The following is a 144,179-nucleotide window of genomic DNA, read 5'->3' on the forward strand; positions in this document are numbered from 1 at the left end:
CTGTGTTAAAATTTATATAACTATTTTCCATTTATTTTGTCGTGTGGATTCACTTTTTATCCCTGCGCATTCGTTTCCATTTTCATTTGACTTCTGAATATTAATGTAGGATCGTCCTAATCAAATTAATTTCGTTGCCGATAGGTGATAAAGAAAAACCAAATAGATTACAAGGCGTTATAATTGTAAAGTTATATTCATTATTCTACAGTATTTATTGAATTTGTTTATAAACTGATTAAACACGCGTCTTCAAAATTGATATCAATGTTGTCATCAATACGTCGCAGACCAACTTATTTGAACAGAACCATGAACCTCTCTATAGGAGTCTGATAATTAGTAACAGTTTGTATCAATTTAAACCCACTAGAGTGTTCAGAGATCGTTTTAGAGGTCTTTAGGTCTACATCAAAAATCTGTCATACTTCTTTTCTGCATGGCGCAGTAAGTTAGGCCTACTCCAAGCGTGTAGCATTCCCTCCAAACGCACGCGAAACGAAAAACGAAAAACCAAACACAGACGAACGAATACGCAAACGAAAAACGAAGAATGAAGAGTGAAAAGCGCGTTTCTCTAAACGAAAACCAAAAAAAAACGATAAACACAAGCTATCGATGATAAACGCAAACGAAAAACGAAAGCCAAAAAATCAAAAAAACCGGAAATTAATCACGTGATAATAGTAATCGATTCACACAACTGTTGTATGTTGATCCGGATTAGTCTTTACTTGTCATTTCTACTTTATAAACTAGCCAAGGCGAAGTGAAGTATTTGAGGTTATATTTACATTTTCACTAATGCAATTTGCAGTCATATAGACTTTGAACTTCAATTGCTTTTTATGACGACCTCATCATTGTGACGTCACAATTGTCGTGCCAGCGATCACGGAAAACGGCTGTTCATATGGCTGTTCCATCCTTGACGATAACGAATGATTAATTCATTACAGATGCAAAATCCCTTGGTATTTGAAAACAAAATTGTAACCAAATGTAAATATAAGCATTGAACGTCTTTCAGTTGCCAAATGGACAGAGGCCAATCCAACATGAAGCGCCAGCGTGGTTCATGGAATTTGCCTCTGTCCAGTTGGCATTCATATTGGCTATTCATGCCAACTGAAAGACGTTCAATGCTTTAATAACTCACATCCAAAACCTGACCATTCTGACGTCACTAATGTTGACGTGGTGACGTCAATTGATCACCGTCAAATGCTGTTTCATCTCGTGGATTAAATCGTCATTGATAAACGGTTTTTGCAGAGACCCCAAAATGAGTTAATCTGTGGTCTAAACAGATGCCAGCAATTATCTCATAATGCGCTAGCGCGCATTATAAAGATTGTCTGCAAAGCTCTGGCACCTATATAAACCATAGATGTCATGGAAAGATAGTTTAATGCTTAAGTATATTTTTAGGAGACTGCGGTATATACATGGTATGCCTCCTTGTAATAGTGGAACTGCTGTTGTTTGAAATCGTTGATACATCGTTTATTTACAATATATATTTGTAATCACGGATGACGCCAATGAACCTAATGTGCACATGGCCCCCTCTCCCGGATTTCCTGTCGAGCAGGCCCTTCCTGGTATGCACCGATAGGGAACCTGGTGTACATTGAAGTATTTTATACGTTCGTACTGGACATATTTTGGGATTTAGCTCTTACTATTAATTCAATTAATTCAGGTAAGTGTAATGTTTATTTTCAGTTAAGTAATTTGTTATCTGGGATATGTGTCAATTCACGTGCTTTATATAGGGAATGGGTCAGCGAAATGTAGCCAAGCAGAGCAAAAGAAAAAATGGCTATTTCACTTCCTTGAATACGGGGTCCCTTTTCAAATCTCGAATACATGCTTTTTAAATTTGCATTGTCAGCTTTAAATAATGAATGGTTTTTATTTTTTGTTGCTTCCTGGTGTGTAAACTGCATTTGTTGGACAGGTATTTTAAATGACGCGCGTTAGCGCGTCATGTTGAAATACCTGTCAAACAAATGCAGTTTACACACCAGGTTTGTGCGTCATGATGAAATATCTGTCCAACAAATGCAGTTTACACACCAGTTAACAACAAGGAATAAAAATCCTTCCTTATATTTACATTTTAACCAACTATTTCTTTTAAATTTTTATGTTCTGATAAAATAAAACGTCGTTTTTTCAACGTTATACGAGTGATGTAACAGCCGGTCAATTGATGGAATCCCGGAACAGTTGGCTCCAATTTGGCCGGAAATGTTGACAAATTAAGAAAGTACACAAGATATAGTTCCACAATAATACTTTCTTTTTTATCCCATTGATGCAATATTTCTCAAATATTTTATTTTCTGAAATATGATATTCGTTACATTCAAAGTGTTGAATTTAAGAATTAAAAATACAGAAATAATATAAGCCAAATCTGTTGTGCATTAACACTACTTGCGGAAGCCGGTGTTCCGGTGTACGTATTCTTGCGCGACAACCGACTGCGTTTACACAAGTGTAATGTAAATGATTTCCCAGCTGTTATATAGCAAAGAAAAAAACGGGAAATATAAATATAGACATATACATATAAGAAAGTGCATGTACAATAATTAGTTTCATAGAGTGGTGGGAATGTAATATGGTTGATGCTAATAATATTTTGTTTTGGTGTTAATGGGATGATATGACGTAGGTTTAGAGGCCACGGAAGATCGTGATTCCAATATCGGTGGATATGCACTTAAAGTATACGTTACGACTCGACAATAATTCAGATATTGAAGGGTGGAAAAGGAAAAGAAAAGGTTCAAATATAAACTTCCAAACTTGCAAATACAAGTAAAAGTAAGTTTTGGTTAGGTCATGAGTTGATAATCTCCCCTTATCCATGTACACAATATATGGAAGGATTATCTTCAAGTCGTCAATAAGATTTGCTCTTTACTCAGCCCAACGATTTGGTAGTTGAATCTGTCAGCACTACGATTTGCTAGTTGAATACTCAGTCCTTCAATTTGCTATTGAATCACTCAGCCTAGACTGGCAACCAGACCCTAAGTTGCTGATAAGACTTTCTTTAAGAGTTCTTTACTAGATTATCTCCCCCTAGTTTAAAACTTGAATCAGGCATGTAGTAGAGACAAAAATAATCAAGCAAAATTTTAGTGATTTGTTTAATATTCTAGAGACTGGTGGCCAGTCTACACTCAGCCCAACGATTTGGATTTGCTAGTTGAATAAAAGGTCAACCTGTTGGGTAAGTGACGCTGAAGTTACATACAATCAAATCTGCATTCCCCATACGATGTCGCTATACAAAGGAATGACCAAGCATTGACACACGCTTTTCTTGTCAGGTAGGGTGCGTTGTCAGAAAAGCGGTTACAATGGAGGCTAGTAATATATTATAGGCTTCAATACTTTGGTTTTATTTGTTAAACGTCCTATAACAGCAAGGGCCATGTAAGGACGTGCCAGATTTGCTTGGGATGAAAACCGGAGTACCAGGAAAAAAATATGTCAGTATCTGGCAACTGTCCCACATTGGACTCGAATCCAGAGGTGGAGGACTTGTGGTAATATGTCGGGACATCTTAAAGTGAATAGCCGGGCAAAGAAAATCAGTCTAAATGCGTTCATTGACCTTCCAAAAGTTCTCACATAATAATACTACGGTCAAGTTCTGCTTACGTTTCCCAGTTCTGACCATTAAACTAAGAAAAGATTAAAGCATTGAAAGCGAGGCTGCGTGGAAATGTAACAACGGACATAGTCAGCCGGGAAGACGTTTTAGGATTCCTATACTTTAAATTAATTTCTACGTACGCAGACAGATTTTGACGAGAAAGTTTTATTTTTCTATTCCATAAGAAATAATACCGGATACATTCACACCATTTTTACCGACTTTAGCCATCCTTGCCCGACTGTTCACTTTAACCACTCGGCCAAAGCGGCCGCAGGCTTTACTACAACATGATTAATATGAATTTAGTATATCGACCATCGGCATATAAAACTAACACGTGATAATAAGTCAATTTTATTTAGCAATAGCAGAACTCTTATAACTAGACTTCTATTGTGATATAACGTATACCTAACATTTTGGATAGCCTATTTATGGTTAACCTATTCATGGCTGATATTCTAATAAGTTTTGTCGGGAAACATATTCTATAAATGAATTTTGATATTATATACTATTCAGTCATAAAAGAAATGTGTAAGACTGACTTCGGGTAAAATATATAGGTACTTTCAAGCCTTAATTCGTACTTTTTAAAAAACATTTTAAGCAATCTCATATGCCAATTGTGACTGGCTGTCAATTGATTTTTACTGATTTTAGTCTAATATGTTTTTATGAATTGTTTTCATTTGACTATGCTGACGATTTGAATAATATAGATTTGCCTGTCCATTTATGAATTATAGTAACATCATTTGTTTGCTTGTTTTATTAATTTTAACGTCCTATTAAAAGCCAGAGTCATGTAAGGACGGCCTCCCATGTATGCAGTGTGTATGGTGTGCGTGGTGCGTGCTTTGGGAGACTGCGGTATATTAGTGTTGTGTTTTATTGTATAGTGGATTTGTTGCCCTTTTTATAGTGCTATATCACTGAAGCATGCACCGAAGACATCAAGCAACCCAACCCATCTGGTCACATTATACTTACAAAGGGCGAGCCAGTCGTCCCACTCCCCGTATATTGAGCGCTTATAGACTATGATGTGTCTCGGCCAGGGGACAGAACCAAGAGCTTACCTCACAGGGGCGAGCGCTCAACCGAAGGCCAAAAGTGAGGTGGTGTCAAGGGAGACGAAGAAGGAAGAAGAAAGTGAGTTTAGAAGAAAGGAAAGACAAGAACCTCGCCTTTTACGATCAAGCAATATAGGGGCAGCAGATACAATTCTAACGCCCGTTCTGTATGGCCATTGTCTGCAAGTACCGATAAAAACCAAAAGATAAGAATTGAATTTAGGACAACACAATTCATTCATTATCTTCTGACAGCGATCACGGATAAACACTGGGAACAACTTCGTCATAAGGTATTTAGTGTCTTTAACTTGATGTGATAAAACAGATATTAATTCATTGAAAACATTGATTTAATGCATTAAAGAAACAGCATTAATTTAAGTTGAACATTCTACAGACGATAAAATGGTGTATAATTCCTATCAGAAATGTGGAGTACACATTGTTGTGGTTTCCACGTGGGTTTCCACATCTTTTAGGGCATTTCACTATCACTAATGCTCTGGACTCCCTTTTACGACAACTACCGCCTCACAGCATAATATATATAGATTATAAGTAATTGTTGTTGGGAAGAATACTTAAGGTCGTTTTAAAAACAGAAGGGAACATTCAGGAACATTCGTAATCCGGACGGTTTTGGCTTGTTGTACAAATGTTCGGATTATCGTTGGACCACTGTATTATGTAACAATGATATGAAGTAAGGAATAAATTGCTGATGTAAGGGTTTCTTCTTATCTGCTCGTCATAACTATCATACTCCATAACACAAATACACCTAAAAATAGAAGCTAATTGTCTTGGAAAACAATAACACTGCTAGAGAGAGTTTCGTTTGATCCGGTTTGGTTATTTTAGTTTACATACCATCGACAACCAAGGCCAGTTAGGGCCAAACTATAATCTATACAAATGCAGGAATAAAATCATCAAACTTCATCAAAAATCAGAAAAAACAAAACAAAAAAAAAACCGAAAATTGAATGTGGTCCTAAAATTATATAACATACAATAATTACATTCAAATCTTATAAAATAATTAGAATTCTTTAACAATAGCATACAGTCTTACGACACGAAAAGGACTTAGCATGTCTTTTCGAGCTTAGCTTACTGGATTGCCTGCCGTAGCTTTCTAGCTGACGGCCCGGGTTCAATCTTACCGTCGCAGTTTATTTTTTTTTTTTTATTTCATATTTTTATTTGTTGTTTTTAACCATGCTTGAAAATATTCTTTTATTTTGTCTTTATATTTATTTTTGTTTTATTTTATTTTTATTTTCCAAAAGTTAATTCCAAACATAGACATGTATAGCATATACACTAAATTACGAACATCCCACTATTACGGCCACTTATTTTCAGTTCCGATTTTTTTTCTCTTCAGAAATACAATCACACCGCTATTCCGTTTTACGACCAATTTTAATAGTCCCAACGACCACTAAATTAACACTAATTGACCCATTTGATTATGACCACAGGCACATGTGACTTCACACCTCGCTGTGCCTCACCTTCCCGCACGCAGCAACCCGTGAACAACTACCCGCAGGTACATCAGTCAGTCTTTTGTTTCCGTCGACCTAATTATCAGATTATCTACCTGTACTAGGAAGAGTGTTAATCGCCATCATTTCAATTTCTTTATTAGTTTAAGCTTTACAACTTATACTTGCATACTTGTGACTGGCAGTTGACGTGATCGAAACCACAAGTAATGCAACGTTCTTTCGATAGCCCTGGTGGCGAGATCGAACGATTTAGGCAGTTCTTTCTCATACGTGTAACGCCAATGGAATTAAAATTCTTTAATGTATGAGATATATTGATCTTATTTCAGATATTTATGAAGTACCGTACGTCAATCATCTCATTTCAATAGATGTGTCATCTATTTTGTTGCGGTAAACAATCGGTGTTTTGCATTAGTTAAAAGTACGCTTGACTATTGCACAGTAGTCTTTCAAACACTTTACCGATTGTGATCGTAAGTTATTATTTGACCAATCATTGCACATGGCGGGATAATTAAAATCGATTTACGTAAATATTAATAATAATTTACACAGATCAATACCAATTTTAAAACACATAGATTCTCATTTACCTCAGGTGATACTATGTGATAATTAAACCAGAGACATAGATAATTTAATAACTATCTAAATCTCTGATTAAACTAACGATATGTATTTGAATTATAATTAAAACATAATAGAAAGTAATGTCTAGAAAAAGTATTTTCATTTAGATTGTCAACAATTACTTCAGTGAAATTCAGTTTAAGATTTAAATAAGCACACACCATTAACTTAATTTAATGAAAAAAATATGTCTATGCTCTAGAAATAAATGGTATAGTCATTATATGTCCCTAATTTATCAAACTTTAAAAAAATATTTGTAAATTATTGGTTTTGATTAGATACGCATGCATTAAAATATGATATGATTAAAATTCTAATGGCCGACAAAACTGATTGATCAAATATAGTAATTTGCAAATTTATCTTAACCAAAATATATCAAACTGGTTTTTTCCCCACACGTACATGTACATACTCAGCATGCTATGTTATGTTTCTTATGTTTTTTTTATATAAATGTAATGTATATGTCATGTCAAGTTTATGTTGATGTCCCATGTATTTGTAAATGTGTTAAATGCAAAAAATTGAACAAAAAAATTAAAAAAAATATATATATAATATACATTTATATATACATGTATATTGCATTTTTCATAAAATTTCAATTTTGAAACAAAAATACAGTACATATATTATGTACCGGTCAGCTAGGATACAGAGTTTCTGTTCTTGATCGTCATGATCATAGAAGAAACCTGGTCCACCTCAGAATTAAGACCACCTCGCTATTAAGACCACTTTTACTCAGACCACTGGGTGGTTTTAATAGATAGGTTTTAATGTAAATACTGTTATACATATTCTCAACACATGTTATATAATGTTTCTGACGTCCCTTGCTCATACACATTTTCATTTACAGCGGTTCGGAGCGGTAGGGAGCTGGGTATTCGAGAAAAATATTTCAAAGATTAAAGGATAGATAACCACCCCATATATACATCTCTTCGTATCTGTAGCAGTGTGCAGCCAAGCGTGAAGGTGTGATACATTGATCATGACCACATCAGACAAAAACAATAAGCAGTGATCTAGAGTTGGCTGTTCTATTGTTTAGAGGATTAAGTGTCATTTTATAACGAAATCTTATCGTTTGGTTGTTTATGCAAATTAAATGAAAAAATTCGGAGGTGTTTAAAATATAACTGAAATTGTAATACATGTACGTACTATTCTGTACTAGGCAAATGTACTTATATAATTTGTAACACAATGTTTTTTTCGGAGTAGATTATCATGTCAAAGTAAAATTGCTGAGTGAATCTGCTATAATATATATTGAAACCACTGAAGCTTATAATTTTCGTTACTGTAAAGGAAATTTTAGAAATATCAACCCATTTCAAATGATTCGACTGAACTAATTAAGTCTTCCCATCTTCTCCTCCCGGTAGGAATATGTTATTTTTTCATTACATTGTACAGATCAATATGAAATATTTAATGTAAGTAGGAAACAAATTTGACATATTTCAGAGTCAGCCTAATTCAGGTATTCTCTGATAGCAGATAATAAAACCGTGATATTCCACAAAATTAGTACTAATCTGATAGATTTGTATCAATTCATCAAAACAGTAAAAAGTAAGCGTGTCACTATCCTTCATTAAATCAAATACTACAATTATGTTTTTCTTGAACCAAGCCTTATAAGAACAGTTTTTCTACCAATATTCATATTTCAAAGTAAATTATCATGTTCAAGCCTTATGAAAACAGTTTTGGAACCAATAGTCAAATTTCAAAGTAAATTATCATGTCAAAGTAAAATTTCTGAGTGAATTTGCGATCCGAATTTTGGACCTATCCTTGCTCCAAATTTTGCTGAACAACTTTCCATAATATTTAATAAGAAGATATTTACAAATTGTAGTTAGAAAAGGACACTGATGACAATATCTGTCATTTAGGTAACTCGTGCCGTTACCGTTTGTTAGAATATATGTTGTAATGTACTACAAACTTGATAGATATAGAGAAAAAATATTAACATGTTTTGACAAAAAATATCCTTCGTGCCATTTACATGTCGTTTAGTTAATTAACTCAGGTTATTTAGTTTTATAGTTAATATATATACATTCATGTACTTGAAACTTGATAAAGCATATACCGGTAAACAGCTGATAGATTTTTTTTCTCTCTTTCCCTCTCTTTCCCCTCTTTCCCCCTGATATGTTGCCAAAGTAGTATTAGTGAAGTTATGAAGCATGAAAGTCATCCTTTATGACAATATACGTTAGTTTTATATGTTACACGGTCTGACAACCATTAATTTTTGTAGTTATAGATAGTATGGTGTTCTTAAACTTGCTAGATACATTTTTGTTAAAAAGGAAATCCTTGATGTCATTCATATTAGTCATTAAAGGTCAAATACGTGTACGGTATTGCTTAAACAGTATATGAGATTTTATATAATATAACCAGTAAGTTTTTTCTTGATATCTGAAGAATGCCTGTTTAGTTTTTAACAAAAAAAATCAATTTAATTTGACATTACAAGTCACCATAATGCTGAAACTTTTCTTTATATAAACTTGACAACATAAATACTTCCTCTTTGATTGAAGGTTCTGCACTGAAATGCATTATGTGTATTTAGAATAACTGGACCTGTACAAAATGTGAGAAAATAAATCAATGTGATAAATTATTACGACCAAATAATAAACAATTATTTGTATTAGTTTTTCAGCCTTAGTTTAAGTCCTGTTTTCTTTGGATCGTTTTTCCAATTTGCAGTTATACTGATAATATAACCATTGACTTATCAATCTTTAACACTCGAATCAACTCCTATCATCCAGAAGTTTTACCGCAGCAGTACTTTCAGTACTTTGATTTTTTTAATACTAATAAAACTGAGGTAGTGTTTATATCATTCTGATTTAGATTTTTTTTCTTGAAACCGTTGTTACAATTGCTCTTTGGTTGTGCTAAGAAAGAAGAGCTTGACGTATTTTCATTTTAAAGTGGCGTTAGATATATGTCTTTGTAAAGCGTGTCAGTCGCGATCTATTCAAGTCACCGGCATATGTTTAAGTTTTGTAAGATTGTGCACATGCCATATTGGGGCCAGTTTATAAATACCGGATTTCAGATTTTATTTTACTCTCAGACATGTAAGTTTGTATCAGGAGGTCACTATACATTTATTATAGTCACATATGTATAAAGGGCACATAGCGTAACAGTGCATTACAATGTGTGACAGTAAATAGGCCTTTCATTTTGATAACAGTATGGTTTTTATAATAGTAGGTGTATATGTATTTTTCTTAAACCTTTCAGCATTTCATTACTGCATTAAAACAAATAATGGTATTCGATTCCAATATCAGTAAAACTTATATTACAAGTTATATTTACTTCAGATGTCCCAGTCCATCTTCCAGTTTCTATAAGTAAGTGCATGATTTGTCTATCTGATGACTTTAATTAAGATATGTTTTTGTTTTGTTTCAAAATTACTTTTAAAATACAATAAGTATGACCTCTTGATGATTTCTCGCTACCACTGAACCATTTTTATACAAATTGATCTCGTTGTCTTTGTTTTACGATAAATTTTAAGTATTCTCTAATATTTAAATATGACCGTCACAAGGTTTTTTTTTTAATTTTATCGGGGAATGAAAACAAAAATGGTTGAAAACTGTGTAAATCTCACAAGACTTTGCAAACAATTTTTCATAACCTGATTTAATTAAAACATAGTGACATCAATGCTTATAATTAATTTCGCGCCATTCTCGGATTTTTTTTCATAGTGGTATTCAAATAAATTATTGGCCAATCAGAAAGCTATGATATATTTAGATGTTGCTAGAAACTCAGTAGTGATCAATTTGTGCCAGAACATAATTATTCTGCTTTACAAGTCACCTCTATATAGTGAGGGAATCTCCCTGATTCACCAAATATATGTTCCTTTGGAAACTTGGCTTTGGAAGTAAATTGTCATGTATTTTGATTTGTGCAGTCATTTATAATTTCCAGCAGATGATTTTGAACAAAATGTAATGGTATACATTTGTTGACTCAGTTTGAGGTCAACATGTTTTGTATATATGTTAAACTTAATTTTAAGATGTTTTGATGTTTACCAGTCAACATTTCAATGGCGCAAACATCTGAATTGATTCGTTTTACTATAGAATAGGTATAGGGACTACCAGGTTAAGGTATAACAATTACGTTGTATTCCCTATAACTATTTTATAGTAAAACGAGTCCAATATTTCAGATGTTTGCGCCCGTGAAATGTTGATCGGTCAACATCGTTTTTGATGTATCCCGTATAGGTGGTCAAGAAGTTTGCTTAATATAGACCGAAATCGGGTATATATCGGGTATATAAACGTTATATTAAATTTGTAATATATCTGGTTTTTATTTTAAGTTTAGCTTGCCCTACTGTTATTTTTATATTAATACATTTATCCGTTAATCTAGTGGAGAAAGCTGATGGATTCATTATTTTTTTTAAAGAAACGGAGTCTGAGCGACGCCGATAACATCTATATCTATACATGATTAAATAAACATAAAGCATAAGAATTTTGCTCTATGTATTACATGGTTGTCGTTTATTTCGAAATACAATTTTTCAGCTATAAACTGCAAACATAATCAATTGTAATAAAAAATCTGCAATGAGGTTTTACAGCATTATCTCATTTTATTCATATAATTAGGCAAACATCTGTTACAAACATCTATCATTTGTTATGTATTAGTTAGAGTATTGGTTAACGCAAATACCCATTTAAGGGGGATTTTAAAACAAAGTTTTAATACAAACTTTACATCTTAAGACAAATAACATTGAAAATGTAAGCATGTAGATAACATATAGGTAATATACAAAAGTCAATTGTCAAAATGATATCACAAACATAAACAAATTTAACTGCTTGTTATTTAGGATACACTGTATACTTAATAATAATCTAACTAGACAAATTACTCGGTAAATCACACATTTAAAAAAAAAATCTGTGATCTGATCGAATGCGATTTTCTGAATGTGCAGTAACACTTTGTTTTAAAAGTTTAAATATTATTAATGTTCTAAACACTTTTCAAAAACGATCCGCTTACTTCTCAATGTGAATGGGTCTGTTTTAATTGTTCACAATAACGTTCTTCCTTATTTTAGAGATATTCACATGATGATAGGGACATCAAATTGAAAAGTATGCTTTCCTAAGAGCTTCTTTGATGTTAAGTTCAACAAAAGCAAATAACAAATTAGTAGCATTTTGCTTAGATAAAAGAAACATATTTTATATGACTATACTACATTTGTAGATCAACTTGACTCAATTAATTCAGAAATGCATACGCTAAGCATTAAATTGAACTAAATCTTTGACTATCACTACGCCGGACGGCAAAACAGCGAAATAAATCTCGACTGTTTTTATATATAACGCATGAATTCCTGCATTTGTTTCATAATGTTACCTCATCTTAGGCCATCGATATGTATTTTCTTATGTTATTCATGTTTTCAAGTAAACTTTAAATTTTCCTCCGGAAAGGTAGTGGACCTTGATGACACCGAACTATGTTTATTTGTGGATGTATTATATTTTGCCAATAATTGGTTTGAATTATGAGCATAAGAATAGACGATTGTTATACTATATTTCATCTATGGTTCAATGTTTAAATTAGACAAAACGTACATAACCAAAATATGAGTTTTTGTTAATTAAAAAAAAAATAAGTCGATTTCGGTCTATCAATCGTTTTTGTACCTGCTATAGACACTAGTTAATATAACGGCATGCTTATTTGTGAGCTTGTTTATTTATAAAATGTAAATTTTGTCATGTTTTCTCATACAAGCAACACAACAACTTACGAGACAACAGCGTTATTTCGTGAGAGTCCCAATGCAGCTAATAAAGTGATATATAGTTAAGCATACAGAATATCTCATCTGTTGGCAGCTGGTATTACGGGAGAATCGCCGGGCCCTTAATCCGTAGAGTAATTAATTATCCATGCCTGTGGCACTAATCGTTCAGTTTTTATGGGGGGGGGCCCCCCCCCCCCCCCATTCTGAGAGGTATTCATCGTACCCTCTCATCCCCATTATCTATAACAAATGGCTACATCAGTCTGTGAGATCTGCCAGTGTCCACATCTATATTACATACGGTCAACATGTACATTTATTTGTTGCTTATAGTTCTCCTACGTGTTATGTGTATTGTAATTGTACATTTAAGTAACCGGAACCAATTGTTCTGGTTTTGTTGACAACAAGAGTCCATTAACTTATGATAACTGATCAGGTTTTAATTTTATTTTGCTCTTTCTATTGAACAAAAGATTGTTGTTGTTGGATTCTACATTTGCAGATATCCCAAAGTTACCTTCCACTAAATGCGTCCACAATATCGTCTTTTACATTTGTTCTAAAGTCTATCTAATTGTATCATTAATATTTTGTAGATTTCAGGATTCATTATGAACAAATTTCATCACAACACCTGCTAATTACCAGTAGTAAAGCTATAAAGGGACATGTAACGCTTGACATTCATTTTGGATTATTACTGTAAACCAATTTTCTTTCACGGCTACTAAGTTACTAAATTTCCATTTCAAAACAAGTTCGCGAAGATGAATATTCGCGAATCTAAAATTAGAATGGAAATTCATATCAATATAAATTATGAAGATGCTAATTCGCGGAGAAAACAATTCGCGAATGTGCATGGATCGCGTTATTTATGAAGGTAAATTGCACGCGAAAGAAAGTTGTTTTACAGTATTATATATGTAGTAAGTCATTGGTACATACATATGTGTATTTTGATCAATTGATTACGTTTTGAACATCTTTCTCGCCAGTTTACTTGACCACCTAATTTTTGTACTTGATATATGTAATTAAATTACGTTTCATTTTACTGACATCTTTTATCAACCTTAATCAACTATTTTTTTCTTATTTTGAAAACAATAACTAACTTTTTTTGGCAAACTTCCATATGAAGAAGGCTTAAGAAATTTAGACATTTATAGTTTAAATGGTCCATTTAAATGACTGGGTTGATTGTGTATGAAACACGGGTTTTCTCTATTCTGCAAACAGTGATACTTATCAGACAGGTAATTTGGAAGATATTAGGTTAAATTTCTTGTATAATCAACAGCGTGACAAATGTCTACCTTTGATTCACAATATTATAAAATCTAGCACACCAAGTTTTTTATACTTACGTAATTAAAGTAGAAAACCCTTATTTAAAAACACTCTATCATTACTTTACACCTTACAAACTATGAGAACATGTATAAGCAGTACTGATCATTATGTAAATGCACGTTTGTAAGCGTTTTGTCGCTGAATCGTTGTTGAGACGGAAATGTGTGTTTATAGTCCTGGTACGAAGGAGTTGGTCTAGTGCGGCGTACACGAATTAATGGGGAACCCCATCATAGCTAACACCTGTACATGTACCGGTTAATATCACAATAGACTATAAATTACGATGACCGATAGCGGAATGTACACAAAATGCAATAACTATTTTTTTTCTACCTATATTCAGCGTTGTTTCAATTCGGCAAAAAGTGTTGTAATAATCATTTTTTGTGTCAATAAGGAAAACTGTATTTTAAGTACAAATAAAGCGATGAGTAACAGTTTTTTTTGTACATTGAAATACTTAACTTAAGTGACATGTATATATTTATGTCCCTTCAAGGTCATGTTACTAACAAGTACATTTAAATATGATTGCAGGTGAATCACCCCGCAAAGGAATGCAGAGGTTGCGTAGCCGCAATATGCTTTATTTAAGTATTACAGATGGAACAAAGTAGGGTACCAGGTAGATTGTTAATTTTAAATACTTCAGAAATCATAAACTAATATTTACAGTAATGCCATTAAACTATTATCATCTTTTTTCCTCCAAACTGAAGATTACATAAACAATGACATGTAACATGAAAACAATCAACAAAACAGCAAATAGATAATAATATTTACAGTAATGCTATTAAACTAAGATTCTTATATAAAAGATAGTAGTGATTTTTAAAAAGTAACTTTTTCATAATTACTTCAAAACAATTATGATTATTAGCATGCAAAACTGTGAATAAAAGTAATTGTTTCTGATTTCTGAAGCATAGAAAATTAACAACTTACTTGTTAACGTGTTCCTTCTATCCGTGTTTTTATCTAAATACTGAATGAAAACATATTGCGGACGCGCGACCGTCTACTGATTACTAGATTATCAAATGCAATTATTTTTAAATGCACTTGTTGACAGTGACCTATATGTATATGTAACTCGAGGTTTTTTTCCTTAATGTACAAAAAACTGTTACTCATGGCTTTTTTTTTACTTGAAACAGAACTTCATTTTTTCGACAAAGAATAGTTTTTGACAGCAATTTTTGTCTTACAGAAACAACACTGAACATAGGTACCAAAACCAAAGGGTGGTTGACTTTTTTGTACGTTCCGCTATCGTAATGAGATGTAGATGTAATGAATATGGTCTATTTATAGCCTAGTACCACAAATTTAAGTTTACCTTATTACCCGCTAATGAATCCAGGTAATGTTATCAGAATATTTTCTATTCGAGCTTAGCATATCAACTTTTGACGTATATTTAATCATTTGTATCTTGCATGCATCACAAAAGCTGAAATCGTTGACGAAATATAAACTTTACGTTCATAGGGCTTATACACTGATGAGTGTATACACGTATGAAAATCGAACAATGTATTTAAAGTTGTATTGCTGCTAATTTCACTGTAACGATATGTAACTTAAACATTTGATATTTAAACATTGACATGTAACTTGATGATTTAGCTCCCCAAAAGCATATGTCGGCCTATAAGAGAGCCGAAATCTAGGAATCATATATTCCTGGTTTTGAATAAAGCGCCTTCAATCACCGCCATGTTCAGTGACTTCGGGTTTTGTCGGATTCTGAATCGTATCACGTGACTGACGTTCGACACGACCTGCACGTGGTGAGCCAGGTAACTAGCGTAAGCGCACATGTGTTTGTTTACGTTTTCCTTCTGGCTTATATGAGCAAATCATGCTGGTATATGTCCACAGATTGAGTATTTGAAACATCCAATTTACACATTACCGTAAAATATTGTGTGTATCAAATATTGTAATGTGCGAGCATTATTTTCTTTGTAGATAGAGTCTGATGAGGTCGACCACATGTTTTGTTTATGAAAAATTGTTGATATTTTCTCTTGGTTTCACAACTCTCGTTTTACTTCGAGATTGTCGCGACGATGTTCGGAAGAGTTCGGAATGATTCGGCATCTTTCGAGCCTATTTTTCACGTGTACACGTTAAAAAGATTTTTTACTTTTATAATTAAAGATACTTCCAGTGCTGCAACTTTATAAAAAATGGTAAAATTAGAAAGTTTAAAACTCAGGCAGACGGAGAAAAATATGTATAACACTTAAACAGTTTTCACTATGACAAAAAGAGCGAAAGTTATAGACCATACAACTTTAATTGGGTAGAAGATATATTGTACACTCTTGGTTTTGGTGATGTTTGGGTAAACTAGCATAAAGTTGTTCCTTCAAATATTTTACCAATAATCAAACAAAGAATTAATGATATAGCTTTTCAAGAGTTGTCATCTTTATTAGAAAACTCTTCTAAGTGCTATTTATATCGTCACCTCTGGTGAATCAAGTTGTTTTACAAACTTATTTGACAAAGTATATCCCAAACAAAAATCGTATTGTATTGACAAAAATAAGGTCATCTGCACATAACTTGTGTATTGAATCTGGACGTTTTTCAAATTTAGATAGAAGTGAGCGTGTTTGTAAGTTTTGTGACCCTTATCGTGATATTGAGGACAAATATCATTTTATTCTTATTTGTACAATTTACCAAGATATATTAGAAAGGAATTTATAAAAAGACATTATTGGGAAAAACCATCTGTATTTAAATTAACCAAACTTTTGAGTACTGCAAATATAAAAGAATTAAATCTACTTAGTAAATATATTTATAATGCAACTATTTTGAGAAAGTCATTAATGTAATGCTTTGTCCATTCTCCACTTATCCTGTATGTATGCTAATTGTATTTTGATATTATTCTTTGTAAAAAGCAAATAAGTTGAAAAACTTAATGCAAATAAAGAATTTGAATTTGAGTATGTGTAGTGTCTATAATTAGTAACAGACAAAGTTGTTGTTTCCTAATCAATCATGTTACTGCCACCGAAATCTTTTCAACTCGAGCTTAACAACATATCTGTAGATGTAATTAATCAATTGTTTCTCCTATGCACCACAAAAGCTGAAATCATCGTACTCGAGTGACATGGAGAAGACAGGATTATATGAAAAAAATAATAAGTAGAAAGGTTTGAAAAGTTGTTTAGCATTAGCTTCTGCCATCTTAATTGGGAGGATTTTTGACAGAGTCCCAACTTTGTCATTGATTTCTACCTGATGTAAGGATGACGTTATCCATGGAGTTCTATTTACAATACAGTTCAACTATTTACAAGCAGCTCCCACCAAGATCCAATCGTACTTGTTTTATCATACCTTACCTAAACGGACCCTGTTTAGTCTCAACCATTACCTTTTAATTAATTGTCAACATCCGTGAAATCAACTCGCATTTCTTCCAAATGAACTCTCTCTTTTATCATAAAACAATAACCATTCATCTTACTAACTGGACACACTATACCACCTCACTCCAGTTGCAGTCAGATGACAGCGACTGACACCCGCTCTTATCAAACTAATTAATTGAAATGGTTTTCTGATCCTTCTACTCTTCCTCGTTCTTCATGTAACATGAATTATCCCCCTAAACAAATATATCGCTAATTTAGAGATTGTTCAAAGATAAAACAGTTAACTAAAAACATTGCTTGGAATATAGCACTTACCTTCTCGCTTTTTTCCTTCACCTCTCGAAATTTGAAAATTTCTTTTATTTAAGTAATTGTATATGAACTATATTGGCTTGGTTACTTAATAGTTTTATTTCGTGGGAACGGGCTTTGATTTTAATACCAACTAGATATTTTTAATAAAACAAATATATAATTTTTCTTCCATTTTCAAACACTTCTTTTTCCAAAAATCTATATTTCTATTTTAGAGAAAAAGTTTCATATTAATGTTTTGGTTTCTCAGCAGTGAAGATCATTTAAGTTATAGAAGAAAAACTTTTAATATGTTATTCACGACTAAATGTAAACAACATTTTGAGAATTACAATACTTACAATACAAAGCTTTTAATTTTTTGTACAAATCAGAGCACAAAATGAATTTTGGTAGTACACTGTATTGCCAAAATCATCACATTTACGTCTAGAGTGCAGTGAAATGTATACTAACGGCCAAACTATAAAGTCCGATTTTAATTTACAAATTATCATACATTTCTAGTGTTATTGTAAGGTGACTTCTGCAAGTAAGATATCATCTAAACGGCACAAAGCATGAAAACAAGAAATCGCTTGGTGCATAAATGTTTGTAATTAAAGTTTACAAATCATCATACACGTTTGTCTGACCATTTCATTGGTTTTCACAGATTAATTCATTAAACCCTATGGTTTTCCATAGATACCCGAAGAAAAAACAGCATCTCAAATTTCTTCGCACAGTAATGGTAGATTTAACTTTAGGTATACAAATGAGAACAAATAATTATACAAGTTTCAATTAATATTGTTATCAATATTGTATTGCATCACATTTCCTGACTGAAGTTGTCCCCCACTGGGTCCGTCTTAGTATAGGGGTCATTTATGGGATAATTGCGGTATTCAAATATATTGTTTTCCGTTTTATATCAACTCTTTACTCTAACACAGATGCTGTATATGTATATTTGTGTGCATAATGTAGATATTATAATAATGCATCGCATCACATTTCCTGTTTCAACTTGTCCCCCACTGGGTCCGTCTTAGTATAGGGGTCGTTTATGGGATAATTGCGGTATTCTAATATATTGTTTTCCGTTTTATATCAACTCTTTACTCTAACACACATGCTGTATATGTATATTTGTGTGCATAATGTAGATATTATAATAATGCATCGCATCACATTTCCTGATTCAAGTTGTCCCCCACTGGGTCCGTCTTAGTATAGGGGTCGTTTATGGGATAATTGCGGTATTCTAATATATTGTTATCCGTTTTATATCAACTCTTTACTCTAACACACATGCTGTATATGTATATTTGTGTGCATAATGTAGATATTATAATAATGCATCGCATCACATTTCCTGATTCAACTTGTCCCCCACTGGGTCCGTCTTAGTATAGGGGTCGTTTATGGGATAATTGCGGTATTCAAATATATTGTTATCCGTTTTATATCAACTCTTTACTCTAACACACATGCTGTATATGTATATTTGTGTGCATAATGTAGATATTATAATAATGCATCGCATCACATTTCCTGATTCAACTTGTCCCCCACTGGGTCCGTCTTAGTATAGGGGTCGTTTATGGGATAATTGCGGTATTCAAATATATTGTTATCCGTTTTATATCAACTCTTTACTCTAACACACATGCTGTATATGTATATTTGTATGCATAACGTAGATATTATAATAATATATCGCATCACATTTCCTGATTCAACTTGTCCCCCACTGGGTCCGTCTAAGTATACAGGGTATTTTTTGGAAAAATCGCGGCATTTAAAAATATTGTCATGTGATTAGTATGAATTCTTCACTGTAAAATATTTGTTATCAATTTTATATGCATTCATAATGCATATGTTATCAATACTGTATCGCATCACATTTCCTGACTGAAGTTGTCCCCCACTGGGTCCGTCTTAGTATAGAGGTCGTTTATGGGATAATTGCGGTATTCAAATATATTGTTATCCGTTTTATATCAACTCTTTACTCTAACACACATGCTGTATATGTATATTTGTGTGCATAATGTAGATATTATAATAATGCATCGCATCACATTTCCTGATTCAACTTGTCCCCCACTGGGTCCGTCTTAGTATAGGGGTCGTTTATGGGATAATTGCGGTATTCAAATATATTGTTATCCGTTTTATATCAACTCTTTACTCTAACACACATGCTGTATATGTATATTTGTGTGCATAATGTAGATATTATAATAATGCATCGCATCACATTTCCTGATTCAACTTGTCCCCCACTGGGTCCGTCTTAGTATAGGGGTCGTTTATGGGATAATTGCGGTATTCAAATATATTGTTTTCCGTTTTATATCAACTCTTTACTCTAACACACATGCTGTATATGTATATTTGTGTGCATAATGTAGATATTATAATAATGCATCACATCACATTTCCTGATTCAACTTGTCCCCCACTGGGTCCGTCTTAGTATAGGGGTCGTTTATGGGATAATTGCGGTATTCAAATATATTGTTATCCGTTTTATATCAACTCTTTACTCTAACACACATGCTGTATATGTATATTTGTGTGCATAATGTAGATATTATAATAATGCATCGCATCACATTTCCTGATTCAACTTGTCCCCCACTGGGTCCGTCTTAGTATACAGGGTATTTTTTGGAAAAATCGCGGCATTTAAAAATATTTGTCATGTGATTAGTATGAATTCTTCACTGTAAAATATTTGTTATCAATTTTATATGCATTCATAATGCATATGTTATCAATACTGTATCGCATCACATTTCCTGACTGAAGTTGTCCCCCACTGGGTCCGTCTTAGTATAGAGGTCGTTTATGGGATAATTGCGGTATTCAAATATATTGTTATCCGTTTTATATCAATTCTTTACTCTAACACACATGCTGTATATGTATATTTGTGTGCATAATGTAGATATTATAATAATGCATCGCATCACATTTCCTGATTCAACTTGTCCCCCACTGGGTCCGTGATTCAACTTGTCCCCCACTGGGTCCGTCTTAGTATAGAGGTCGTTTATGGGATAATTGCGGTATTCAAATATATTGTTATCCGTTTTATATCAATTCTTTACTCTAACACACATGTTGTATATGTATGTGTGTGTGTATAATGTAGATAATATATTAAGGCATCTCATCACTTTTCCTGATTCAAGTTGTCCCCCACTGGGTCCGTCTTAGTATAGGGGTCGTTTATGGGATAATTGCAGTATTCTAATATATTGTTTTCCGTTTTATATCAATTCTTTACTCTAACACACATGCTGTATATGTATATTTGTGTGCATAATGTAGATATTATAATAATGCATTGCATCACATTTCCTGATTCAACTTGTCCCCCACTGGGTCCGTCTAAGTATAGGGGTCGTTTATGGGATAATTGCGGTATTCAAATATATTGTTATCCGTTTTATATCAATTCTTTACTCTAACACACATGTTGTATATGTATATGTGTGTGTATATTGTAGATATTATAATAATGCATCGCATCACATTTCCTGATTACCTATAAGTTTATATGCATCCATAATGCAGATGTAATCAATATTGCATCGCATCTCATGTCTTGCTTCAATATGTCCCCCCACTGGGTACATTTTAGTATACAGGGTTTATTGGGGAAAATGGCGATATTTAAAAAAAAAAATAATGTTATGTGTTTCACTATAAAATATTTGTTATTAAGTATATATGCATTAATAATGCGGATGTTATCAATATTGTATCGCATCACATATCCTGATTCAAAATGTACCCGACTAGGTCAGTCTTCGTATCCGGGTCGTTTTTGGGAAAATTGCGATATCTTAATATCTTGTTATCGGTTTGATATCAATTCTGTGTGTATACTGAAGATATTATAATATTGCATCGCATCACATTTCCTGATTCAAATTGTCGCCAACTGGGTCCGTCTTTGTATATTGGGTGTTTTTTTTTTTTTTTTTTTTTTAAATCTCGGTATTTAGGAAAAATGTCATGCGTTTAATATGAGTTGGATCTATGTTTGTATACGATTTTTTTAATGATTATCTGGTATTTAAGACATATTTTCTTTAGTTAGTACTTTTGTTTAATAATTTGAACATATGCATGCTATTGAAAGATGCTCCACCGCCGACAGAGCAAAAATGATACTCATCATTTGAACAATAATTGGTGTTTAATCGTGTTTATATATGTCTAAATTACACCCAAAAAAATCATATAATATAATTTGTACTTCATTCCATTCCGTGGTAATGGTGTAAAGTAATAACTTTTGTAACTGAAGAAGAATACTAATTCGTTTGTTCCTGTTTTTAAAAGAAAAAAAAATTGTCAGCGGTGAAGCATCTTTAAAAGAAAATGCGCCATGAAAAAATAGTCCTAAGTTGAAAGACAATCGTAATCATGAGACGTTGGAGAGTCGCCGTACGTGTAGATGTACATACTTGGGTTTGTAATAATCAGCTTCTATATGGAATTCACAGTAATGGGATAAATATATAAGAAAATGTTTATATTTATTATTTATAATAAACATTCCTCTTTATTCCCCCAAATATAATAGTTCCATAGAATGAACAAAATTTAACAGAAACGTAAAGAAGAAAAATACCTTTGTCATGAAGGTTATTTTCTTGAAGAAATATATGATATATATACAAGGAACATTTTTTGAACTTTCTATATATATATATATATACATGTATAAGCAATTTTACATTTTTTTACATTTTTTTACATTTACAAAAAGTGAAGTGGATCATATACTTGTAAACGTAGCAATAAAACGATGAACCAAATATCAATTTTAAGTGATACAATATTATGTGAATCTTAAAGTTAATTGACACAAGCTTTGAAAAAAGAAATATTATTTTAGAGTACTTGAACATTACAAATGCCATATACCATATCAGAATTTAAAAAAAAATGAAATGTTAGAGCTGAGACTTTGTCAGCATTTTTTAAAGTGTTTAAAATATTTTCATAAGTTTAAAACAATTTCTTTATTTTAAAACAATTTTGCCATAGTTTAAAAAAAACATTTTCCCTTTTCTCTTTAGCGTTAAAAACAACAAGAACACAAAAGGATGGAGTCAATTGCTAATTCATTTGAAAACATACGTTGGTATATATCAGTCAGCGGGATCGTGGATGAAAATGCAAGAGAATAGAAACAACTATCTCTAACATTTAGATAAAGCTACATAATGTAAAATACATATATATTAATATACACTAAATTATTATTTTAAAAATCAGGTTTACCTCGATATATTTTAGCACATGGATATGATATATGTATACAGCACATATAGTTTGTTCTAAGTATAGACGAGTTATCTATCTTTACGGGCCCCACCAGCGCCGGTCCCAGTCAGCCCCGGTCCCAGTGAGGGACAGCTCAGCTGTTTGATGCCACTCGACAGAGCTTGCATGTATAGATTATGATTAATGTAGGAATGAAATTGTAGTATAGCCTTCAATCAAACCAATGTTTTTATATTGATAATATAGTAAAGCAATAAAGACTTTACGTAATTGACCAACGTAATTATTTTACCAGTATATGCAGTATTTAGAGTCTAAAGAAAGACAGCCATAATTCAAAAGGACCTTTAACAAAATAAAAGAAACCGTGTAAAATGGGCGGATTTGTTTGTAATTATTAGTTTACTGTTATTACTATACTCATCACTGTCTGAGCAGTTGACAATTATTGCGTCAGACAGTAAAATTGCAAACTGAATCTTCACTGTTAACAAAAGATTCCGCAGGCAGTTTGCATTTGGTTGGTGCTAATACCTCATCATCTTATATTTTTTACCGAAAGACCAGGGTACTGATATTTGGCCTGTAGCATGCTGGGATGAAGGGCTTCCAAGTTGATCCGATTGCGTGAAACATATGCATGTTAGCAGTAAGTCACGCGCGGTCGCGTAAACTAAGAATTAATTAACTATAATAACTAGTATGACTGAAGACAAGGCCTTAAAGGGCGCAGCCAGATGTTTTAATATGAATCATGCACGGCTTAGGAAGAGCGAAGCTCTACTTGTTTATTTTATTTTCCATTTCATGTAGAAGAAATAATTTAGAAATAAAAGGTCTACTTTTTATCATAGCGGCCGAAATTATGGCAATTAGGATACGCTCCAACAGAATATATGTGGTGTAACGGTAAGAAACAAACATTTAAAAATAAGTCAATTAGCAGATGACACAACTTTGTTTTTGAAATATTCTATGATATAGTAACGGCCTTAGAGGAAATTGGAATGTTTGGGGAACTTTCTGGGTTAAAGATTAACAAAGACAAATCAGAGGGTATTTGGCTAGGGAGAAACAAATTTAGAAATGATGTATATGAGAATATAACCTGGAGTAGAGGGCAAGTAAAATCGTTAGGATATTTTTTTGGACCAGATAAATTTGCCTGTCAGAATCGAAACTGGGAGTTAAAATTAGAGGCTATTTATATATAATAGAACGTGACATTAAGAATTGGAAGAAAAGAAAATTAACTATGCTAGGTAGAATTACTGTCGTAAAAGCCATACTTTTATCTAAAATTACATATATAGCGTCGACTCAAAACATAAGTAAAGTACAGATTAGTGTATTGGAAAAGATACTTTTCACCTACATTTGGGATGGGAAAATAGAAAAAGTTAAGAGAAAGACACTTATCGGTAAACACGAGGACGGCGGGCTACAAATGATCGATGTGGAATCTCATATATATATGTTAAAAGTGGCATGGGTTAAAGCTTTTTGATAATGTTGGTGCTAACTGGACCTCTATTCCATTTTTCTATTTTGATCAATACGGTATAGAAGGCCTTATTTTCTTATGCAATAAGAGTCAAACTGACCATGTAGTCAACTTTAAATCAGATTTTTATTTAGATATAATAAATGCGTGGAAAATTGTGGGGGGTGGATACAAATGCAATCCACGAAATTACCTAGATATAAGAAAAGAAATCATTTGGGTCAACAGACATATTAAAAACGGGAAATATTCTTTATTATTTCCAAGTTGGGTTAAAGATAATCTATTAACAAATTGACAATGTAATCGATGATTCTGGAAAAATCTGTGAGAAGTATATTTTGAACAAGCTGACCTCGAAACAGAACTGGATGTCACAGCTTATTATGTTGAAAAAAATCAATTCCAAAGTGGTTGTTACAGGAACTCCAATCTAATTCTTCTATTAATACAACAAATCAACGCATGATGCTTTGAAATTGCAAATAACGACTAAGAGTAGACAGTGTATTCCTCTTGAAAAGCTTACCAATAAAGTAATTTATGACTTATTTAGTAAAGAATAGGAAAATTAAAGCACATACATTTAATTTTTGGAAAAATAAATTTGAATTGTCAAGCGATACTCAATTAAAAACAAGCCTCAACTTTAGTTTTCACTCTTTGGATGAGAATAAATTAAAAGTCTTTAGGTGGAAACTTTTCATGTGTATACTACCCTGTAAAAAATTACTGTACAAATGGAAAATAGAATCCAATCCTTTGTGTACTACATGTCAGGTAACGGAGGATTACGATCAATTTCTTTATTTTATGTGAACATGTTAAAAGATTCTGGGAAAAAGTCAATGAAACGTTTAAGAAAATTAAAATTGGAAGGAACTTTGCAAATATCAAATATATTATTACCGGCTATAAAACGGAATCGCCAGTATATGAAGATTTAAATGTCCTAGTATCGATTATATATTTTTCTGTTTATAAAACATACTACGTTAGTGAAAAAAGAACGAAGGAAATTGACATTTTTAGGGTATTAAAAAACGAATTGAAAATGTATAGCGATGTAAGGAAAATTAGGCATTTGCCAAGCAACACATGCATAAATAACTTTTTACATGCGTGTAATGATACCTGGTAAATTAATTTCTTTGAATTATCTAATTTGCATGTACATGTTTGTAATAATATCATGCAAAATATGGCAATTAGTATTCATACTTGAAAAAGTTTTTTTTTTTTTTTACTTTTCTATGTATAAGATTTGAGTGTCGTAGCCTTTTTCCTTTTATATGGACTGTTTTGGTGGAATATAGGGCAATGGCATGATTGTGTGCGCGAATGAAATCAATTTTTGTTAAGTATAATTGTTATGTAATTGTTTTTTGTTCATGACTCGCTCAGAATTAAATAAAATTAAATACAGTGTATTTGAAAAACAATGGCGAAAAAAGATAATAATAATAAAAAAAATGCACTATGATGACACTGAAAGAAGAATATCTTTAGCAAATATGGAAATTTTCCTACAACAATCACTACTTGCATGAACGACTTTGAAATTGCAAATAACGACTAACAGACAACTGTGTATTCCTCTTGAAAATAAGCTTACCAATAAAACTAATTTATCCCCCTGACTTATTTTCAAGAATACTCTAGAAAAATTAAAGCACCCTCTACATTTTTTTTTCCTTGGAAAAATAAATTTGAATTGTTCAAGCGATAAATTAAAAACAAGTAATTCTCAACTTTAGTTTTCACTCTTTATGGATGAGAAAATAAATTAAAAGTTTTAGTTTCTCTCTTTTCATGTGTATACACCCTGTTAAAATAAAAACTGTAAAATGGAAAAATATAATATGCTAATCCTTTTGTGTACTACATGTCAGGTAACGGATGCATAGGATTACGATCATTTCTGAATTATTAAAAAAAAAACATGTTAAAACTTTAAACTAAAAAAGTCAATGATGAAACGTTTAAGAAAATTAAAATTAGAAGGAACTTTGCAAATTATCAAATATATTATCTTAAGGCTATAAAACGGAATCGCCAGTATATGAAGATTTAAATTTAAAGTCCTAGTATCGATTATATATTTTTTTCTGTTTATAAAACATACTACGTTAGTGAAAAAAAAACGAAGGAAATTGACATTTTTAGGGTATTTTAAAACGAATTGAAAATGTATAGCCAGATGTAAAAAATTAGGCATTTGCCAAGCAACACATGCATAAATAACTTTTACATGATTTGTGTAAAATATACCTGGTAAATTAAAACTTTGAATTATCTAATTTGCATGTACATGTTTTGTATAATATCATGCAAAAATTTGGCAATTAGTATTCATACTTGAAAAAGACTTTTTTTTTTTTTTGACATACTTTCTATGTATAAGACTATTTTTAGTGTCGTAGCCTTTTTCCTTTTTAACATGGACTGTTTACTCAATGGCAAATAACTTGATTCGTTATATTACATGTAATGATTGTGTGCGCATGAAATCAATTTTTGTTAAGTATAATTGTATGTAATGTTTTTTGGTTCATGACATGGTTCGCTCAGAAAATTTGTAAATACAGTGTATTTGAAACAATGGCGAAAAAAATCAAACAAATGATAATAATAATATTAAAATGCACTATGATGACATGAAAGAAGAATATCTTTAGCAAATATGGAAAAAGTGAGACATAACATATTTTCAACAATTAAAAAAAAATCACTCAAAACAATATATAAATATTCACATTTACTTTCTCTCCGCATGATTGTATTATACTTGAATATTAGCGTAATGTGAGTCCTTGTAAGAAAGATGATGACTTCATGACTCTCACATAGCTTAAATTTTTAGCTTTCGCACTTGAAGATCTAGCCTGAATCATTCTCTACTCACTCTTTACCGGATATACTCACTTTTATAAGGCTTGAATACCCCTTTACCGGATTTGAGTTTTAATTTCCTCTAAGCTTTTAATCAGTTTCAATCTACATTAGTTCTACTTGACAACCATATGACTGAAAAAGTCTCGCCTGCCTCCAAATCCTCTCTATTCTCAAACTCCTGCCAAAAAGTTCCTGTCTTTTCCCCCAGCTTTTTTTCTGCTCACTCTCGATGTCATATATCTTTTTTTCTCTTAACCCTGCTCTGTTGTTTTTTTTCCTCCCCTTCCCCCTATCGCTTTGCTTTATGTATTTTCTCTAAAAAAGATCTCTCTGTAAAATTTCTCTTCTACAGCTTTCTGTAAAAGGTGTCTTTCCAAGGAAAAATTTGAAAAAGAATTTACTCTCACTTTCCTCTCAAGTAGTCAAGAAAAGGCAATTTAAGTCAGGACATTTCATATTTATACAAACCATTTTGAATGGGATAGTTAGTTCCATTATAGTCCAAAAATCAACATTTGTTTATTTTGCTATGAACTCTATCTCAGACCATTTGAAACTTTACAGCTTAAAATGCCTCAATTAAAAATAGGCCTGAGATTACAAATGCAGTTTTATGAAGTTTCAAGTTTTCTTTTACTTATTTTTTCTTCTGCTTGAACCCTGCAATTTTACAACATGTCTTTTGAATTTAAATAATACGTATAAAAGTTGCGAGTTGAATGGATCCCCTCCTGTGTGAGGGCAACTTATTGTATCATTTCCCTCTTTTAAGTAATAAAAAATCTTTTTTTTTCTAAAAAAAAATATATATATATATATATATATATATATAAAATTATCAATTAAAAAGTGGAATTTTCTCCACACATACCACCATAAAAAAAAAAAAACAAAAAAAAAAAAAAAACAACTTATACAGCCAAATAATGGAAAAATTTATGCAGAAAATGATATATATGATGTAAATTCACTAATACGGAGATAAACCTAGTAATAAGATGAACATGTACATAATTACATATACATTTTGTACATGGATATCAAAGCTTGTCAGAATAATTTGCATTAAGATACTTGATGATGAGGGTAATTCACATATCAATTTTATTGTCAGGTATGAAATGCATGCATTTCAATTTCAAAATAGAAAATGACTATGGGAATTTAACTGAATGGTTACAATTTGCTAGTGGGGTTCTATATGATGTTTGTAGTTCTACAAATAAGCCTATTGTAGCAAACACTTACTTGAAAAGCCAGAGAAAGACAGCAAAAGATGGCAGTCCTGTGTAGAATCTGGTAGCTTTATCATCATCTTTAATCTTATCGACGCCCAATCGCAACCTTTTCACTTTCTAAATGATGAATTTCTTCCCTCAGTTTTAAGTTCTTCTCCAGGAGGGGGTCATTTTCACATTGTGCACCTATTTACAGTTTACACTATAAAAGTTAGTGGAGTTAATTAAGTGAATTAATAAAAATACAGAACAATTATACATAAACTCACAAATTTAAGTTTGAATTATAAAAAAAAACTTCATGAAATGATTATCATTTGTTGAAAGAAATGAAAAATAAGACTTGACACATTTATTTATAGGTAAAAGTAGACGATGGATTAATGTAGTGTACACAAGTACAATGTACTCTATGTATTACTTATTCCTAAAAGTCCTTGTATTTATCACCAAAACTTTAAGATGTGGTTTCCATTCCTATGTTTTCAAATGTCTTGCTTTCATCAGTATTTTTCGCAACGCATCAGCCATGCAGTAACTGTGTATTGACACAGAAGCATTTAGCATATATCTTCTACCATTTGGTCCTGTGCCACTGCAGCTTCCTTCAATTCTGAAGTAACAATAAAAGTTAATTCTTAATTAAAGTTTGTAACATGTCATAGTAACCTAGTAATGGAATAAGCCCATACATACAGTGATCTCTGGTGGTTTTGCTTATCATTTTACCCAGTATAACTCTCCACTCTATTTTACTATACAACCCTTATTAAACTAGACAACAGGAGCATGCCGTTAATATAATACTGTTGATCTAGTATCAACACTGCACGTCATATCCTATAGTATAACTATTAGGATATGTTGAACTGATGGTCGGTGGTTTTTCTCCGGGTACTCCAGCTTTTCTCCACAATCAAACCTGGCAAGTCCTTACATGACCCTGGCTTCGCGGTTTATTAATTAGAGTACGCTGTCTTTTTCTTTTCTTTTTGTCTCCATAACGTGAAAAAAAACCCATTACAGTTAATACTTAAATAAGGCTATAATAACGGTGTATTGCTATACAAAGAGGGGTCAACAGTGTAAATAGTGAAATCAGGACATTCCGAATAGCTATATATAGATTGATGGCACGGTCGACTTACTGCATTATTAGAATATTTACCTTTGATAGATCCGGCGAGTGACACGCTCATGTACTGTTTCATCTACTGTCTTCTTTTTATAACGGAATACTGATGGCGAGTAGTCCATGTCATCCCGTTCGTCTGAGTGCCACCTATAGTATTATATAGAAATGCTCAAATTCAGTAAATTCTCAAATCCCTGTGTATATTATGGGTACATGCATATCAGTACATTGTATATTAGACGGAAAACTTTTAATGATATACATGCAACTCTCGCGACTCTAAAAAAATTAACTAACGATTTATACATGTACATTCCCATTCAAAATCTAAAGTCGATTCGGTTTTCATACAATGTATACAAGTGGGGAAAAAAATCTAGACAATTCTTTCTGATTCACATCATGCATTTTTTGAAGTTTTATTATTACTTATAACGTATTAAGTATCAAAAATTAAAATGACTTGACATCCACTTGTATACATTGTATGAAACCCGAATCGACTTTAAATTTAAATGCGTGCTATCCAGGAATATAAAAATTAAATCAAACGAGCATTATTATGGAAGTACATTTTACCAAAAAAAACGATACTGTACAATGTACAACACATACAAATTATAACGTACAATGTACATATTTGTATACAATGTACATCAGAGACATACAATGTAGATAATTTAATTAGAAATCTCTGTGTGTGTACATGTACACAGAGATTTCTAACGTTTGATTTAATTTTTATTTTCCTGGGATAGCACGCATTTTAAATACATACCGCGCATCAAACATATTTAGCATGTTACCTAAAGTCCCCATTTCGGAGCAAGGTGCGTGAATTGATTTTAGTTTGTTATCGTGATCATCGCAAGTCTGTGTCATTCCAACGCTTACAGCGATCGTTTGAAAATATCAGAAGCCGGGTTTATAATGACTAGAAATGGCCAGTAATTCAAGTGAAGGTAACTTGTTGTCAGGTTTTTAACATCCTTTAAAACATTCGCTGTTGCCTTTACGCATGCATCAGTTCATTGTGGCCGGTAACAATAAAATTCGGTCAAAGTGCGTGTTATCACAACTCATGCATGCAACTTGAACTTGCCTGACCTGACAGTTTTTATAAATACACTTATTTACTATAGTCGACTATTTTTCTTTAATGCTGACGAAATAAATAAACATAGAGTCTACTAGAATATAAAGAAAGCCATGACCAAGTGACTTTGGATGTTGAATTAATATTGTTTGGATATTTTGGGGGAACCCCCTTAAAATACCTAATAAAATTTCCAATTTTAAAGCTGCAAAGGCTGGGAAAACACAAATTTCTGAAATATATGTGTATCTTGAAAATATCAGAAAAATCAGGTTTTAAAGGGATAATTTATTCAGGCTAATTCTGTGACATAATCACGAAGCAAATAAATGTATTGTTCAACATTCCTTATGAATCATAACACATTTAACATATCGACAATTCCATGACATTATTAAAGTGAACAGTCGGGCAAGGATGGCTAAAGTCTGTAAAATGGTGTGAATGTATCCAGGATAATTTCTTATGAAATGGAAAAATAAAATCTCTCGTCAAAATCTGTCTGCGTACAAAGAAATTAATTTAAAGTATGGAAATTCTAAAACGTCCTCCCGGCTCACTATGTCCGTGGTTACATTTCCACGCAGCCTCGCTTTCAATGCTTTCAACTTTTCTTTACTTAATGGTCAGAACTGGGAAACTAAGCAGAACTTGACCGTCGTATTAATATGTGAGAACTTTTGGAAGGCCAATGAACGCATTTAGACTGGTTTTCTTTGCCCGACTATTCACTTTTAAGTATTTTAATTGACAACATTGACATTCCAAATCTTATAGTAATATGATTAAGCATCATGCAGGTACAATATATATACACTGTACCCATATCCAAGCTGATATCATAATGTTAAAGAAATACATAACCATCGAGGAGTTGACAGAATATTGTTTTTCAAACAAGAACTTGCACCTTAATAGACATCCTTGATACTCCATGGGTTTCAATTACTTAAGATCACTACACCCCTGGACTATCTCATAAAGTAACTCTGGTAGATCAAAATGTATTTGGTACTTTTATTTATTTATTTTTTCGTTTTGATTGTTTCGCTACATATTACAGCCCCTCCTGGAGAGAGCCTCAGCCCCCTTATACAAGTAGTAGAACTTGACCATGATGCTACTGGCTCCCTGGGTCTCGACATCACTAGTGGCACCAGCAGCTCTGAAGGGGATGTCGCAATTACTATCGCCAGCATCGCGGCAGGAGGTCCTGCAGAAAAATGTAACAAATTAAAGGTAGATGTCAGTTTTCTTTGTCGTACAAGAAAACAACATTAATCGGAGAATGTGGGTGAATATCATCCATGTTACCATTTATTATATCATTGCCTTGCTTGTTGATTATTCAGTGAATATCCATTGTTATTGCTGGTGTAACAGCTAGATTGACCTTGCCACTAACAGGTCATTAGATTGACCTTGCCACTTATTGGTCATTATGAGTACCTGGAAATTTTCATACTAGCATTAGAATGGACTTTTTAACTCCTATTTACAAAAATGAGCTAATTTCCAGCCGTAAACTGTTTTCTGGAGGAATTTCCATGACGTGAATAACATTTTGAAATGTGACCCTAATTATAATGGCCTCTAAAAAGTCACCATAAGCATTTCTTTGTATGGACTGAATGGAATCACTTTTTTGCATATTGCTGCATTTTGTTTGGCTGTACAGAATCTGCATTTACATGCATATATTACAGACATACAGTTTTAGATTGAAATTGGGGATATCTCGGAATCAAACTGCAGTTTCTATTTGAATGTTGTAGATTGGAGATCAGATTTTACAAATCAATGATCAAAACACTGTTGGTCTCGGTCATGAGGAGGTTATTCAACTTCTGAAGTCACCAGGAGTGGTCAAGATACAGGTTCAACATGGTACGTAGCACATCAGACACCAGCCTTAAAAAGATAAACATGTTTAACATGGTATGTGGCACTTCAAAGACAACAGTCTTCAAAAAGATAAACAGGTTCAACATGCATGGTATGTAGCACATCAAACAACAGTCTTACAAAAAGAACAGGTTCAACATGGCATGTAGCACATCAGACAACAGTCTTACAAAAATGAACAGGTTCAACATGGTATATAACACATCAGACAACAGTCTTACAAAAATGAACAGGTTCAACATGGTATGTAACACATCAGACAACAGTCTTACAAAAATGAACAGGTTCAACATGGTATGTAGCACATCCAACAACAGTCTTAAAAAGATAAACATGTTTAACATGGTATGCCGTAGTTTTTCTACTCACCGCTAGGCTTCGCTCCGAAAATAGTATTTATGAGCGCAAGACGTTTCACTGAACATAATTTATTAAACAAACGTTGTTGGTATGTTAGATGATATTCATTAATTTAATTGAAGTCATAATTGGTATTTCTTTGTAGGACATGTCTGTGTACATGTATATTATCCTGCTGGCTGGATTCCTCCACGTACAATGGGTACAAGGAATGAATACTGATGTGACTCCATCACTTGGGGAAAACGCTGACGTCACCGATCATATGACTCTAGACATTAAGACCGTCCTTCTCGCTGTTTCCGACCTTACACGGCAGATCGAGGACCTGAAGAAAGATCGACTGAACGACCACGAGAAAATTTTGACATTGGAATCAAAATGTGAGAAACTTGCAGATGAAAACCTCAGATTAAGTAAGAGGGTCAAAACCTTGGAAAGTCGCCCTCGTTATGACGATCATCAGACATCTACCAGACCTGTACTTATCCGTCCAGTAGATGCTCGGATAGAAGTCGGGGATATTGATACACAGGAAATGCTTCGAGTTCGTGATACCACGAGCGATAATTTTACAGACACAGAGTCGGTACATAAACAAACCAATGGATCAACGACAGACGACCGAACTGAGGACCAAACAGGAGACCATGGACCAACCAGACGTATTGTTCAGTCGACACGGAGACAAATCAGATCTTCAACACAAGACGTATCTCTTCATTTTGGAGGTAATATATACATGCGCGCGCACGTTTCTACTGACGACTTAATTTGTTTTCTAAAAAGTTGCATGATTTATCTTACTTAGTCTTACTTAGTCGATACTGAACGCAGGCCTTATGCCTCCATATTCAGAACCAGATCCCCCGTGGCAAGTGTAGTTCTGTCACTCCCAGAGGGTATGGTGTGGTTATTGTTCGTGTAGGTGGTGTAGCTCCTGCCTTTGAGTTGCCAGTATTTATCTAGTCTATTTTTGAAAGTGTTGATTGTTGGTGAGTTTACAATTTCATCTGGTAACGAGTTCCAGTCATTTACAACCCTTTGTGAAAAAGAATATTTTCTTATGTCCAGCCGTGATCTTGCCTTTTCCATACAGTATGAATTTCTTCTTGTTCTCTTGTTTGAATGTATTTTAACCAGACCTGTTGAACCCTGTATGTCGTAGAATCCTTGTACGATCTTAAATACCTCGATCATGTCTCCACGATCCCGTCTATATTTCAGTGATGGCAACTTCAATTTCTTCAATCTGTCTTTATATTCAATGTCCTTCATCCCTGATAACAGTTTTGTTGCTCATCCTGTACACTGATAACAGTTTTGTTGCTCATCCTGTATTTTATGAGGGTTCCAAATACTCGCGCCATACTCGAGGTGCGGACGAACCAATGTCTTATATAACAGACAAAACGACCTCTCATTTAAATAAGTGTATGTTCTTCTTATTGTCCCTAGGATTGTTTGCCTTGTTTACAGCTGTCTGGATATGATGTCTAAAATTTAACTTGTTATCCACAATGATACCCAAATCCTTTTCCTCCTCTTGTAATTTCAGACCAGTCTCCTTTCTTATTCCATCATCCTCCTTATATAAATGAAAATTCGGAGTTGTTGGGTCATGTCCAATCCTCATGTGGTGACACTTATCATGATGAAACTTGAGTAACCATGTATCTGACCACTTTTGGAGCTTATCCAGATCTTTCTGCATGTCAACATTTTTCCTGGTATCACTATACAGCTTAGTGTCATTTGCAAACATTAAAGCAACTGAATCCACTAAATCCGGAAGATCATTAATGTACAAAACAAATAATGTTGGACCGAGTACGCTACCCTGTGGTATGCCACTTGTCATGGATTTCCATTTGGATGTTTGTCCATTTACAGACACTTGTTGTTTCCTATCCGTTAAAAATGCCCGTATCCATTCTCTGGTCCGTTCCGATATACCATATGTTACCAGTTTCCCCAATAGTGTTCTATGAGGCACCGTGTCAAATGCTTTTATGAAGTCCATGTAGACCACATCAACACTCCCCCCTTCATCCATTATTTCTGTCCAATGATCGACAACTTTCAAGAGTTGAAGCACTGTCGATCTGCCTTTAACAAAACCGTATTGCTGTGAACTCAATAGTTGGTTACCCAGTATATGTAGCATTATTCTTGACCTAATTATCTTTTCCATCATCTTGAATACCACACTGGTCAGGCTCACAGGTCTATAGTTACCAGCATATTGTTTTTCCCCCTTCTTGAAAATAGCTGTGACCCTCGCTTCTTTCCAAACCTTTGGAACCTGTCCTTGACTTAGGGATTGGTTGAAAATAATCTTCAGTGGTTTTGTTATAGATTTTTTCACTTCCTTTAGTAACCTTGGGTGTATGTTGTCAGGACCCTGGGATTTACTCTCATTCAAATTCTGTAAAAGTTTGTCTATCTCATCTTCTGTTATTTCCTTGTCCATAAACACCTCTTTTATTTCTTTTACTGGGAGTTTGGGTACCTCTCCAGCTGGCTCCTGAACAAAAACACTTGAAAAAAAGTCCACTAACGCCTCTGCTTTTTCTTCATCACTCTTTGCAACATGTTTTAGCACTCCATTATCTTTCACATGTAGTTCTGCTATCCCTGTCCTAGTTTTGGTTTTCGAATTCGCATACCTCCAAAATTTCTTAGGATTTATTTTCACTTCCTCCGCAATAATTTGTTCAATCCCCTTCTTTGCATTCCTAATCAGTTTTTTCACTTTATTTCTTGCTTTTGTATATTCTCTGTACTTGCTTGGGTCCTTTGTTTCCATGAATCTCTTCTAACACCCGTGCTTCCTGTGTATTTCCTTCACAATATTGACATCTAATGGTTGTTTGTACTGCTTCTCAGCTGATTTCCTCACTGGTATATGTTTGTCTGCTGCAGTCAGTACTTTCTCTACAAATCTATTGTATTTTTCATCTACATTTCCGTTCAGAATATCCTCCCAATTTATTTCGAGCTCTTCTCTGATTTTTTCACAATTCCCTCGATTGTACATCATTTTCCTATTCATGTGATTAGTTTTATCACTATTACACACAAAATTGAATTTTACACATCCGTGATCACTTTTGCTCAGAGCTCTTGGCCTCTTCCCACATTTCTTTTTCATTGATCCTTTCTGCCTTTGTCAGGTCATTACTTAGCCTTATGTTATCCAGCTTTGGATTAATCTTCAACATGGCAATATTCTTGAAGAGTGCCCTTTTAGTTTCCACATTATCGAGAACAGCTAAGAGAGGCCTCCTGGCCACTTCTTGTCTATTTTCAGAATTGTTAACATCCTTCCCTTTCTTTCCTAGTCTTATGACTTTCATGATTTTTACTTCCTTGACTTTGGTTTTGCATGTTTTCAAATTTTCCTTCACAACTTCCTGATCATGCTCTTCTCGTTCCTCCTTAGCTTCAGCGACGCTCTCGTTTGCCCCGTATATCATAATGTTGCTTTCACGATTTTTCCTTTCATTCATTTCCGTTATGATTGTATCAAGATTCTCCTGTTTTTTAGCTTCCTCTCTAGGAGTTTCCTGTACATTGTTTTCATCCTGCTGTTTTACAGTTTTATTCTTTTCCAACTCATCATTAACGATGCTTCTCACTTCTTCCTCGTCACACTTATGTGTAACCTTTTCCTCAAGTGTAGTCAACCGACTCTCGTAATCTGCCATTATTTGTTTACATCTTTCCTCAATCTTAAGATCTGTTATTATGTTCTTTTCAATAGTTTCCCTGCATTTTCCACAGAACCACATTGCATCCGATTTTTAAAGAAATTTATATTCATCTTGGCCTTTATCCAGGCATACGATACAATAATGTAACTTACATCTTTAACATTCGAGCATCCTGGCATGCGGGTCCTCAAAAACGAACCTTGCAACAATTTTCGCATTTCCACGCCATGTCATTACTTTCATCCTCATCAGCTAACCAAGGTACCTTAAAGGGTGATTCCACTGGCGATTGTGTCCTTAAACTGGATCTTGAGGGACCTTTGGAGCCTGTACCTGTTTTGATTTTCTTCTTTTTTGTCTCGGCGACCGCCGATCCCCCATCTTGTTTACAGCTGCTGGCCATGGTAACTGTAGCTTCAACTTCCAAATTATGACGTTTACGCCAGAAACCCGATGAAAAGAGCTCTGAACTTTAAATATGTACCAAGATTTACCACCCTATAACACTATTTATAAATGTTATAAGGTAGCAATCAAAACTATGATTTCTTACTCAAAGTAGCGGAGCTGTCAAAAATTCCATCTTTACCGGTCAACCGGAAGTGACGTTGACGTTATCGATAATTGTGAATTTAAGGATTAAAGTGTCAATTTGGTGGGCTATCGATAACCACAGGCGTTTGACTCTATAGACGTTTTCTCTCTATAGATACAACACTGTGACACAGTATTATATATACATAAGAAAATTGTCTATAGAGTCAATTGTCTATAGAGTCAAACGCCTGTGGTTTTAACGACGAATGAAATTGAATATCATACATGTATATCGATATTTTGAATGGACCAAGAAAAACAGACAATCTGGTAATCCTTCGATTGAATCACCAAAAGGTTACTTTAATTCTTATACAGTCGAATATTTTCTCAAAAAGAAGCTATAAGTCGTTTCCGTTATTTGATGTTAAAACACCACAATGCAAATCAGATTGATTATAGAAGTTTGTATTGTATAATGATATTACTTCACAGTGCGTATCGTTGTAGAATATCAAACGCAGTTGTGACGCGGCGCTGGGTTCAAACCGAAGGCTACGTCAAGTATATGTAAGCTAACGGATAGAGTTTCTTCAACTATGAACCATTGAATTCTATCCATCCTGAACTCACCGGGTATTATCGCGATATCTATTCCCCGAGGAGTTCCGGATGGAATTCTATCATGACCAAATTATGAAGGCCTACACGTATAAATTGTGGACATATTTTTTCCACAAATATTTTATAATATTTGTATCTTTACAGCATCAGCAGAAGTGGCATTTTCTGCATATCTAGCATATTCAGTATTGGAGCCCGGAGATGACTATTCCATCAAATTTGACCATGTCGTTACGAATACTGGTAACAGTTATAACCCGACGACTGGAGCGTTCACGTGTCCAAAGTCTGGTACCTACGTATTCACGTGGAGTGTGGCGATGCTACGTACTGGGTATGTCGATTCATGCCTCGTGAAAAATGGTGCCGATGCTGGTTGGTCCACCACAGGAAATAAGTACTATTATACCATGGCAACACAAACATCAGTTCTGGTGCTGAGTGAGGGTGACGTAATCGCCGTCAAGATTGGACGTCATTCAGCATCAACTGGGTTACGGGATCATTATACATCGTTCAATGGGTTTATGATACACTAAAGGCCCGGTCCCACTGACGTTTAGGAAGATTTGCGAATGCATTGCGCACAAAATTTGCTGATACTCGCTGAACATACGCAATATTCTTAATTTGTACTTGCATCTGTCGTCCAACATCCGTACACGTCCGCAATTATCCGCAATGGCGTGTTTTTCTGTTCCCAGGATTTTTGAACTGCATAAAATTTTGATAGAGGAAATCATTCACATTAGATACGTTATTCGTACGCAATATATACTCAATACATGTTTATTATATACGCTGTATATCCGCTGTTATTCGTTGATTTCCGCAACTGATAGGGTTTTGCGGCTTAACAGCGAACTGGGACAATGTGTAAAACGAATATATAGCGTTATTATCACGTTGACATCACGAATTCAAATAATTTGTAGTGAATGTAAATTGAGTTTAGTGTTTGTATTGCGTCTGTTTTGCATTTGATTTGAGAACAATTTGCGAATGTATAACAAACGTGTTGCATAAACCAAAACTACTGTATAAATATGGCAAAAATCGACATATTTGTCTATTATTTCCCGTCTGCCGAGAAGTACAGGTGTAATAATGGGTCATCGGCAATGATAATAATGCAGCATAACAATGATATCCAACAACATACTAATCAAATTGTTGAAGTCAAGAAATTGTTTCAAAGACAGAGAAGAAAAAGTTGTCTGCTTTCGTTTGAGTTAGAAACAGACTGGACCTTCTTTGTATCTGGAGGAGGTATAGGATAATAGATACAGCTTGTTCATCTTTATTGCAGTCGTGTTGTTGTGAAAAGCGATACCGTTATATATTCGTAATTGTTTGTTACATATCCGCATTGTTTGACCGAATTTTACCGATTGTACCCCTCACGGGAGAGCATCCGTTATCGTATTCGCTTTTAATCGTGAAATATCCGCCTTTGTTTGTAATAATTTGCAGCATGTTATTAATATATCAGTAATTGATACATGGAAATTTGTTTGTTGAGGATGACAACAAACGGCCATCAATTCATTCGTAATTAATCCGCTCTTCAGTGGGACATATACCGGAGTAGAGTCAACACGGAAGGAATAAGTGTAAACATTTGACTCTGTTTGAATGTGAAATTTTCGAACTCGAATAAGAATTGTGCATTTATTTATACAAAATATACGAGCGGCGATGGCATTTATAGGGTGGCTGATTTATGCCATTTCGTCTTTTCGTCATTTCGCCCCGAAAAGACGAAAATTAACAAATTTTAATTTTCGTCTTTTCGCCTTCAAAAATCGTCACGAAAAGACGAAAATTAACAAACCTTAAATTTCGTCTTTTCGCACTCGGGGCGAAAAGACGAAAGACGAAAAGACGAAAATTAGGGTTTGTTAATTTTCGTCTTTTCGGGGCAAAAAGACGAAAAGACGAGATTTTTGAAGGCGAAAAGACGAGAATTAAAGTCGCTAATTAGCATGTATCACTTTCGTCTTTTCGTGTTTGAGTTTTCGTCTTTTCGCCGCGAAAAGACAAAATTTAAATTTGTTAAATTTCGTCTTTTCGGGGCGAAAAGACGAAAAGACGAAATTTAAGGTTTCTTAATTCTCGTCTTTTCGGGGCGAAAAGACGAAAAGACGAAATGGCACAAATTAGCCACCGTACATTTAAGCTAAGATATGACTTACTCAACTACAAGTCGTGACATTTGTTTCTAGTATAACTACATCAGCTGAAACGATTACGTATGGCAAGCCAATTTAACATTTATTGAAGGAGCAAGGCCTATCCCGTATTAAATGGAATTATATAAGATATCTTATATAATTATATAAGATATATTATATCTATATGAGATATATTATATCTATATAAGATAATTCATATATGTAAATAAGATATCTTATTTTATTTCCTATAAAGATATCTTAATTATTATTCTTAGTTAATATATTAGATATGTTATATAATTGAAATCTCGTTGCTTAATAAGATATCTTATATAGAATGAGATTTCGTAGCATTTAAAACCAGAAACTAATATCTCCCTCGAGTATCATTCGGAGCACTTCGGAGCACATCTTAAAATCGTTCGCAATGGCGGAGATGGCGCTGAACGGGAGAATCAAGCACTGTGTTGGTTGCATTCAACGATGTATTGAAAACGCAGAAGCAGTGAATTATCATCACTCTAGTTGTCAATTCGAACATGGCGACAATAAATGTATTGGCTATAATGGTGACCTATCTATACATGCATACTTTTGTCTCGTTCCACCAAACGCTTGACACTGGCGAAGCCAACAAGAGTCTGGCTATACTGTTACTGTACAGCTCTCTATGACTTCCGGGTAGGGAGACTTCATTTCTGGGTCTTTGTTGAAATATCGTTCCTATATAAGATATCTTATATAGCAAGGAGATTTCAATTATATAAGATATCATATATATAATATAAGATATCTTATATAGATTACTTAAATGAGATATCTTATATACCATACAATATATCTTAAATAGGATTAATTAAAAAAGATATGAGATATCTCATACATTATATAAGATATCTTATATATTATATGAGATATCTCGTATGCTATATGAGATATCTTATATCACAGTCAAGATATCTTATATATATGCATTGAAATTAAGGATCGACATTGCTATTTGAATAAAATGTCCTGTTGGCTTGCCATAATTACGTATTAAAGTTTTGTGATCGAGATGTCTCGGTAACGTTAATCTATGTAAATCATCTGTACACAGAGTGTCCCAAAAAACACGTCCCGAATTTGACAGCAAATAACTTTTGCAATACTAAACTTTTTTTGAAGATTAAAAATGATTTGGAAAGCAGGAGTATCCGAATTTAACTTAATTGGGTACAAATGTACAGATTACATCATCATTATGTGTAATGATGTCATAATAGAAATGATGACATCATCGATGATGTCACAATTCAGTGACTTTCCAGCACCATGAAAATTCAGGCTGAAATTATTGAACTCTACAATGCGGCCGGAAAACCCTCTACTTTAGTGAATGGAAAGTTATGAAAATGCCACTCAGGTATGCCATCTCCAGGAAGCAGGTACACAGAATTGTGATGTGGTGAGGAATTACAGGGAAAGAATTCATCTTGTCATCGAAAAGAAAAGTGGACACCTCGCACACATTCTTTAACTGAAAGTTAGCGAAATGTGACTTTCTTATCAATTTCAATATAATTATGAACAAAAAGATATTTTCCGGGTTGTTATATATCGTTGTACAAAGCAGAAAATTACATTTTTTTTTCATTTTGTATAAAGCGTCAAACTCGGGACATGTTGTTGGGACACCCTGTATGTAGAGCTGGAATTCGTTATACATGACGATCGTATAATACGAGAAGGGAGGAAAGCTCCCCGAGACAAAAACTCTAACCCGACAAGCTAAAGCAGCTAAAAATCATCTTTCTAGCGGGTCTACACAAAAAACGGCTACGTTCCTCCCTTCCCGTATTACAAATATCTACCATAGGCCTTGTGAGTAGGTATTGATTGTAACGCCATGTGTTTGTGAGCGTACCGTCATGACGTCACAATCAATACCTACCTGCAAGGGAGCTAACTCTGTCATATGCAAAGACGGAATGCATGTACCATGTAGAATTCCGTATTTGCATATTACAGAGTTATCTATCCTTACGGGTAGGTATTGATTGTGATGCCATGTGTATCAGAGGATAACGTCATACTTTTCTGAGAAAACGACGGGAGTTGCGCCCATTTAAGCATTGAATGCTTCATGTTGGATTTGCCTCTGTCCAGTTGGCATTCATTGCAATGAATGCCAACTGAAAGACGTTCAATGCTTACATTTGGTTATAATTTTATGTTGAAATAATATGGATTTCCATCTAAAATGAATTAATCATTCGTTATCGTCAAGGATGGAACGGCCATTTGAACAGCCATTTTCCGTGATCGCTGTCACGACAATTGTGACGTCACAATGATAATGACGTCATAATAAGCGATTGAAATTCATAGTTTATATGACTGCAAACTGCGCTTGGTAAGGTTACATAGTGGGACTGCAGTGAAAATGTATTATTAAAATAATGACCTCACAATGGATTCCTACCCGTAAGGGAGGTGAACGGAATAGGGGATTAACCGATTTTTTATCTTAACCCCAATGACCTGTAAAATTTCCAAACCCCCGTGGTCCTGTCCGGTGGTATAGACACATTAGTATGGCCGTGTACCAGCTGGGATACAATCATTAATTATATCGTCAATTAATTAATATTAATTAGTTATAGTGTATTGAGCGAGACAGATATCAACTGATAGTGTCAGAGGTATCGTAATTGCTAATAAATCATCGACACTTTGATCTGAATTGAATGAATGTTAACAACTGATGATAATTAAAAACTTAATTGTTCAAATATATTCCATTATAACCGGTCGCCCATTGGCCTAAATATAAATACGATTCCATTGTATTTTTTGTCCTTTAGTAGTTTTGTCTACAGTGCAAAATGTACATGTTCCAAAAATATATATCTAATTAAAATTTTAATGTAGAACAAATATACAAAAAAGCATGGTGTTTATGTATTTCGTAATATCAGTTAGCAAATAGTCTATTTGAGGTCTGAAAAGATTTTCCAATTTTGCATTTAAAAGCATCACCAATACATTATGTATTGCCTTTTTGTATGTTATCTATAGAGTTCTTTACGGAATTGAAACGACAGGCTATTATATCTGTCATGGAAGAGGGATATTAAATTTTCATTTAAAAAATGATGCAATGCATTATAAAGCAAGGTTATTTTAAAGATTAGAATTGACAATTTAAACATCTTGCAGCGATACATGGCCAGGTTTTGTGTAAAAATCACTAATATGTCTTGGTGGTTTTAAAAATCCCAGTAATTTATCTTCCTGTCACAGATCTTGGACACACGTGACGACCCGAAGCCCTGATCGTACTGACATTGTATTAATGATAGCGTATACAATATACAAATTGACAAATACATACGTAGAGTCATTATTGTGATTGACACGTGCTTCGCTTGCACGTGATTACAATTTAAATTTCTTCTCGCATTGTGTGTATGAGTGGGGAAGAGTTACAAATATGTATTCAATACATATCTCATTTTATCAGTTTGACTTTGCTTTGGGTTTTTTTAGGGAGGTGAGGGGGGTTAGTTGTAATTTTTTTTTTTTTTTTTTTCTTCGTTCAATTTTACGTTTTGATTTTTTGTATAGTTTGTTTATTTCTTTTTAAGTAGGGATACTGTCCATCTAGTGGAATACTATAGAAAGTAAGTCATTTCAAAGTTCTAATAGTTCTACGAGTTCCGGAAGGATGAGCGTTATTTGCTGTCTAATCACATATTGCACTTCCTCGATACTCCAGAGGTTCCGATCACATACGATCTCTACACCCCTGAACTAGAAAGGAACAGGTAATTTAGTCCTTTGATGTACATCAAAAGAGCCGTATAACGGTACACCGTTTTTGACTGTTTGGGTTTGAAGTGAAGCGCCGCTCTCTCTGTAGTCTTCTGAGCTGCCTTCAATTTTACTATGAGATAGTCCAGGGGAATAGAGATTGTAAGTGATCGGAACCCATGGATTATCGATTTGCATATTGTATTCCTGAACCACAAACGGTTGGATTTTATACCAAAGGTATCGTAAATGAATTTAAATGAAAAAAAAAATATCGGATGACTCGTTATAGACAAAACCTTGGGTCGTTTATTCTATTGGTGACAGATGTTGTCAATTGAAAACTTAACTTTAACAGTGTTTTTTTGATAGCGACAAGGGTGTTAAATCTAAAGCCAAGTGCTGATTCCATCGTCCGTTAACTGAAAAAGATAGTCTTACCGTTATTGGTGAAAAAATAATGGAATCCCATCCCTTCGAATCTCTTCAAAATTTCCATTAAAAAACCAATACATGTGGTTGCATTCATTTTCATTATTATTCAACGATTTGATACATTTTCGGTACAAAAAAAAAAAAAAACAAGAAATGAAAGTCGTTGATCATATTCGTATTAAAGATTATGAAAATGAAATCGACTTGCATCTTCACAATATTGAATCCCCAACCGTTGACTGATTTTTTTTTTAAAAATCAAACGCCATAGAGACGCTTTCTTTTTAACTCATTCACCCCCTGGTGTTGCGTTTAGCCCCTTCTACATGAGAGACGAGACCAGTCCATTATCATATTTCAGGGTTGAATGAGTTAAGATATTGTTACTGGTACCCCTTAAGATCAATACCAAGCCTACAATACACTGTTTCAGCAGTTAAAAGTCGACAGACTGTAAATTCTGATAATTTTCCCGTATATTCGCCATTACAATGTTATTCGCTAACAAAACACGTCTGAGATGAAATTTGTACACGGGTTTATATTTCCCATTCTTTACGACATCAAATGAATCCCACACAACAAGAACAAATATCGGTTACGGAATAAATAACAGTGTGTATAAAAAAATTGCCATTGTATTAGATAATTGTATATTCATTCCGTTTCTTGAGTTTTAAGAAACTTATCTGAATTTTTAAGATAGACAATATAGGTGAGGTTTGTTTTCGCTTTGTTTACGATATTTACTATATATGTATATACACTAGACTGCTATATCAAATTGTTCCCCAAAAGATAAACGTTCAGACCAGGATGATGCTACAAATCAATACTTTTAAGATAGCAACGAAAAGTTCACCATCTTACTATAGACTTTCTAGTTACAGAAGCCAAAATTCTTTATCTGTGGCGCCAAAAGTATATCAACATCACACTTGAATAGCTTATCTTGTATTAATACGTGTTTGTGGACGTTTTGTGTCTCTTTGTGACAGCGAGATCTAATGTACTTACTTTTAAATCTCAATAAAGTATACAATACCAAAGAGCACGGAGTAAGACAGTAGTCATATTATATACCAATGGCAGTGGACAAACTATTCGCCCCATTTTATCGTTTCTCCGAGATTGATTTTGCGATTGGCACCAAGGCTCTCGAATAATACTAAGCACTTAGCAGACCTATATCGGAAAATCTGTCATAAGTTTGTCGCTTTTTTATTTATGAACAACAAACGTTAAAAGATACAGAAATTAAGATGTTCAAAAATGTCTATTTAATGTGAATTTAATAGATGATGTGATTGGTTCCAAGGGTTAAAGATGAGCACCGCTGACAAATGGCATTGTTTCACTATCAAAAACAGTAACAGACGATTTCGTATTTTTGTTCAGTTACACAAGTTACTAACTTTACGCCATTACCATCATTGAAAAAGTTTGAACTTCTAATTTTACTTCAAGTTAAAAATGGAAAAATAATTAATTGCATCCCGAAAAAAATCAGTGGTACTATATCCTATATGGAATGAAGCACTGATTGCGCATGCACCAAAGGCAAAACAAATTATTTTATTTTTTTATGTTAATTAGACAAATGATGAATATCATTTATGCTCTGTCGGCTGTTGAGCACTTTTATACTGAGCGCTAAGCAGACCTATGTATTGATCAGATAATCTTAATACCATAGAAGACAGAAGATACGGAAAATGATCAATCCGAAATTTAGATATTCAAAAATGTCTTGTCAGTTTAATAAAATATGATAAAAATCAATACTGTTAAAAATCAGCTGTCACACGTCACCGTTCACTACGTACTTTGCCTGAACAGAACTGCTGGTGTGAAGAATGCAGTCGATAGCTCGTCAATAAGATCATAATGTGTTCATAATGTCTCAAAATGCCCAAACAAACGAGGCAGGCTTGGAGTTAATGAAAACTTCAGTTTGACATGTTTAGATTGTAAAATGTAGGTTCTATGTCTCGCGAAACAGACATTGTAATTGAAATATATGTCGATCTACAGGAAACAAACAAACACATAAAATACGATTATATACTTCGGTGTAAGCATGTTTTACTGTTTAAAATGTCACCCAATAGATGGCGCAATAGTCGGCTGTCTTCGAGCGTGGGACTGGGTTGCATACAACATAAACAACAAAAAATTGTTTAAAAACTTATTCAGATCAATAAACTGTATCCTGTATACATAAAATGTTGCCATGATTTCGAAAGATATTACGTCTCATTTGCTCAATTATGATACTACGTCTCTCTTGCTCATCAACGATATTACGTCTCTCTTGCTCATCAACGATATTACGTCTCTTGCTCACTTACGATATGTCTCTTTTGCTCAATAACGATATAACATCTCTTTATCGCTAACGATATCAAATCTCACTCTTACGCATCAACGATATTACGTCTCTTTTGCTCATCAACGATATTACGTCTCTCTTGCTCCTCAACGATATTACGTCTCTATTGCTCAATAACGATATTACATCTCTTGATCGCTAACGATATTACGTTTCTCTCGCTCATCAACGACATTACGTCTCTCATGCTCATCAACGATATCAAGTTTGTCTTGCTTATAAACGATATTATGTCTCTCTTGCTCATCAACGATATCAAGTTTCTCTTGTTCACCAACGATTTGATGTCTCTCTCCATGGAGTCTCTCTTCCTGACCAACAATATGAAGTCACTCTTGCTCATCAACGATATTACATCTCTTTTCCCACTAACAACATTTGGTCTGTTATGCCCACTAACAATATCACGTCTGTTTTGCTCACTAACGATATCACGTCTGTTTTGCTCACTAACGATATCATGTCTCTCTTGCTCATCAAAGATATCAAGTTTCTCTTGTTCACCAACTATTTGACATCTCTCTCCATAGCGTCTCTCTTGCTCACCAACGATATGACGTCACTCTTGCTCACTATAGATATCAAGTCTCTCTCGCTCTCCAACGATATTACGCATATCTTGCTCACCAACGATATTACGTCTCTCTTGATCACTAACGATATTACCTCTGTTTTGCTTATTAACGATATTACGTCTCTTTGCTCATCAACGATATCAAGTTTCTCTTGTTCACCAACTATATGGCATCTCTCTCCATAGCGTCTCTCTTGCTCACCAACGATATGACGTCACCCTTGCTCACTATCGATATCAAGTTTCTCTCATCAACATTATTACGTCCCTTTGCTCATCAACGATTTTACGCTTCTCTTGCTTATCAACGATATCGAGTTTCTCTTGTTCACCAACTATATGACATCTCTCTCCATAGCGTCTCTCTTGCTCACCAACGATATGACGCACTCTTGCTCACTATAGATATCAAGTCTCTCTCGCTCTCCAACGATATTACGCATATCTTGCTCACCAACGATATTACGTCTCTCTTGGTCACTAACGATATTACCTCTGTTTTGCTTATTAACGATATTACGTCTCTTTGCTCATCAACGATATCAAGTTTCTCTTGTTCACCAACAAAATGACGTCTCTCTCCATTGCGTCTCACTCTTGCTCACTATCGATATCAAGTTTCTCTCATCAACATTATTACGTCCCTTTGCTCATCAACGATATTACGCTTCTCTTGCTTATCAACGATATCGAGTTTCTCTTGTTCACCAACGATATTACTTTCTCTTGCTCACCAACGACATTGCGTCTCTCTCTTTTTTTCTTTTTCTTACCAATGATAATGCGTTTGCTCATCAGTGATATGCCGGAAATCGCGACCGGTAAACGGCTCTATCGGAAACAAAGGAAGGGGAAGGGGAAGTAGGAGAGGGGATCACTGACTATTATAAGGATGTCTAGGTCACAGATCCGGTATCAGAAGGAGTCATGAAGTTAAATGATTGGCTGACGAGAACTGAACAGCCATTTTAGCTAACCAATAAATGACATCAAAATTTCTTTCATCGAAACTCAAGAATGATGATTTCGTTTCAGTTAGGAAGAAATCAAGTAGCTATAAAAAAAACTGTAATTGATTTTCATCAATTTTATGTTTCAATTTTATTCTATTTTTATCATATCTATAAATCAAAGTAATAACCATCGTCAGTTCGTTATAAATATAACTTCATGTACTCCGCCAGTAAAATGTTATTTTATCAATCGCTTTAAATTTATATCCCAATATTAAAACTTTAAGCTTTCTGGGATTAGATTTAGACATTAACCAAAGCTTCATCAATGTTTATTTGTAAACTTGACATCTGTGCTATGTAAAAGGTACATAAGTACTCCCCAATATGTTGTGAAACTCTAGTACTCCCCAATATGTTGTTAAACTCTAACTTGACCTTACTTCCTGTCTTATTTCCTGTCAGTGGTGACCCTTCTCTTGGCCATACCACAGGCGTTTGGTTCTATAGACATTTTCTGTCTCTATACATTTGTAATAATTTGTCAGTATAACATATATTTAGAGAAAACGTATATAGAGCCAAACGCCTGTGGCCTTATGTCCCAGCTCTCCTGAGCTGTCGGTCACTAGGTCGGTCGGTGAGCTATAGCGGAAATTTCGTGGACACATCTTTGTCAGTGTAAACATGGTTTTATCTGTGTACAACTCTCCATTAACTCGCAATAAAACGTGACAAATATATCTCGATTTGTTTATTGAATCCCTGCCTCAGAAGCCAGACATAAATAAAATAAAATTAGCCATCAATTAATTTAGAAAGGTTGGATGTAGTAAAATTGTATAGGGCCACAAGAATTTTTTTTAATTATCATCTGATTTCATAATTCTGCATATAATATTTTGACCGATTGGATAACAAGATAGCATTTTTTTTTCAAATTTCATTTTGCATATTGTATTTTGAGACCGGACAAGAAAAAGGCTACGGACAGGCAGTCATTTTGTATTTTCTTCAGAACGTAATGAAGGAATCTTTCTACAAATTCATTCGTATATGTTCTCACTGCATCATGTTGGTGCACATTACATTTTGGGATTCGTTTGTAGAAGATGGCCGATATGCGCATTGGTTAGTGTATAGCAAAACCTATCTTGGTGAACACCTCTTTATAAAGACCACCTGCTTAGTAAAAACAACATTCTTTAGGTCCCAAATGTCGATGTCAAGACAATTTTACTTCTACCATTTGGCTATAAAGACCATATTTCTATACTCTGTTCCTTGAATCTTTGGGAGGCCTTTATTCAGATTTCTTAGTTTGGTTAGAAATACGAAATTATCAATCTTTTAGGTGCTTTTTAGATTTAAATGGCTTCCTGGTCTTGTTCACAGTTTTCAGAAAGCGACGTTTTCAAAGTAGTCCATACATAAAACATCGTACGACTGCATTTTTCTACTCATTAACCCTTCCTTATCTCTTACCATCGGACCATTACCATTACTCCCCATTCTCCAGCGCACTCACCAATTCCTCTCTCAAGCTCAACGCCGACTAATCACTCATACCACAACAAAAAGGGTTCCCCAAATGAAACAATCGTACCAGATTCGCTGGTAGGTGTATCCCATAAGAAGTCACCTAGCCATACCACATAGGGACCTGGCGATCCACCCACCAACGAAGGAAACAGACAAACGTAGATGTAAGTGTAGCATTCTACATTTGCATCAGGAAAGGCCAATCAGGGTTTAGGGGAGCTTTGATTACACTTTAGTACATTATGCACCCGTGTTTGAAAGAAGACAGAAAGAAACATACTACTAAAATTGAACTTCATTATATATAGCAACTAAAATCGATCTTTCTAAAGATTGATATTATTAATACATATATATTTGCATCTCTGTTCAAAATAAATGTTTATCTATTTAACAAAACACATTGAATTAAAGTTTAGAACATTCATAAATTAACTCAGACTTATATCGTCACTTACAAAGTAGAGTAGCATTTTTTTCCGTTTTTTTGTTTTTTTTTTAAGGTAATCCCGATAACTCTGATTTCTTTCTAATATACCTACATAAATATACCGGTATACCCTTGTGATACAGTACTGGTGATTACTACTAACCCCTGTCGCCACCGGGAGCGGTGACTTTGGCTTCATGAGATACTCTTTTCTTGTACTTACATATAATCTATGGAAAGTTAAACCCTTGATTTGCATGTATCACAAACTGTGTCAGCTAAGGCAACTGTCACAACTGAGGAAAAAGTATCGTCGAGATATACATGCACGAATAATTACACATTAATGTACATATATAAATACCAAAAAGGATTGCATTTACACTGTAGATACATGACCAACATCACACAGTAGTCTGAATTTAGTGAAATATAAATCAGTGATAATAAAAATGATAAAACCGAATGGAAAAATACACCAGAGACATCAATATAAAAGAAAACAACAAACCACTGAGGATGATTAATGTGGTAGTAATGTCCGAAACGGTTTGCCAGAATCGGTCGTGAACGCAAAACCATGAAACACATTGAAATCCTGCTGGAAAACCATATAAAGGGCATTATGTAAGTTTGTATAGTATTTACTGGTTCCTTTTTTTGGACCTCAAATGTACTTTACCAATCACAACATACAATCTGTGTAATATGTCTTATGATATTGACATGGAGGCTGTCAACCTAATTAAATTAAATACATTGTACAGTCGGTACTATTATATACAGTATTCTATGCTGATTCCCTGCCAGCCCAGGTACCCATATATATAATGAAGTCAAGAAATGAATCTCAGTGGTGAATTAGTGTGTATACCTCATGTTCCATCCTTTGGAGGTATAACTTTTAGCGGGAGCATTCAATTTGTTCTTTCTGACTGCCTTTGGTTTGATGTAATAGCGAATTATCAATACACTGAATGGCACTATACTTTTAATGCAGGTAAAAAGATTATTTCTCACGGATTTTGTGCATAAATGTTATCTGATTTAGTTTTAACATAAAAATGATGTGGATGGTTATGGTATAGCTAAAGTGTACGCTTCTGGGATCTCTTGTTTGTCTTAACCAATTCAACCTGTTATCTGTGTTTCCTAACCTTGGTTCTCACAATCGGGGGGGTTCATGTTTGTCATGCTTGCTACTGAAGCTGATAGGGAATTCCAGTCTGAGATCGTTCTGGGGAAAAAAACACGAATATTTGTAAACTTTTTTGGTGTAAATTTTGTTATATTTGTGTGCACCTCGAGTTCTTCTGTCTCCTTGTGATAAGTGTTGAGATGGAGTTATGGCAACAGTTTTATTTATGACCAGTCTGGCTTCTTTTCTTCGTTGGGCTAGCTAGGGGCTCCCATTCTAAAGATTGTAACATGTTTGTGACACAGCCAGGGTCTCTTGATCTATGGTCATTATAGACAAATCGAGCAGCCCTTCTTTGTATGTTCTCTATGGCTAGGACTTGTTCAGATAGGTAGGGGTCCCAGCAAGGTGCTGCATACTCAAGTGATGGTCTTACTAATGATGTGTATGTTATGGCCTTGACTTTCTTGGTACAAGTTGACATGTTGCGTCTCAGGAAACCTAATGCTTTATTTGCTTTGTTGGTGATTACTTGCATGTGATTGTTCCAGTTAAGATCTGATGTAACCCTATAAGTATTTACTGGAATCTATGTTGTCAAGGACTTGGTTGTGTGAAGAGTATTTGTTTATGATTGAACACTTTTTGGCATTGAATCTCATTTGCAATCTTTCCTTCCATGTGGGGGCCGCGGTGGCCGAGTGGTTTTAAAAGACATATTACCACAAGCCCTCCACCTCTGGGACTCGAGTTCGAATCCCATGTGGGGCAGTTGCCAGGTACTGACCGCTGATCGGTGGTTTTTCTCCGGGTACTCTGGCTTTCCTCCACCAACAAACCTGACACGTCCTTAAATGACCCTGACTGTTAATAGGACATTAAAAATAATAAAATCAAAATTCCTCCCATGACTCGAGTTGGTTTAAGTCATTTTGAAGCTTGTGACAATCATCTATGGATGTTATATCTTTGAACAGTAGGCAGTCATCAGCAAAGAGTTTTATCTTGCATGATACAGAGTTTACAATGTCGTTAATATATATCAAGAACAGGAGGGGGCAAAACCACCGTCATCTGGGGAACTCCAAAGGGGACTGAGACACTGTCAGAGCAGGTACCGCTTACAAGGACTTTTTGATGCCTGTTGTGTAGGAAGGAAGGAAACCAGTTGACAGTTGATGCATTAATTCCATAGTATTTCAATTTAGAGAGTAGTCGAATGTGTGGAACTTTATCAAAGGCTTTGGAAGAATCTAGAAGTGCGATATCAGTTTGTTTATTATTGTCAAGGTTTTTGGCGAGGTCGTCAATGGTGAGAATGAGTTGGGTTTCAGTGGAGAAATTTTGTCGAAAGCCATGTTGGAAATTTTTGAGAATGTTCTTATCTAGCTGTTACATTACATTACTGTCACTCTAGCTGTGTATGATGTGCTCAAGGAGTTTGCAAGTTAAACTGGTCAGGGAAACTGGACGATAGATTTCGGCAAATTGTTTGTCACCCTTCTTAAAAACATATACAATATTGGCTACTTGCCAGTCATGTGGACAGTGCCCCAGTTTAGTGACAACTTGCATATGAAAGTTAATGTTGATGAAATTGTTCTCAAGGCTTTTGCTGGGATGTTGCCTGGGTCTGTTGCCTTATGTATTTGGATGTTTTGGAGAAGTTTTAAGACACTGGATTCTTTGATGGTAATAAGAGCCATAGGATGGAATGGGGATGATCCTATATAGCTAAGTCAGGTAGATTTGATAGATCCTCTTTATTAAAAACAGATTGAAATTGTTGGTTCAAAATATGTGCTTTACTTCTAGACTCTGAGTATGGTAGGCCATCGGATGGATTACGGAGAGGTGGAATATTTTTGAGTATCCATTTTTTTTTTACACTTTTGAGGCAGGTTTAGCGGACTAGGGTTTTCAGTGAGCTGCGGGCTTATGATGTTGTTCATGTAGGAGCTTAAGCCCGCCTTGTTTCTTTTTGCATATTGGATTTAGTTTTTTTATTTCACCGTCACTAGGTTTATTAAATCTCATTGCTTTATCATAAGCCCTTCGTTTCTGCCTAGCAAGCTTATTTATGTTGTTATTAGCCCATGGATTAGTATATTTGGATCTTGATCATGATGGTTTAGAGGGTACATGGGTTTGAATTGCAGAGGTAATTACTATTTTTAAATTGAGACCAGGCTTGTTCAATGTCAAAATTCTAATTGCTAATCTGAGTCAAGTTTTGTTTCACATCTTCCCTCATCTTCATTAATTGTTTGTGTGTTTTTAATTCAGACCTACTGCTAAACCGCTACTTTTTGTTCATTTTCCAAGTTGACGGTAGAAGGGAGCTAACTCTGGCTTTACTGACATATGATAAGGTCTCAATAGTTATTTCCCTTCAAACATTCATTTAAATCTTTCAGCATTAATTCAGGTAAATGCAATCTTCTGAGAATATACAATTGCGTGTAGAAATGCAGATGTTTATATAAATTTGGTCAAAATGCTTAATAAAATCGTTTCCATTTTCTGCAGATGTGTTTTTTCGGGCACTTCCGTCAGCAGAACTCTTTAGCTTTGAAGGCGCGAATGTTTATGAACTTTGGAGTGCATAGTTGATGACGGTAGTCACGTAAAGTGCAAATTGTGATATCGAAATTTGTGTTCATTGGTCGCATGATAACCTGATTATAGAACCCAGTATGATTATCTGATAGCACAGCCTCGATAAAGCTACTGCCTTTTGACACTGGCTGTGCTGGACGCTTGACGTCTGACATATTCTTTGGAATGGATCGTCGAGTAAAACCAAAACAAACAACTGGAACTCAAGAAGGGCTGGACCCAGCTGTCGTTGTTCCTGGTGCCGACAAAATGCCGGTAGAGTTGTCCGAGCTTGAACTTCTAAAGGACCCACCACCGGGGCCTTTGGACGTCTACAGAAAACAGGCTTCATTCGACTGGAAGAAAATGAGATTGTTTATGGACGGGGAAGAAATTCTTCGATTCAAGGTGCATATCGCAATAGAGTTGACTAGTTTTCAAAACATGTTAGATATTAAAATGATTTATTACACGCCAATGTATAATTATACCATACAACGATAGTCATGTGTTAATCCTTTCAGATACGATTGATGCAAATAATGGCTATGACAGCCAAAGATCATTTGGTTACATAAGCCTGCTAATGAAATCATGTTGATTACCAGGCATCAAACATTTCAGAATTATATGTACATTGTCGAAATGAGAGAGATATATAAATCAAACCTGCATCATTAAGATATGGCTACCATAGTAATTGATGAATGTCAATTTACATGTATACATTGAAGTTCAAATTATATGTGTCATCTGTTGTAACAGAAAGAGCCTCCATACACAACAACAAATGAAACATGTAGTTTAACGTTAGTCTTTGATGTATATCAAAAGAATCTAATGACAGTACACTGTGTGACTTTGAAGTTGTAAACTATTTCAATTACAAAAAGAATGTCTTATATTCTACACAATACACTGAGTTGTGATCAAACACTTTTAATTGTTCTATGTTAAAAATATGATAATAGAAAAAAGTAGTGTGATGATATAATGCACTTTACACCTTTAGATAATTGAATATGAAAGTAAAGAGAAAAATATTATGGATTCTGTTATCAGTTGTACTGTGTCATATGAGTCGTTCTGGTCTATTTGTTGATAAAATATCATATTATCATAATCAGAATGCACACTATATATTTACACGAGTATATGAAAAGAACATTACTGAAGTATCGTATATGAATTCTATACTCCTCAGTGTAGCGTTAACAAGTTAACATACAAATTTCATTTGTAATAACCTTATTGTATAAACATGTATCATATTTTTGGTGGAAACTTGCAAACTTACGAATTCACCAAGTGCAAAAATATGATTGCTTAATTGTACATATCCTGTATTCGACCCAATAAGCGCCAATGTCCCTATAAGCACCCTTCACCCTTTTTGAAGCCTCAATTTCAATTGTCCAGGCTTAAATAAAGACCAAAACTACACAAAACTGTAAAGATTTGCAATAATTTTGTCTTATCAGCATCTTTTTATTTTTCAAATTTTTAAACGCCCTGGGCGCTTATTGGGTTGAATATAGTAACAGAATACGGTACTAATTAAAAAAAACATATACTTACTTGAAATAATATACCATTTCATCATTAATTTTGTGCTTATTAAATATTTACAATTGAATGTAAACTTCCCACTTTTTTTTCTACCAGAACCTGATCTGGACCACACTTGAAAAAGATCCACTATTCTCACAACCAATGGTAACAGAAAATGTTGAAAAGCAAAGAGAATCAACGTTTTACCGATGTAAGCGTCTATTTGAATACAATTTCTTGACCGATGACGATCTATTTGAAAATCCACTGAAACATAAGATGCTGACAGACTGCTTGGGGATGTTTAACTGGTCCCTCGGGGCCAAGTACCAGTTGAATGTCGAGATGACCGGTGGCACTGTACAGTCCACAGGATCGGCCAGACACGGAGATATCGTAGAGAAGATCAAGAATTTTGATGTAAGTCATACATGTTTTAGTACAGAATAATCATACGCTGCCTTCACTCGGTCCCAACAGAAAATCTTTCCTCTGGCATCCAGATCAAGCTACATCATTGCTGTTTTAGTGTCCTTGTATGTGTGTATGATTTAAAAGTGCAACATTCCTTTAAAATTTAAAGGTGAGAATACAGTAAAACAGCTTTTTCATTAAATTTCTGCAGGGAACATTTTATGTATTATCAGTGTACATACAGTACAATTTAATTTCTAAGGGTAAAAAAACATCTACATATATTTGATATTCTGAGTACAATGCATGTATTGAAAGACCTGGAGAATGTTTTTTGTTGCATTATCCTTATGTTTTATTGATATACAGTTGTTTCATTCCTTATCAAGTCAAAACTCTTTTCCTGAGGTGTTTGGACCAACCAAATGAACAGTTAATAGGCTGGTCCCACCACTGCGGGGAAAGACTTTTGACTATTGACTGATATGGCATGAAACAGCTGTTTTGTTAACTGAACCACAATCTTAAACTTATCACAGCTTCTGGCGTGAAGATCTTCGTTGAAAGAATATTTGGGTCAGACTTGCTTGTGTTTATGACGTCAGCAATTAATTATAACATCAACAATTTAAGTGCTTGTAAAATTTCTTTGCTGATCAACAGTCAAACTATTGACCGGTCAATAGTATCTGAGAATTTGTATGTTTATAATGGTTTTTCAAACAATTTCACATGGAAGTGGTCAAAATTACTTAATTTACATTTGTATAAAGAGTCGGGTAACAATGTATGCTTCTTAATACTGTTTAATGGTGATTCTAGATGACTGCATTCTTTTTGTAGTACTTTGGTTGTTTTGCCCTTACTGAACTGAGCCACGGCAGCAACACCAAGGCGATGAGAACTACCGCGACCTATGACCCTAAAACAGAGGTAACTTAATCACTTAACAGAGCAAAATATGGCCTGAGGTACACATCATATGCCAGCTTAAAATGCATGTTTAGAACTGTATCACAAGAAATTTTCAATAGTAGAATTTCTCTTTATTTGAAAAAAAAAAAAATATAATAAAGAAATGCAAGTTTTGCTAGTATAGCTGAGTTTAAATAAAAAATATAAGTTACAGATGTTTTACCATGTACTTTTCCATGGAGACACACTCGACAGTAGTACAATATATCATAAATATATAGTGTTGAACTTGAAATATGTATAAGGAAAAATAACCTTTGTCCACAAATGAAAGATAAGGCATGAAGTATGATAGATAAATTATTACATATTATTATCAATTTGTAGATCCCTATATCTAATGAATTTGGTTGAAATGTCAATTTCAACATTGGATGATCTGCTCATTGTGATCTTCTGGTTAATAGAAGTACAGTGGACCCCCGATAATCGGAACGCTGATAATCAGGAAAACTCTTGGTGTTGACTGAAATGTTAGGGAATGGATTACTGTTATGTTACTAGCTACAATATTGTAGCTCAAAAGACTTTTAGACAGAAAATGGTGTCGTCTTTAGAGCTACAATTGGTGCCTATTACTGTTAATGGAGCAAAGTAATGATTATGCAAACCATTATAAAAACGTTTGTTTGCATTTTATCGTACTTGTTTGATATCGCTTACCTACTAGGCAATAAAACTGAACCACATAAAATATAAAATTCTCATCGAAGCATTATATTTTTACATAATACATATGAAGGTCTTTCTGAAGGGAATTTATACGGCATGTCCACAAATTGTAAATTTGACGTCGTGTGAGCGGTACGGTGGATATTAAGAATGGTAGTTATGTTTGTTTTGGATAAAAATAATATGTAAATGCATGTATACGCATAAAATAGTTGGAAACCTACAAAAAAGTATAGATAACTATGCCCGAGTGATTTTCGGAGGCAGTGCTCCACTACGACACATAGGGACCAATTCGTACCCGGCCGAAAGGTATAGTAGGCCGGGTACGTATATTCATTCTATAATGTTACATGTCGACTAAGAACACAAAATTTGGCAGTCCGTAATCTCGACAGTTAAGGCTGGGATCGAAAGGTGTCTGGATAATGGAGGGTTTACTGTTGTTGAGATTGATCAGTTTGACTGTATTAAAAAAGACTTTGTCAAAAAATTACTTCTTTATTTCTCTTTAGGAATTCATACTCCGAACCCCCGATTTTGAGGCCACAAAGATTTGGTCTGGAAATATGGGGAAAGTAGCGACACATTCCATCGTTTATGCCCAACTATATACAGCCGATGGCAATTGTCACGGCCTTCATTCCTTCATTGTACCCATCAGAGACCCCAACACACTGCTTGCCTTCCCTGGGGTGATCGTCGGAGATATGGGTGAGAAACTCGGACAAAATGGACTGGATAACGGGTAAATAAGCAATTTTATCTTCAATATATATTGCTGTTTTATTTTGTTTATTGGCAGTTGTGATCATATCTGCAGAATATTGATTTAAAAAAAAAAACATGATACAAAGTTCCATTTTGAATTAGTAGTTAACCATATTAAATAGAAAGTATAGATTTGCATAAGACTAAGCAATGACTATTTAAAACAAGATGATGTAGATGTACAGCGTGCCCCATGACTTTCTCTCATCAGGGGTAAAGTGTACCCCTCCTCTGAAAATTTGAGGGGTACAAGCATAAATCTAGGGGTACAAGCAAAATTTAAACAATCATGAAGCATTTCATCAAGCTTTGATCATAAGACAATGACACAATCCAGTATATTCAATTATCGACTCCTTGGGTGACATAAGGGCAATTTAACTTTTATTTCTAATTCCAATTCATGATGCAAATGACACTGAAAGGCTCAAAGCTGTAGACTTTAAAGAACTTAAATAGTGTTTCAAATCAAATCATCATAAACACTGGGGTTGGAACTTTTTTACTTGTTTCTTACATTGATCTACGTTTTCAGAAGATGTTTCAATCAGGGATTTTCTTTTGGTGGTAGAAGGACTTGCAAAGAGATCGCTAATCGTACGCTTTTTAGACGGCTCCGTGTTAACAACATCGGACAAGTAAACACCACTGGTGTTACGCCTTACGATCTTTAGTGTGTGATAGCACCCATAATCAAATAGCGAAACATTATTCAGGTTAGGAAATAACCTAGATTGATTGTCATTTCTTCCGACAGTTTTAATAGATAAATTGTAAATAACTGTTTTCAGTTTTTACACCCATTTTATTAGCTTTTACACCCATTTTATCATACGTGCAGTGTACCCTTGGCTTCCAATTTGTGTACGTGAATATTACTTTTGAGGCGTGAATCACGTACACCTGTACGTAATGGGGCACGCTTATGTCATGGCGCGGCGTCCATCGTCGAACCGTCCGTCTGTCTGTCCGTCAACATTTCCTTTAAATCACTACTAGTCATAGAGTTCTGCATGGATTTTAACCAAATTTGGCCACAAACATTCTTAGGGGAGGGGGAACAGAACTTGTATAAATTTTGGCTCTGACCCTCCGGGGGCAGGAGGGGCGGGGCCAAATAGGGGAAATAGAGGTAAATCCTTTAAATCGCTACTAGTACTAAAGATCTGCATGGATTGTAACCAAATTTGGCCACAAACATCCTTCGGGGAAGGGGAACAGTGGGCAGGAGGGGGGGCCAATAGGGGAAATAGAGGTAAAATCTATAAATCACTATTTGTCCTAGAGTTCTGCATGGTTTGTAACCAATTAATGCAACAAACATCCTTGGGGGAAGGGGAACAGAACTTGTATAAATTTTGGCTCTGGCCCTTGGGGGCTGGAGGGGTGCACGTGGGGCCCAATAGGGGAAATAGAGGTAAATCCTTTAAATTGCTTTTAGTCATAGAGTTCTGCATGGAATGTAACCAAATTTGGCCAGAAATATCCTTGGGAGAATAAGAACTGAGTTTATATAAATTTTGGCTCTGGTCCCCGGGGGCAGGAGGGGCAGGGCCCAATAGGGGAATTATAGGTAAATCCTATAAATTGATACTTGTCCTAGAGTTCTGCATGGATTGTAACCAAAGTTGGCCATAAACATCCTTTGGGGAAGGGGAACAGAACATGTATAAATTTTGGCTCTGACCCTCCGGGGGCAGGAGGGGGGGGGGGCCAATAGGGGAAATAGATGTAAATTATAGATCTATAAATCGCTACTTAATTGTCCTAGAGTTCTGTATGGGTTGTAACCAAATTTGGCCACAAACATCCTTTGGTTAGGAGAACAGAACTTGTATAAATTTTGGCTCTGACCCTCCGGGGGCAGGACGGGGGGGGGGGGCCAATAGGGGAAATAGAGGTAAAATCTATAAATCGCTACTTGTCCTAGAGTTCTGCATGGTTTGTAACCAATTAATGCAACAAACATCCTTGGGGGAAGGGGAACAGAACTTGTATAAATTTTGGCTCCGACCCCCTGGGGGCAGGAGGGGTGGGGCCCAATAGGGGATTTAGAGGTTAATATTTAAATTCCTTCAGAAAAGAAACAATGAACCTGTATTCAGAACATTACTTGTAATTGGTATTACAAACCAGGTGAGCGATACAGGCCCTCTGGGCCTCTTGTTTCTAAATATCTACGAAACAAACTAAGTAATGTCCAGTATTTCGCCATGATTGAAGTCGTCTTATAGTATCAAATATTTCTTCGTTCATTGTATATTACAGAATTACCTCCCTTGCGGTTAGGTATCCATTACAATGCATTGTTTTGTGAGCGAAACTTGTTTTCTGTGAAAAGTATGAGGTTATGCTTGCAAAAACATGACATCACAATCAATACCTACGTGCAAGGGCAGATAAAAACACTGTAATGTGCAAAGATGGAACATATTTTTTTTTTCACAAATGACAGGTTCATGGCATCTTTAATGGACTACCACATCCCTCAGTGAAATGCTATCTAAATAGAATACTGGTTAGATGTGAATCCAGAGGTGGTGATTCCCTATGTCCCATCTCTCCTATACAAGGTGGTTATAACCTGCTGGTATTGGACTGAGATTATCTCCCCTTACCCCACATCAGGTGGTTATTCCCTGCTACATTGGACTGAGATTATCTCCCCTTACCCCACATCAGGTGGTTATTCCCTGCTGCATTGGACTGAGATTATCTCCCCTTACCCCACATCAGGTGGTTATTCCCTGCTACATTGGACTGAGATTATCTCCCCTTACCCCACATCAGGTGGTTATTCCCTGCTGCATTGGACTGAGATTATCTCCCCTTACCCCACATCAGGTGGTTATTCCCTGCTGCATTGGACTGAGATTATCTCCCCTTACCCCACATCAGGTGGTTATTCCCTGCTACATTGGACTGAGATTATCTCCCCTTACCCCACATCAGGTGGTTATTCCCTGCTGCTTTGGACTGAGATTATCTCACCTTTCCCAATATAATTTAGTTATATATTCTGCTGTATTAGAGAAAGATTATCTCCCCCCAACTTTACATAATATAGTTATTCCATGCTTTATTAGACCAAGATTGTCTCCCCTTTCTTCATATCAGGTAGTCATTTTGTGCTGTATTTGATAAAGATTATCTCCCCATTCTACATATAATATAGTTATTCTATGCTGTAATTCTTCTCAATTTCTATTTGATTGTTTTCTGTAGGATCCCAGTAAGAGGTTTGGGGCGTCCCTTGGAGCGCTGTCAGGGGGACGTGTTGGTATTACAGGGATGGCTACCTGTAACCTCAAGCTGTGTATGCCGATCGCTGTACGGTACTCGGCTGTAAGGAAACAGTTCGGCCCTCCAGGAGGAGAAGAAATACCGGTCCTGGAGTATCAGTTACAGGTATCACATAGAACAACAGTGTAACTTGTCTTACCAGAGGTCAATGGAACAAGGAAAGTTTGGTCGCTATGACCAGTTTTCCTGATTATACAGGTTTTAATTACAAAGTAGTATAAGTTAAGAAAGAAAATTCCACACAACTACACCAGGCTACACAAGGATCTGGGTTAGACAAATTATACGGTGAACCTAGACCTTTAAAAAAAAAGTCCACTACCTCACCAAAATGAATTTTTAGGGCGAGCGTACTCTCGTCCTATTGTTTTACTTGTCGGATGTGGAGTCTGTGTACATCAGCTATGCGCAGGTTCCAACTGTGAATGTGACACCGGAAGTCACTTTCTTATACCATTTAATAGATTTCGCCATGATTTAGTGACACCAACCTTTCAAAAATAAGAGATACCTGTCAGTGATGTTCTTCTGTAAATTAACAACAGTAACATTAAACAGTGCTAAACACATTCGTTTTGTGTAAACTTCAAGCGGCGTATCATACAAACTCTTGCATTGGTCACGATATTATAAGCATCTGAGTGACTTTGGAAACCTTCGGAACAATACAATGCGAATTAGGTTTATGTAGTCAATGAAAGAAAGAGATGAAACGGATAACTTTTAGTACCGGCCAAAGACATTTACAGTGTTACTCAGCAGATTATATTTAATTTATTTCACATCATCCTAGGTCCTAGGAATACATATACGTTGTACTATCGCTTACTAAACCCAGTGACCATAGACCGTATTTGCTACGGTTCTAATAAATATTTATAAAATCACCCAGCCTTGCATAAGAGAGACAGAATAAAAAAAAAACCATTATGCAATAAGAGTCCGGTGTCTGAGCTCTAGATCTGATGAACCAAGAAAGCATTCAAGCATGACATAGGTAAGCCACCACGTGCACAGAGACTAGACAGTGCTGTAGCAGACGACTATTTTAACAGCGAAACAAAACAATATCAAAAAGATAACAAATAAACTTCTATGTAATAAAGAACAAAATTAACAAAGTTCAAAGTAATTTCACATTTTTAATTCTGATGACGTAATTTAAAGGAAATTATTTATTACAATACATCAAGGACATAAGCCATCTCCCAAGGATAATGAGCGATAGTGCTACGTATCATATAGGCTTGTGAGTATATATGTATGTCTGCGGTTTATTTATATTGGTGTTATAGTTTTGTACATGCAAAATATTTTGCCGCAGGAGCCTTATACATGTAGATGCATATCGTTCTGGAAATGAAGGTTTTAGGAATTAGTTAGCGAGCACTTAATGTCTAACAAATATATATCTAGTTATTTTTAAAGTGGGAATGTAAAACGAGATTAACTTACCGTAAATACTGCACTTGTCATCATATTCTGAAAAATTTAATTAAGATAAATAAAATGTTAATTTTCATAACACAGGTCGTCTTATGTTTCCTGCCATCATCCTAAATACAGCGCGATAGTTGACTATCACTGTGAATATGGCATAACAGCGAAATGAATCTCCACACTTATCATATATTACTCAGGGAATCTTGCATTCATTTGGTGTAATAATCTCATTTTAGGCCATCGATGAGTATTTCCTTATGTTATTTTTTTTTTTTAATCTTAAATTTCGCGACCCCACCTTTCAATGATCAATAATTCCAAATGTACACTAAATGATATAATCAATTACAGCAATGGCGTCTGATCCCTTATCTGGCCGCTACCTACGCACTAGAACATTTCTCCGACTCCTTCTTTATGGACTTCGTTGCAATCCGTGTGGGTATGATGCTAGGCGACAACTCTGAATACCAGGCCGAGCTAGGTAAGGAGATACATGCTCTTTCCTGTGCCAGTAAACCTTTAGCAGCCTGGATCGCCAGGGACGCCATTCAAGAATGCCGGGAGGCTTGTGGAGGACATGGATTTTTCAAAGGTAACTTACTTACTGGTTTATTGCATACACGGCTCCGCCTATTAGATTTTGTCTCAGCATCTCATGTCGTGTTCTAAAAGGAAGAGATTCAATTGGCTACAGGGTCATACAATGCCTGTAAGGTTTTAGCTCAGCAACTCATGTCATGTTCTCTCATACAAAGTCAAAGTATGAAGTGTTTGTAAAGCTAATATCGACAGATGACCAGCTGTCAATAAAACCGAATGTGACTTTGCATTTTGGATAGTGTATGCTACAATATTTGCTATGATATATAGGTACATGTGTGTTTGCGAGCTCGAGACATATACTTGTACATGTAGCTGCATGCTGTCTGATGATCAGTCAAATGTGTAATGCCACCTTTCTTTGAGATATTGAGACATTTTTTTTGGGACAAGATTTCGACGTATACTGAAGAAATTAAGAACTTCTTTACATACAGAGATTAATTTCAAAAGACTTCTTACTCATCTTAACAAGGTATAAATATTTTCTGATGGGAGGACTTTACGTTATTCAAGTGAAGTCGAACATTCGTCTCTAAGATCATGAACCAATCTTAGGCTACAGTGTTTGTGTAACCAGTCAAAATTCTCATAGCTGTGTTTGGCTTAGTCTAACCTTAAGATTGTTTAAGACTCAAGACTTAATCTTTGGACTGGTGTTAGATCCTATGTTACGAATAAGTTTTGTTTTTCAGTGAACCGTCTCGGGGAGATCCGTGATGACCATGACCCTAACTGTACATACGAAGGTGACAACAACGTGATCTTACAACAAACCAGTAACTACCTATTAAGTCTACTCGACTCCAACTTTAGCAAAGGTATTACGTTAATCGGCTCACCTGACTTCAGGAAAGTTATCTGTGCTCAAATTGGTTCTTTTTTCCCATAACCGTTATAAACAAAAGCCAATCCTTTTTGTCTATCAGAATATGCTGTCAATGAATCCATAACCAACTACAAATTTGTCTTCATCAAAATCCTTGAATTAATTTTAATGAATTTGTACGTCCATTTCCCAGTTTCACAAATGTTCTTTAACTTTAGAATTCTCCATAGGAAAGCATTACAGATTTTAAGGAGCTTTCCTTAAAGCTGTAGTGTTTTCATATGGAGAATTTTAAGTTAAAGGATTCCTTGAATTGAAGGAACTCAGGTTTGCAATATATGCATATACTGTAAACCAACTTTTATTTGCGTGCAATTTACTTTCGCGAATTTCGCGATCGACTAAAATTGGCGAAAGTTAATCTCCACGAATTATTATCAATATGACTTAGTTTGATAGTATCAAATGAAAGTTGAACTATGTGTAGTGTGGTGTTCGAAAATTTATCGCCGCAAACTTGTTTTGAAACAGAATTCGCGAAATTTAATAGCCACGAATAAAAGTTGGTTTACAGTAATGCTATGGATTAAGACTAGCTATGTTTATAATTTGCACAAGTCTTGCAGAGTGTAGAATGTGATGTACTCTGTTGTAGGTGAGACTATTGAGACACCGCTAGGGTCTATCAACTTCCTGAACGACCTCAACGGACTGCTACAGACGAAGTTCGAGGCACGTACTGTCGAAGATTGCTTCAACCCTGAAGGTAAATTTCTATTGTGTGTTGGCACATCTATTTTGGAAATCTATGTAGATATTTATGCAATTTTTAATGTCAACATTTATGATATTAATTATGTATGTCTAAACAATATATACTTTTTTTGCATAATTACTTTCCGTGTTTTAATGTCTAACTGAATTCAATTTTCCCAATGTAGAGTATCATGGTTCTACTGTAACATATGTTTTGAAACATTTCAGAGGCAGTATATTTTTCACAATTTTAACATTCAAAATTTTAAATTGCACATGCAAATAAGTTGATAAACAGTACTTTCATAACTCTGTTAGTTAAAAAAATTTAAAGGAAACAGTTGACAAGTCCTTGCAGGTCTACACATTGTAAATAGTCGTTTACTTAAAACTGTATCTTGACAGTATCCTTGCGAGCCTATAAGTGGCTGGTCGGTCATTTGTTGGTGGACAGCGCTGAACGTTTAAAGGAACAGGGAAGGTCGGGTAAAGATGCTTTCTCCGCAAGGAATGACAGTCAGGCTTACTACTGTCGTAGTCTGGCTCTAGCTTACATAGAGGTGAGTAATCCATGTATGCTATATAGAATATAGCAGAGATTAGTGACCTTAGCTATCAGTACTACATTGTATTATAATTTTTCCTAATTTGGAGATTAAGAAAGGAATCACATACAGTATGGCCGGTTATTTTAGTGGGTCTAAATTTTCATGGTTTAGATAAAAAAAAACTTAGAAAATTTAATTTTAGCGAATCAAAACTTAGCAATTTTGCTTCAAGGGTATATATAATTTAACAAATACTTCATATTTGACTGATCAAAATTTTGCGATTATATTAATGACCAAAGGAATTGTGATAATATCAACCAGCTATACGGTATCATATGATTATTCAAACATTAACAAGTAGCACCGCATAACCTTATACCGTAGGTCTGTAAGATATACATGTAATAATGTACATCACTATGTATAATTTGCTTTGATGACCTATTCCATTGATAAAACTAGAAGTCAGTTCAAGGTTAAAAACCTGTAAAATTTTACGTTGAAAGCACATGGTCCTGGAGAGGTTCCATAAGTTGGAGATGGAGGGAAGGAATGGCGACACACCTGCTGAACTCAAACCGGTCCTAAATAAAATGTGTGCTCTGTTCGGACTCTGGAGGCTGGAGAAACACTTGTCAGTACTGTATCAAGGTAGGAAGATAGTTTTTATACACAACAAGGTCTATAGGAAGATAGTTTTTATACACAACAAGGTCTATATTTATAGCTGGCCACCTGATGTTGTTGCAATATTTAAATGTAATGTTTCAGCCAACAATCTAGACAATCTGGACGTAATACAGGTCTTTATAATCTTTATCAGGGATTGTCCAAAATAAAAGCCAATGTAAAGTAATTAATTTACTAGTAAGATACATTAGGATTTAATTAATTCACTATTTAATCATCAGAATGAAAACTCTCCTGCAACAAGTAAGACAGTGGACCCTCGATAAACTGTCCACATTGCAAATTATCCAGACTGCTGTATTCCATCTACATAGACACTTGGACAATATTTCAATCTGTTTCCTTCCATTTGATTTGGAATGTCAGATTTCCGGTTAATTGCGACTCCACCTTAAAGTATTAAATGAAAATACTAAAATGTTAATACTGAAATCACCCTTTCTGTCTTTCAAATACAATGGTTGTAGTTTTGAAGACATAAGATATAAGATGTCGTTTGGATATTATGGTAACTAAACAAAACATCAAAATGAACATCAATGATATTTGTGTATGGATCATTTATGAGCATATTTGGTCCTATTTTCAAAATACACATGTCATTTGTTTGGCATGGTCTCAAATGAGGTTTAGTGTGGGGTATTGATTAGCCATTGGCTTACAGTTCTAGATGATATTGGTGATTATCCGAAGTTATAAGTTATGATAATGGCATATGTGAATGTAAGCTTTGATTTATTGTCTCTCCACAGGGGGATACATCAAGGGAAGTAACCCTCCAAAACTGATCCAGGAAGCCATCCTCAGACTCTGCCATGCACTTAAGGGTGAAGCTGTTTCATTGGTCGATGCTATTGCCCCGACAGACTTTATACTGAACTCTCCCATTGGTCGGTCAGATGGACAGGTATGATATCATCTTTTAGTTCAAGGGATCCTACATTAAAATTTAATTTGAATATTGCTTTGGGATGTTCTAGCAGCCCCATATTAGATAAAAATAAATTTACATTGATATTATTTTCCTTTGCATTGTTGCTTTTGTTTTTTTATAATTCGCTTTACCAGAATAATATTTCAAAAATACACTTCGTATTTGATACAATAGCAGGTCAATGTTTCACTTTCATTTTTCAGATCTACAAAAACCTGTATGGAGCTATGATCCAGGGACCAAACGCTTTAGAGCGGCCATCATGGTGGAAAGACTTTGTGGACAATAAACCTGTGGTTGGCTCTAAGTCAAAGTTATAAACAATGAACACAACAAAATAAGATGTGGACAATAATTCACTACTTGCCAGAGACCAAGACATGTGATTAAACTAGTACTCTTAGGAGTATACCAGGACAGATAACAAAATTCCTAATGTGACTAACGACATTCAGATCATGTATATATAAACTGTATTATTTATTGTGTTCAAGAGATATTCCAAAAATGATTTATGTAAGGGATTTTTTATTTTTTTTTTGTAATAGAGCCGTTGTAAGAGATATTCACAAGAGTATTTATGTTTGGAAAAATGCTTCTTTTTTTATTGTGATTAAGTCGTTGTGAGAAAGCATGATTTTAGATCTTAGTATTGATGGAATTATTTTGTGATATACATGTACATGTACTTTCTTATATACTGTGGGTTTGGAAAGATTGAGGATTATGTAAGTGGTAATGATTCATGTTAAAAGCAATGTTGTTTTAACCATTTCATAGGTAAATAAGGTTTTATTTATCAAAAATATTTATTATATAGGCACAATTTTGTCTGATACAAGTAACAATTCTTCTAGATGTTGGATATAGCTAGGATTAATGCCAGAAAAATTTGTATAATTATTTCTGGCACTTTCACAGTATTATATACAATATCACGTTTTTACGTATGAATTTATAGAAGTCAGATTTTAGTTACATTTTGTGCTCATTCCATTGATTTTAATAATAACGCCTTTAAATCCAAAATAGATTTCTTTATTTTTCCTTGAAGAATTTGCTTTGAAATACAAGGAATTCAGGGTTTTCTTTCATTATCTTCTATCTTGTCAGAGTATACATACATGTACCAATCAAGGTATAACATTATAATTGTGGAGAGAATTTCACCTTTGTGTGTATTATAAACACCTACAAACATATGTTATCGCTGGTTATCTATACAATCAAAATGTTTGTTGTCCTAAAAACTGACAAATGAAAAATTTGCAATCAAGTTAAATGATATACATTATCTAACCAACCCTTCGGTTCTAAATTTCTGTAATCATCATAACAATGTCCCACAAAATCACGAAAATAAATCATTACCGGCTATACGTGTATGCAGTATATTGATGAGTTTTCTGCGCACTGTGCATAGACTGTTGACTAATCTAAATATTGTCACATGAAATCCTTTCCTGTACATGTATTAACAAAACAAGTTTGTGGTGCTTGCTCAAAGTTGTCTTGTCTAGTTGCATTCCATTCACATATCCATCCTAGAGAGAAATTCTAGGACTATCCATGGTATTAAATGTTGTTGTCAAATATCCAATCAGATTGTGGGAGAGATTTAATAATAGATTTTATTATTAAATCATGTGATTAATTAACCATGACCTAAAAATAAAAATACAAACAAAAGACAAACACCTGGCGTTGTTTATCATTTTTGACTGATCTCTTTTATACATTATTGTGAACCACTTAACTTTCAAATGAATGACCTTGACCTTCATTCAAGGTCACAGGGGTCAAATAGGCTAAAATCTTTAAACAACTTCTTCTCAATACCCAGAAGGCCCAGGGTACGCATATTGGGCCTGTAACATGCTGGAATAAAGCGCTACTAAGTTTGTTCAAATGAATGACCTTGACCTTCATTCAAGATCACAGGAGTCAAAAAGGCTGAAATCTTTAAAGATGCTCCACCACTGACAATTGGTATTTTTTCACTATCAAAAACAGGAGCAGAAAAATCATTAATTGCATCCCGAAAAAAATCTGTGGCTATTTATCCTAGATGGAATGACGTACTGATTGCCGTTGCACCAAAGGCAAAATAAATTATCATATTTTTTGTGTTATTTAGACATATATATACAAGATTAAACACCAATTATTGTTCTAATGATGAATGCCATTTATGCTCTGTCGGCGGTGGAGCATCTTTAAACTACTTCTAAAAAACCAGAAGGCTCAGGTACTGATATTGGGCATGTAGCATGCTGGGATGAAGGGCTACCAAGTTTATTCATATAAATGACCTTGACCTTCATTCATGGTCACAGGGGTCAAATAGGCTAAAATCTTTAAGTGACTACTTCTCAAGAACTGAGAGGCCCAGGATACTCATACTGGGACTGCAACAAGCTGGGATGAAGAGCTACCAAGTTTGTTCAAATGAATGACCTTGACCTTTATTTAAGGAAACAAATTCTTCTAAAGACCCAGAAGATCCAGGGTACTCATATTTGGCCTGCAGCATGCTGGGATGAAGGCCTACAAAGTTTGTTCAAATGAAGGACCTTAAACTTCATTCAAGGTCACAGGGGTTAAAATGGGTAAAATCTTTAAATAACTACGTATTTATTAACTGAATTATTAAGAGGCCTAGAGACCTAATATTGGGCCTGTGACATGCTGGGATGAAGGGCTACCAAGTTTGTTCAAATGAATAACCTTGATCTTCAAGGTCACAGTGGTCAAATAGGCTAAAGTCTTTAAACCACTATGTTGTATTGTACTAATAGTCAGATGACTGTTTAGGCCCATGGGCCTCTTGTTATATAAAAAGCCGTTTTGGAAAGGTTGTGACCCTTTATGCGATTCATTTTCACTTTCTAGAGTAATACCTGTGCTATGAACATTTTTGCAGTGATTAGTTTTCATGAAGTCCTGTCATTCCCAAATAATTGAAATTTCATCGTACAGGAAAATAAGTTGGTTTAGAATAGAATAGCCCAACACCTGGGACCAGTTTCATGAGCATTCCTAATAGCATATAATTCCCCTTACTTGGAAGCATTACAAATGTAAAGAAAAAATCTGAAGTATAAAGAGTCTTCCTTAAAATCTGTAATGGTTTCCTATGCCGAACTGAAAGATACAGAATTCCTTAAAGTTAGGGAATGTTGGTTAACTGGGCACTGATGATGGAAGGCTAAAAAAAAAAGACAAAGAATGCAAAGATAACAAGGAGGTTTGTTTATTTGATCGACTTGGTCAAAACAACCTAATTATGATACAAGACTATATTTACGTCTAATGATCATATATAATATACAGGTAACAAAGACTTACATAGGTCATACACCACCTATTGTGTGCATTTTTATCACAGGGACATGGCACAAATTTTCAACCAACAATATACGTATATGTATTAATAGATACTAATTATACATACCACTACTTGAAAATTTGTGCTAAGTCCCTGTGATTTATATCATAACAAGCCTACTTGGAACTATGAATTAAATAAATTATATGACATGTTTAAAAAATATTTTAGAAAATCTTTTCATTATTTAATAAAAAGTTTTTGTAATAAAATTTATAGGTATTAACATGGATATTTATAGTGATGCCTATAAATTATGGCAAACTTATAGCTGCAGCCTAAAACATCGAGTGCAAACCTATTGATGTCACAAATGGAAAATAATATTGAGTAACGGTTCATGTTAATGCTGCATGGAGTTGCAGTTATTTGTAAATTCCTCAAACATCAACTTCCACCAGTGTTACATGCACAGGTAAGGATGGGGTGAATATATATGATACAAATCTTAACCAACAGTATTATATATATACTGTTGGTTAAAAAAATGTGCCAAGTCCCTGTGATACAGATAATGATAAATCTGTATTTCATATCAATTAAATTCTCTAAAACACATCCTACAAACCTGACAAAGCTTTTGTATTGACCAGAATATTTTAAGGTATTAATTATTATGTATTATCAAATCACCAGCAAGGTAAAATATTTATTAAATAAGGTCGGTTACAAGTTAAACTGTATTTTATTCCTTGTGGTTTTTAAAGTCTCACCATATGGGAGTTCATCATCATTCCTCCAGTCACACTAACATCAGAGCTAAATAAAAATACTATGATAGAATATAATTGATGTTGAAGACTTTTACTCAAATTGACATGGGCCTTTCAGGAATTTTAGTAATTCGAGTATTAAAGAAAATTAAATTGCCAATGGCATCATCTTGTCAAACGTTAAAATAATTTCAGATGTTTTAATCTTCCTAATTAATGACCTAATTAATCACTGTGCACTCCATTTAGACTTTGACTGATTCTTCATTAGTTTTGGTCAATGAACTTGTGTTTATTTGACCTTGAGGTGTGTCGTAATGACACATAATATCTGCACTGCCAAAGTAACTTTAGGTGATGCAGACATACTGTTAAATTTGTCAAGATATCTTAAATGGCTTATATCAATGACCATATATAAATATCTAATAGGATTTTAACATAAGAATAGAAGTTTAACCTTTGCTGAGTTTGAGTTAATATCTCAAAGTCCAATCTTTTTTAAGAAAGCTCACCAAAGATCTAATGAATAATAAACAAAACCTAGGACTTAATCAGTGAATATATATATATTCTGGGTTTATTTTACATAAATAAATTAGAGAAAGCATTCTACAAAACTGCATCGGAAAAATTCACAAATTAATGGAAATTTTTTTAGTAAAAATTCCACATCTACACGACTATAAGAAAATCTTGTCCTGCAACACTATATATATTGATAAATAATTACTAAACACTAATTAACAACCAGATACAACCTCGAAGTTCAAAACATGCTCACAAACCTTTACAACTTCCAAATCATGTGTTCTTTCACAATTAACAATAAACAAAACAAATTATTTTAAAATCCATGAGTCTTAATTATTACTATTTCAACAAACTTAATATTTCTGATTTTATAATATGACATACCAATACAAACATTTCAGAATATAATGACCCGAAAATTTACTGGATTTAGAAAATATCTTTGAAATACATGAAGACACCTTTGATGAAATCAGCACTCTTCATTCAAAGCATTTACCTAGTATGTTAGGTATCGGGCACACTCTCTTTATTAATTAGCTAAAATGCAGTAAATGACAGCTTCACAAATTTTAACAACTGAAAAAATATCCCTGAAAACCTGATGAAGTATTGTCTTAAAACCCTGCTATTACATTTATTGAAAATTTGATATCTAGGCAATCTTATTAATTATGTTTTAGTAATTGCTGTTCTAGTTATGATAGAAAAATAATTGATTTTACATTGTAAAATATCAACTTTTACTGTACAGTATCAAATGGAAAAAAATTTGCTTTATGCCATGATTGAATAAATGACAAGATATGATTTCAAAAACAACTGGGAATCGAGATACTGTCATGTACAAAAACCAACATTTTTGTCATTTACCCTTGCAAATTATACTGAACGTTTTCTGGAAGATACTTTTCCCTGATATATGCTGTGACATAATCTAAGCATTTCCTTTTGTTCATGGCATCATTTCCTATTAAAAAACGGTAAATAAAAGTAGAATGATTTCTGTTTAAATTTACAAGTAGTTTAGAAATACCTTCATATAAAAGCTAAAAAATATTCAATTACAAGTTTTTCGCTATAAATCTTGCAAGTAATAACCAGTGAAATTTGTAGAATACTGAAGGCTCTGAGTATTCTGCGATCCTGCTGCAGGTATATAGCATCTTTGTTAACATGAAAAATAATAATCAAAATGTAGAATACAGTGTATGTAATTCAGAATACATTAACATCAACACCAGTGTATATATATATACATTTTGCAGACAATTTGTCTCTATCACCTGTCCTACCGTGCGTATATACATGTGTTACGAAGTATCCACTTTATATTGAGTATTTTTTTAAATTCGTTCCCGTTCAAACACAAACTTTCACACTATTCGTTCCCGTTCAAACACAAACTTTCACACTCTTATCATCTTTCTAACATAACGTATCATCAACAGATGTTAATTCATTCACCCCTGAAAATTCATAATAGACTCCTCCTGTCTTTGTAATAGAAGAGTTCAAATGAGTATTTAGGTGTGAATGAATTAAATCCATATTCTTTTTAAAGCAATCAGTGGTTCCCTTTGTATATATTGCATCAAATTTATTGACAAAAATATCTGCTCTTGTAAATCTAATCTGAAAATGTTCATAGTCTTCATGATATCCATGCATTTAAGAAATAATCCTAGAGTTATTATCATTCAAGATCCATAAATGAAAATCACTAATGATAACTAGACTGAACCATGATTTCCTCATTTACCCCTGAAATTTCAAAATGGACTATTCTAGCCTTTGATTTAGGCGAGTCTAAATGTGTCTTCAGGGGTGATTGAGATTACCGAAGTCCAGCATACAAAATTAAGTAAACTTATATATTCTAAAAGTGAAATCTTTTTCATGTTATCCATGGCTCAGCTCATGACAAAGTATACATTGTAGGTAGCTTAGACAAAGGGCTAGATCTAAAATATATAATATATACTTCAGGCAGGTAACAATATACATTTCCCGCACCTGTACCTAGGAACAACAATTCAAAAGGCCCAAAAGGCCTGTACACAGGAACAAATATTACTGACCAATCTTGGAATCAAAATTATTATTCCACTTCCATGAACAGAAATCTATAAACAAAACTTTGTATATCCAATGTTATTTACGATTCTTTTAATACATAATGTCACCATGTAAATAAGAATATACATGATAAATGAATTCTGTACCTACATACTGATTAGTTATATAGGAATAGCAGCATATATGTATAGGCAAGATTGGAAGCAATGTATGTAATAAATCTGCTATACAAGTTTACAAGTGAAGAAACATGAAGATAACAAACAAATAATTATTTCCTATTTGGAAGTACTTAAACCCAGAATTTGTTTAGATAAAAAAATATTCTATATATAAATTATATCGGTAAATACAAAATTGCTGTTGAACATATTGCTCAAGATCAATAGAATACTATTTCTTGAAGCTTAGATGAATGGGCTGGGTTGGGGGTGTCCTATTAGCAAGAGGAGTATTAAATCCATCTTCCAATGAACAGAATAGGTAGGTCTTATTCGCAGATAATCCCTAAATCGGGAATATTGTAAATTAGGTACAGGATCTTATTTGCAGACAATCCCCTAATTTTGAAAATTGTAAAAAAGGTAGAGAGTCTTATAAGCAGATAATACCTAAATTGGGAAAATCGTAAAAAAAGTAAGGGGTCTTATTTGCAGATAAAACCTAAATCAGTAAAATCGTAAAATAGGTACATTGTATAGGGTCTAAATCAGTAAAATCGTAAAATAGGTACATTGTATAGGGTCTTTTTTCGCAGATAATACCTAAATCAGGAAAATTGTAAAATAGGTCTGTGTATGGGGAGAGGGTCTTATCTGTGGGAGGAGTCTCATTTATGGTAAGTATTGAAGTGAATATGTCTCTAAGGAAAAAGAACACATTTAATAAACATATCAAAAAAAAGAAATTATTACAGTTTTAAGATTTTGATTATCGAAGGCACCAGTTTTAGTATTGCTTGCATGAATCTGTATGCTTTACATATACCAGGCTCCAGAGACAGCTATGAATAAGTGCAAAGTTAAAACCCTTTCATCTTGAAAGTAATTGGACTGCTTTATTAAGTTTCTGCAGTATTGAAGTTAGGCAAGTTTGAAATATTGAGTGTGAAATTTGGCAGCAGCAAATATCTTTTTTTTTTTTATTTATAACCTGAAGATGATCATGTTGAAATTTGTGATTAACTTGTAAAATCCACTGTAATATATTGCACATTTACATCTGAAGTATATCTTGAATTAACTTAATTTTGCATGAATTCAAATTTTGTGTATTTCACAAGCCATAGAAAAAAGGGAAAAAAATGTCGTTGAAAAATAGTTTCAATTACGTATACAGATACAGTGTAATTTTTTTTGTCATTTATCATGAAATTACAAAGAGTGAAGAGAGATATGAAAATACAAAATTGAAATGGACTTCTAAATATTATAGTGCACAGTCAGTTAACATCTGTGATATCAAAAATGTATTTTCTTATTGAGTTCTGACAAATAAATTTCTGTGATACTATGCTTTTCTGAAATGTGACAACATTTCGTTGAGTAATGATACATATACCCAGATTAGTGTGAATAAAACGTGACAACACAATGCATCCAATATGTGAATTTTGTTACATATTTCACAAAAGCTCGTTTATCTTAATTAAATATATTTTCTATATTCTCACACACAATGATAAGGCATGGGCACTTGCATGTTAATCATAATGCTTATTTGATATATATTAATAAATTCTGATGAAAAATGAGAATTTAACACTTCTTATGAAATGAAATTGAATGAGGAAGTTAAAACAATTGATTAATATAATTATGCTACTACCATGAAATTATTTATGTAGTTTATGAAGTGCAATTCACATTGATCTAGCCTATATAATATGAATGAACATAGAAATCTTAAAAACTGATTTACTAAAAAAGCTTAAACATCACCACTACACCAACCTAAAATTGCCCGATATATTCTGTATTTGTATATTGCCGAGTTATCTGCCCTTGTGGGTAGATATAGATTACGACTTCATGTGATTGTGACAAGAACGCCATACTTTTCAATGAAAGCGATGCGTGTATCGCTCTCAAAATAATAGCGCTTCCATGAATACCTACATGCAAGGAAGGCAACTCTGTAATATGGAGAGTTTGTAATATAATTATTATGACATCATGATATGACAATGATGTTATACATTATACAGCATCTCATGTTATTATTCAAAGTGATCCAGTCATATATTCTACAACATTTTTTTCTCGAGAACCTTGCATCAACTGTACCTGTGTGATCAAGATTCTGAAGAATACTGGTACTCAACAAAAAGTATTGAAATAGTCTTTTTTAGCTTAACATAACCCTTTTACAGATTTTAACAAAAATTTTATATGAAAATAACCTTAAGCTACAAATTATTCAGTTATTCTTGTGTCAACTTTTCAAATTACCCTTAAAATTAAACATATGAGCAAAAAATCCAAATATGAGCAAGAATTATGAGTCATATGACTGTTTGTTACTTTTAAAACGATATCTAAATAAGTTTTATTTGCTGCCAAGATGTCAACTAAACTTGCACTCTTCTGGGAAGAGAGATCTAGAAGATCTCCAAGCTTATAGATGTAAGAGCCTCATGAAGCATCAAAGCTACATACAAATCGAGTGATTGGAAGTTATATTCTAGAAGTAGAAGAGGGCAAATCAACTTGGCTCTGAGCATCCAGCAATGTCAAGTTGATAGTTTTTAAAGGCTAGTGAGCAATTCAATCAATATTATTTGTGTTTTTCATGCTATCAACAAATAGCATTATGGCAAGTTTTGTTCCCCAGGAAGGCTAGCTTTCCTCCACCTAGTGTCCTAGTGCTCCTAGTGTCTGGGACTAGCAAAGCTTGTGTTACGTAGCAACATGTGGACCCCAATATGGAGGGCTAGTTGATGAAAAAAAGAGCATCTATATTCGGTAGAGAGATTTTCTATGACATTTCTTCTGTGAAAAGAAGCTAGCATAAATGAAGAATATCTGCCTTGCACGTTCATTGTAACATGTCCATTAACTATTCATATTATATTATCAATATATAATATTTATAGATCAAAGAAATTCAAATCAAACTAACAAAGACTTACAACCTTTATATATGTTTGTTTATCAACAAAATAAAGCTACATTGTACATGTTATAATTCATCAAACAAGTCTAGTACAGTTTTTAAATAATTTATAAAAAAAAATCTTCAATTAGGAAAAAATAAGATTTTATGCATAAAAATATTGGATTATTAAAATCATTGGTACCAAAAACTGATCAGTTCCATTGAGAAATTAACATCTCATTGATCCACAACAGATTTTGATTCTCAAAAAAAAAACAAAAACAAAAACATGGTATACACGCACAAGACCATACAATAAGATTGATTTATTATCAAACTTACTGAAAAAACCATCACCTGTAAATGTGCTGTTATTATTTTCTTAAATACTCATACACAAAGTATTTATAGAAACCAAACCAGAGTGGGAATAAAACAAGTTATCTCCCTTGTTTAATCTAAAAATTATCTCCCGGGCTTTATTCTGCAATTGGATGTTTATTGAACAGGTTTAAGCAAATTACACTGGTATGGGTAGAGGATTTTTCTCTGGCCAAATGAGCCATGATTGTAATAAAGTATCACCAAATATATATTCATACTATCTTTGGGAAGAAAACTCAGTCTGTTTTACAAAATGTGAGTGCAACATGAACTTTTAACCCAATGTACATGAAGTTGGATTATTGTGAAATAAAAAAAAAATTCAAAATGTATATAGTAGGTATGTTAAACAAGTCCTTTAATTTGCCATTTTTAAAACAATCATATTACCAGGTAAAAAATCATGTAATAAATAAGAAAAGTTTAACTTCTTTCAAACATTTTGTATGAAACTTTGAGTAGTCTATACAATACTGGGCACTTACACTCTCTCAAGTCTCTCAAACATTAAATGCATCAATATTTACTGTCATATGAAAAATAGAAATAAAAAAAATTCTAAATGGGAAAAAAAATTAGAAAATAACTGGCACTATATGTCATGATTGATTCTCAAGTGAGCTTAAAGCTGTTTAACGAACAGCATAATATATATATATGATCAATATCTATTGTCTATAATTGCATTGTATGTATTCTATGTACAATGTACTTTGTACAATTTTACTACATTATATACAATGTTATATGTTGATGTACACCCATGGAAGATGTGTATCATTTACCAACCCTTACACTATGTCATATCACGGCAATATTCAACCACAAACGTGTCAAGTCACTAAACTCATTCATCCCCTGCATTTTCATAATGGACTGGTCTAGTCTTTGATTTAGAAGAGTCTAAATGTGTTTTCAGGGATGAATGAGTTAATTCTTACATCATGTACCAATGAAAGCCCGTGGCCATTTCCTGCTACATCTTCCATCAGTGGAGGAAGTTGATTGATCGATCCTGATCCATGGGATATCACAGTATCCTCAATGAACACACCCTACTTCTCTGAACACTTTATCATCATTGCTATCACAATTAAAATCTTGTTTGCATTATAAGGAGTCAATAAAAGTTTTAAAGGAAACACGAGTATATCAAGTTGGCTTGCAGCCATAAATACCATTGCCAAATATGTCCAAAAAAATTACTATTTCTTTTCAATTGCACAACTGATTTATGTCTTTAAATGAATTACCCATATAAAAAAACTTTGAGGAATTGTCATTCTAGCAATTTATCAAAATGTTAACACAAGATAAAATGAGTAAAGCAACATGTTCATGTATAACATTTTTAGTTTTAACATAATATCTCTGTAAGGACTTCAGATGTTTACTGTGATAATGTCAAAATCCAAAACTTCCCCCAAAAACAAGCTTTTGTACCCTTGCAACCTTAAATGAAAAATAAAATCAAAATTAATAAAAAGTGGTAAAATTTAAAATTTGTTCTCTCTTCGCACTCTACACTTTGAACCAGCTCAGAACTGGGTAAAACAAACGGCTAGGAGGGGTATCACAACTTGTCTGTTATCCTCTTTGGTTACATAAAATGTTTTTTTTTTTTTTAAATGCACTGTATTTACTTATATGAGTATCTGTCTCAGATGACTGCTTGTTGCTATGACAACTATACCATGTCGGTGGCCTGGTTGTCATGGTAAGATGTAATGGTCTCCGGGTGATAGGGTGGACGCTGCACTGTTTTGTAGCTTGGCACTGCTGTAATACTGCTAGGCTAAAATATACAAAACATTCATTTCAATTCTTATATTTGGTTTTATTTGATTGGTAAAACATCCTATTATAATGTTCAGGGTTATTTAAGGACATGCCAGATTTAGATGATAGAAGAAAAACTATTGACCAGTGGTCAGTATCTGGCAGCTGCCCACAGAGTTTTAGCTTGAGACACAGATGTGGAGGGCTTGTGGCAAAATGTCGGAACATCTTCATCAGTTGGCCACCCTGAGTTTGGATGTATAGGTTAATTTTGTTTAAATTGTTACTGACATCAAGTGTCATTTAAGAATGTGGCAGTTTTAGAAGGCGGAGGAAAGCCCAAGTACCCAGAGAAAATCAACCAACCTACACTCAGCACATATCAAAGTTAATATGCCAATTCTGTAATATGAAGCCTTACAGGCTTATTAAACTGTACAGTAGCTTCACTCACCAAAGGTTCAATTTCTGTCCTCTGGTTGTATGGGTGGTCCATATGGTCGTGTGCATTGTAGTCCTCTTCGTCACTGTCCAGGAGGTTCACCATTGAGGGAGCCAGCTTCTCTTTCTGTCTTTGTCAGAGTCAAAGTCTAATAATCAGTGGGGCAAACATTTCGATTATCATTGTCAACATCAATATCATTAGTAAATCGTGGGCATTTTTGCATCCTCAATGTTCAAAGGGTTACTATCACTGACATTATATCCACCCCTGGACTAAAACTGGAACCAAATTATCGTTGTCTTCTGTTGTCTTCAGTTTTACTATGAGATAGTCCAGGGGTGGATATATTGAAGAATCGAGGATGGCATTTTTTTCAGTATGACAATATGTGCTAAAGAGTTTTAACCAACATCATTACTAGTATGAAGATTGATCAATCTACCAGGAATACAACATTGGCTAAAAGCATACAATTCTTAAGAATTTCATTCTTTCAAAAGGATACATTTGTTTCAGGGTCATCTTTTTCTTCTTTCGAGAGAAAAACTTTTTCGCTAAAGCAACAAACTGTTTTCTTGATGCTGCAAATAGAGAAAGTAAAGATTATAAAACGTGTAATACATTGTACATACGAATTGTGAAAGAAATGGTTATCAGTTGAATTTAAATCAAAGTAGCTTAACTTTTTGAACCTTTCCCTACTTTGTATTCATTCCAGATTTCATCACAGAAATTAGTTAGTCTCATCCCCAAAATTTTCAAGAATATGAACATGTGCAGTTATTCCTATTATACACAATCCTTTGGACTTACTTAGAAATTTTGAAATCCACACCATTTTTACTTAAATTTTATAATTATTATGCAATCTGAATTGAAAATGCAACCAAATATCATTTTGTTTATAAGAATAATGTTTGCTTGATTCATTATATTTCCCTGGTGAGAAAAAAGGTTACCATGGTTGAAATTAATATAAATTTCACCCCCAAAATGCTTTCCCATGCTACTGCAATGAAAATTTGAACACAAGACGAAATTTTATTGCAAAGAAAAAGCGTCAATAAGGAGTGTTGTCTATAGTCGAAAACAGGGCAAAGGGAGGATATAACTCTTTGACTATAGTCTATAATGTTTCAAGAGTTAATGCAAATGAAACACTTTAGTTCATTGCCTACCTCCACCCATGTTATTAAGTTGACGTCGGAGTTCAGCATCATCATCTTTCTCTTTAGGTATTGGCTGACTGAAGGGGAAGGCCTCCATACGATCAGTACTGTCCTCACCATACCCTTCTGTGATAGATATAATGATAGGTCACACAGACTCAGTTCAATTACCTCATCTTGACTTTTACAGCTAAAAAAGCTTATTCTACTTCATCAATTCTAATCATTTATGTTACATAATCAAATCTTAAAGTGAATAGTCGGGCAAAGAAAACAAGTCTAAATGCGTACATTGGCTTCCAAAAGTTCTCACATATTAATACGACGGCCAAGTTCTGCTTACGTTTCCCAGTTCTGACCATTAAAGTAAAGGAAAGTTGAAAGCATTTAAAGCGAGGCTGCGTGGAAATGTAACCACGGACATTGTGAGCCGGGAGGACGTTTTAAAATTCCCATACTTTAAATTAATTTCTTCGCACGCAGACAGATTTTGACGAGAGATTTTATTTTTCTATTTCATAAGAAATAATACTGGATACATTCACACCATTTTTACCAACTTTAGCCATCCTTGCCCGACTGTTCACTTTAAAAATGTTTATCTCAATATAATACACATGTTCGATGTTTTGTGTGCATTTATTCTTGGAATGACAAAAACGAATCAAAATACAATTAAACCTGTTACATAATTATGATATGTATAAGCCTTCGGGCAAGTGGCAAATATATGGGAAGACTAATTTAGATTCTTAATCCCATTTTGTTACTATTAGGACGGACCAAATCTGGCTTATATATAATGTTAAGGTCTGCCAAAACAAAGTTGATGTCACACATATTCCCAGAACCAGCAGGTCATGACAAGATTTTTGACAATGAGGAGACAGAACAAGTCAGTTATCTGAGAGAAATGTAAACGGTATATTTATCTGAACCTTACCATGCTCTAGTGGAGGAAGTTGCTCAGGAGGTTCCGGTATAGGCTCAAAGGCAGATAAATTCATACGGTCTGTAAAGCACAAAGTCATCAATGTATTCCATCTTTTAATGCTAAAGAGTTTTCTGCCCTTGTGGATAGATAATGACTGTGATGTCGTGTGTTTGCAAGCATAACATTATATTTTTTTAGATAAACGATAACTAATAATTTTGACATGAGAGACAGAAAAGTATTTCAAGAAATGTAACGTAATTATGAACCTACCGCTCTAGTGGATTTTTTTTTAGATAAACACTTTAACATAACTATAAACATAACTAGTTATCAGAGGTTAAAATTTCAACTTCAAATAGAAATTATTCATAGGAATTAGAATTCCAGGATTTAGCTTCTTTTTTTTATAAAAAAATTTTTCACCGTTAGGGCCGTCCAAAGGATATAGTGATGTCCGGAATATGAAAAATCTCCCGGTTTTCGAGTTGAAATCATAATAAACCATTGTGTAGACACATTTTTCTTTTTCAAGGACCAATTTTTTATGTCCTGCAAAGTTGTGAAACATTATTTAGGATCTTACCTCTCTCGAGAGTTTTCATGAAATCCTCGTTACTCCTCAACTCGTCTAGGAACTCGCTGTTCTGTAACATAATAGCCAGCCTCTCATCCTCCAGATACTGAGACATTTCAGGGTCGGCATTCATCACTGCTCTCTTTCGTCGCCTCTCGTTCTCTTTCATCTTTTCATCTAGCATGTCCTGACTGAACTCCAGCGATGAAATCATCTGGTAATTTATTCAAATTGAAAACGCATGTATACTAAACCTTTAAAAGCATGCCATAGCCATATAATACAGTCTTATAAAACTAATTCTTAATGATTTATTACCTACTATTCAAATATTTTTTCACTATTAAAAACAGGAACAGACGATTAAATATTTTTCTTCAGTTACAAAAGTTACTTACTTTACACCATTACCACCATTGAAAAGTTTGAGCTTCTAATTTTACTTCAAGTTAAAGATATGAAAAATAATTAATTGCATCCCGAAAAAATTCCGTGTCACTATATCCTATATGGAAGGAAGTACTGATTGCGCATGCATCAAAGGCGAAATAAAGCATTTTATATGATTTTTGTGTTAATTAGACATATATATACATGATCAAACACCAATTATTGTTCAACTAATAAATATCATTTATGTTTTGTCGGCGGTAAAACTAATTCTTAATGATTTATTACCTACTATTCAAATATTTGGTTACATTTCTGGATCATTAAGAAAAATTTTGATATACTGGTACCGATCATGAAAAGTGAAACTGAATGCCCTTCGGTTCAAAATGACAATATTTTTAGTCTTTCACTTTTGCATATACAATATTTTGTGTCTTTGTCACTTTCAACATATTCACAAATACATCAATTCCCGAAAAAGGGTTCTGATAATCATGAATTTACATATATTATATAAGTTTCATATAATCATTTCGGAAATATTTAAATGAATGTTCGAGCTCTCTTGTGAAATAACATACAAAAATGAGTATCTCGCAAAAATTGAAGTGGTCTACCCCCAGTATATATAAGCTTAAGGTTATTAACGTTAATTTGCAATAGGTCAGACATTTTACCTTTCATGAAATTAAAGAATATTTTGCAACTAATTTGACTGCTTTAACAGTATTACGCTTCCAAATACATGTACCATTAAGCATGACAAATTTAAAACATATCTATGTCTCTACATTATATATATACTACCAGTAAATTTGACCTACCAATGACTTTGATCCTGGAGTACTACCTCTACTAGCGCTAAAAGAACTCTGATGCATTAAAGGCGACGTATCCTTGTTTTGTGATGACGCTAACCATGACTTTTCACTCGTCTTCTCGCTAAGACTTCGAGACATCCTCTTACGCTCACTGTGACTACGACTTGACTTTGAATGTTTTTGTCGTACACTTTGAGATTTAGGTGTGACGTCGTGTGAAGATGCCATATCATCAAGTGTCTGATGCCCATGACTCAAAAGCATAGGCGGTGAGGCGAGAGAAAGCGAGGATGGCACCTGGGGAGCCACAGAGAGTCTTAGAAAGTCCTCTGGTAAAGTCCCCAGCATTGGCGGATTCCAGTTACGATAATATCTCTTTGGAGTTCGGCTTTGAGTTATATCTGAATTCGGTAATGGGCGCTTTAATTCTGTATTAGAAAGAGAAAGTTCATCAACGTCCGCATCCAAAAGGTCAAGACCTCTGAACCTTGGTCCCACAGATGAAGATGGTGATCGCTTGTTCCCGTTCGGCTGCTCCTTTTTGAGCGACCCTGACGGTGATTTGTTTTTAATTGTAGATGAAGTGGACTGGTCTTTGGCCTGACTAGATATCGGCGTGGTCCAGATACTGGTACTTGCTTGTGAATGGACCGCTTCTGTATAGGATGGAGGCGAATCTTCTGTCCTCTCTTCGTTGTACTCCGGACAATCATCAGACAACTGTCAAACAAAATCAACTTATTAAAACATGTAATTCTGACAAAACACATAAGTCTTCTATCCGGTTTTTCTTCGGATTTCAAATGGCCAATTTCAGCACAATTTCACTTAAGAAGAAAGAAATATGATGAATTCTGTATTTGGCTATAAAGACCATTGAATTAATTTACAGTTATTTCTTTCATTTGTATTGCCATATCTATAAAGTTAAAACAAACCATTTCCAGAAATTTTATGGGCCCCTTTAAAGATCCATGCAGACAGATCTAATTAATTATATCTATTCATTTTTTTTTATTTTAACTGGTTTTTAAAGACAGCTTGTACAACAATAATGACAATTTTACATATCATTTACATGTATTAATTTCTATTCACATAACATAACAATACTGTCATCTTTCTTTTATAACTTATTATCAATTATAAGGTATATGACAAATGATTATCAATTTCCTATATGTACACAGCTTGTGCCTTGATAGAACAAGGAAATAAATGTACACAACAGGATATTATACTTACAGGGGAGATTAGATCTGATGGTACAGTAACAGGCGACTCACTGCCGTCATTGTCGATACTCATTGTTAAAAGCTGGTCAATCGTTGCATCCACGGCCCCATCGTTTGCCCTCAGTACAGCTTCAATCACATCATTTTCCATCATAGGAAACATAGTCTTAAAATCTGACATGGCCTGGTAGAAGTCTAGTTGTTTGGTCGGGCGTGACGACTGACGAGGGAGTTTGTGATGGTGGTGGTGATGATGGTGGTGCCCATGTGAGGATGGTTCACCAGGAATCTCGGAACTTGTACTGTTATTGGGAACAAAGTCATTCTCCATCCGGGATGACTGTTGGTTCCGACTTCTACGCCTGCTACTGTGCTTCTGTGGTTGAGTTGTGTCTGCTGTTGCCATGACTAAAAATTCTGAATTAAGAGTCCTGTGGTTAATTTCGTGTCTTTCAGTTTCAAATCACAGTTGTTGTTGAACCTATCATTCAGTCGTTATCAAAAGTTGAGTCCATGATGAGTTCTTGTTCACAGTTGTAGTGTCATTTTCATTCTGCAGAGAAATAGAAAAGTTTTGAAAATAAATAATGTTTTGATTTTCATTAATAGGATTAACTACACACTAATTCCTTATTAACGTCACATGTGTAAGCCATGATATGGAAAAGAAGCAACATCTTTAAATACTTAACATATATATATATAAGAAAATAAAAACAATAACGACTGACTAGTGAGCGCTTTCGCCCCATTCAAGGGAGCTTTTCAGACTGTTTATTGACTTCATCTACAATTAATAAACAGTCTGAAGAGCTCCCTTGAATGGGGCGAAAGCGCTCACTAGTCAGTCGTTATTGTTTTTATTTCTTATAGATTTCGTCCATAAGGATTTTTCTTTGAATTTATCATATAATATATATATAATGTTACCAACATTAGTAATTACCTACATACTGTTGTATAAAAATGGAACAATGAACTCAAGTGATAGGTGCATGTGCCATATCTGAACTTGAAGCCTTACAAGATATTGTAAACCTTTACAGAAGTCATTTAAAAAAACTTTTCCACACAAATTAAAGTGTTCTGATATACATGTTTTGATAAATAAAAGATTAAGAGCCAATTGTGAGAGAAGCCTTCCTCAAAGCTCGAAACCACAGACATATGATCATGACCTAGCTTCATTAAAACAACTCGTCACAAATCAGTCAAGTGCAGTACATTCAAATGGCTTTGGATAAAAGTCTAAAATCAAAACATTACAAGTAAATTCATTACAGTTAAGTAAGTGTTATCTATATTCCCTGTAATTATGTATATATATTTATTTACTGACATAAAAAATATCAATTAAATCTACTACAAATTCTATTTAGTTAAAAGTTTTCAAATTTACTTTTTACGAACAAAAAAAAAATTTTGTAAACATTTTATGTATAATGACTTTATGTATAATTACTTTAATATAATCAGTTATTTACTGGACTCGCCTAGACGAGTCCTGGACTCAAGATTTCCCTGTAGAACTAACAAAAATTTGGATTACCCTTTACCATCATTTCTTTGTACTCACCAACATTTTAAAATTATTGTTATGAACTCATCTATTTTTTATATAAAATTTTATAAAATGCAGCTCTATATACTGGTCATGATTTCAAGCAAAAAATACACTAGCTGATATCATGATCAAGAGCTGATAAAGGCTGCTATATATACTGTTTATCAAATTTGTCATACCATAATTATATCCTATTGTTCTCAATGAACAATCTCTGTGAACCTTTTAAAAATAAACGATATCAAAAAAAATATTAATTCAAGTATCAGGTCATTTATTAAAGTCTCATAAAGGATGTGATAACAAAATCATCATATCATAACCTAATCAATCTGATTGAAATACAGATCCTTATAACCACTCCGTTCAATAGAGGATCTGACAACATCCCATGAGGGGTCATGTTTGGATGACCTTGAAAATAATTCTGACATAATTGGTCATTTGGGACCCTAGAATAGTGGTCTTATTTATTATTAAGAAGTTGGTCTTTATAGAGAGGGGGTCATTCTTGAAACATTATATGTTGTATCAAAACCAGACATCGCGAAAGTTGAAAAAATGGCTGGACATTCGGACCGGCAAGTACTATGAGTAAGCCAGACCAAACAAGATTTCGCCGGACCGAACATTTATGTGAATTTTTGAAGTAAACATAACTTCCTGCTATTAGTGTCCAGGCAGCTGCTTTCATAATCATCTTGTGCAGTTTAAATTCTACATTCCTTTTGCCAGGTTTGGCACCTGAGTTATACTTCAGAGTTGCCATTTCTACCGACTTCCAGTACACAATAATTGCCAGACAGTCAGTCCGGCCCAGATTTAAAATAGGCGATCCGCTTCAATTTTTTCCGGACATGTCCGTTGGACCCCTTACATTTTGCGATGTCTGTCAACCTCCAATGTCTTAAGCAGGATTCATATGGTACCGAAATTGGCCTGGTGGCTAGGAATTCCAAATTTCAATATTAACACAAACCTTCGTGTCCAAATAGAATTATCCCAAATTGCAAAAATCCAAAATATTTGATTAACATCACTGTTGTATTTTTATACCAAAATGTAGACATTTCTTGTACACCTCAACTTAACTCAAGTCTGCGTTATTGCCATTTTTTCTTGGTAGTTACAAAGTTTGGAATATTGACGTTATGAATGTTTCATGACATTCTGGTTAAGTTTTCTGTCCGTTATTAGGTGCCAAATATGAGAGCATAACTTTTGAAGATTCAATCCCACTTCTGAAATTATGGTAATTTTGCATAAAAACAAGCCAATTCACAATGATTTTACATTGATAAAACCCTCCGAAACAGATATAAACAGATCTAGCTACGATGACATAGCTCTGACCGACAGACGGAAGATTTCTGACAGATTATCGTCATCAGAGCTAGGATTCCGTCCCATTGATCGTGGTGTTGCAAAACATTGTAATTTAATTCAACAATTAATATCAAACATTTTTAACATAAACTGATTATTTACCCACCTGCATGTCTTAATTATATTTGTAAGCACATTTCAATGGCTCACATCTCCGACGCTTCTTTTGTTTAAAAAAATCTTTTTGGTAAATTCCAAATAATACTTACAGACCTTCAGTTTCAGTGTTTATTCTTAGTTTTTTTACTTTTCTTAACTTCAAAAATTTTTACCTGATGAACGTTTCATTTTGTAATGATTACCAGTAAATCAAACATGGCAGTGTTTTTTAACAGAATTATATGTGTCTTGTGTCACCACTAATAGTTCAGAAAACATTATAATCGACAGGTTTGTGAATTGAATATTGATCATAGATGTCAAAGCAATATATCAGCCTCAAAGTGCATGATGTGGATCACATCAGGGCTTGAATTACTTTCCACAACGGGGTGGAATTCATACCCTGCCGGGAACGGAGTGGAGGCAGGGTAAGATTATTCGTTCTAAAACAGATCAGGCATGCACATGCACTTGCATCCAAATTTAAAGTCTTTATATATAATAGCAACTGGCTCTGATCAACTTCAATCTCTTTTTCTCTGCTCATTATTTTTTTCTTTACAAATTTATCTATTTCACTTTAAGTTTATGAAAATAAGGAATAAACTCCAAACAAACAAACATCATGGTATAAATAATGTAAATAAACAATGTTTGTTTGTATTCAGTGAAACGAATGGGATCATTTTGATGACGTCTTTTGCCAGCAGTTAATGTTCCCTGTTAATGAGCGCCAGAAGTTCGCACTCATTAAACACTACTGACAGAATGACTCAGTTGACAGATATGTAATTTGCACCCTTACTTGGGATTTTGTAAATGAGGGATGGATCAGTGCATCTCTATCTTCCAAACTTAAAACTGCTCAGCACATATCATGGATGCCAAATAAAAAGTTAAATGAAAGATCATAACGTTGACCAAAACCTTCAAATCATAAATGGTATGAAAAATGACTGAATGAAGCCTATATATGAATACTTCATTAGTTATTTTTTTCTCACCCACCTGCCAGGATCGACCGGATGTAATTGTTGTTCTCGTTCTAAAGTCTCGTAATTCATTCATGCGAGATCATTGGGTCCAAATCGAGGTAGTTGAAGTGCTTGGGAAAGTTTCCATTTCTTACAAACGTTTTTGAGATATAAGTTATTAAAGATGGACGACATTGAAAACATGCCGATTACGAAGTGACTTTCAGAAAGTATTCAGATATTGTTTGACTTAATAAATCGACATGGCAGCTAGCAAGACAGAGAAAATAAGGTCAATTTTCCAAAGGTAAGTAACGATTAAAATTACTGAAATTTAGCTATTTAGCCAGTCGTCATAAACCATTTACAAAACATGTCAAACAATATTTTTTGTGCATGTATATGCAGGATAGTCCTGCATTTGAGTAACAGTCCTGTATTTGAGGGATAATTGTGCTACGCAAATGCAAGATTCTGTGAAATGAAAATTGATGAAGTTGTTTTAAACATTGTTATACATTATTACTCAAATGGAATCAAATTTCATAATCTAAATGTTTGTAAAAGTCACAAACAAAATCATCTCTATATCTTACTATGGGGCTAAAATAGAACACAGGTAAAAGTCAATCAACGTATGCGCAAACCAGAAAGTGAACAATGGAAATTTATTAAGGTCAGTCATATTAGCTTGAAGCTATCAACAAGACTGGAAAAACAGTGCAAACCATGACATTTGCACTAAATTTCCCTGAAGGCTATACACTGTAGTCTATGAAGAGCACCTTAATTGTCACTTTATTACAAAGTGAGATAATAGAATCCAATAGTTCATACACAAAAACACGAATCGCTGAAACGACATCTTTGGTAAGCTTCTGGGCTTGTTTGATGTACGTTGATGCTTCCTTCAACTGGTATAGTACTATACATGCGCGTACTATTTGTTTAAAACTTCCGGTTGAGTTAAAAGGTGTCTATATTTGACACTTGGTAATCGTTCGTTAATTCCTGTAATGTTGATTTTGTACATATACGGTACATCATGGTGACCCTATTGGGTGTTAAAAATAACCTCTCCATTTAAAATGTTAGTGGTTGTTTAACAGTTCATACTACCACTACACAGTTCAGTTGACTAACTCACTAGTAGAATGATGGTCGAAATTTGGTTGGGTGGTTGACCCACAATTTGCTCAGTCTGGATTTGAAGCAATTAAGCGTTGGTGATGTAACCACTTCTCTGAGAGCGAGTTTCATGTCTTAATTACTCGATTACTGAAGAAATTTCCGGTTGAGTTTAGCCTAAATCGTTTTTTGAAGAGTTTTTTCGAGTGTCCTCTAGTTGCTGTACCCGTTAGTTCTCTGGACATAGTTGTTTGATCCAGAATGTCTATTTTGTTTAAAATCTTGTAGACTTGAATCACATCTGCCCTGTTTCTTCTATATTCTAAACTTGGTAGCCCGAGTTTCTTGATACGCTCTGAATACGATAAGTTTTGAATTGATGATATCCTTTTAGTTGCTCTACGTTGTACGTTTTCCAGTGCAATTTTATCACGTGTCAACATTGGTGACCAGATTGTAGTTGCGTATTCCAAATGGGGACGAATTAAAGTTTTGTATAGAGTAATAAACATGGTCTGACTCATATAGGTGAAGGTGCGGAACACTATTCCCAACATCCTATTCGCTTTTAAGGCTGCTGCATTACATTATATTGTACATGTGCTGTGAATTTGAGTTGGTTGTCAATAGTGACTCCAAGATCCTTTTCCATGGTTACTCGAGAGATAGTAGTAGTGTTGCCTTGTGTTGTAAGGGTGTAATTGTGGTTTCCCAGATTGTTTCCAATTTCCAAGAATTTACATTTGTCTGTGTTTAGGCTCATTAACCATGTCGACGTCCAGTCACACATTTTGTTGATATTTTCTTGCAGCTTAGAACGGTCTTCATCTGATGTGATTTTTGCTGATAGTTTAGTGTCATCTGCAAATAGCTTTATTGTGCAGTCCAGCATATCTGGCATATCTTTAACGTAAATTAGGAAAAGGATTGGTCCCAGCACACTCCCTTGTGGTACGCCACTGGTGATGGGTAGTTCTGTTGAAGTCTTCAATCAGTTATGTGGCTATCTGAAAATTATGACACCCTTTTTTTTTTATAAAATTTTTAAAACAAGTTTATCCAATTACATTTCACAGAATCCTGCATTTGTTTAACAAAATTATCCCTCAAATACAGGACTATAACTCAAATGCAGGACTATCCTGCATATACAGGAGTGTCCCTAACCTGTAAAACTTGTTATCTTTCAATCAGTATTGTACAAATTCGACCACATAGGATTATTTACATCATAGTGTCTCGAAGATATCCTAGTTGCATAATTTGACACCCCTGTCAGAATGCAATGCAAATGAGACAAGGACCGGTCTTTGTTATGTGGTCCAAGACACTCCCATGACTTTGACTAACAGTATATGTGGTTCACTTCTGTCTATGTGATTTGCATGAAGTGTGTTTTTGCTAAAAAAATTAATTGATCATTGATTGTTGACAGATGTCAGAGATTGATTCGAGCTGGAGGATTACCAGAGTCAGAAAAACCTTTGTGGTATGATGTGTATGCAGCTTTCCCGCCAGCAGTTGAACCTTTGTATGACAGACCTGTACCTACGAAAAAGATCCGCACCATTCTTTATCCAGAAGACTTAATTAGAGCGTTAGTATTTAGTTACATACAATTTACTATGAATGTCTATAGAATAAACATTTACACCACATCATGACTTTATAGTCTCGTATAAAAAAATATATGTTCAGGTTTACCCTGATATCATAGTCAAATTAGTCTATATAGATTAATTGACAATTGCTAGCTATAATGTAATTATGTCATAAAACTTATGATTTGCTACATAAAAGCAAAATTTATGAATTAATTTCTACTGAAAGATGTTTCCATGTTGTAGGCGTTACTATAAGGAAATTTATGATACTGACCTGGTAGATTTGAAAAATGAGCAGAAGCCAACAACGTCACAAAGGTAGGTTGATAGGTTGGCTTTTAGACAGGATTAATAGAGGATAGTGTGATGATGGTCCAAGGTCCAATATCTCAACACGAGGAGAAATTATTTACAAGGTCCAGAAAAACTTTGAACATTTGAACATTTTAACCAACTTAATAACTTTCAAGTCAGACCAGTGATCCATTAACTTGAATTATAGCAAATTTTTAAATCTATTATAATGTTTGTCATGGTAGTGACTACAAAAAGGTGTTGATCTTTACATTATTTTTCCCTTTCTTTTATAACTTCCCTGAAACATGCACAACGGTTTTGTGATGAATATTTGTTGTAAATATTAATCTTTTCTTCTTTTTTGCAGGTTCGTTGACAAATATTTTGAGTTAAGGGAAACTGACCGTAATAATCCTGACCTCTTTGCTGCTGCAGTTGAAGCATTAAGAGAGGAAGGACTTCAATTAACAACATGGAAGGAAAGAGAACAGAAAAGTCAACTACATTCTAAACAACAATATGTAAGAACTTTCAAAAGCAACTTTAGTTTATTGATCATAATAGAAATAAGATATTTTATTGTTTTAAACCTTCACTTTATAATGTGTATATACTGTAAACCATTATATTAACTTTCTTTCACGTATGATTTACTTTTGCAAATTTTGCGATCCAAATAAATTTGCGAAAATTTATTTCGGCGAATTAACATTTACATCATGTTTGTTGATAGGATTTTCCATTCAGTGTTTTATTATATAAGGCAATCATAATTGTGTAACAAAAAATTGAGAAATGATACAAATGGGACATTATTTTTTTTTATCCTTTTCACCAGGAATCAAGGAAACCATTTTACAGTGCTGAGGAGGTGTTCGGTGAGCTCACTGTTGAGAGACAGACACAAAGGACAGATTCCAAAAGGGAGATAAGAGAGATAAAGAACGAGGATGTGCTAAAAATGGCCAAAGATTTATTTGAGTGATCCATAGTGTGTAAGTCTTTTGATGTTTTTTTATAAATGTATAGAAAATTTATACATCATTTGTGTTTATAAGATGAACGATGTGAAAAAGAGCAAGTTTTTGAGAGACACTATAGGAAACTGTGTTATTTTGAATTTATTTTGTTGTGGTGTCTAATATCTAATAATAAAAAAGTATAATTGGATTGTTTCAGATCATTTTTTTTTTGTATTTTTCTTCAAAGCTCTACTTAATGTCGTCTAAAACCCACAGATGATCTTGATTCACTCACTGTGTCTGAAGATGCCCCCACAAAGATGCTAGGTGTTTTTTCTCCAGAGCCTAACTCAATCTTCTACATCTAGAATATCACTTCAGATTGCTCGATTTGTAGCTCTTCTACTATGGAAGCTCTAACCCTCTTCCAGCTTAAAGCTGGAAAATCCTCGGAGAAGATTTCTAAGAAGAACAAAAATCAAGTGATCTAAAGTTATATTCTATATATCAGTAACATGATTGATTCCTAGGTCAGTGACATGATTCTGAGGTCAGTGACATGATTCTGAGGTCAGTGACACGATTCTGAGGTCAGTGACACGATTCTGAGGTCAGTGACATGATTCTGAGGTTAGTGACATGATTCTGAGGTCAGTGACATTATTCTGAGGTCAGTGACATGATTCTGAGGTCAGTGACATGATTCTGAGGTCAGTGACATGATTCTGAGGTCAGTGACATGATTCTGAGGTCAGTGACATGATTCTGAGGTCAGTCACATGATTCCTAGGTCAGTCTTATGATTCCTAGGTCAGTCACATGATTCCAAGGTCAGTCACATGACTCTGAGGTCAGGTAACCTCGAATTGACCAAAAGTCCATGACTATTTCTTAAGATCAGTAAAAATATTCTCCATTTTCAAAACCTGGTATGTTCTTAAATGACCCTGGTTATTACATTGATAGATGACAAAGATAAATAAAAACAAATTAGACCTTAAAATGGCAGTCAAATAATGGAGTTAAAAGTTAGATATTCTTAAATGTGAAAATAAACAAATCACAAATAAATGAAGCTTCAGCACAATTTTATTGTGGAATTTCTTCTCAGTTTTTCTGGCGATCGACAACAGATTCTTATTATACAGTTCTAATCAATGCAGGACACTAAACCGAGAATTCATACAAACAAATTGGATGTGTTAAATCATGATAAATATACATAACAAACATTATGTAGATATGTTTACAACATAAAACCTTAAAAGGTACGCTAGATGCTATATTAACAGATTTGTGAAACTATTCAACAAGTATCTGCATTCTAATCTACCAGAATTACCTCCCTTTTTGTTTCCTTAGTACAGATGGACTGAATCGAAGGGAAAACGGCCCTAATGGACTGAAACGAAGGGAAGTAAATCTGGTATATCAGAATGGTATCTTCGTACCTCCAGCCCAAAATATATTTCATTGTATTTGAGAACAAAACATTAACAGGTAATATCAGTGATTATTTTTTTTTGAAAATTGTTAGTTTATATTTTCACTTGTTGAAATTGATTATGAAGGTAATACTTTCATTAAAGATATGAAGGAACAAATAGAATATCAGGCTTTATCAGCTGCTTTAAAAATCTCACAAGTAGGGTATCACCATTCTTATCTATCAGAGTTACTTCCCTTTGTTTTGCTGTATCTAAGTTACTTCCCTTTGTTTCACTACGTAAGTACTGCAGAAATAAATGGAAGCCTCTCTTATATAGATCATAATGGATATTGCCTGACTTTCACAAAACATTACAGACTTTTCATATATAGACTTATTGGCAAAGATGTCCTTTCAAAGATATTGTACAGTGTAATCATGTCTACTGTTCTATATAGACATCTAGGTACTGTTTTCATGAAGACATACATTTTTTTTTACTTTCAAAAGAAATATTACAATATATGAGTACTTAAATTTTTTACTTGTGACTGAAGTTCGAAATAAAGTCTAAATAAGCAATAGCATTTATTTCTTTTGCTGAATTAAAGCTTTAAAATATACATGGTATAGCACCAGTAATATGTAATAAAATGTGGATGTACAATTTAAGCTCTTGGCTTTACAAAATTAATTAAAACTTTTGTCATAAACTTATGTTTTCACAATAAGCATCTCCTTCAAAAATATTGTATTTAGATTGTAAATATGAAAACAATATTGTTATATTGTATAAGAGTCTGCATGGCCCCATGACAAATATTTGTTATTGCCTCTTTTGTAAATATTGTAATTAAAATTATAAATACATTATCTTAATTGTTTAATGTAACAAAATAAAGCAGCGATGTCAATTTGTATCAACATACTATAATATATTTATTTGACAGTCTATTCATTCCATCAAAGAATATTACATAGTTATCTCCCTTGCAGACAGGTAGCCAATGTGACATCATTATTTTATGAGCGAAAATAACATTGTTATTATTTTCTCTTAAAAATATGATTCATGACATCATAATAAACACCAACTTGCAAAGGGCAGATAACTCTGCTATATGCAAATAGAGAATTTAACAATTACAATTAACTTGTTCTGTTATTACTTCCCCTTTCTGAAATTCTAAAATGCAATGAAACATACATTGTACATGTAACAGAACCTGGCACTCCTACAAATCTTTCGCCAGAGGAAATATTATATGTACACCCTAAAGATATTGTTTTGTGACCAAGGATTTATAATATCAAATACCTTTAGGCAAATGATATTTTTATACATACTGCAAACCAACTGTTTTTGTGACAACTATAATGCCCTTTTCCTGTGCTAAAAACATTTTCACGGCAACTAATTTTTGCTTAGGAAATACGCGAAATTTAATAAATGTGAAAGTAAGTTTATTTACAGTAATACACTCAATGACAAACGTTTGGAGAGGAAATCAAAATGTATTCAAATGTAGTAAAGATACTAATTCACTCAGACAACCAATAGATGTAAAAATAAATAAAATTATTTCTCAAAGTAAAAGACAAAAAAGCGAAAAATATCAATGAAAAATAATATCACATAATATATCATATGGAATGTTTAATAACAAAGTCAACCAAGGTGGCTAGAAACATATAAAGTGAAAATCAAGTTAAAAAAAAAAAAGAGACAATGTGTATAAGATCCTATATATCAGTACAGTATCTGTTGATATTAACCTTCCAAACTTTTATTCAAAATTACAAGCAAATTAGTGGAATGTATGCTTAATATTAGCTGCAATATTGTAGCTCATAAGACTTTTAGACAGATAATAATTTCGTCTTTAGAGCTACAATTGGTGCCTATTACTGCTAATGGTGCAAAAAATGGTTATGCAAACCATTATTAAAACATTTACATGCATTTTATCTTATTTGTTTTATTACGCTTACCTAATAGACAATAAAACTGAACCGTATAAAATATCAAATTCTCGGCTAGACATTATTTTTTTTACATATACATATGAAGGCCTTTCTGAAGAGGATTTATATCGGAAGCCTTCAAATTATGAATTTGACGTCTTGTGAGCGGTACGGCAGATATTAAGAATGGTTGTTATGTTTGTTTAGGTTAACAACAATATGTAAATGCTTGTATACGCATAAATTAATTGGAAACCTACAACAAAGTATAGAAAATTGTGCCCGAGTGATTTTCGGAGGCGCTGCTCCACTACGACACATAGGGACCAATTCGTACCCGGCCGAAATGGTATAGTAGGCCGGGTACGTATATTCATTCTAGCTTAATATGAGATTCAAGTTAAAGAAGTTATTTAAATTTGAAATAATTATGAACATTTCCATAAAAATTGGCTATCTAATATTCATCAATTATGAACCTTTGTCGAGGTCAATATGGTGTTATACCGCCCTAGTAGAATAAATAATTACCCTAGGTGTATTTTAGATTCTATCACAGCAGTATGAAAGGTCCATAATTTTTATATGTAGTTTCTTTGACAAATGTGAAAAAGAGATTCTATGATGTGCATCTTAAAAACAAAAACAATGGCCATAGGACACCACCCTGAAGAACCCAATATTCGGGCAATGAAGTTCACAATGAAGTACAATATTGACCCGTTGGAACATCATAGAAGGAATATCAAATCTGTGTTTCTAAAATTAGAAACACCTGAGTCAATGTCCTATACATAAAACCCATGTGACCATGTATTAGCCAATGAGAATAATGGAAAATCAGATTATATCTAATATGGTATATGTTATGATATTCACACATCAAACCTTCCTTATATACACTTTCTGTGTATGATATTTTAATACAGTGTGATTAATGTAAGAAATTTCCATTTTAAGTTGACCATAAGTACAAACATTTGAAGAAAGAATACAGTTTATGATATAATTTTGTAAGGAACAAAACTTTGTGAAAATAAAATCGATATAGACCAAACAAAAGAGATGTGATGCCATTATGACACCATGTATATGAATATTTACCTGACTCCTAAACTTCTAATTCCTTCCCTGTCCCTTTAGTACTAGAGATGTAGATCTAACATGCCATTATGACATCATGTATATGAATATCTACCTGACTCCTAAACTTCTAATTCCCTGTCCCTTTAGTACTAGAGATATAGATCTAACATGTCATTATGACTACATGTATATGAATATCTATCCGACTCCTAAATTTCTAATTCCCCTCCCTTTAGTAATAAAATTCATGGAGCAATGGGTACCATTATCTGCTTGAAAATCTATTTCCGTTTCAACAGCATTGAAAACATAAAATAATTCCCGGAGACAAGAACATGAGATCAAATTCTACACTCGGTTTTAACAACAATTTACAATTAAACATCAACTCTATTTGAATCAAACAAATTCGACATTATTTCTGGATCTGAGAAGTAAAATAAAATTAATACCGCATATTTTTGTTTCTTGTATTGACAATTCCTTACATGTAAACTTACTAGTTATGGAGGTGTCTATGTTTAAAAGTCCATGTTTCAAAACATATACACATTTCACCTACTTACTTTACGCTTATTTTCATGATAAATTTAAATCTGGAATAAGCATAATATGCACAATGTAGAGAGTGGACAGTTAAACTGAATAAACATTGCGTAGTCAGTCAGAACATCCCCTTTGATTCTTAATTTCCATGTTGAATTTGTTTTATCCAAACTGAAGTTACTAAAGTCAATCAACCTGCACAATAATTAAGAATAAATATTGACAGTATAATCTAGTACATATATTTTCATAACTATCAATATTTTGTGTGTACACATATGCATGTATATTAATTAAGCATTGTTATATATATCTAAATTTATACTCAACATTTTTAAAATACACTGTTTACCAATACAAACTATTTTCTGTCGTTTTCTAAACAAAAACAACAACAAAACACACACATACAGTTATTTCATATTGCACAGTGAATCATCATACAATGTATATCATAACCACATGACAATATTCTAAAATAATATGCATTTTATAAGTTCTTCCATATTCAATTTTTTCTTAAAACAAGTTAGAGTTATGTCCCCTGTCATTGAAGGCAATTACAGTCAAACATTTCCTTTATTCAGATATTATGAGATTCAACAGAAAAAAAAGTTTCAAACATGTCATGTATTTAATAAATATCACACGCACATTAATATAATATAACAACATGGCATACATTGAATATCAATTTTGTTCTATTGCAAGCAGCCAATTTTGTCATGGAACATGAAGATTTACAACAGTTTAAACAGTCTGATCTATCAGAGTTACTTCCCGTGGTTTCACTCTGTCCACTTGGATTTTTCAGAGGTACCATATATGACATACATATAAACTAAAGAGAGCATCTATTTTGAAATTATGGAACTATTTCATAAACAAAATGGTTGCCATAGGCACTACTCCTGGAAAAGCGTCTGTTTACCAATGTTTTGTGTTTTGTGTCTCGAAAGAAAAAAGGTTACATTCACTGTATACACTATTTCAATAACTGTTCATTTTCTTATGCTTACATAGGTTGTAGTTAATTTTTCTTGCAAAGAATTTATTTTTTACACATTCTTACACCTTTTACAGTCGAGGTCATGTTATACTTAGAGGAATTCCGACTGCACTCCATCAGTGATGACGGAGTGAAGCAAAGGGAAGTAACTCTTAATAGATCATAATGGAAGATAAAAACTACCACTATCAACCTTTACATCATCAGATCCTACACAGAATTTACCAGTAAACTCATCACAGATCAGCTAAAAATATTCTATACAATAGAGAATGTTCTACATATAATTGTATATATCATAACATTGATAAATCTAATAACTATCATTACAAATTGCTCTAAAGCACTGAAACAACATAATTACCATCAACATGGATATACTAGTACTGTAAAGTTGCTAATATTTGCAGGAATTTCAATTTCACTAAATTTGAAGATTTATCCCTATTTGCAAAATCTAATTCCTGACATTTTTTTTTTCTTTTACATATAACGCCCTGTCACATGATTGACACTTCTAAAAGGTACAAAGCTGATTCTATGCCCATGCAAATATGTTCCAAATGATAATTAAATTGTGAAATTTCACACCTATATTCACTTGTGGTTACAGTATTTCACTTTTCACACTGACGATAGTATGATAATTTTTGCACTGTGTGTCCATGGTGGAACTGTTCACATGTCAAGAACTACACTTACTGATATGTTTATGAGTGGATATATATTAGTGGAGATTAAATAACAGTAAAATAAGGGAAATTTTTCATGTTACAAATGATTACACTTTTAGAGCGAATGTGATTCAGTATATTTTCAAACAGCTAGAATATTTATTTTACATTATTTGGGTAAACTATTGACTCTGTTACAGTAGACTAGCTAGCATCGTCACAGACTCACAGTTCATTACCCTAATTAGTTTGGTTAAATTAGTATAGCGTCCAGCCAGCGTCATTTAAGGACATGCCATATTTAGTTGGTGGAGGAAAGACAGAAAGCATCCGAGAAAAAACATGGACCAGCGGTCAGTACCTGGCAACTGCTCTAAAGGGGATTAAAACTTGCAACCCAGAGGTGGAGAGCTCATGGTAATAAAGTGAATTTTAATTTAAAGAGTATGTAAATGTATAAACGTAGGCAGATATAAACCTGCGTGAAAATTTAAGGCATTTATTTGTATGGAAATATGTTTTTGAATCATAAAATGAAAATTAAATAATGCCAAGCAGAATATTTTTAACAAAATTACAACATGGTTTTGACAGGTTTTTACAACATTTACCAAAATTGGGACTACAAATAAAATTTGATTGAGAATGTATGAGGAATGTTATCATATGTATAATAAGTTAAATCTTTTTGCTCAAGATTTCATATAAAGCACAGTTCCTTAATTAACTTAATATCCAAATAATCTACAAATATCATAAACAATGGTACATATCCAATATATCTACATTTAAAATCACAGCGCGTCATGAGCACAGTAACATCATACAACATTACAAATTTTATACATCATAAACACTCTTATACACTTCAACAACAACACCGACTGGTTTTTTTTTTTACATATCCTCGAAATCTCAGAGTCTCCAGTAAAAATATATCATCTTCCAACATCTTTTAGCATCAGGTGGGAAAATTAGGTAACTCATTCACCCCTGACAACACATTTAATCTCTTCTAAATCAAAGACTAGACCAGTCCATTATGAAATTGCAGGGGTTAATGAGTTCATAAGGTAAAAATTATCTTTAACGACCACCTCCGTATAAAGATCACCTGTTTAATATGAACACTTTCTACGGGTCCCAAATTGTCCATTATAACACAATTTTACCAGTACGTGAAAACCAATTTGTAATAATGACCATTTCTCTATGTTATAAAGACAAATGTTTTTATTGTCCCCATGCATGGTGATCTTTATAGACTGGTTTGACTGTATATTAATTTCAAAGCAAAGTTATTTGGGTTTTTTTTTTTCCTTTATCAGAGCTTAAATCATGACATATTGCCAGTTTACCGATTATTACCAATAAGGCCAAAAAAAACCAACGTCTGTTTATGGTCACCCGACTGACCCTAATTTTTTACCCTTGACCCTAATTTCTTTTCCCACTTTTCTACGAAAAAAAATTTAAAGTCCGGATTTCAATCTAAAACTCCGGTTCCAGCAATTTCTTTAGAGTGATAAGACACTAAATATTTTTTTTTTTTAATTCTGACCTATCGAACCTATTTTTTTTTGCCAACGTAACCTTAAACAGACATATTATTTTTTTGGCCAAATCGGAATCACCACACTAAGTATAGTGTTAAACATATACTGTAAGATACATCCTCCCTCCTAAATTAATACACACTGTACCATGAGATTGTTATCCTCAATCATAGAAATTGAATGCCATTTCAATGTCATCCAATCTGAGACGTAAAAGAGATTACTACAATTGGTCGCCTCTCATCTGGACGAGTTGGAAGGGTTCTGTACTTCATGGCTAGTATCCTGGAAATAACAGAAAAGATTGTGAGTAGTGACAACTTCGAACCACTAGGCCCTGGTCTTACCACAATCTCAGGATGACACAACACAAATATACACACTACATTCAATTAAATTGCCCCTTGGTTGCTTTTGGCAACAAAAGTGTATTGACAACCGGTTGCTATGTATAACACAATTATATCAACACACTATTACATGTATCTCTCTCTCTATGGTTGCTATGGATACCTCCACTATACTGATTTACCTTTACCATTCTCCTTTTGGTTGATATGGGTAACACAACTCCCTGTAGTTGCTATGGATACCCTACCATACTGACTTGCCTTTGTATGTCTTTATTTAGTTGCTTTATATAAGTAATAAAAATCACCCTTGGTTGCTATGGGTAACACAAACACATTGACTTACCATCATTTCTTTCACCATGGTTGCTAAGGGTAACACAAACACATTGACTTACCATCATTTCTCTCCCCTTGGTTGCTAAGGGTAACACAAACACATCAACTTACCATCATTTCTCTCCCCATGGTTGCTATGGGTAACACAAACACATATACTTACCATTATTTCTCTTCTCTTGGTTGCTATGGGTAACACATATTGACTTACCATCATTTTTCTCTCCATGGTTATTATGGGTAACTCAAACAAATTGACTAACCTTCATCTCTCTGCCCTTGGTTTCTATGGGTAACACAAGCATATTTACGTACCTTCATCTCTCTGTCCTTGGTTTCTATGAGTAACATAAGCATATTTACGTAACTTCATCTCTCTGCTCTTGGGTTTCTATGGGTAACACAAACATATTTACGTACCTTCATCTCTCTGCCCTTGGTTTCTATGGGTAACACAAGCATATTTACGTACCTTCATCTCTCTGTCCTTGGTTTCTATGGGTAACACAAGCATATTTACGTACCTTCATCTCTCTGCCCTTGGGTTTCTATGGGTAACACAAACATATTTACGTACCTTCATCTCTCTGCCCTTGGTTGCTATGGGTAACACAAACATATTTACGTACCTTCATCTCTCTGCCCTTGGTTGCTATGGGTAACACAAACATATTTACATACCTTCATCTCTCTGTCCTTGGTTTCTATGGGTAACACAAGCATATTTACATACCTTCATCTCTCTGCCCTTGGTTGCTATGGGTAACACAAACATATTTACATACCTTCATCTCTCTGCCCTTGGGTTTCTATGGGTAACACAAGCATATTTACATACCTTCATCTCTCTGCCCTTGGTTGCTATGGGTAACACAAGCATATTTACGTACCTTCATCTCTCTTCCCTTGGGTTTCTATGGGTAACACAAGCATATTTACATACCTTCATCTCTCTGCCCTTGGTTGCTATGGGTAACACAAGCATATTTACGTACCTTCATCTCTCTGCCCTTGGGTTTCTATGGGTAACACAAGCATATTTACATACCTTCATCTCTCTGCCCTTGGTTGCTATGGGTAACACAAGCATATTTACGTACCTTCATCTCTCTTCCCTTGGGTTTCTATGGGTAACACAAGCATATTTACATACCTTCATCTCTCTGCCCTTGGTTACTATGGGTAACACAAACATATTTACATACCTTCATCTCTCTGCCCTTGGTTTCTATGGGTAACACAAACATATTTACATACCTTCATCTCTCTGTCCTTGGTGTCTATGGGTAACACTAACATATTTACGTACCTTCATCTCTCTACCCTTGGGTTTCTATGGGTAACACAAACATATTTACATACCTTCATCTCTCTGCCCTTGGTTGCTATGGGTAACACAAACATATTTACGTACCTTCATCTCTCTACCCTTGGGTTTCTATGGGTAACACAAACATATTTATGTACCTTCATCTCTCTGTCCTTGGTTTCTATGGGTAACACAAACATATTTACGTACCTTCATCTCTCTACCCTTGGGTTTCTATGGGTAACACAAACATATTTACGTACCTTCATCTCTCTCCCCTTGGTTGCTATGGGTAACACAAACATATTTACGTACCTTCATCTCTCTACCCTTGGGTTTCTATGGGTAACACAAACATATTTACGTACCTTCATTTCTCTGCCCTTGGTTTCTATGGGTAACAATATAGACACAGCCGTGGCTACCAGGGATATGACACCATATGTGGAAATGGCTGTGTATGATGATGATCTCAGCAAAACCTGAAAAAGGTACAATTTCAAATATGTATTGCCTTCATTCAGACTTAAGCTGTTTTAACATAAAACATTCATTTTGAAACTTCAGGATGATGATAGTCTGGAAAACTCACAACTGAAATATCAGATTTGATCATTATACAGTTGTTGACTGGGGTTGAGGGCAACAGATGATTTGTTGGACCAGAAGACAAATTGTTATAGTCACCTGTTTATCTGTACTAACCTGTGCTATAAATGGAGTAATAATTGCCCCTACTCTGGCCATAGCACTGCAGCAACCCAGCCCTATAGCTCTCATGGAGGTGGGATACACCTGGAATAAAACACACATACATCAAGGGAGATGTAAAGCAATGAAATGGAAAAACGGATTATAAAGTTTTAAACTGGAATTTCATCCCATTTAGAATTTCACAAATAAAATAGGTTTAAATTAAATAAAATCACAAGTTATGATTTGGAATACTGTGATAAAACTTTTTTTATGACTACTAATTACAAATTTTGCTAGGATCAAGTATTTCTGTTTCAAATGGAATTCGCAGAGATTATTTGCATGGAATAAATTCTGTTTAATTTAAGAAGGTAAGCATATATTTAATGATACAATTTTTTCGTAAATTAAATATCATCATAAAACTCATGAAAACAAATTTCATGCTAAAAAAATTGGTTTACAGTATATCCACAGATAGAGGTTATGGAGATGTTCTCAATCTGATCTTCACCTTGAAAACATGGCACTTTTTTCAAAATATACTAAAATTGTTTAAGTCAAATAAAGCGTACCTCTGGTGTATATACATAAGCTGCCTGGAAAGCCCCCGATATAAAGGCTCGGGCTACAAACAGGAAGAAGGTCAGTACCGGCCTGAAATGTACGAGGTTCCATTATTATACCGTATTCGACCTCATAAGACCCTATGTCCCTATAAGCGCCCCTCCCCCTTTTTGAGGCCTCAATTTCAATTGCACAGGCATAAATAAAGACCAAAACTACAAAAAAATGTATAGATTTGCAATAATTTCGTTTTATTAGTACCTTTGCATTTTTTTCAATTTTTTTTTAAATGCCCTCGGCACTTGGATCGAATACGGTAGCAATGATTACAACAGTTAAATAACACAAGGTCATTAATAGTAATAGTCATTAGGCCTACAAAATATAGTCATCATTCCAATCATTTTTCTGCTGCCAGGAAATGACTGATTTTTTATTTTTGGTGGTAGAATAGTACCAATTTCAAAATAATCATCTACAAAAAACCAATACTTTTACTTTTCTCTGAACTAATCATGGTCTTTATGCTTAAATTCAAAGTCCTTTACATTCAGTATTTTAGTAAGTGATAATGTCAAAAACTTTGGAAAATTATACATGCTGCATTTACTTTAAACAGTTTTTTTGTTTGTTTTTTTATTATTATAAATGTATCTGCACAAATAGATAAACAATTTTTTCGAGCAAATGGATTTCTTATTATCAACAGGTTAACACTCTTTAACGAAAGCATACCGTGATGTACATATATTAGATAGAAGAACAAACACAGTGAAGACACAGAATTCCATCGCCATGGTGAACTTCCTCCCAATCTTCTCAATCACCACAACAGTCACAAATAGTCCTGTAATATATGGTAACCATGGTAACTAGTAAACATCACAACTATAGTGTCGAAATGGTATAATCCCCTTCCCCAAAAGATGTTTCTTGTCATTATAAAAATGTGATGAAGATAACAATCATTATCAAATTGTCACAAACAATTACTCTGTTGGTTGTGATAAGGAAATAATGGAAAAACTAGAACAGCATAGGACAGGAAGAAACAGACCTAGGTAGATCCGACGTTATATCCCCAACCCCATCCCTCACTCCTCACCCATAATTCTGTGGATGGGTGGAGTGCTCCATATGACCAAGATTCATTATTTTTTGTGATAAAAAATTTTTTTTTGCTTAGATCAGGTCCATAAATCAGGGGATCAACCTTCACTGAAGTCCATAACTGTAATGTTTTATAACGTATATTGATACCTGGAAACTCTGCGAATGTGGTCCAGGTCAAGTCTATATAGTCCCCAGTATTGAGACCGTTACACTTGAGGAAACATGGCGCCTTGGCTCGGATTTCAGACCCTGAAATAAACATTGAAAAATCACACCATCATGGATAACACAATTTTGATACAATATTCAGACCATTTCTCTAACTCTTCAAGGGATTGTAAAAATAAATCAATATAATGCAGACTAGAGAATAACCTGTCTAAACCAGCCACTGTCTTTTCTGGATCCTGTCTTTTCAGAAGTAATTGTATGGTATTTTCCTTTTTGATTTATAGTAATTATAAAAACCACGATAATCCAGAATCTATCTAGATACTGGCCAAACCTGCTGGTCCTAGTGATATCCGGTTTAGACAAGTTACATTGCATATTTCCATGTCTTATGAAATCTTGAATAAAACATCTTGAAGAAAACAAAACACAAGAAATCATAAAAGTAGACCCTTTATCAATAAAGTAGACCTAGTCAGTAAAAGGAAAATTGGGTAAAAACTTGAATCAGGACTTTTTAAATTAGTGCTTTTTTTAGTAGTTTTAGAGGTAAGCATATTCTAGAACTACAAAGGAAACAAGACCATATAGCCACCTACTGCTAAAACTATGTAATCCTTCCCAATTCTACTTCAATGCCTACCAAATTATCTCCCCTTATCTAGATCCATCAGAGTTATTTCCCTTAGTTTTGCTCCATCAGTGAAGCAGCAAAAACAAACAATTTAAACAAAGTTTACTAATTTCCCTGTAATCAAATATCATTTGGTTTAACATCCTATTAATAGACATTTAAGGACGTGCCAGGTTTAGTAGGATGAGGAAAGAGTTCCCGGAGAACAACTACTGACCAGTGGTCAGTATCTGGACCAGTGGTCAGTATCTGGTAACTACCTCGCCTGGGATTCTATAACCAAGTCTAGCCCATGGAGACAGCAGCAAAGTAACAAGAATTATACTAACTGATAAAGAAAAAGCTAAGCTTGGGATATGAAAGCAGAAACTTGTTGAAACTTAATTAAAAAAGAATTAGTGAGCGTCTTCAAAGAAAAATTAGGTTGAAAAAGCAAATGAATTTAATAGGTATTTTGCACTCCAATACAACCCGTATAAGTTATTTTAACAACTAATCAGCCATATACCAACAGTTTGAGTTATAATCTTTAACAAAAAATACAACAAAGACATAAATACAGCAAAACTTAACTTATATACCAACAGTGAAACTAATGAGTTATCCAACCCCCCCAACGTCCTCCCTTCTCGTCATAACTTACAACAATATCTGTACCTGTAGGAGACAAAGCTTCATCGATATATACACCCTATCGTGTTTATTGTGTAAATGTTATAAAAATGAATAGATTTATCAAGTCAACCAATAATTTTGCTAATCATTAATACAGTTCATGGTAAATCTTAACAAGTTAGTTGATATTGAGTTTTATCACATAACTGGCCCGTTCAGCCATGTCATACAGCCATGTCATACATTTCGTAAGACACATGTGTAATAAAACTATTGTGACGTCACTGGTAGATCTGATGTTATTATCTTTATATGACTATGCATGATTGTCTCAATAGATGGACACGTCACATCCGAGCCAGTATATATAGAGACAAATTCTTAAAATTTACTTATATTTCTATTATTATGTGAGTTAAGTGAAAAATAGAATCTTACACTCATGACTATGCAATATAAAATTTATCAGACTTGATAAATAATTTGACATACCACTCACCTAAAGTCTGCACTTGATATCAAGTTAACAGTTGATATTGAGTTAATGCAGTTGATATCAAGTTAATGCAGTTGATGTTGATTTAATGCAGTTGATATTGAGTTAATGCAGTTGATATTGAGTTAATGCAGTTGATATTGAGTTAATGCAGTTGATATCAAGTTAACAGTTGATATTGAGTTAATGCAGTTGATATTGAGTTAATGCAGTTGATATTGAGTTAATGCAGTTGATATTGAGTTAATGCAGTTGATATTGAGTTAATGCAGTTGATATTGAGTTAATGCAGTTGATATTGAGTTAATGCAGTTGATATTGAGTTAATGCAGTTGATATTGAGATAATGCAGCATAGATCTAGAGTTATTGCAAAACTTTCAACTCTTGAATAATATCTTCAGTGTAAACAATACTTATATACTTACCATGACAACCATCTGAGATCTCAAATAATTCTGTAGTCATCAGTACGATTCCATAGTAAGAGAAAGCGGACACAAACCTGAAAACATCAATGTAATCAGAAATTACACAACATTTCAAATCCTTCTATAACGTTGATTTGTTTTTCTGATTATAAATGAACAGATATGGTATTGCAAGGATAGGTTTCTATTTATTTATGTGAACGCAAATAAGACACACATCCCAACAAAAGAAATAAAGGTCAAAATCGGGTATGCATTGTTATGTACATGCGGTGAATGAGTATATATTTAAAGTTGTTTTTTTTTCTAATCATTAGTCTCATTACAAAGTATACTGACTAGCTGATAGTAGTTGGTAGACTCTCTTAATGACAAGATTAAGTTGGAACAAGTACCATCATTGCAATAAAATCTGTTTTGTCAAAGCATGGAGACAGCTAGAGTCCAAAACCTCTCCCATATATAGAAACACTCAAAGTCTGAAACGGTTTTGAGAATGATTAAAAGAATTAGAAATTAAAGTACTAAGGAAGGCAGGTGTTACATGGCTAAATCAAAGTACTGAAAGTACTTAGGAAATGAGGCGTTGCATGACCAAATCAAAGGACTGAGAATGCGAGGTGTTACATGACTTAATCAAAGTACTGGAGAAGCAAGGAGTTACATGACTAAATCAAAATACTGAGGAAGCGAGGTGTAGCATGACTAAATCAAAGTACTGAAAGTACTGAAGAAGAGAGGTGTTACATGACTAAATTAAAGTAATGAAAGTACTGAAGCTGAGAGGTGTTACATGACTAAATCAAAGTACTGAAAGAACTAAGGAAGGGGGGTGTTACATGACTAAATCAAAGTACTGAAAGTACTGAAAAGTATATGTTAATAACAATTGGGGTAAAAGGCCAAAGTAAGGTAGTGCCCACTGCCCAGGAAGATATTTGGAATAAATCAAATTGCTGAAAGTACTTGGGAGGCATTAAATAGAATTAGGGAAATGCTCCAATGAAAAACCAAAAGTTGGATAGTGTGGAGAATAAAATTTCTACTGAAAGGACAATAAAATGAGATTCACAAACTCAAGTCATCATTTACGATCATAATCAGAAGCAGGTATAAATCTTTTATCATACTTGACAAGATGATGAAACCTATGTTTTGTACCAAAACATCAGTAATGGAGAGACTCATGTGTTTACTTACCATATTACCCATAAAAGTATTGTAGTTTTCCTTAACTCCGGAATAAAAAGATCTTTTATACTGCCTCTGCTTGTAGTCTGCAAGAGAAAAAGATTGTATAATTGTCGTTATAGTAACAATGTGTTGATCAACACCTTCTTAACCATGTATTAACCAATGTAATGATGATAAGTTTAAACTCTGAAAATATCTCATTTAAACTAATATAGCAATGGAAACTAATATGGCAACAAATGTATTCATTCATAGAGCGCATTAATATATATCTGTTGGCATCAGCATTAAAACTACCGTATATGCAGTCAGAAGATAAATCTTGAGGCATGTTAAACTCACCTTAGAAGATGAATCTACCAGTCTCCCTAGAGGCATGGGCTTTCCGTTCTCTTTGGCAATCCTCTCAAGTGTAGCCATTGCTTTCTCTGGCTGTCCTCGACACATGTCATATCTAGCACTTTCAGGCAACCACTACAAGGAGAAACAACTCTGTCAATACTGATGACTGGGTCTTTAAAAAAAATTTCAAGAACCTGTTGTATTTAAAAAGGTATTTTGAAATATTAATGGTAATGTTTTCTTAAATAAAAGCAAAACACAATTGAATTATCTACTATGATGGTGTAATAAACAAATTTTGATTTATTGTTACAATTATACTTATAACACAGTAGGTGTTGCTATATATCAGAGATCAAGTAAAAGGGGAAATAATCCAAGCCACCTACAAAACAGCAAATAGAAAACAATAGCAGTGGAAGAGCAGAGAGTCCTAGAAGCCATTTCCATCCTAGTGTTGGCATGACAACCAGTGCAAGCAACACCTCGAAACAAGCACCAATAGCCCAGAATATCTGTAAAGAGAAATCAGAAACCAAATTTTATCAGTTGACAATATAAGATGGACATATATACTGTTCAGACTTAAGATTTGTTACTATAAATAATTCCTTAGTGAATTAAAAAAAAACTTTGCCAAAAGATAACTATTGTTTAAAATTTAAGTTTTGTATGATTTAATAGTACCAAGTAAATAAAATCTTAAATGTGTTTTTATAGTTTAACGTCCTATATACAGCCAGGGTCATGTAAGGGCATGCTAGGTTTTTTGGTGGAGGAAAGCCGAGGCACCTAGAAAAAAACCACTGACCAGTGATCAATACCTGGCAATCCCCCTTCATGGGATTCAAACTCGAGACCCAGAGGTGAAGAGCTTGTGATTATTGTCGAGACATCTTAACCACTAGGCCACCGTGGCACCAAATCTTTACTGTATTTATGGGTACAATTTTTATGGTTGAAGCACGTCAGATGAAGTGACAAAACTGCTATAAGAATGAACTACCATGAACTACCAAGAAATACTTTAACAAATTGTGATATATACCTCTACTAATACCACACATCTGGCTCTGGAGGAAGACGGCAGGAACTCAGCATACAGAGTTACACTGTCAATGGAAAATCACCATACAGAGTTAAACTGTCAATGGTAAATCAGCAAACAGAGTTACACTGTCAATGGAAAATCAGCATACAGAGTTACACTGTCAATGGAAAATCAGCATACAGAGTTACACTGTCAATGGAAAATCAGCATACAGAGTTACACTGTCAATGGAAAATCAGCATACAGAGTTACACTGTCAATGGAAAATCAGCATACAGAGTTACACTGTCAATGGAAAATCAGCATACAGAGTTACACTGTCAATGGAAAATCAGCATACAGAGTTACACTGTCAATGGAAAATCAGCATACAGAGTTACACTGTCAATGGAAAATCAGCATACAGAGTTACACTGTCAATGGAAAATCAGCATACAGAGTTACACTGTCAATGGAAAATCAGCATACAGAGTTACATTGTCAATGGAAAATCAGCATACAGAGTTACACTGTCAATGGAAAATCAGCAAACAGAGTTACACTGTTAATGGAAAATCAGCAAACAGAGTTACATTGTCAATGGAAAATCAGCATACAGAGTTACACTGTCAATGGAAAATCAGCATACACAGTTACATGTCAATGGAAAATCAGCATACAGTTACACTGTCAATGGAAAATCAGCATACAAGTTACATGTCAATGGAAAATCAGCATACAGTTACACTGTCAATGGAAAATCAGCATACACAGTTACACTGTCAATGGAAAATCAGCATACAGAGTTACACTGTCAATGGAAAATCAGCATACAGAGTTACATGTCAATGGAAAATCAGCATACAGAGTTACACTGTCAATGGAAAATCAGCATACAGAGTTACATTGTCAATGGAAAAATCAGCATACAGAGTTACATTGTCAATGGAAAATCAGCATACACAGTTACATGTCAATGGAAAATCAGCATACAGAGTTACACTGTCAATGGAAAATCAGCATACACAGTTACATTGTCAATGAAAATCAGCATACAGAGTTACACTGTCAATGGAAAATCAGCATACAGAGTTACACTGTCAATGGAAAAATCACCATACATAGTTACACTGTCAATGGAAAATCACCATACAGAGTTACACTGTCAATGGAAAATCAGCATACAGAGTTACACTGTCAATGGAAAATCAGCATACAGAGTTACACTGTCAATGGAAAATCAGCATACAGAGTTACACTGTCAATGGAAAATCAGCATACAGAGTTACACTGTCAATGGAAAATCAGCATACACAGTTACACTGTCAATGGAAAATCAGCATACAGAGTTACATTGTCAATGGAAAAATCAGCATACAGAGTTACACTGTCAATGGAAAATCAGCATACAGAGTTACACTGTCAATGGAAAATCAGCATACAGAGTTACACTGTCAATGGAAAATCAGCATACAGAGTTACACTGTCAATGGAAAATCAGCATACAGAGTTACACTGTCAATGGAAAATCAGCATACAGAGTTACACTGTCAATGGAAAATCAGCATACAGAGTTACACTGTCAATGGAAAATCAGCATACAGAGTTACACTGTCAATGGAAAATCAGCATACAGAGTTACACTGTCAATGGAAAATCAGCATACAGAGTTACACTGTCAATGGAAAATCAGCATACAGAGTTACACTGTCAATGGAAAATCAGCACATACAGAGTTACACTGTCAATGGAAAATCAGCATACAGAGTTACACTGTCAATGGAAAATCAGCATACAGAGTTACACTGTCAATGGAAAATCAGCATACATAGTTACACTGTCAATGGAAAATCAGCATACAGAGTTACACTGTCAATGGAAAATCAGCCATACAGAGTTACACTGTCAATGGAAAATCAGCATACAGAGTTACACTGTCAATGGAAAATCAGCATACAGAGTTACACTGTCAATGGAAAATCAGCAAACAGAGTTACACTGTCAAGGGAAAATCAGCATACACAGTTACATTGTCAATGGAAAATCACCATACAGAGTTACACTGTCAATGGAAAATCAGCATACAGAGTTACACTGTCAATGGAAAATCAGCATACAGAGTTACACTGTCAATGGAAAATCAGCATACAGAGTTACACTGTCAATGGAAAATCAGCATACAGAGTTACACTGTCAATGGAAAATCAGCATACAGAGTTACACTGTCAATGGAAAATCAGCATACAGAGTTACACTGTCAATGGAAAATCAGCATACAGAGTTACACTGTCAATGGAAAATCAGCATACACAGTTACACTGTCAATGGAAAATCAGCATACAGAGTTACATTGTCAATGGAAAATCAGCATACAGAGTTACACTGTCAATGGAAAATCAGCATACAGAGTTACACTGTCAATGGAAAATCAGCATACAGAGTTACACTGTCAATGGAAAATCAGCATACAGAGTTACACTGTCAATGGAAAATCAGCATACAGAGTTACACTGTCAATGGAAAATCAGCATACAGAGTTACACTGTCAATGGAAAATCAGCATACAGAGTTACACTGTCAATGGAAAATCAGCATACAGAGTTACACTGTCAATGGAAAATCAGCATACAGAGTTACACTGTCAATGGAAAATCAGCATACAGAGTTACACTGTCAATGGAAAATCAGCATACAGAGTTACACTGTCAATGGAAAATCAGCATACACAGTTACACTGTCAATGGAAAATCAGCATACAGAGTTACACTGTCAATGGAAAATCAGCATACAGAGTTACACTGTCAATGGAAAATCAGCATACAGAGTTACACTGTCAATGGAAAATCAGCATACAGAGTTACACTGTCAATGGAAAATCAGCATACAGAGTTACACTGTCAATGGAAAATCAGCATACAGAGTTACACTGTCAATGGAAAATCAGCATACAGAGTTACATTGTCAATGGAAAATCAGCATACAGAGTTACACTGTCAATGGAAAATCAGCATACATTAGTTACACTGTCAATGGAAAATCAGCATACAGAGTTACACTGTGTCAATGGAAAATCAGCATACAGAGTTACACTGTCAATGGAAAATCAGCATACATAGTTACACTGTCAATGGAAATCAGCATACAGAGTTACACTGTCAATGGAAAATCAGCATACAGAGTTACACTGTCAATGGAAAATCAGCATACAGAGTTACACTGTTAATGGAAAATCAGCATACAGAGTTACACTGTCAATGGAAAATCAGCATACAGAGTTACACTGTCAATGGAAAATCAGCATACAGAGTTACACTGTCAATGGAAAATCAGCATATGAGTTACATTGTCAATGGAAAATCAGCATACAGAGTTACACTGTCAATGGAAAATCAGCATACAGAGTTACACTGTCAATGGAAAATCAGCATACAGAGTTACACTGTCAATGGAAAATCAGCATACAGAGTTACACTGTCAATGGAAAATCAGCATACAGAGTTACACTGTCAATGGAAAATCAGCATACAGAGTTACACTGTCAATGGAAAATCAGCATACATAGTTACACTGTCAATGGAAAATCAGCATACAGAGTTACACTGTCAATGGAAAATCAGCATACAGAGTTACACTGTCAATGGAAAATCAGCATACAGAGTTACACTGTCAATGGAAAATCAGCATACAGAGTTACACTGTCAAGGGAAAATCACCATACAGAGTTACACTGTCAATGGAAAATCAGCATACAGAGTTAAACTGTCAATGGAAAATCAGCATACAGAGTTACACTGTCAATGGAAAATCAGCATACAGAGTTACACTGTCAATGGAAAATCAGCATACAGAGTTACACTGTCAATGGAAAATCAGCATACAGAGTTACACTGTCAATGGAAAATCAGCATACAGAGTTACACTGTCAATGGAAAATCAGCATACAGAGTTACACTGTCAATGGAAAATCAGCATACAGAGTTACACTGTCAATGGAAAATCAGCATACAGAGTTACACTGTCAATGGAAAATCAGCATACAGAGTTACACTGTCAATGGAAAATCAGCATACAGAGTTACACTGTCAATGGAAAATCAGCATACAGAGTTACACTGTCAATGGAAAATCAGCATACAGAGTTACACTGTCAATGGAAAATCAGCATACAGAGTTACACTGTCAATGGAAAAAGCATCAGCATACAATGGATCAGCATACAGAGTTACACTGTCAATGGAAAATCAGCATACAGAGTTACACTGTCAATGGAAAATCAGCATACAGAGTTACACTGTCAATGGAAAATCAGCATACAGAGTTACACTGTCAATGGAAAATCAGCATACAGAGTTACACTGTCAATGGAAAATCAGCATACAGAGTTACACTGTCAATGGAAAATCAGCATACACAGTTACACTGTCAATGGAAAATCAGCATACAGAGTTACACTGTCAATGGAAAATCAGCATACACAGTTACATTGTCAATGGAAAATCACCATACAGAGTTACACTGTCAATGGAAAATCAGCATACAGAGTTACACTGTCAATGGAAAATCAGCATACAGAGTTACACTGTCAATGGAAAATCAGCATACAGAGTTACACTGTCAATGGAAAATCAGCATACAGAGTTACACTGTCAATGGAAAATCAGCATACAGAGTTACACTGTCAATGGAAAATCAGCATACAGAGTTACACTGTCAATGGAAAATCAGCATACAGAGTTACATTGTCAATGGAAAATCAGCATACAGAGTTACACTGTCAATGGAAAATCAGCATACAGAGTTACACTGTCAATGGAAAATCAGCATACAGAGTTACACTGTCAATGGAAAATCAGCATACACAGTTACACTGTCAATGGAAAATCAGCATACAGAGTTACACTGTCAATGGAAAATCAGCATACAGTTAAACTTTTAATGGAAAATCAGTTACACAGTTACATGTCAATGGAAAAATCAGCATACAGAGTTACACTGTCAATGGAAAATCAGCATACAGAGTTACACTGTTAATGGAAAATCAGCATACAGAGTTTACACTGTCAATGGAAAATCAGCATACAGAGTTACACTAGTTACATGGAAAATCAGCATACACAGAGTTACACTGTTAATGGAAAATCAGCATACAGAGTTACACTGTCAATGGAAAATCAGCATACAGAGTTACACTGTCAATGGAAAATCAGCATACACAGTTACACTGTCAATGGAAAATCAGCATACAGAGTTACACTGTCAATGGAAAATCAGCATACAGAGTTACATGTCAATGGAAAATCAGCATACAGAGTTACATTGTCAATGGAAAATCAGCATACAGAGTTACACTGTCAATGGAAAATCAGCATACAGAGTTACACTGTCAATGGAAAATCAGCATACAGAGTTACACTGTCAATGGAAAATCAGCATACAGAGTTACACTGTCAATGGAAAATCAGCATACAGAGTTACACTGTCAATGGAAAATCAGCATACAGAGTTACACTGTCAATGGAAAATCAGCATACACAGTTACACTGTCAATGGAAAATCAGCATACACAGTTACACTGTCAATGGAAAATCAGCATACAGAGTTACACTGTCAATGGAAAATCAGCATACAGAGTTACACTGTCAATGGAAAATCAGCATACAGAGTTACACTGTCAATGGAAAATCAGCATACAGAGTTACACTGTCAATGGAAAATCAGCAAACAGAGTTACACTGTCAATGGAAAATCAGCATACATAGTTACACTGTCAATGGAAAATCAGCATACAGAGTTACACTGTCAATGGAAAATCAGCATACAGAGTTACATGTCAATGGAAAATCAGCATACAGAGTTACAGTGTCAATGGAAAATCAGCATACATAGTTACACTGTCAATGGAAAATCAGCATACACAGTTACACTGTCAATGGAAAATCAGCATACAGAGTTACACTGTCAATGGAAAATCAGCATACAGAGTTACACTGTCAATGGAAATCAGCATACAGAGTTACACTGTCAATGGAAAATCAGCATACAGAGTTTACACTGTCAATGGAAAATCACCATACAGAGTTACACTGTCAATGGAAAATCAGCATACAGAGTTACACTGTCAATGGAAAATCAGCAAACAGAGTTACACTGGTTAATGGAAAATCAGCATACAGAGTTACAACTGTCAATGGAAAATTCAGCATACACAGTAGTTACGTTGTCAATGGAAAATAAGCATACACAGTTACGTTGTCAATGGAAAATAAGCATACACAGTTACATTGTCAATGGAAAATAAGCATACACAGTTACACTGTCAATGGAAAATCAGCATACAGAGTTACACTGTCAATGGAAAATCAGCATACAGAGTTACACTGTCAATGGAAAATCAGCAAACAGAGTTACACTGTCAATGGAAAATCAGCAAACAGAGTTACACTGTCAATGGTAAATCAGCATACAGAGTAACATATGTTTGTGAGAAAATTAGGTGGCCATTTTTATTTTAAGACACATAGGTACCAGTGTTAGTAGAGTGAATATACATAGGCCAGTCTTGTATATCCAGTTTTCCTTTCAACAATGAATAAGCATATGTACACAGTAATTTATTTTATCTCCAACAGGGATTTATTTAACTTGTATTGTGAGCTTTAGTATATGATGGGAGAAGAAAGTCACACGTCGTAAACCATACAGATATACGTACGACTGAGGAGCGCGCCCCCTATACCAAATCCGACGAGTCCTCGTAGGATCAGCATCCATATAAACGTGGGGGAGAACGCACTGAGGATCCCGAAGTAACACGTAAATACTGAACACAGGATCAACTCCTACATGGAAAACAAAATATTAATATTACTCTATGGAAACTGAGGATATAGTAGTAGAATCTGAAATTATCATTACACAATAAATATTATCTTTCTATCATAAAATCTATTGTAAACAAAAATATTTTCATGAGCGCTTAATATAATTTCACTTTTAGGGTGATTTGTGTTTGATACACCGGCAGACTTTAAGCAACATAGTTCATACATTTACAAGAAAATATGTTGGAATGGTGGATTTTTGCGATCAAGCAACATTCATATAACTTAAATTTCCTCATAAATTTCATGTTTACAATATATATAATACTGTTATATAATCCATTGCATTGAATCGACTGGTCATTCTGTACTAGTATATACCACAGGGACCTGGCACGAAAAATTTTAACCAATAGTATACATATATATGTTATAGTATCCTGTTAGTTTAAAAAAAGTCGTGCCAGGTCTCTGTGGTATATACTTGTATATACTTACAGATCTACGTCCATATTTGTCACACACACTTCCCCAGAAACTGGAACTACAGAACATCCCACAGAATACAATCTGTAACACAAAAATATATTTGTCACACACACTTCCCAAGAAACTGGAACTACAGAACATCCCACAGAATACAATCTGTAACACAAAAATAAGGCAACAATTATTCGGATGCCGATAATCCGGGAAACTCGCAGTCCGGACAAAAAAATATCAGGAAACAGATTACCGGTATCGTAGCATTTCATATTGACTAAAAATACAGAATTTGTAATCCGGATGATTTAGGTTGGGATCGAAGTTATCTGGTTTAACAAGCTTCACTTTATATACAGTAATAACATAATTTCATTTATCACATAACAGGACATCCAGCATTGTCATACGGCCATGTCATAAATATCATAAGACACATGTGTAATAAGACTATTATGATGTCAAATGTAGTTTTTGACATCATAAATAGATTATGCCTAAAGGCTCGTGGATATCATATTATAGAACTCGTCTGATAAACTTTATATTACATGGCCACTCATGTAAGATCCTCTATTTTTCATATGCTGACTTTGTCAATGATGATAACGTTTGGATATTTTTGGTTACAGGATGGCCATAACAAGACTGTGGTATAAATTTCTTTCATTGTACATGTATTGGGACATTCAAAAATTGTTATGTTTCTCAAATCAAATACTTCCAAATTTCTTGACTAACACAAAATAGTTTTCAGGAGCTGCCAGAACCATTTTTGTGTATGTAGTCAAGAATCCACATTTTGTCCAAAGAGCACACCATCGGGGCTACATGTATATATGCAAGCTGGGAAGAAATGTTCTGTTCAGTTTAAGTCCAAATATCCTTATCTGTTTTATCATGGGACTACTGCAACTACATAACGTTGTCCGAACTCTTCGTTCAGCAATAATTGTAACTTCTTTAGCGACCAGTTTCAAATGAAGACATGTTTACAAGAATCGACTTTCAACAACTGCTGTACCAAAGTTATTAAGAAATCATTATAAATATTCTTTGATACAACTAAATTTCAATTACATCTACAAAAACTAACAATATCAGGGTCAAATCTAACTTGACTTTTTGTTGATAGTTTGATAGTTAGTGTTAGTGCGCAGGAGCAGAAATGATATCTCAACCCCTAAAAGCTATAAACTATCAGAAAAGAATCAAATTAATCAGATCTTAGAATATAAAATTTACTTCCAAGATTCTGAAAGTGAGCATTTGATAGGCAAATCCGAAAGGTCACCAGAATGTGACCCCTAATAAAATGTTGTCAGATATCCTCTATAAAACAGAGTGAGGATCAGGACTTGTATTTCAATCAGATTACTAATCTGTGCAATCTGTGTCATGTTTCCGCATGGAGATTGGATCATCTGAATTAATAGGTATAGTACACTATCATATTATCAATATTGGGGTAGTCCAATATTGATTTATTCAAATACGATAGCTTAACTGATTTTATGATTAAAATCTACTGTTTATTGCCCACTGCAAGATGAATATCAAACACTATTGGCTCGACAGGTGTTTTATAACAACTTGTTTCATGATGCAGCATACAGGGATGTTTTATAATCAACAACACCAATCATGCTCCAAAGATATTTTTTGTTCAGTTCTGAATCAATAGATGTACTTGATGCAAAGTATCAGGCTTCGCTTAAAACACAGGTACATTTATGCTAAAAATCTAGATTAAAGCTATAAAATATATCACATATGCAAATGCATAAATTAAGATTTATCTACAGTAATAGCTGTGTTTGTATTACCGTGGTAATAAGAGCCTGTTGCCAGCTTTCTAGCTGCCATTCGCAGTGTAGGGCTGGTGACAGGATGGCGAGAATCATCATTTCCATGGCATCCGCCATCTGCAAAAAATTAAAGTTCAACAATTTCATTAATATCCTACAAACTCTGTTCAATGATAATGTCCTATTTTGGTTGAAATATCAGTCTTGATTTTTTTTCACTGCTTACCTAAATACATTTTTGTAAAACATTCTTTGAAATAACAATAGTTAAATAAGTTTTTTTTAATGTGACACAAATACCTTTATTGAATTTTTCAGCTGCATGATTTAAACATGTAATAATTGAATGTAACGCAACCAGCGAATATTTCATGTGATGTTTCTGATGAAGGTGACAGTGTACACATTGTACTAGTCAATGAAATATCACACATAAAACTCTCACTGTAACAATATCACAACATAAACCATACTTTACAACCTGAAGAAAAATATAAAGGTTAAAATTTTCAATGCTTTACAAAAACCGTAAAAATTTAACCATATTTTTTTTTTTTTAATAAACGTTCCAGTCTTCTATCACTTACCCAAGCAAACCCTGTGAGGATGGAGAGTTTGATTTGAAACTTCCCAAAGCCAATATTGTCAATGGCTTGTTGTATGGAGTAGGTTTCTAAGAAACACAAAAAGAAAGTATGAAAATGGTGTAAATGAGGAAACAAACTTTTTGATTTTTCTTCAAGGATCACTCAAACATATATTTATTTAGTAAAAGAAAATAGATCCTGTGATGTAGGCTCATCATAAATAAAATCGTTAACCAATCATTCATGTAAATATTCGCTCGGATTTTGACATATGACTTGGTACACAACAGAGTATAAATGATAAACATTCCCATAGCTTATAACTTTGAAGGGATATATCAACATTTTCACACAACATTTATATGTTCAAAAAACTTTACAAAGTCATAAATATTAAATAATGGGGTGAATCATGTATTTCTGTTGGGAAAGAGCAAAATTTTTAATTTTCATTTGATTTTCTCATTTGAGAAAAAATTACCAGCTGTTGATAAAACATTTGACAAATTTTGACAAAATATTACCGGTAGTCTTTATTGTACGTTTCGTCAATGAAAAGGAAAAAAAAATCCACACAAAACAAAATGCTTTAAGTTCAAAATGTGACTGAAAGTCATTCATTTACCTTTTAACATTTATTGATTTTTAATCTGATATTATTCAAAGAATACTATACTGAATTAATCATCAGGGCTCATTGATTAAACCAACCATCCTGATATCGTATCTTGGTATATCCCATCTTTACATATCACAGAGTTATCTTCCTTGTTAGAAGGTGTGGGGATTGCGACAGACTTCTTTTGTTAGCAAAACGTAGTTTTCTTTGAAAAATGGTATGTTACGCAAACTCACAAACACCTGATGTCACAATCAGTACCTATTCACAAGGGCAGATAACTCTGTTATATGCACAGACAGAATACACATGTACATGTAGGTCACACACCACAATATTTAAAACTGTCAATTCATTCATCACAGATGTTCATCCCTAAAGGCACACAACAAGGGTGCATAACTCCAGGAGTATTGTAGGAAACACACTTCAGGGTGATTCACATAAAAATGAAATAGAAATACAAGATCCTTTCCAGTGTTTGCTTTAATTAATAAGGGAAAAAGAGACCTGGAAGTTTCAATATCAAAGGGCCAGTGCTATGTAACTCACCTGCAAAATGTGAAATCATGATATTCAGGAAACAACAATGATATTGAGAGAAAAATAATACAGACCTTGTCTATTGTAATATTTTGCATGATACGAAGCTCCTTACTTGTAGCAATATTTTGCTCAAAGCATACTTTTCTTTTTTATGACTGAACATTGCAAAATGATTCAAGTTTAATTAAATTTATGAAATGACCTTGTTGTTTGTTCTGTATTATGGATAATGTATTATTTATACCCTGCAGAATACACCTGCAGTCAGCAAGAAGGAGCCATGCTTTTCCTGATCAATTAGGGGATTGAAGTAAAACTAATTTACCAAGCCATAACTTATAAGTAATCACCACCTGCACAACATGAACACCAAATCATAGCTAGCGTGATTATGATTGCTGAATAAAGTCTTAAATAACATGCAAATCCCAGATTGTTTTTCTTTACCATCAAAATATAAGTACATGTAATCTTTTTAAAGTTTTTACTGAATAAAGCCTTGAATACCAACATGCATCTTCTAGATTTGTTTTCTTAAAACTATGAATTGATACTCTTTTTAATGTTTATAATGAAAATGACGACTGACAACAGTTTGGACCTATATATTTGGTTGTCCATAAACATGCTTATTGATTTTGTAATGAATTATAATATCAAATGTCAACCTGAGAACCACAGGTAGATTCATTTACTCATGTAACATGATCATTTAAACAATGTTTTATAGAAGTACAAGTTTGCCTATAAAACAAAATCTATATACTTTTGTCTTCACAACCACAGCTTAAGCATTATTTCAGTCTCTCATTCAACGTATAGTAGGCAGATTTGTAAAGTCCATATTAATAAGCTTGTAATGTGCATTTATGTTCATTTGCATGTTGATCCTAGTAGAATTGTTATATATTTTGTCTGAAAAATGCATTAGTTAATTAAATCAAATTGTTATTATGAAAACCTCAACCATTTCCATGCAAGAGACAATTTTTTCTTCATAGAGATATCCATTTACAATTTCCACTTAAAGAGTTTTTCGTTTTTAACTTTATAACCTGAACATCATTGCCACAGTTTTCTGTTAAAAGATGTGACATTAAAACTTATTAAAAGATTGCGAGCAAAGAAAGCCATCAATGTTAGAGTCCTTGTAGAATGCCAGTGTGAATATTTCCATGAACAACAAGTAACTCAGTGTAGCCACAGTAACACAGACATTAGGTCAAATGATTCTACATAATTACTTTCCTCAAGATTTTACCCAAGGGAGATAATTCATGTACTGTCAGTACATGAATTATCTCCCTTGGGTAGTGTGCCATTTAATTTTATATATATGAATTACCTCCCTTGGATGACACCTGCACACCAACTTATTTTCTTGTGCAATAAAAAATTTGCATAATTCGTGGGCAGTAAAAAAACATGAAATGTATAGCCACCAAAATATTATAAACACAAGGTACTGTTGATTTAGATCTAACATTCAAGTCCATTATAACAAAATCAAATCGCTGTGAAAAATCCACTAAGCATAAAAAGGCGAAAAAAACTAATCCGTCCGAAAATAAGTTAGTTTACAGTAAATGGCTTTAATACATATAACATATTTGGTCAGGGTCATTTAATGAGTGACAGGTTTCATTGAAAGTGGGGGAAACCGAAGCCAGAGGATCCAGAAAAAAATCCATCTACAGTCATGCATCTTGCCACTTCTATGATATTGTCACATGATCAGTTTGTAAGCCATTTTGAAACTGGTCCTGCACTTTCTATTCTGTTTTTGCATATTATAGTTATCTGTCCTTGAGTATAGTTGTTGATTGTGACGTCATGTGTTTGTGAGCGCTTAACAGTCATACTTTTTGGAGGAAAACAATGTGAAATGTGCTCACAAAATAATGACGGTAACAATTGATACCTGTCCGCAAAGGGAGCTAACTCTGTAATATGCAAAGACCGAATTGTAGACTGAATATTGAAGCCTTATGTCTATACACTGTGGCACACCTTCTTTTAACAATAAACAAGTTCTATTATGGTTGATTACATAGACATATTATGTAATTATTTATTTAGAATTTCATTCCAAATGATGTTTCAGGTAAAATATTATCTGGTAAGTAATTCACAATCAGCACAAAAGGCACTGCCTTATAAAGAACACTATATAATTTAAGTTCAACTTTAATTGGCGTTTAGATTTAGAATCTTGCATCAACTGTTTTTGTCTGATTATAAAAATCAGAAATTACTAGTCTGCAAAAGAACATACTTTTTTTTTTTAATTTATCGAATTGAACAATGATTTTTCAATTATTTCAATGAATAATCTGCTAGGAAAACATGTTAATATTTTTAATATACTATGTTCAAGCCTTTGTAATCAACCAATCATATGAAAGTGAGAGTTTCCGTAAAATTAGTGAGACAGTTCTGTATATTACTACCTAAGGACCACAAAACTAAAATCACAATAACAAAGTCACAGAAATATAAGTAAACAGAACTAAATTCAAGGTGAACTTTTTTTATAATTCTTTCTATTTATAATAATAAAGATGGAAAATCTTAAAGCTTAAATTTGAATCACTGTTAAGCTAACTAGTCTGACAAAATTACTGCGACATGGAATGAAACTTAGTTCTGTGGTCCCCATCCATAGAGTGCTTTTTCACCTTCACTCGGGGTGGCACCATCTGATGGCAACCTCACAGTAGATATGCCACGATAAGTCACATCGGGATGAATCATGTCTTAAGAGAAAATTAAGTTCAACCTCATAGTTAAATGTCTGATATGTATACCCAGATTTCCACTGTTATTACAAATAAAAAGAAATGTTCCTATATTTGAACTTGTTTTACGGTGCCAACATTTTTCGGAACAATTCAAAATAAAATCTTTATACAGATAATTCATTGTTCACCCATATTTAATGGAAATTACAATTTTCTGTATTTTGTGTCTATTTTAAGCACAATTTGGTAAGGATGACTTTTGTCTACAATCTTTTACCATTGCAATACTATTGCTATCAGGGAAAATACAGACTATAATTGCAATAGCATTGCGATATTATTGCATTCTTAATTCTTTTAACTTCCTGTCAATGAAACTGGCCGCAATGGACTCTACCTAGTGCTGTGTTCGTCTAGAGTTACTTCCCTTTACCTGCTATAGCATTAGTAGCAATTCAAACATGCTAAAGATATCCATATTTGTATTTTATTGAATAATAGCATTGGAAAAGTGGCATTTTACTGTGATTGTTAGTCTGTTATTTAATCAGATAACGATAGTGCTTCAGCTTAGTTCAAATTATATAGAAATACATCTATACTATTATGAGCGAGTTTGATCACAAGCTATATAGTGAAACCCGTAGTGAAACTTTAAAGTGTGATCGAACTTAATTTAGTTTCATGTTGTGCACCATGTTTCCATTAAACAACGTTAACTAAAATTGTAATGCGCACGTTTTATTGACTAGAGCAGTGAACCAACGATTTCACTTTAGTCGTCAATAAAACGTTAACTAAACTAATTAGTCAATGATCGAACTCGCTCTGAATATAATGAACTATGGTTAGCTTGGTGAACTTGTCATAGATAGATCGAAAGGAATACAATCCTTATTTATATTGTTACCCCCATACCATTTGTAATTATTTCAATTCTGAAAGGTATAATACTTGGTAAAATATACATGTACCGTATTCACCGTGATTAATGTCCCTCCCCTTTTCCGGAGAAGAGTTGAAGTTGTATAAACGCCCTCATCCAATGAAATTAACAATGTTGTACAACATGTGATACCTCTAACATCAGCATTGTATCTCATATTACATTAACTTGTGAGTTTTTTTTATATGTGAATCACTACATGATAATGTGATAAAAGGTATATTCATGTATACTGTAACAGATTAATGTACCATGAGTACAGAAAGATTTTTCGTTCACAACTTACATTTTGGTTCATTAATAAGTGCCCCCCCTTTGCTACAATTATTTTAAAAGCCTGGTATATAAAATCTTTTTTTTTTCTTTTTTTTTTGGTACAGTGTTTATTTTAAGAACATCCTGATGTTCTATCGAAGGTGGACAGGATCCTTTCAAATGAGATTTTAACATGTGCAGTCAGACATACAAGTCATCCTTTTATCTATACATTTCCACTGCTGCTATATATACAGTCATAGTCCATCTTGATATAATACAGAAGTCCCTGTTCTTATGAAACTGCATTGATCGACTGTCAAAAACTTGCCAATTTCTCAAAATTTCTAGACCTTACTACGCATAGTAATAAACAACACGTTTACAATCAATGTCTGTAACACCATATGAACTTTATTTTCTGTATTCTGTATTTGTATATTACAGAGTTATCTGCCCTTGCTGGTAGGTGCTGATTGTGACGTCATCAAGTACAAACGTAACGTCATACTTTTCAGAGAAAATGATGTGAATTGTGCTCACAAAAATAATGACGTAACAATCAATACCTATACTGCAAGGGAGCTTACTCTATAATATGCAAAGACGGAATATATATATCCTATCCTCAGTACATGTATACCAGTTCCCCTTTCTAGAGCTACATGTATAAACTTACTAAGTTAACTGGTGATTTTGATGCTTGAGTTCTTTCAGAAAGCCTCTTAACAATTGAAAACAAGCTATAATAATTTTTTAAGATGACCATATAAAATGGTCCACTTTGTCAGATCATGTCAGGCCCCAAGGGCCTTTAAATATAGGAAATTATAATTGCTGTCATCTTCCGATTGGATATCACTCATCTAAACTTACTAAACTATTTTAACTGGTGTATTTTGATGCTATAAGACCATGTTCAGGATAATTCATGCAAGTTCGCACTGGTAGAACTTTGATGCTTGCTATAAAAAAAACTATCTCTATGGTATACAATTTTATCAATCATAATAAAAAAGAAATCATACATGATCCATGTGACCTTCAATGATGTCAATGTCATTTATTTATCATTGATAGCCCTTTATTCCAGAATGCTTCAGGGTAAATGACATGTCTCTAGGCCTCTTATACAATTGAAAAACAAGCTATATTAATTTTGAATTAATGATTTTACCTATAGTTTGATCCTTCAAAATGACCTTGAAATTTAAGTAACATGTCCGGATCATTTCATGCATTCATTAAAAGAAAATATCGACCCGAAAAATATAAGGCCTACATTCTTGAGAAGAAGGGCTTGCTATCACTCGAAAATAAAAACCAAGTCTGATGAGCTTCTTAATCTTTGAGAAGAAAACTTTTCATGATTTTACCCTATTTTATCCAAATAACCTGTCAAGGTCATTCATTAAAAGAAACATACATGTGTATACTTTAAGCTTGCTATATCAGGTCTGTTGTCTTCTTTAAATTTCTTTTAGAGTGGAAGATGTTTAATAGGAAAATTTGGTGATGACCAGCCATACAAGCCAATGACACACAAACGATGGAAGCTACACTACTGCATAATTACAAGATTATTCACTTGTATTTCAGGTAGGTAAGCTAATAATGCCACGGTTTCAAAATATATCATTTAATCTTAATCAGGTTTCCATCCTAAAACCACATCAGAAACAAATGTCAATCACAGCTATAATTGTACTACTAACAGACATTGAGCCTCAGAACTGGGACCAACAAGAGGTTTGACATTTTATCTGTCAATTGACCTTTAGAAAATAATGTACCTATTTATATAGATCTGCCATCCATATGTCTCTGAGAGAGAAGCCTTTGATTTAATTTAATGCTAGTAAGCTTAAAGTGACGTATTCTACCCAGTAAGTGGCTACTGGCTACCCAGTAAGCACCCCTATTCTTATAAGCACCCCTATACCTTATTGAGATCTCAATTTTGATCACTGGCCTTGAACTATATACTGACTAAAGTTACTGTATGGAAACTTGAGTTTCTTTACTTGATTTACTTGATTTAGTTTTGCAAATTGATTTATGGCTTAATTACTTTGTGCAATATTTTTGTGAAAGGCTAGTCTTAATTTGTTTCTTATGGTTTCAGTTTTGAAGTGCCCTGGCCATGAGTGTTTATTGGGTGAATATCATATGTACCCCAATTACACATGATTTATCAAATTTGATTAAAATAGCCAAAAAATCAAATTTCGGCACTGGGGGTGGATAACCCAACATCTAATAATGTTTTTAGAAGTCAAAGTCTATTTTGTTCTTATCTACATTCGACCATAGCAAGATGAAAAAATATATAGAAGATTGAAGATGATGTACCCATATGCATGATTACCAATTTTTTTCCTACTGTTTTTTTTGTAGTTGGAAACTGCAGGTTTATTTTGAAATGTTGTTGTTCTAATGAAAGATTGATGAAAAAGAATTTGGGCATTTTCCTGCGATCTCGTTGTTCAAAAAATCCCCCATTTCAAGTTATATGAACATTTTATGTATGATTTTTGTCATTCGGACCAAAAATTTACTTTGTATTATCCGATTTGTCGATTTTTAGAATTAGAATTTTACGAGTGCTTTAAACAAAGATAAAGAGGGAATTCAGAAAGATTCAGAAAGATTGTATAGATAACAAATTTTACACTATTTCTATAGATAAGGATTAAACAGATAACAATTTATTAAATTTTACAGTATCTCTATATAAAGATTGTATAGATAACAAATTTTACAGTATCTCTATATAAAGATTGTATAGATAACAAATTTTACAGTATCTCTATATAAAGATTGTATAGATAACAAATTTTACAGTATCTCTATATAAAGATTGTATAGATAACAAATTTTACACTATCTCTATATAAAGATTGTATAGATAACAAATTTTACAGTATCTCTATATAAAGATTGTATAGATAACAAATTTTACAGTATCTCTATATAAAGATTGTATAGATAACAAATTTTACACTAATCTCTATATAAAGATTGTATAGATAACAAATTTTACAGATCTACACTAATCTCTATATAAAGATTGTATAGATAACAAATTTTACAGTATCTCTATATAAAGATTGTATAGATAACAAATTTTACAGTATCTCTATATAAAGATTGTATAGATAACAAATTTTACAGTATCTCTATATAAAGATTGTATAGATAACAAATTTTACAGTATCTCTATATAAAGATTGTATAGATAACAAATTTTACAACAAATTTTACACTAATCTCTATATATAAAGATTGTATAGATAACAAATACAACAAAGTTTTTACAATTTTATATCTCTATATAAAGATTGTATAGATAACAAATTTTACAGTATCTCTATATAAAGATTGTATAGATAACAAATTTTACAGTATCTCTATATAAAGATTGATTGTATAGATAACAAATTTTACAGTATCTCTATATAAAGATTGTATAGATAACAAATTTTACACTATCTCTATATAAAGATTGTATAGATAACAAATTTTACAGTATCTCTATATAAAGATTGTATAGATAACAAATTTTACAGTATCTCTTATAAAGATTGTATAGATAACAAATTTTACAGTATCTCTATATAAAGATTGTATAGATAACAAATTTTACAGTATCTCTATATAAAGATTGTATAGATAACAAATTTTACACTAATCTCTATATAAAGATTGTATAGATAACAAATTTTACAGTATCTCTATATAAAGATTGTATAGATAACAAATTTTACAGTATCTCTATATAAAGATTGTATAGATAACAAATTTTACAGTATCTCTATATAAAGATTGTATAGATAACAAATTTTACAGTATCTCTATATAAAGATTGTATAGATAACAAATTTTACAGTATCTCTATATAAAGATTGTATAGATAACAAATTTTACAGTATCTCTATATAAAGATTGTATAGATAACAAATTTTACACTAATCTCTATATAAAGATTGTATAGATAACAAATTTTACACTATCTCTATATAAAGATTGTATAGATAACAAATTTTACAGTATCTCTATATAAAGATTGTATAGATAACAAATTTTACAGTATCTCTATATAAAGATTGTATAGATAACAAATTTTACAGTATCTCTATATAAATATTGTATAAATAACAAATTTTACAGTATCTCTGTATAAAGATTGTATAGATAACAAATTTTACAGTGTCTCTATATAAAGATTGTATAGATAACAAATTTTACAGTATCTCTATATAAAGATTGTATAGATAACAAATTTTACAGTATCTCTATATAAAGATTGTATAGATAACAAATTTTACAGTATCTCTATATAAAGATTGTATAGATAACAAATTTTACAGTATCTCTTTATAAGATTTTATAGATAACAAATTTTACAGTATCTCTACATAAAGATTGTATAGATATCAATTTTTACAGTATCTCTATATAAAGATCATATACAGAGATTTATAGATATATAAAAGAACACTTGATGTCAACAGCTGTTTATTACAACAACTCGCTTTCCTACAAAACAACAAAGATCAATACATAGGCCTCACAGAACGGCCAACAGGGAAACATATAAACAGTTGGAAATGCAGAAAGGCAGAAGCTACGACTTGATCAATACTAAAGGATTCAGAACCAATGAATCTAGCACCCTCTCTTAATGTGTGAGGAAGGTCCAGCCTCTCGGCCTTTAGACATGGCATTATATCTAATTGTATCCTAATTGTGTGTCTGACAAATCGTGAGCAGGTGCTCCGTCTGATGTATATGTGTTGTAGCATCCTTATTTATGTCTAACTTAACCTAATACGATCCAGAAAGAATTACTAATCAATCAAGTTTGGAACAATCAGCTTATATTTTTATTATTATCCTATTATCCTTGAGTGGTCAGTAATCCATGTGACCCTCCCTGAGTGGTCAGTAGCTCCTGTGACCCACCCTAGGATGAATTTTCGAGGGATTGATTTTCCGAAAGCTTGTTAAACATGCCATGCACTATATTTTTTCATGCATAACGCACATTTTTTTTCACATTTTAACAAGTGAAAAATTGGGGTGCGCACTATATACAGGTACAAGGCATAGCCTAGGTATTACTTTCTTTGTAATTTCCTTTGTTAAATTATATTTGTCTTGACACTATGATTAGCTAATTGTGATGCATTTATATTGTGTTTATATTTCACTTTTGGTTGTACAGCGTCATAAAAACTGAGAGATACATTTGCACCATAGCTATCAGCTGTTGAGACATGACTTAAAACAATACAGACAATTCTGACAAAAGCACCTTATGTTATTCTGATTTCGCTCACTATATAGCCTTAATGCTCAAAAACTAGATATCACAAAATAAATGTAAAATTCAGTTTTAAACATTCTGATGTGGTTAAAGTCAAATATGCAGTTTAGCCTGAGGTAAAACATGTATAGAACATTGATGATGTAGCTTTACTGATAAAGTCATATTTTATCAACCAGGTATGGAAAATTTTCAACCTCAGAATGTAGATAGAGGAATTCCATGGAAAAACTGTTATTAGCATCAGTTTCAGGTAATGGTAGATGGAAATTATTTCTTTACGAAGAATATGCATTATTGAATGGAATTAAGGATCTTCCTGGTGAGACTTCAGTCTTGTCGTTAATTATAAAGGACTTGGCTCAATTTACTTCGATGTCTGACCTATAATAAACATGTTGATATTTGTGTTAAGAAATATCTTTTTGCCCCAGTTAACCATCCATACACATATATGTGTACATTCACAACTTATATAGTCATTGGGACACAACTTATATAGTCACCAAGTACATAACTATGAAAATTGTCACACCCTCGTAAACATGAATGCTACTCAGTTCATATGCTAGAGTTATCATTCTATAACATTTATATTTCTTTTCAAAAAAGAATCTGTTAAAAATAGGATTAATGTATATCTATATGCCTCCAACATGCCTCACTTTATCAAATAATCTTTACCGGTATATTGAAATTGTATTTACAATGTTAAAATTCTCCCAAAATTACTAATAGTTTGTTTGTTTCTGTTTTGCTTCCTATTGACAGCCATTCACTATTATTTAAGGGCATGTCTGGTTTAAGAGGTGGATTAAAGCCAGAGTACCTGGTGAAAAACCATCAACCTACTGTCAGTACCTTGCAACTCATTTTCAGTCTTCTATTTCACACTACTTTGGTTCAATTGATTTAACACCCTATAGATAGCTAGTGTCATTAAAGGATGTGTCATTAGGTTAAACGGTGGAGGAAAACCAGAGTACCAGGAGAGAAACCACCAACCGTACCACCAGTACCTATTGTACTACCACTACCTATTGTCCCACATAGGATCCAAATTCATCACCCAGAGGTGGAGGACTTCCGGTAATACGTCAGGGTATCTTCACCACTCGAGCGCTGCTGTCCTTTCACATTACTGACCACATATAGTTGTTATGAATTCCCCCTATAGCTCACAGTGACATCCATTGTGTACCTTTTTAATGATAATCTAGTTTTCAAATTAAGCCATTAGTTTCAGTGTCCTTGAACGTGTTGTGATACCTCATAATAAAGAGATTGCGTGTCACCAGACACTGCATTCTTTTCAAGCTTCCTCACTGCAGCGACCACATCACTGTTACCATGACAACACTTCTCAACAGTGCAGACAAAATTTGATCGTATACAAACAGATCATCTGCTTTCTATCTGATCCCCCCCGTAGTAGATAAGCCTTTTTACACATGAATTGATGAATCATTGAAATTGATGAATCATTGAAAATCACGTACCCAGAAACGATTACGTGACGTTACGTTAAACTCTTCAATTCAATTCCTTTCTACACTCATCTGCCTGGCTGATTTAATGCTCTAGTGGCCAAGAAGAAACAAAAATCAGCCAATTATTGAATAGTTCTCGCCCAATTTACAAGATTAATATCAAAAACATGTCAAAAATACAAAAGCAGAACCCTGTACACATATAGCTACATTTGGGAGGTACCTAAAAGTACTGTCACACTGTCAGTGTGTTTGTCACCTTTTCTTGTTTTATACAACAAAACATCAACATATTTCTTCATATTCCAACATATCGTTTAAATTGATCAGATATGTCTTGAGTGATAACATTTTGAAAATGTTATGTAATTTATGGGACACTGTGTATAATAAGATTTTTATTATTCTATATATAGAAACATTACAGGTTACATTCGCTCACTTTATATATTTCAAGATGTAAGTATCTGTAGTTTCAGGACGTGAGTATCTGTAGTTTCAGGACGTAAGTATCTGTAGTTTCAGGACATAAGTAACTGTAGCTACACATGGCCCTTGACCTTTTCATGTCCATGCCCAGGATCGAACTCTGACTGGATTGGTGAAAGGCAATTGGCTTAACCATTACACTACTCATTCTTCCAAACTTAGACCAATCAATAATGTCGAGGTCAGGTGAACTTTATTCTGTCATTTCCAATTTTGTCAGATCAAAGAATTCAAGGGTTACGACCAGACATGTTAAATCGGCACAAAGCCATAGAAGGAAGCCCTACACACAAGCGACAAAAGCTACAGAGCATGTGGAAGCCATACAAAACTGGAGTGCGCTCACCGCAAATGAAGTTTGACTTATATGGGCCAAGGGATACAGATCGCTATAGGCTGTTATTCACATACTAAAAGTAATACCATCAGTGCTCTAGCAAGTGTACAAATATCTATCTGAAACAAGAGCACAGTTGATGCAGACTCTTGAGCATAACTCAAATTCTTCTGACTTTGTTCAATTTCTCCTGATCTTATCCCTGGATGTAAGCTATAGTGCTTTTACAGTAATACAAATATTTTTAGAGTAATTAGTACACATTCATACCATTTTTAGGAGTAATTGACAAATTTTAATGGGTATTTTACCTGTTTACCTATCATAACTTCAGCATTGTCCATGCTCCAAATTTTCAAAATAAAAGGCAAAGACTTAAATCCGTACTTTTAAAAAGTCATCTCCATTTATATGTATCATGTAAGACAAACAATGGAATTGTCGGTCTAAATCACAAAACCCATATATAGACAATATTTTTATTTTATTTTTTGCGTTTTTGGGCCCAGAATTTTTGCACAAATGAAACTAACACTGTAATGAAGCATTCCTATATTCCGAAAAACAATCCATTACATAGAGAATACATGGTTAGTATCTTACAATACAAGGTTTATTTTGGTGCGAGACTTAGGAAAGCCGAGATGACGAGGCTTTGCCGAGTCATCTCGGCTTTCCGTGTCGAGCACCAAAATAAACCTTGTATTGTAAGATACTAACCGTGTATTCTGTTTATCCTGCAACCATTATGGCATTCAAAACGAAAGCATATTGACAGTTCCTTACTTTGTTTCGCTCGAAGCGAGAAGCTTCTTTGATGCGGAGGTAAAGATTCATTCACTTAACCGAATGAGAGTGCACTCCTTTTTACTGCCGTGGGAAATAAATAAGCGCATTCACAAACAGTCACCGTAATTCTATTCAGTGTGAATATCACTGAAAGGAAATAAAAATACTCAAATAACAATAAATACCCATTAAAGAATTACTTAACAATACATACCTTTGTCATGAGCCAAGAAAAAGACGGCACCGCCATACGAGATTTTGGACATCGTAAAAACGATGTCATTTCGGTGAATGTGACGTCACGTTTTAGCGGGACTGAATGACGTTTCATTCACCGGAAGGTTCAAGTTCTGGGTCAAGTTAGGAAAAGTGCCGTCAGATATGGAACAAATTCACGTGATCGTATTGACGGATAAAGCATATCGTATTGACGGATAAAGCACAAGTTTATCCGGCAGTAGTTATCGGTCAGTATGTGGGACAGTTGCAGGATAAAGTACTATTCATTGGTTACCTTGGCTACTGTACAAAAGTAATTTGAAAGGTAATATAATGGTAATTATGTTAGTATCGCCATCATAATTATAAAATTTATTCCATTAAAAACCAAGAGAGTTATTTCTATATAGCAATAACATAAAGACCTACCTTCGGAAGGTTCTATGGTTGACCCTGTACCTCTTCGCTGATGCATGTCCAGTATTCCGCCCTCGCCAACATGCGAGAACTCTCCACTACTACTTCCTGTCGGAGTCAGACCCGCAAACTCCCTCATCGCCGGGTCGGTGATGTCCATATCAATTCTCTCCCCTTGGCTTGCATCTAAATCCTGATAGGTGTCGCCCTTGGTGTACTTCACCAGGCGACTAAACATGGTGACTTCTCAAAGGTATAATCACCAGACGTATGTGTGCTGACAAATATTCATGTGTGCGACGTCGAACATGTGGGATACAGGAAGTGGTGGTTACGATTCCTAACTGTGACTCCTGTCAACGAAAGATAAAATGGAAATAAGACATTTCCCATTTGTTGATTGAAATGAATAAACAACCTGTTGCAGTGGTAGCTAGCACCCTGCAGATAACATTCACTACTGATTTGTCTCTTACAGTAAAAAAAATCTCGACAGACACAACTGATCATGACATGTCTTTGTTGGTTAAAATCATTACAAACGACTGACGTCTCTGTCCAGTTGAGTTATTACCAGACTGGCATGTTTGTTCTCATTACAACAACTACAGGAATAACATGTCAATCTTCATTAAAACAAATCCAAATGGGGAATTTCCTGATCAAATGGTCTTGATGAAATCATGATACAGAGACACCATCTCATATAGAGGGATATCCTTGAATCATTTAATTGAAAATTTCTCCGGCAGAGACTTAATTGTCCTTGAACAAAATCATTATTAGAAGTAAACATAATTAAAATAATGTATCACTCCTATATCGTTGTAGCTATCATTAATTCAGATTATTATTATTCAATGATAGTCAAAGGCTCAACTGATATTTCCTAAAAACTTGCCCAATATAAGTCCTTCTATAGAATCACCAATAGATTCAGCTTTAAAATACAATATTTAACCCAATAAGTACCCAGGTTGCAACATTGCAATAATGAGGCAAACTCAATAGGATCAACCATTTCATTGCACAGTAATAGCCATCTATCAATTTGCAAACAAAATCAAATGGAGAAACCTAGACAGTTTTAGTCTATATTTAATTGAGCTAAGAAAAATTGAGGTCTCAAAATGGACAGGAGAGGAGCTAACTGAGTTAAATGCGGTAATTTAATTTTAATATCATTATTGAATAATTAAATAAGAATGTCTCTCACTACTAAATGTACCACAGGTAAAGTCCAGTCTACCTGTAATCTGTGATAGTGGTCATTATAAGCAAAGACATAAATCCACTCTCCAGAAAAATCATTACAGGTAAATCTGTTTCAGACTGTCCTTCACGGTATTATATAAAAACTCCAGTTGATACAATTTATAAACACCACAGATACAAATCCACTATCCAGAAAAATCACTTAATCTGCTTCAGACTGTCCTTCATTCCATTATGTAAAAGCGCTATAATAAAAACAGCCTCAGTCGATATAACATATATAGAAGCCCATTAACGACAAAGTCATAAAAAAACAAATAATTATACCATCCCATATAAAAGTGTTGCATAGTTATACCTTAGTTTGGTTGCTATTCCAGTATATGGAATTTTTTAATTTGGAAAAATCAATATTGTACAGCTTGTCATTTCAGCGGAGATTATATTTTTGCGATTTTGCGGGATTAAGTAACAGTTGCGAAATTTTGATCAGAGAAATATTTAGAATTGGTTGAATTAATATAACTTGCAACAAAATCACAAAATTTTGAATCACTTATAAATTCAACTTGGCCAAGTCATTTGGCCAATGTATCTCAGAATTAGATCAATCTCAAGTGCTAGTGGTTGAATAATAATTATGTCAACGAAGACACAATCCTTAATCATACAACAACTCCTGATCAGAAGATAGCAGAGAACTATTGGTGACTATACGTACTGTAACCCAGAGATGGTGTACTTCATCATAACTGTAAGGATGTTAAAACAAATTAATGAACCATAACATAATACATATATACATGTATACAGAATTTTAATCCTAAGGTGAATCAACTGCTAGTGGTATAGACTGGTACTTGACCTTGAACAGTAGACTGGCCACCCTAAGCTGTTAAGACTTTCTCAGCAGAGTTCTTTATTAGATTATTTCCCCCTAGTTTAAAACCTAGAATCAAACATGTAGTAGAAACAAAACAAAAATCAAGCAAAACATTTGTGATTTTTTTTTTACAATATTCTAAAGACTGGTGGCCAGTCTACTTGAACAGCAGTGACTCGGGAACGGATTCCATTATGTTCAGGAACCTTGACCATTCTGAATCGAAAGCTTGTGGCAGCTACATTGTCAGGCTATCATTAACCATACTTTGCTATCATCTACAAAATCCAATATATTTTGGAAATACATGATATAATTTAGGTAGAGGAACTATGATCAGAAAGTGTTATTGCTTTAACTTCACATCAGGTATGTCAGTCTGTATTAATAAAGTACCATATTCCACACAATAAGCACCCATGTGCCTATAAGCGCCCCTACCCCTTTTTGAGGCCTCAATTTCAATTGCACAGGCTTAAATAAAGACCAAAACTACACAAAACTGTATAGATTTGAAATAATTTTGTCTTATAAGCACTTTTTCAATTTTTTTTAACGTCCTGCACCCTTTTTGGGTCGAATACGGTATATGAATAGAATAAATCATAAACAGTGTGACTTGTCAAGACTGATCCTTGTCTAATCCGGATTTATATCTATTCATACATCCATTGTGCAGCATTTTTCTTCAAATTTATAGTATTTTAAAACTGATTAATTGATTAATTAAAACCTGTATAATCCAGAAACCTGGCTATTTTAGCCATATATGCTGGTTCTGGTAACATCTGGTTCAGACAACTTACACCGTTTAACATTCAAATGTCAACAGTTAAACTAAATGGCATTTATCCCGAACAATGTCACTTTCAAAAATTTAAATATGCAAATTATAAAATTGAATTCATCTTGAAATACATTTCAATTCAAATCAAAATGATGTCTTGTATACCAGTAATTACGATTTTGTTCAGGTAGCTTTTAGCAATTTTACATCCAATCCAATCTGTAGCCTGCAGGAGTCAGGCCAACATTTGCCGACAGCTGTTGTTGTGTTCGCAGTTACATTAACAATATAACCTATTACAATACATAGATAATATCTTTGTTCGGTAGCGATAAGTCATCAGCATATCCGGCAGAGTCAATGTACCCGACATTCTAATAACAACAGAGGTGATTTCCATGTGTATAAATATCATGTAATGTGTTACACTTTGGTCTATTGTAAGAATTTTGCTTTCAAAGTACAAATTGTATATTTGTACGATGTAAAAGTAAAACTGCTGAAATGCGTAACTGTAGAACTTGATCATTAACAGTCAAATTATTTAATAAACCTTGTTTATTTACTTAGGTAAAGTGCAATCGTTAATATACTTGTGGAGAAATGTGATTTTACTCTTTAATAAGGCCTACATTAATTACGTTAACCCAAACTCATGAACTCATGAGTATGTTGAAAAGCACAACATTTTAATTGTCAGAGTGTAATTTACAATCTTATTAAAATAAGACTTGAAATTACGCTCCACTATGATTTCATCTCTACGATATTTTGAGCCTATGAATATAACAGTGAATTGTAGTTGAACAAAATAACAAGCACCCCCCCCCTCCCCCTACCGCCCTCTACCCCTTCCCCACCCCCAGGACCCTCCATCTCCTAACGACAACTCACCCCTATCTCCATCCGCCAACTTACCCTATCCTATGCACACTTACATCGTCACTTTTAAACAAAGTTTCGCATCAGCACACAATATTTAGATGGCCATCAGACAATTTGTGAATGTTATAGACTTATACACATGTGTCACATTTACATCAGGCATGATGTACGTACACTTACATTATTCAAATTGTCTACTGGAGAAATCAGTAACGAGCATTTTACTTATATTATAAGGCATAGTACAAGATAATTTTGAAATGGCATCGGCAATTACCATCCATATGGCTGGCAATAAGGGCCTAAGACAACCTCTATAAGTAAGACTGCTAGCATTATCATGTATTGAATCAGCAGTTGATATATAAATTACCGGGTAGGTCTGGACAACAAAAATAATACACATCACGCACGCTATTTATATCATATGGTCAGAAATACAAACGGGATATAACAAATATGTCAATAAAAGATCACATTAGGACTAGACGAGGACGAAAGCCTACCTTGTTGATGACATCGCCGGCTTCTTCTCTTGTCAAATCATCGATCCCGCAACCAGGAAATGGAGTGTAGTGCCAAGTTTCGTATTCGTGCACCTGCAGTTTTTGTGTACTAAGGGAGGTAACTCTTATTCGACACTTGTCAAATATTTTAATGCCATATATTTGTTTTTTGTTTTGGTATTGTAACGGGAATTTCACAGTAAATTAGACAGAACAGAACTTCATAGACTTTGCTGTGTGCTATTTGCATTTATGTGCGATTTAAGATAATTTTCTTGCTAGATATTGACTTGTCACGGATTTTTCTACCTACAAACAGATTAAATCTCAGCTACAAATGATGTGACGCATGCCAGAATAAGTTTGAAATGAAACGCGGTTTATAGTTTTGTTTGATAAGTATCGGGTCCGGGGTATAGGCTAGCAACATTACTTCATCAGAAGTTTTACAATTACAGTTTCAGAACTGAAATAGGACTTTGTAAATATGGATAATGGAATTCCGTCGTAAAAGTTAAACTAATATTATAGGAGACTAGTCAAACTTGCTTCACCATCTTCGATAGCCATGTGCGTAACGATCCGCCTACGTATGCCTTCAAGAACCATAATACTGTCTGTCGGTCAGGGTAGAATGCAAGTACATGCAAGCTGTGATCATCAAAAACGCTAACAATTTTTTAAACGTATTATTTTATGCTTGTATATTGGTCCAGACACACACAAAAAAACTATAAAATTCAGACGTCTCGTGACATGATCGACCCGCTTTATCATTTTTTCTACATAGTCTATATGTAAGAGATGGTTTATGATTTTAACAGACTTTTTCTATAATAATAGACCACTGAAACGTCTACAATTACTTATGGAAACCAGAGACAGTACTTAAGTCCCCGATAGACTGGTCGACACATTGGAGTATTAAAACTCTTGGCTATCGAAGTTGAAGAATACCACGCCGTTGGAAATACATGTGATTAATATAGCTATTATTACATGTAACTTCAAATGATAGCGGTTAATAAATAACATATTATCATGTAATCATAATGATTTGAAGTAGTAAGATGTAATATTTACTGCAATATGATATTAAACATAACATGTTATCCCAAAATGGCATCGATATTTATAAGGCCAAAAAAAATATGTCTGTTTAGGGCAAGGGACGTATATGAGTCTTATAAATCTCTGGTTTAGGATTACCCGACCGACCCCAATTTTTTACCCCCGAACCTATTTTTTCCACTTTTCTACGAAAAAAAAATAAAAGTCGGGATTTTGATCTCAGACTCCGGTTCTGGCCATTACTTTAAAGTGGAAGACACTAAAAAAAATCCCGACGTACCGACCCTAATTTTTTGGCAATGTAACCCTTAACAGACATTTTTTTGCCTTAATATAAGCAAGGACGTAGATGAGGTATATCATAGATATAAGTTATCTATTTCATTTGTTCATTAAATAATAATTGCATGTGGAATTGTAGCTGCAATATTGTAGCTCAAAAGACTTTAGACAGAAAATGGTGTCGTCTTCCGAAAAGTATAGTAGGCCGGGTACGTATATTCGTTCTAGTGGAATTTATGATAGAATCTCTGTATTTGATTGCCTTAATTTATTTCGAATTATTTATCATCATTATTTGAAATCAATTCAGATTGTAGGCCTTTAATTAAGTACAGCATCACTTGCTATCCTTATAAAGTTGCTATCAAATCTTTATTTGTAGAAACGATTCGATTTGAAGTGCCCGTACAATGTACATAGGATTGAAAGATTCATTTTGAAATCAGATCATTTAGATAATATGGAATGAGCGAAATTTAGATACTGACAAATCCCCCTCCCCCATATCAAAACCATATATACCCCGCCGTGCTTTGTGGATTACAGGTAAATAACACGCCGGGAGGGGGTGGGGGAGGGGGATTAACACATCCCGTTGTGATCTGCGCTATACAGGTAAATGAAAAGCCAACTACCAAACCTTTATAGAATCTCAAAAATAACAATAATATATATTATCAACAATTGAAAATTGATGTGGACAGTATAAGTCACTAGAAAAAAATAAGATGATTTTGACACGAAATTTTGAAATCGGAATAGATAGACAAAAAGCCGTATCTTTGTCAATTCAATAATCACTCAGAAAAAATAACAAAAAAAAACCAAACAAACAAAAAAACAAAAAAAACAAACATCTAATCTCAAATAAAGTCAAACACACTATTATTACCCCATACATGCAAATACTGGGAACGAACTGTGTTATCATGTAATGCACACATGTACATTAACATAAACTCTTCATTGTACATACCAGCAACCTTAAATCATGCTCACTCAAGGACAGGATTAATTAATTCAGCACCTGTAGATAATTGTTTTTTGTGGTAAAACAATTATCCATAAATTAACATGTATTTATAGTCTCTAGAACATTGGCTGGATTATAATTTTAATATCATATTCATATATCTTGTAATTGATATAGAAAGATGAGGTTTCAAAATCCACCCACGCTTCTAACAATACTCTGGGTATGTGTCAAGGGAACCCCTTATGTGTGAACATATTTTTTATCTTTTTTTTAAAGGCTTCATTCTTGATTTTTTACCCGTCTTTTCACTAATTAGTTTGGTTAAAAATGGATTTTTCAAGCAAAAATAAATCAATCAATCAATAACATTTTTTTAACAAAATCAATATGGATAAAGAAAGTTAGTGACGTCAGACATGTTTTGATCTGACATGTAGGATAACCTGACGTAAATTTTAAACACATCATCTAAATTGTCGAAAATGTCAATATTAAATGTCAAAACAAAAAGATCTGCTTTTTACGATATGTCAGCATCCAATTACTTGTATATAATGAAAGTCAGAGAATATGTGTTCACTTCTTGTAAAAATCCAAGCAAAATTGTTCGGGTATTAAGTATACGATACGTTCAAATGAATTATGGATAATTTAACAAAGGATGGCCTATTTTGGCATATTTGTGCAGTTAGTTTCATTGACAATGAACACACAGATTTCCGGTCCTGTGTGCATCTTTAAAATAAAAAAAAACAAACAACAATTTATTTTAGAAGTACAACTTGTAGTACTATCGACATGCAAAGTAAGAAGAAAATTGGACCGTGAGAAATTTCTAAAGATTTTTTTAAATCAAAATTAGGTAGATTCTAACTAATGAAATGTTTCATCGACACTCATTAGCGTCTAAATACTTAAAAAAAATAAACCAACAATAGGTCTAGATATTAATATTTTGATAATGTTTTATCCAATATACACCGACATATCCATGAGATTTATATAGCTATTTGTTGATATTCACAACAATATCATAACAATATATATTTTTTCAATACACATTTTTATTCCTGTACACTTTTGTGTTATTATGGGCTATGTAAATGTGACAGAGTTATGTTATTTTGTTATAAGTTTACATTGCAGCACGTGATGTCCTAGTTTTTAAATGTCTACGTTGTAGTTTGTAAGTCTGCTTACATGATGTATATTAAGTATCTCGGTTGTTTTTGTGTTTTGATTTAATGTTTATTATACACTGGGAAGAACTATTAATCCTATGACATTAATTTTAAAACGATTCGCCGCACTGAAAGCATTAGGACTTATTTTAAGTCGGTCAAGTAATCAGGCCCTTTATGCCTTTTGTCTATTTGTTTTCTTCGAGTTATCTCCCCGTGTCGCTCAGCTGAGTTTTCGGTAACTGCGCTTGCGTGATAAGTCATTTCCAGCCATCTTCACCATCTACATTGGGTGACGAAGATTATTTCTTCTTATGGCCAACGATCAGGCAACTATTTTACTTCGAAGACAACTTGCTGGTGAGATATTTGTTTAAATAATACATTGAATATAACTGACTTGTGATATTTCGGTCGATTTAGATTCAAAACGCCGGTGAAAAAGTGACAACCCAACACACCAAAAGAGGAACAATAGCGCATAAAATGTGCGAGCAGACGTGACTGACGACTGTTTACTTTTTGTGTAGGGCGTTTTAGATTCTCTTTTTGCACTGTTTGGCTTATTTTCCCGATATCCTTACCTAATCACGAGTTGAAATATTTACTCTTTGCGTATTATCGTTTATTCAGCATTTCACAAGACCCACGAAAAAAATCTTAACGACATGTGTCATGCTTTATGTAGGCCCTACTACTGCGCCTTGCACAATACGCTGAGGATGACTCGAAAGGGATTGTTAAACTTCCGTTTTATTTTAGGCCTATTAATCAGTATGATATTGTAGAGATTTTATAGTCTATCAGTCTATGATAACTGGTTTATCTATTCCCTTGATGAATATGTAAGTCTCATTTATTCTAAAATAACAGATAAAAACAAATGATGAATAAATTCGATTTTTCATTTTCTCTTTATTTGATCAGCCAAAGTCATGAAGTAAACTTAGGACATAAGATTTGTTGATATTTTTCACTTATAGAGATTAGTGGTTAATCAATTTAATTTTGATTAAAACTTCATAATAATTGATATCAACAAAGGGCATTAACTCTTAAAAATAATATATAAATACTGTAGAGGTATCGCCCACCACACCTGACCCAGGTTCTGGCTAGGGGTATCGGGTGTCTATTAGCCTACTAAGAAATTAACAACGCACATAAACATTTTAACAGGTTTATTACAGTCAAATATATATTTACATTGAACTTTACATATAACGATGGACACACACGCCACCCCTTACCTATAGGCCACCAATGGGACACATACATACATAAGGGGGCAGGTCTCGGCTTCTTCCCCAACAATATAACACTAGGACAGTGCAGATATAAAAACCAATATTACATAAACTCACCATGGACACAAACACCAACACAGTCAGCCCGAACACGACAACGGAGTAGTGTCAGTTTGAGGAGCTGTGTACTACCCCTAAAATGCATGTGCACACGAAACGATATAAAACAAACAGACCAATGGGTGCTCATGATACATTGATACACCCACCCTAACTCTCATCCCATCACACCAAATTTGACCCGCAACACATGTGGGACGACAGAAGACAACAAACGATGCATCCCAGCGACCGTAACATTTAAATAACACATATAAATCTTAAACGCTATCACACATCCACACACCCTTATCACATTCTCCCGTAGAAGGCCTACACCATCC

At 33.9% G+C, this 144,179-nt stretch overlaps 7 protein-coding genes across 8 annotated transcripts in view; 5 read left to right on the top strand and 2 right to left on the bottom strand.

Annotated features, from left to right (window-relative positions):
- Positions 1–1,564: 1,564 nt before the first annotated feature.
- On the top strand, positions 1,565–44,753 carry LOC138331541 (uncharacterized). 2 transcript variants are annotated; one of them, XM_069279233.1, is made up of 3 exons: positions 1,565–1,705; positions 33,456–34,041; positions 38,332–44,753. In XM_069279233.1, exons 2-3 carry the CDS (start codon positions 33,459–33,461, stop codon positions 38,724–38,726), a joined length of 978 nt encoding a protein of 325 aa, XP_069135334.1. In that variant the 5' UTR covers positions 1,565–1,705; positions 33,456–33,458; the 3' UTR covers positions 38,727–44,753. The 2 variants fall into 2 exon arrangements, with proteins under 2 accessions (XP_069135334.1, XP_069135335.1); XM_069279234.1 differs by lacking the exon at positions 1,565–1,705 and adding an exon at positions 4,622–5,051.
- On the top strand, positions 30,789–33,023 carry LOC138331542 (PDZ domain-containing protein MAGIX-like). Its single transcript, XM_069279236.1, has 3 exons — positions 30,789–30,911; positions 32,109–32,284; positions 32,821–33,023. Exons 1-3 carry the CDS (start codon positions 30,890–30,892, stop codon positions 32,938–32,940), a joined length of 318 nt encoding a protein of 105 aa, XP_069135337.1. The 5' UTR covers positions 30,789–30,889; the 3' UTR covers positions 32,941–33,023.
- A 9,386-nt stretch (positions 44,754–54,139) lies between the features above and the next one.
- Positions 54,140–69,410, top strand: LOC138330541 (peroxisomal acyl-coenzyme A oxidase 3-like). The gene is made up of 12 exons (XM_069278106.1): positions 54,140–54,629; positions 55,887–56,192; positions 57,030–57,119; positions 58,349–58,582; positions 61,830–62,012; positions 63,702–63,945; positions 64,649–64,774; positions 65,438–65,548; positions 65,944–66,098; positions 66,596–66,740; positions 67,532–67,686; positions 67,917–69,410. Exons 1-12 carry the CDS (start codon positions 54,408–54,410, stop codon positions 68,031–68,033), a joined length of 2,088 nt encoding a protein of 695 aa, XP_069134207.1. The 5' UTR covers positions 54,140–54,407; the 3' UTR covers positions 68,034–69,410.
- A 5,727-nt stretch (positions 69,411–75,137) lies between these two features.
- On the bottom strand, positions 75,138–89,363 carry LOC138331543 (CUE domain-containing protein 1-like). Its single transcript, XM_069279237.1, has 9 exons — positions 89,321–89,363; positions 85,271–85,813; positions 84,029–84,745; positions 82,821–83,025; positions 82,244–82,312; positions 81,310–81,426; positions 80,637–80,712; positions 80,141–80,258; positions 75,138–79,702 (listed from the first exon to the last, which is right to left on the bottom strand). The coding sequence occupies exons 2-9, from the start codon at positions 85,664–85,666 to the stop codon at positions 79,595–79,597; spliced, it is 1,806 nt and encodes a 601-aa protein (XP_069135338.1). The 5' UTR covers positions 85,667–85,813; positions 89,321–89,363; the 3' UTR covers positions 75,138–79,594.
- Positions 89,364–89,434: 71 nt separating this feature from the next.
- LOC138331544 (small ribosomal subunit protein mS23-like) lies at positions 89,435–93,493 on the top strand. The gene is made up of 5 exons (XM_069279238.1): positions 89,435–89,593; positions 91,850–92,011; positions 92,262–92,336; positions 92,683–92,836; positions 93,154–93,493. Exons 1-5 carry the CDS (start codon positions 89,550–89,552, stop codon positions 93,298–93,300), a joined length of 582 nt encoding a protein of 193 aa, XP_069135339.1. The 5' UTR covers positions 89,435–89,549; the 3' UTR covers positions 93,301–93,493.
- Positions 93,494–94,790: 1,297 nt separating this feature from the next.
- LOC138331545 (synaptic vesicle 2-related protein-like) lies at positions 94,791–139,067 on the bottom strand. The gene is made up of 17 exons (XM_069279239.1): positions 138,980–139,067; positions 134,716–135,056; positions 120,527–120,612; positions 119,958–120,056; positions 118,147–118,218; positions 117,536–117,666; positions 110,847–110,910; positions 110,188–110,313; positions 109,799–109,930; positions 109,463–109,539; positions 108,260–108,336; positions 106,064–106,165; positions 105,539–105,650; positions 104,812–104,893; positions 104,246–104,335; positions 103,909–104,022; positions 94,791–101,827 (listed from the first exon to the last, which is right to left on the bottom strand). The coding sequence occupies exons 2-17, from the start codon at positions 134,939–134,941 to the stop codon at positions 101,783–101,785; spliced, it is 1,635 nt and encodes a 544-aa protein (XP_069135340.1). The 5' UTR covers positions 134,942–135,056; positions 138,980–139,067; the 3' UTR covers positions 94,791–101,782.
- A 3,638-nt stretch (positions 139,068–142,705) lies between these two features.
- Positions 142,706–144,179, top strand: part of LOC138331546 (probable ubiquitin-conjugating enzyme E2 7) — a 12,391-nt gene continuing 10,917 nt past the window's right edge. Inside the window, exon 1 of the mRNA XM_069279240.1 lies at positions 142,706–142,849. Within this exon, the coding sequence (XP_069135341.1) occupies positions 142,804–142,849 (46 nt within the window). The 5' untranslated portion in view covers positions 142,706–142,803. The remainder of the gene's footprint in view (positions 142,850–144,179) is intronic.

The sequence above is a fragment of the Argopecten irradians genome, chromosome 9 (genome assembly GCF_041381155.1).
Source record: "Argopecten irradians isolate NY chromosome 9, Ai_NY, whole genome shotgun sequence".
Taxonomy (NCBI): Eukaryota; Metazoa; Mollusca; class Bivalvia; order Pectinida; family Pectinidae; genus Argopecten; species Argopecten irradians.

Bases quoted from the DNA above. Each gene is read 5' to 3' on its own strand.
- LOC138331542 (XM_069279236.1), top strand. From the start codon at position 30,890: ATGGCCAGTAATTCAAGTGAAG. The intron at 30,912-32,108 runs GTAACTTGTTGT...TACATATTACAG, and splicing joins GGCCAGTAATTCAAGTGAAG to CCCCTCCTGGAGAGAGCCTC. The intron at 32,285-32,820 runs GTAGATGTCAGT...TGAATGTTGTAG, and splicing joins AAAAATGTAACAAATTAAAG to ATTGGAGATCAGATTTTACA.
- LOC138331541 (XM_069279233.1), top strand. From the start codon at position 33,459: ATGTCTGTGTACATGTATATTATCCTGCTGGCTGGATTCCTCCACGTA. The intron at 34,042-38,331 runs GTAATATATACA...GTATCTTTACAG, and splicing joins CGTATCTCTTCATTTTGGAG to CATCAGCAGAAGTGGCATTT.
- LOC138330541 (XM_069278106.1), top strand. From the start codon at position 54,408: ATGGATCGTCGAGTAAAACCAAAACAAACAACTGGAACTCAAGAAGGG. The intron at 57,120-58,348 runs GTAACTTAATCA...ATTTCTCTTTAG, and splicing joins CCTATGACCCTAAAACAGAG to GAATTCATACTCCGAACCCC. The intron at 66,741-67,531 runs GTAGGAAGATAG...GTCTCTCCACAG, and splicing joins CTTGTCAGTACTGTATCAAG to GGGGATACATCAAGGGAAGT.
- LOC138331543 (XM_069279237.1), bottom strand. From the start codon at position 85,666: ATGGCAACAGCAGACACAACTCAACCACAGAAGCACAGTAGCAGGCGT. The intron at 84,746-85,270 runs GTAAGTATAATA...TTTGTTTGACAG, and splicing joins CATCAGATCTAATCTCCCCT to TTGTCTGATGATTGTCCGGA. The intron at 81,427-82,243 runs GTAAGGTTCAGA...TATCTATCACAG, and splicing joins ACTTCCTCCACTAGAGCATG to AAGGGTATGGTGAGGACAGT.
- LOC138331544 (XM_069279238.1), top strand. From the start codon at position 89,550: ATGGCAGCTAGCAAGACAGAGAAAATAAGGTCAATTTTCCAAAG. The intron at 92,337-92,682 runs GTAGGTTGATAG...TCTTTTTTGCAG, and splicing joins AAGCCAACAACGTCACAAAG to GTTCGTTGACAAATATTTTG. The intron at 92,837-93,153 runs GTAAGAACTTTC...CCTTTTCACCAG, and splicing joins TACATTCTAAACAACAATAT to GAATCAAGGAAACCATTTTA.
- LOC138331545 (XM_069279239.1), bottom strand. From the start codon at position 134,941: ATGTTTAGTCGCCTGGTGAAGTACACCAAGGGCGACACCTATCAGGAT. The intron at 110,911-117,535 runs GTATATCTGTAT...TTCCATTGACAG, and splicing joins GGCGCGCTCCTCAGTCGTAC to TGTAACTCTGTATGCTGAGT. The intron at 104,336-104,811 runs GTACGCTTTATT...GTTTTATTCCAG, and splicing joins CTTATGTATATACACCAGAG to GTGTATCCCACCTCCATGAG.